This window comes from Protomyctophum parallelum, assembly GCF_964188405.1.
Source record: "Protomyctophum parallelum genome assembly, chromosome: 19".
NCBI lineage: Eukaryota > Metazoa > Chordata > Actinopteri > Myctophiformes > Myctophidae > Protomyctophum > Protomyctophum parallelum.
The window spans coordinates 38,675,937-38,783,522 of NC_139717.1; the positions used below are offsets into that span (position 1 = coordinate 38,675,937).

At 41.8% G+C, this 107,586-nt stretch overlaps 7 protein-coding genes across 14 annotated transcripts in view; 2 read left to right on the top strand and 5 right to left on the bottom strand.

Moving 5' to 3' along the window:
* The window catches only part of nfkbie (nuclear factor of kappa light polypeptide gene enhancer in B-cells inhibitor, epsilon), a 12,720-nt gene extending 12,710 nt beyond the window's left edge, over window positions 1–10 (bottom strand). The window contains exon 1 of the mRNA XM_083790777.1: window positions 1–10. This exon is cut by the window's left edge and continues 737 nt beyond it. The gene's annotated coding sequence lies outside the window, so the exon portion shown is untranslated.
* Window positions 11–2,155: 2,145 nt separating this feature from the next.
* On the top strand, window positions 2,156–8,242 carry tmem151ba (transmembrane protein 151Ba; the record flags this gene model as incomplete). Its single annotated transcript, XM_083789968.1, has 2 exons — window positions 2,156–2,239; window positions 6,797–8,242. 2 exons carry the CDS (start codon window positions 2,156–2,158, stop codon window positions 8,240–8,242), a joined length of 1,530 nt encoding a protein of 509 aa, XP_083646094.1.
* Window positions 8,243–17,440: 9,198 nt separating this feature from the next.
* On the bottom strand, window positions 17,441–22,447 carry drc5 (dynein regulatory complex subunit 5). Its single transcript, XM_083790238.1, has 5 exons — window positions 22,330–22,447; window positions 21,545–21,706; window positions 20,879–21,450; window positions 20,021–20,470; window positions 17,441–18,202 (listed from the first exon to the last, which is right to left on the bottom strand). Exons 2-5 carry the CDS (start codon window positions 21,684–21,686, stop codon window positions 18,032–18,034), a joined length of 1,335 nt encoding a protein of 444 aa, XP_083646364.1. The 5' UTR covers window positions 21,687–21,706; window positions 22,330–22,447; the 3' UTR covers window positions 17,441–18,031.
* Window positions 22,448–25,644: 3,197 nt separating this feature from the next.
* Window positions 25,645–32,298, bottom strand: rnf8 (ring finger protein 8, E3 ubiquitin protein ligase). Of its 3 annotated transcripts, none has more exons than XM_083790426.1 (9): window positions 31,899–32,298; window positions 31,212–31,340; window positions 30,683–31,119; window positions 30,080–30,275; window positions 29,501–29,563; window positions 28,474–28,584; window positions 27,836–27,934; window positions 27,233–27,437; window positions 25,645–26,450 (listed from the first exon to the last, which is right to left on the bottom strand). In XM_083790426.1, exons 1-9 carry the CDS (start codon window positions 32,025–32,027, stop codon window positions 26,248–26,250), a joined length of 1,572 nt encoding a protein of 523 aa, XP_083646552.1. In that variant the 5' UTR covers window positions 32,028–32,298; the 3' UTR covers window positions 25,645–26,247. The 3 variants fall into 3 exon arrangements, with proteins under 3 accessions (XP_083646552.1, XP_083646553.1, XP_083646554.1); XM_083790428.1 differs by having other exon boundaries at window positions 26,315–26,450; window positions 27,223–27,437; XM_083790427.1 differs by lacking the exon at window positions 29,501–29,563.
* Window positions 32,299–33,054: 756 nt separating this feature from the next.
* On the top strand, window positions 33,055–38,522 carry aida (axin interactor, dorsalization associated). Its single transcript, XM_083791107.1, has 10 exons — window positions 33,055–33,280; window positions 34,115–34,181; window positions 34,276–34,329; window positions 34,605–34,659; window positions 34,749–34,812; window positions 35,531–35,634; window positions 36,496–36,618; window positions 36,869–36,991; window positions 37,148–37,265; window positions 37,368–38,522. The coding sequence occupies exons 1-10, from the start codon at window positions 33,174–33,176 to the stop codon at window positions 37,465–37,467; spliced, it is 915 nt and encodes a 304-aa protein (XP_083647233.1). The 5' UTR covers window positions 33,055–33,173; the 3' UTR covers window positions 37,468–38,522.
* A 1,351-nt stretch (window positions 38,523–39,873) lies between these two features.
* On the bottom strand, window positions 39,874–59,824 carry mia3 (MIA SH3 domain ER export factor 3). 4 transcript variants are annotated; one of them, XM_083790034.1, is made up of 28 exons: window positions 59,367–59,824; window positions 57,743–57,876; window positions 57,566–57,652; window positions 54,973–57,469; window positions 54,090–54,410; window positions 53,464–53,597; window positions 49,944–50,075; window positions 49,637–49,658; window positions 49,455–49,543; window positions 49,294–49,371; window positions 49,058–49,168; window positions 48,534–48,605; window positions 48,319–48,423; window positions 47,323–47,445; window positions 47,131–47,215; window positions 46,987–47,039; window positions 46,795–46,885; window positions 46,532–46,670; window positions 45,887–46,049; window positions 45,654–45,689; window positions 45,491–45,558; window positions 44,658–44,743; window positions 43,439–43,552; window positions 42,710–42,772; window positions 42,568–42,614; window positions 42,404–42,460; window positions 41,204–41,585; window positions 39,874–41,089 (listed from the first exon to the last, which is right to left on the bottom strand). In XM_083790034.1, exons 1-28 carry the CDS (start codon window positions 59,485–59,487, stop codon window positions 40,827–40,829), a joined length of 5,673 nt encoding a protein of 1,890 aa, XP_083646160.1. In that variant the 5' UTR covers window positions 59,488–59,824; the 3' UTR covers window positions 39,874–40,826. The 4 variants fall into 4 exon arrangements, with proteins under 4 accessions (XP_083646160.1, XP_083646161.1, XP_083646162.1 ...); XM_083790035.1 differs by lacking the exon at window positions 42,404–42,460 and having other exon boundaries at window positions 59,367–59,823; XM_083790036.1 differs by lacking the exons at window positions 42,710–42,772; window positions 43,439–43,552.
* A 3,536-nt stretch (window positions 59,825–63,360) lies between these two features.
* On the bottom strand, window positions 63,361–93,317 carry nrbp1 (nuclear receptor binding protein 1). Of its 3 annotated transcripts, none has more exons than XM_083790949.1 (19): window positions 93,177–93,317; window positions 92,839–92,961; window positions 91,903–92,168; window positions 91,702–91,824; window positions 75,124–75,225; window positions 74,885–74,974; window positions 74,571–74,611; window positions 74,343–74,440; window positions 73,725–73,808; window positions 73,561–73,619; window positions 72,697–72,795; window positions 70,083–70,215; window positions 69,699–69,795; window positions 69,332–69,382; window positions 67,414–67,549; window positions 67,116–67,169; window positions 66,451–66,514; window positions 65,476–65,531; window positions 63,361–65,349 (listed from the first exon to the last, which is right to left on the bottom strand). In XM_083790949.1, the coding sequence occupies exons 3-19, from the start codon at window positions 92,128–92,130 to the stop codon at window positions 65,254–65,256; spliced, it is 1,611 nt and encodes a 536-aa protein (XP_083647075.1). In that variant the 5' UTR covers window positions 92,131–92,168; window positions 92,839–92,961; window positions 93,177–93,317; the 3' UTR covers window positions 63,361–65,253. The 3 variants fall into 3 exon arrangements, with proteins under 3 accessions (XP_083647075.1, XP_083647074.1, XP_083647076.1); XM_083790948.1 differs by having other exon boundaries at window positions 92,839–92,955; window positions 93,173–93,317; XM_083790950.1 differs by lacking the exon at window positions 92,839–92,961.
* Window positions 93,318–107,586: the final 14,269 nt, after the last annotated feature.

Genomic DNA, 107,586 nt, shown 5'->3' on the forward strand with positions numbered 1-107,586 from the left:
CATAGTCCGGGGCATGTGAGCAATGAAATGCGATAGGGGAAGAGCTGACATGTGAAAAAGCTGTTTTTGTCGTGGGTGGGGAATCCCCAAAAGGCGTGGCCCTGCGCGCGCGCGTGCGAGACAACGCGTGTGTGTGTGTGTGTGTGTGTGTGTGTGTGTGTGTGTGTGTGTGTGTGTGTGTGTGTGTGTGTGTGTGTGTGTGTGTGTGTGTGCGCGTGCGTGTGTGTTTTTGTTCATCTGATTGTCGGAGGGGCCGTGACTCCGTGAGTGACCCCCACTATTGTTGGAAGGAGACTTAAAAATGCACTTTGATATATTATTTAATATGTTTAACAGTGACATAACTCCGTCTCTTAGTGTGCGTTTGGGAACTCTTTGCAGTGGGAAGCTGGGAACCGTGGCCCGAAGGGATCATAGTCGTTATATAGGAATGGGCTAGTGGAATAGTGATAGAGATAGATAGACTAAATACAAAATGTCCATGTAAAATGTCCATGTAAAAAGCAGGACATTATTGTTGCCGGTCAAAGGGGCTCAACCAGTGTGTACCATTATTATTTTTTATTAATATGGCCTTTAGGGGGCAGTAGAATCTCAGCTTACTTTTCTAGAGAGATTCCTCAAATAATAAAGAAAACTGGCCAGTGGGCACACAGCCTGGGAAGTTTTATGAACTGGGCCATAAGGACCTGGGTGTCTGGGTTACGGGTAGACCTACTTTATTAACGTTGGCCCTGTGAAAATCTGTAGTAGTCTACTTTAAAGTATTAGCCATTACATTCGATATAAAGCCCAAAGGACCATTTCACCCATTTTCAACCTCATTAAGTGGTCCTCACTCAGTGAGCTTGTTTCAAACAAGAAGTAAAAACTAATAGGCCTATGTCAACATCTCTTATAGGTTCAGTCGAGTATCAAAAACGTTTGGGTTTGACACTGAATAATGCCAATTAAGGCAGGCAGTATAGGCTGAGCTCACATAAAAAGAAACATACGTTTTATCAAAAGAAAGACAAATTTGACTGGTCTGTCGCCCCAAAAAGTAGCTGTGGCTATATTTTGGGGGACAAATTACAGAAATCAGTAAATGTCACTGCATTGTCACATTACTGAAGAATGGCTTGCACTGCCTTGCAATCTCAAAATAGGCTTAAAATAATTTACCAGTATTATATATATAAAAAATACTGGCCAATTCCAGTGACTGCAATATACACAACTAAAAAACAAATTCTAGACTGAAAATTTAATAATATATGTAGGCCTATATAATAGTAGACTACATATTTTTTATTTGTCTCAGAATAATCCAGGCACTAAAACAAAAATGCAGACTACAGTAGACCATATCACATTTAGTTTATGTTTTAAACCCAGTGAGCTTCTTCCATGTGATGACAAGGTCAAAATGAGTGGTTTTCTTACTGCGCATTGCCTCTGGGATTATTTCAAAGGCGCGTGTGTGTGTGTGTGTGTGTGTGTGTGTGTGTGTGTGTGTGTGTGTGTGTGTGTGTGTGTGTGTGTGTGTGTGTGCGCGCGCGCGCGCGTGTGTGTGTGTGTGTGTGGGTGGGGGGTTTATTTACATTTGTGTGTCTGGGTAGGCTACGCACTACGCAGTACGCACGTGTTATTGCTTCTAGTTCTTTGTGCTGTGCACACGCGCGCACCCCCCCCCCCCCCCACACACACACACATACATACACACACACTTCGCGTGAGTGCGGTAGCAAATGTATGATTGCATGCACCTTCCACTTCCAGGCTGCCACTTCGTCCAGGGAAAGCTGACGCGTTTCCCATTTTCCCTATTTCCCTTATCCTTCGTGTTCCCACTTCCCAGGACAGGAGGAGCCTTATTTCATGTGTTGTCCGAGGCACACACATGACTCCAACGCATCACCTCCACATTTCCGTAACCACGCAACGGCTGCTCATGCGAAAGATGAGGGGATGCATCTCAGATATTTTCTTTTGAACGCTACCATTTCGGGTTACCCTTACCCAACCCATGCATGATGCTGCTGCATGCATTCATTGCACACACCTGGTTTATTTTGGATGATGTGTGGGGGCTTGCTGCAGTTTGTGTTTCACCGTGATTTGAAACTCGATATTCCCAAAAGATCAATGCTCCATCATTTGCACCATTGTCAACATGTCCCGTGCATCGGAGGCGACGGCTACTGAAAGCAGCACCACTACCGTACCAGAGGGGGACTCGGAGAGTCCCCGTGAAGAGGTATGGACCATTTTTCAATTTCCATATAGGCTAATTTATAAAAATGCAGGGTTTTTAGCTTGGTGTGAAAAACACATAGGCCTATAATTAAGGTTGGAAAACGCACGTTGCGCTGCTTGCGAGGTGCAATTATGCCTTTGGGATTTCCTATACAATAACTGTCTGGCCAGATAATCATAGCCTACTCATAATAATGCAATGTAGGCTAGCCTACTGGGCGCGCACGCGAGGTGACCGTGCGTGAGTATTTTTGTTTTCCCTCATAGGCCACATCTGGTGAAGGAGGTGTAGGCTGCCCATGTTTGGTTCAATCCTGCAACACTGTTCATTTTGTTGAGCAGTGAAAGGCACTGCTTAATAAATCCTTGAAAAAATACTGGATAGGTTAGCTATTCTACTTTTGAATTTAATTCCTCATAGGCTAAAGCTAATTGACTGTTTGAACAAAGGAATTTGTTGACATTACTTTAGCCTCCCCTACTGCCTGCAAGAATATAAAAGTAGAAGTTACATCCATTACACAAGAGTTTTATTTATTAACCTACCTACAGTCTTATTACAGGCCTATAGCCTATCAATGAAAGTGTAAGAGACTCAGCTATAATGACACCATTGTCTACTCTAGAATCAAAATTATGTTGTTTTAGATAATGAAATGTTAGTTGTCGTTTAAAAAATAATAATCTTTCATCGACCCTCAAAAACTGTTACACCACATCCTCTTTCAAAATGGAAATTGAAAATGTAGTGTAGTCTACTTTTGTCTAAAGCAACAAAGAAAATACTTTTCTTAAGAAAAGTGTCTAGAGATGACTTTATATATAGCTTGCATTATTTTACTATGTTTGTTTAACCTGATTGTTTTATATTGTGTCACTGTTCAGCACTTTGTTTCGAAAGGTGCTTTATAAATAAAATTTACTTACTTACCTACTGTAAATCATACAAGACAACAATTTACACCAAACAATAATATATCATATTTTTAGCACGTAAGCAAGTATTTAGCACTTAATGTGATTAACTATAGACTACTTTTATGAGTTGTTTCTGCTATTCCATTATAATAAGTTTGACAAGTCAACCTTTCCATTCCCAAAGTTTTTTTTTTGATCATAGACTATACTAGGCTATATATTGAGTTGGATTTTAGTGTAACTAGTAATACACACCTTCATATTGTACATCCCCAATATACCTTCTCTGACACCTATTTGCGGTTAACGGGTTTCAACATTCTTTCCCCTATATGAAACACATTTTCACTACTCCAACAGAAAATCACTAGCAGGGTCAGAGACTGGGACACTGCAGACTTCTCTCCAGCTGCTTTTGTCTGGCACCATTACAATGAATGCATTTAAAAAATGCATTGGTCCAAGTTTGGATCAAGCCAGCCTTCAGGAAGACAGCAGTGAAATTGCGAGCAGCGTGAAAAAAACCCAGTTTCTTGTTGTTGCTAGAATTAGCACACTTTCCATAGCCAATTAATTCACTCACTTGTCCACCCTCCTGCTTTATTATATGCTCACAACATTTTTTTATATGGCATTAAAGCTATGCTATTTAATTCAAACATCATTCATAATACAAAAAATTGCACCAACAGCAATGATACTTTAAAATGTGACTGTGCCTTAATTTCCATAAGATCTCCAAACCGAAAACATGCATTCACATTTTGTCTTTTTATTTTCAGGAGAAATTTGAATATCTTCCTAAACATAGATGGGAGTTTGATTTTATTTTTAAACTAAAAGGTAGTTACATGAGCTCACGCTCATGTACATGTAACGCTCCAGATGGGTAAGCATTGCCAAAAACTAAGGTTAACGTACATTTGTAGACCCCCCTAATCATTATTTGTTCCTCAAACAGAGGCCAACATGTGCCATGTGATCCAGAAAGTGTGTCATGATGTATTGATTATAGTAGTAGAGAGTATACTAACAGTGAATAAACATTTAGCCCAGTGGGGAATTCCAATGTTGATCTTCTCTGCCCTGTGGGAGGTTGGCTTGGTGAGGGGCTTGGGGACTGTGCGACAAAGGGGATGGAAGATAATTATGGAGAAAGAACATCTATCATTTACACATACTTTCTTTACTCAAAGAACATGTTGGCTTCAATGCATCAATGCAATTGTAAAATCCTCAGTGTAACAAGTGCGCCAAATGCACCTGTACATTTGGTTATATGAAAAGTGCTTCTCGGAGCACAGGTCTCAAACAGCCCATATATATATATATATATATATATATATATGTGCGCCTCCTGGTGGTGCTATAATATGTTAATATACAATATGAAAAGAGTGGCATTAATTGTTCCTCAACATAGTGGAAATGTTTCACAGCAATTGGACACTGCTTTCATTTTGTTCAAAACGGGCCAGACCTAGATCAATCTCACCGGAAGTTCCAGACCCACAGGAACACGCCGAGGGGGCTGGCCCGGTTCCGGCGAGCCCCAAATGGTTGAGAAATGACAGTTAGCGCGTGGGGGTCCCTCTACTGTACTGTCACTGTACTGTACTGTCACAGATCTGTGTTGATCACTAACTATAGAGATAGTGTGTATAGATTTGTGTGATGTATGGATAAAATCTGTAGCTGTAACTTATAAAAAATAAATCAAAAACGTGTTGTCTCTCCTGCCCTGTGACTTTACATGATAGTCCCTGGGCTGTTTGTTGCCTGAAATACAGGCTGTCATGTGGTAGCCTGTACAAAACTGCTACTTTTCAGGAAATGGAAAAAAATAGCCTGTGTTTCAATGCAGTTATTATTCAGACAAAAGCTCTTGTTAATATCTTCCTCTGTATTTATTAAAAAAAAAAAAAAAACACTTTCAACTAGTTGTCCCTATTCAGGGCATTTTCAAAATGTTTACCGTAATTTACGAAAATATTCAGACGCCCTAGGCTAGGGTACGGCAGGTGCCAACTACATACATGTTCGTACCCCCGTATCTACTTCATACGGCGACCGTCAATTTACCTTTTAGCATTGCTCCGGTTGCTATGCAACGCCTCCGTCCCCACCAGCTATGGGATTTCTACATCCAGGCTCCATTTATCTCCATTTAAAGGAGGATATTCAAAGCCCTTTGTCTAAAGCTTTGAGCGCTGTCCATGGTACATACAAATGTACGCACAACTGTCTGTAAAAGTGTTTCTGGTTGGTGGTATATATTTAGTATTTCTTCTATTTTAAGTTTCTTCAAAGCATTCTCTTGCGCCTTGAAGTTGATCATAGGAGGCACTGAGAGGGAGCCGGTGAGTCTTTTGATCATAACACGCAAAGGCCATGATAAATGAGCTTACAGCTCATGCATAAACTATGTAAAGGCACTTAGAACAGTGAATATGTCCCTAAATATTTCATGTGCTACAAGGAATAGAGGCTTTTTGCTTAATCTTAAGACATATCTAATATATATTTATGTCAGCAGTTATTCCATGTTATAATTCTAACGTTAGCAGCTGTTCGTTTATTTTATTGAAGTGTCTGATACTTCAAGTGCACATAGGCTACAAGACACTACTAAGCTATTTATAGTATGGTACAGCAAAGTTCTTTTAAACAGTACTCATTAAAGTGCATATAAATGATAAAAACTGTACCAACACAGCCAGCCATCAGCTCATACAAATACACCTAGTCTACATGATCATAATTAGACAGACTTAAGCATTCAAACATATACTCCTGTCTCACTGTCCATGCTTTACCTAATAATACCCTATGTTTGTTCATGTAAAAGCTTTCTCTCTAAACAGTCATTCTGCCATGTCTTCCTCCCGTAACCAAAATAACACTGGATTCTGACTTTTCAATAAAAGAGTAAACATGGGGGTACCCCACTGCCCATGCAGCCAGTAGTAGTGCACAGATCATATCATGCTCCTTATAAGCCTAAAGCCCAAAACACACCAGTTGCAACTCCTTGCAACTAGTTGCAACTCCTCGCTACAAAACAGTTTTAATGTCAACCACACCAATGCAACTCCTTGCATAATGGTTCCAAGTATAATTTAGTTGCATGTTGCAAGGACTTGTATGGTGTATCATTGGTGTGGTTTGGGCTTAAGGACCCAGGCTCGAATCTGACTCCCATGTCATATTGCATGTTTCTCCTCTCTCTCTGCTCTTGGTGTCCTGTCTCTACACCGACACTGAAAGCTAAAGCATAACATGTAAAAAAAATAAGTCAGCCAGTCATTCTCATTCATAAATAAATAAATACATAAATAATAGCATTAAACCTACCCACCTCAATTGCCAATGGGAGAATGATTCATTCACATGACAATAGGGCATTGTTCAGTAAGTGCCTTCAGGTCATCGATTAAGCTAAAAGCTTTTGATGAGTACTCTTTTGAAAGGTTACGGTGTCAATTATTGCTGCCAATAAACCTATACATTTCATTTTGAAGATACATATTTGAGTAGTTCGATTAGTTCAAATGAACTAACTGAGTATTTTACTGTGTGTGTGTGTGTGTGTGTGTGTGTGTGTGTGTGTGGGGTGTGTTTCCTCTATGCTCGTGTGCAGCTGCAGCCAGTGAAACAGTCCCTACGTAAGTCTCTATGCAGGGAAATCCACTGGAAGTGCCTGCTGCTCTCCCTGCTGATGTACGGCTGTGTCGGGGCCATGGTCTGGTGCCAGGTGACCACGGTCACGCGCCTTTCCTTCGACAGCGCCTACAAGGGAAAGTCTATGATGTACCACGACAGTCCCTGCTCCAACGGCTACATCTACATTCCTCTGGCCTTCCTGGTCATGCTCTATGTGGTCTACCTGGTCGAGTGCTGGCACTGCCACAGCAGGAACGAGCTGCAGCACAAAGTGGACGTGGAGAGCGTGACCGAGCGCATCCATCGCATGCAAGAGGCCACGCCCTGCATCTGGTGGAAGGCCATCAGCTACCACTATGTCAGGAGGACGCGGCAGGTGACGCGCTATCGCAACGGAGACGCCTACACCACCACGCAGGTTTACCACGAGCGCGTCAACACGCACGTGGCCGAGGCGGAGTTCGACTATGGGAACTGCGGAGTTAAAGACATCTCGAAGCGTCTGCTGGGCCTGGACAGCTTCCCCGTCACCAGGATGAGGTTCACCAAGTGCTTTAGCTTCGCCAACGTGGAGTCTGAGAACTCGTACTTGACGCAGCGGGCCAGGTTCTTCACAGAGAACGAGGGCCTGGACGACTACATGGAGGCCCGCGAGGGAATGCACCTGAAGAATGTAGACTTCAAGGAGTACATGATTGCCTTCTCTGACCCCAATGACCTCCCCTGGTACGTGACCAAGTCCGTGTTCTGGGCAGTGGCCACTTTCACCCTCTCTTGGCCTCTGCGGGTGCTGACAGAGTACCGCACCGCTTGCATACACTACCATGTGGAGAAGCTGTTCGGCTTCGACTACGTCCCCACAACCCCATCTGAGGAGCGGCCATACTGCCGCCGCAGTATCCCACGGGTCAACACTATCGACAGCACAGAGCTGGAGTGGCACATCCGCTCCAACCAGCAGCTGGTGCCCAGCTACTCTGAGGCAGTTCTCATGGACCTTACCCAGATCGCAGGGAGCTGCAATGGCTACGCTGCGTGCGGTGGCTACGGCAGCTACAGGCAGAACTGTGAACGCTGCCACCGCACCATCAGCAGCTCCTCCATCTTTTCCCGTAGCGCCCTTAGTATTTGCAACGCAGGCAGCCCACGAATCCCCTTCAGTTCGAGTCGCTTCTCCCTGAGCCGCCTGTATGGCTCCAGGCGTAGCTGCCTTTGGAGGAGCAGTGGGAGCCTGAACGAACAATCGCGCCCCACCGAGAGCACTCGCTGCCTTTCAGGCCAGCAGGCTAGCGAGGAAAGCCCTCCAGCTTACCAGGACGCACTCTGCTTCCCTGTGCTCATTGTACATCGCAATGAAGGCTGCCTCAACCATGACCATCGCTCTCTGCACAGGAACGGCTCCTGTGCGGAGACCTCGCTATGACCCACAGCTTCTACTGCTGACATATAATAAATGGAATATAATAAACCCTCTTCCCTGAAGAGGTTTACTGGTTGAGAACCTTTTTCTTTTCACCAGGGGCAGGCTAGGATGAGCCTTTTCCTGTCGTTTCACTATTGAGGTGGCTCAGTGACCCATGAAGAAATGATTTCCTCCACCTTTTCACAAGAAGTCGCTCACAAAGGTATGAATAGTCGACAATGGAAGAATCTAGAAATATGTGTCAGAAAACATAGTACTTTCAAAAAGCCAGGGGCAATTGACACAATGCTCTTATGAGTGAGGTTTGAAACAGTCTCCAACTTTGAAGGACCACGTGGCTCTCTACTTAACCGATTGGAGAAATTACAGTTCTGACTTCACACCAGTTTAATTTGGTAATTACAGTATCATGTTACTGTCCTGCAATATCTACCAATACAGGACATATACGGAATACAAAGGGGACAAACATCCCACCGTGAAATCGTGAATGCCATAACTGTGTCTGCTTGTTATAGAACTTAGTCGAGGGCCTCAGTAGGAGCAACTGCTTTTCATATTTGACTAAACTATATCATTGTATTCAGTAAAACTCCTCGCAAAGATATGACCAACAATTCTCTGCACAGCATTGTAATTACAACCTCAAATAAGGGTTGACTCCCTTGGAATATGGTGAAGTAATTAATTCACATGCTACATATTTACAGACAGCGGGATATCTACAGTGTCACAAAACCTGTACACAAGGAAAAACACACATTCATATGCCTAGACCTTTACTGTAATAAAACATAAAACATTTTACTTTATTTGCATATTGAAGATTTCGATGCTAAAGGAACTTAATTTGCTCCTTTAAAGACTGAATGTGCTCGGAGAAATTATATGAGGAAATCAGTTGTTGCATTACTATAACGTTCAAAATCACCTGGTAATCAGATGCTTTCAATGACACTATCCTCCCTGGCTCTCTAAATATAGTAACATGATGGTCACTGAATAATTTATTGCAGGAGGCCTAAAGGACACGAGAACATCAAACAAATCCATGAGACACATCTGTTCAGATTACTGTCACAATTCTTCTTTTGTTATCTTTATAAACTGTAACTTCTGTACAGTCGATATTGGAACAATTATTAAAACAAACTCACTCTAATAATAATATTAATAATAGCAACAATGTCAACACAGCTGATTTAAAGGCAATATCTTTACTTAAGTCTACCTCTTTATTTAAGTGCCTAATAACCCAACCTCTTACCTAAACTAGTTTTTCTTACAGTACATGCCCTGCAGTGTCATGTCAACAGCCATTCAAACACAGAAATTAGAAGTACATTGACCTCTAGTCTAGGGTCAATACACCTAATGGTCTAGAATGGAATACCGGAAGACTCGACCCGGTGCTTGCCCGTTTTTCCTCCCGGAATTGTCACCAGTGAGGGGGATAACTTTGTAATATGCTATTGGCTGTTTGTATTCTTTTTGGAAAAATATAAAAAGATACTCCTGTAGAAAGGCTATATTATTTTACTTATATTGACCCTATAAACAATTTAGTATTATTTAGTATATGTAAGGTTTTGCCCCCTCAAATGGTACCTCGTCAGATAATCCCCACATATCCTACAACAACTTCTGTGAACAGACTTCAATGTAGTAGATTTTCATAAATTATATTTGTACTTAGGCTGTCTGCTGTCATGAAAGTTTATAGTTAGAGAAATTCAAAGTCCAGCCATCTGCTGTCCAGCCTCTCCCACCCCTCACATTGGGGAAAATTCTGGGAGGAAAACAGAAACGGGGCGAGTCTTCTTGTTACCTCAAGAATGATGGTAGCAGACAATATGGCAGTGATGAAAACTGTTAATAGGACTGTAGCAATACATAGACCTTGACAACTGTAAAGGTGGTTGCACACTGGGCGTGTTTTTCGGAAAACCGACGGAAAAACGCAGCTAATAATCCGAAAACGTGTCCAGTGTGCAGGGACCTTTAATCTGTGTTTTCCTCCTTACTGCTCTCATACAGTCAGCCATGTGGCTGCCACAGCTTCTGCCGCTGATGCATATCACACAGCCAGCCGGAGACACCAAGCCATCAAACAGACTCCAAATAGGCAGAGAGGCCTGCACTCAGCCACTGATCATGTCACATCCGATGATTACATCAGGATGTTTCTAAACAGCTAAAAATAAACATCATGTCATGGGATGACATACGTTGAACCTTCTTGTCCTTCCAGTCACAGACCTTGTCATTGTCATTCCAGTCACAGTTTTGTTTTAACCCATTCTGACCGGGCACCCATTTTGGTGTCAGCATCATGTTATGCTTTAGCTATTTAAAAATAGCAGATCTACAAGCTCATATCGCGCCACCGAGTGGCGCGATACGAGCTTGTAGGTCTGCTATTTTTGAAAAACCTAAGACACTTTTAGAATCTGATCTCGGGTCAGAATGGGTTAATAATGAAACTGTCAGGATGTAGAGGACATTTTTAGAATCTGATCTCAGGTCAGAATGGGTTAAAGCCGCAATCTGGGAATAATTTTAACATGACAGAGTATGTTAATGCAATATAATGTAACTAGCACATACTGTACCACCTCCATTACAGCCACCTCCAACCACATAGTGGTCCACATAGTGCAGGTTGGAGGTGGCTGTAATGGAGGTCCTGCTACTTCTCCGTTGAGAGACTTCGACTTTGGTGTGAGTTTGGACACCTACTACAGTAGCTGACAAATGACAATGTCAATAAAGTTATTTAAAGTAGACCATACACCAAACTGTTCACTAGACACACTGTTGCAATTACCTCTCTCCGTTGGGAGAGACATAAAACATACAGAGTTTGAAGTTGAATGGGCTTAGTTGAGGGGCGTGTCTGATCAATTTAATATCAAACATCAATATATTGAATCAAGCTATTTAAAAACGACACACAAAAGCATGAGTAGATGTTGAAATTATTTAAAGTGAATAAGCATTTAACCTTCTACAGATCAGAATATGTTAACCACTGCGCCAACACAAACATTCATCAGTAAAATTAAGAGTTTTCTCTTAGATTAGAGATTTCTGTTCTGAAACGTTCTGAATTATTCCCTGATATGAATCTTAAATGTGTCAACTACATCCATGATGATGCATGGATATATGGATGATTGAATAACACAGAGCCTCCTCACATCACCTTCTGTTCCACCCAGAGCAAAGTGTTTCTAAACTCAGTCCTCTTGATTGCGGTCAGATCAGATTAATACTGGTCTTACCAAATTGCGAACTTGTAACCAATTTGGTTGTACTCATTACATTCCATTTCCATGTGTGGGGTATTGTATAGAGATGGTGAATCTCTTGAGAGCAATAACAGAAGAACATGCTGAACATTTTGATAAATGTGACATCAAACCTCACACTTAATCCAACAAAACCAAAAACCGACAAGACAGACACTATCGGTCTCTGTCTGTCTGTTTCCACAGCTCACAGCACATCTATGCAAATCCCATAATAGTGGGGTTCCGTCTCTATGTTAAATTTAGTTGTCATTTACAACTCATGTAAAAGTTTCACTTTCAGTACTAATTTGAAGGTGAGGGTCTATAGAACCATTTTGGTTCGAGTGCCAATCACCAAAATAAAATAATTGGCCTATAGGGGGCGTAGTCAGGTGCCAACCCCCATCAGCCCTACCAAAATATGTAAACTGTTGTAACTTTTGATTAAATTATCCAATCTGAACATATGATATATGTATGGATTCTAGGGCTGTCCCCGACTAAGGATTTGTATAGTCGACTGATAGATGAATAAATTAGCTGTTAGTCGACTAATAAATATTATATAAAAATACAATATTTACAAAAATATACAAAAATATTGTATTATTCCACTAGGTCTGTGGGGGACATAAACACATTTGAACATTCTGACTGTTCAAATCTTTCTTTTTAACAACTGAGAGGCTTGTCATTAGCCAGATTGAGCACAGCAGGTGAGATTGAGATTCTGGAGTCTATCAGGCCAGCACACTGTGCGATTCAAGTCACAGGCAGTGGCACATTGCCACACAGGCAGACACACTCCAGATGCACATTGGAGATTTGAACAGTCAGAATGTTCAAATGTGTTTATGTCCCCCACAGACCTAGTGGAATAATACAATATTTTTGTATATTTTTGTAAATATTGTATTTTTATATACATTTTTTTGTATATGTATTTTTTTTAGTCGACTATGAGGTGGTCAGTCGACTGAGACCCGTTCCGATCGATTAGTCGACTATTCGACTAATCGAGGTCAGCCCTATTGGATTCACAATCAGGAGTAGCATTTGGTACTTAAACCTTATTAGACATATAATATTTGTTTCCACCCAGTATTGGTGTATATCCACAAACATAGCAGGAAAAACGAGATAAAAACTAGTAGTGGGGTCCCTAGACAGACCGTCATTTACAACTCAACAAAAGTTTAACTTTCACTTCTAATTTGTAGATAATGACCTATAGAACAATTTTAGTTCGAGTGGCAAGTCTACAAATTAAAAAATATATATATTTTTGCCAAATTTCCAAAATGGCCAAAATCGGAATTATGTTTATTTGAAAAATGTCTTAATTTTCTTATATTGCTGTTTTTTCTTTGTTTTTCTTGCTATATCAAGTTAATCCTGTGTGAGGAATCAACTGGATTTCAAATATTAATGTTTTGAATAATCTGATATAGAAACAAAATAAAGATGGCTGCCAATGTACATTGAATTACTACATTACGCCTAACTTCTATCCTGTTGAACCTAGAATGGTGATGTTGGTGCCTATACCTATGTTATCATGAATGACTAATTGTATAAAAACAAAATACATATAATGGGACAATATAATATTTCACACAAATGAGACAATGCAGTACATATGTGGGGAACTAAAGTTAGATATTGGAATATAATACATCACTCCTGTGTTACATTTGTTTATTTACTTTTTTTAGTTATACTATGTACTGCCACTATAGGGGGTAGAGTAGCAGGTGTGTCTTAATTGTTCAGACTTGTTCAGTTCCTTCTCTACGACTGGCAACTGGATTTGCAAGAGGGCAAACAAGTCTTTCCTCAGTTTGCTTTTGGCACAAAATGCACAACTGCCATTTCGTTGTCCCAGCCATAACAGACAAATACTTTATCCAGGTTTAGTTTTCTGTTGGGGTCATATCATGAAAAAATATAGAAAATATTATATTACTATATTATTATATAACTTTTGTATTTAACAGTTTGCCTCAACATATTAATAGATACAAGAAAACAGTCAGCAGTGCATATAGCTACATTCACATTTACCATTGTAATAATAATGAAAATAATGAAAACACAATTTCTTCCTCAGCATAATTGCTATACTGTAGCTAGCCTTTAGTTTTAGCCTGTGCTATAGCTACAGGCTACTTTGGTTAATGCTAGCTCATACTATTGGGATGTAGTACTTTGGCCACTTATCCCACATGACTATCCATATTCATAAAAAACACTTTAGGATCCTTCATGACATGTTTAACTTTTTTGCTTACCTTCAAAATATCAATACCACAAGAGAGCAATCAGTGCAGCTCATGCTCTTCTGCAGTATGCTTAGTCTTATAACTAACAAGCTACCAAGTCTGAACATAACAATTAAGACACACCTGCTACTCTGACCCCTATAGTGGCAGTACATAGTATAACTAAAAAAATAAAATAAACAAATATAACACAGGAGTGGTGTATTATATTCCAATATCTAACTTTAGTTCCCCACATAATTATGTACTGCATTGTCTCATTTGTGTGAAATATTATATATTGTCCTATTATATGTATTTTGTTTTTATACAATTAGTCATTCATGATAACATAGGTATAGGCACCAACATCACCATTCTAGGTTCAACAGGATAGAAGTTAGGCGTAATGTAGTAATTCAATGTACATTGGCAGCCATCTTTATTTTGTTTCTATATCAGATTATTCAAAACATTAATATTTGAAATCCAGTTGATTCCTCACGCAGGATTAACTTGATATAGCAAGAAAAACAAAGAAGAAACAGCAATATAAGAAAATTAAGACATTTTAATTCCGATTTTGGCCATTTTGGAAATTTGGCAAAAATATATATTTTTTTAAATTTGTAGACTTGCCACTCGAACTAAAATTGTTCTATATGTCATTATCTACAAATTAGAAGTGAAAGTTAAACTTTTGTTGAGTTGTAAATGACGGTCTGTCTAGGGACCCCACTACTAGTTTTTAGCTCGTTTTTCCTGCTATTTTTGTGGATATACACAAATACTGGGTTGAAACGAATATTATATGTCTAATAAGGTTTAATTACCAAATGCTACTCCTGGTTGTGAATCCATACATATATCATATGTTCAGATTGGATAATTTAATCAAAAGTTACAACAGTTTACATATTTTGGTAGGGCTGATGGGGGTTGGCACCTGACTACGCCCCCTATAGGCCAATTATTTTATTTTGGTGATTGCCACTCGAACCAAAATGGTTCTATAGACCCTCACCTTCAAATTAGTACTGAAAGTGAAACTTTTACATGAGTTGTAAATGACAACTAAATTTAACATAGAGACGGAACCCCACTATAACTCAGGATAGCAGTCAGCGCTAGGCTTGTCACTATGTTCTGCTTTATATCATTCCTACCTTCAACATTCCAACAACTCCTCCCGCCTATTCTAGAGTAAATATTTAGGAGACAAAGATGCACACATTCTCTATAGAAAAGGTTATTGAGAACACAGATCAACAGTGTACTAATTCAAGTGAATGTTTGTGATCATGGAATAAATGAAGTAAAACTCGCAATCACACTTGCTGATGTTATAGATATTATACGGATGGTTAGCATTTAGCAGATTAAAGGTTCTGAGACAAATGGAAGATGGGTTTGACAGAACGTCCTCAAATCCTCTCCAGTCTCGACTTTAGAGATAAAGAACAAAGGTATTTTCTTTACAGTGTTCTTTGAGTGATTGTGGTCTAAAACAGGTGACGCATCAGGCAACTTTTTCTTTCTCGCAATTCATATCAGCAATTTTCACAAGCAACAAGAAACCAAACGAGATTGTTGGCTAAAATCTGTTTAAATACTTCCTGGCAACATGAAACTCGAGTGTAATCAATCCACCGATGCTAAAGGCCAACATTAAACAAAACACAGTCTGTGTATTGCTACCTCAGCTATTAAAAGGAGGTATTGAATGAACATGTATTTTTGGCAAGGTAATTGTTAAACACTATTATCCTCACATCTGCATTAATTATCAACCACTACTGTTTAGAGAGCAAAAGTCTGTTTTCTTAAAGACTCAATTGCAAGGCTTCAGATGCGCAATTGGGGGGGAAAGAGCTATTGTTTACCAGTGCAATGTCTACCAAACAACTGCGGCAACAAGAACAAAAACTGGGATATTCCATATAGTAATGACTGGAAAATTCACAACACACTCTTTTTCCTCCATAGATGACTGTTAAGGTTAAGGTGCCATGCCATTAGTCCAATGGCCCATTAAGTATCATTGGTCCATATATTGGCACATTATAATTATGCCTAACTCTATTCGTATCCCAAACCTTAGACTAACCTAACATTTTTCAGAAAATTGGGACTTCAGAATAATGGGCCGCCGGACCAATGGGCAGCCACACCCCCACATCAAGTTTGTCACGCCGAGAGATCATCAAATCCTTCTTAATATGTACAAAGTAGACTAGGTTGTAACATACAGTACTTTCACTCCAGAATGCTTTGAGGCTCATTTATATTGTATAAAATATTTTATGGAATTAGATCAGGTGTGAGGTTACAATTACTGTAAATGTGTATCTCGTGCTTAGTTCATCAATGAATATAAAATGTGCCGACACAGCAACTTTTTGGATTTCAATATCTGAAATGGTTGATATTTTTTATGACATGCAACTTGAAGTACAGCAGAGTATATATACAAGAAGCCTTTCCCTCTGGCCGCAAAGTAATTATAGCCTCTTGGGATTTGGTCAATTCAGCCGTCAGCGCTGCAATTTAATTATAAAAGGTTTTATTTGCAATTATGTAACTCTAATATAATCACATACAGAAAGTCATGCAGCGTATTTCTGTGAGGCACAGCTGGTAATCAATATTCTGTCACAATACTCTGTCAGTGGTTCCCAAACTTTTTCATGCCAAGGACCCCCAAATTGACATTTATTAGCCCGCGGACACCCATTTGAAAAATATATGACCCATTAGAAAAGAATTGTACGGCTCTAGCAGTGATTCTCAAACATTTTAATTTCAAGGACCCCCAGTTTGACATGCATTAGTCTACGGACCCCCATTTAATGGCATTTGTTTTATTTTTCATCTCTGAGACCCTAATTTATATTGTAAAGTCTATGTTAATTTAACTCTGAGAGTGTACATTTGGTTCCATTTGTATCACTCTCAGAGTTACAGACCTATGGGTCCACTTCGTTCCAAGCTATAATTTAGTTGGGGACCCCCTGGAACACCCTCGAGGACCCCTGGGGGTCCCTGGACCCCACTTTGGGAACCACTGCTCTATGTGCTTCAAACTAAATCAGTCCATAAAACTAGGCTATAGAACATTTCTGTAATCATACAGACAAAAAAACAACTATTGTTATTGCTATTCTTGCAAAACAATATCTACAGTCAGGAAACATGTAAATAAACAAAAATGTTTTCTTGCTGACTAGGAACCGTTTTAAACTATTAATAGATATTAAGTAATATTTCTTATTTATACCGACACTACCACAATGTTGCCTTGATTTGTGTATTGTAAGTTGAAAAAAGGTTCAATAAACTCAAACTGTGAAATCAGTCATAAACTGTCATGACAATTGCTACCAGATGCAATTAATTGCATCTATATACATAATTAAAACATGTTGGAATGTACATAATATTTAGTAATACACAGGTTTGATAGATCCTGATCTCTTTCATGTCAAACACCCACACATTTGGCTACGGACCCCCATCTGAAAAGATTTTGTGCCAGGGACCCCCATACAAACATTGTGTTAAAATATTTCGGAAAGATTCATTTTTTTCCTTCGGTTAAACGGATTAACTGATGGTAAACCAATTTCCCTTGGGAACCTCTGGAACCTCCTCAAGGACCCCTGGGGGTCCCCAGACCCCACTTTGAGAACCACTGTGATAAAATATAATTAATGTGTTCTCTATTTTCATAGTGTAGGCCTATAACAAAGCCTTCTATTAGACTAGAGAGTTGCATCAATGAGTGACAAACGCTCATAGACTCCAGTGCATTCCGTAAACATTCCGTAAATCTTTGAAGTCTATGTAGAAGATTCGCCCGATGAAGAGAACGGAGGTGACGCAACTCTTTGATAGAAGGCTCTGGTGTAATACCAATGGCCCGGGGCTTGTTTGTGATTTGGGTTTACATTTCCAAATTATCCATCCATGTTCTTAGTGATTTGGGTAATATCCATCCATGTTCAGGCCAATGTATGGTTTCACTGCACATTTTAGTGCTAAACTCACTTTCCTTTATATGCTTTTATTGTAATAGCACCATGAACTATTTATTATAACAAATTGGGTTAATTATTATTATAGTTTTAGAGTTAATGTTTTTTATACAGCAAATCGACAGAGAACAGTGACGAATAATATAGGTGCAAAGACGGGTCTTGTATTGCATACGATGCTCATTAGTTTGATTAGTCTATCTACTTGGTGTGGCCATCCTGTGCCCGTCTCATGCGCACTCTATCCTGGTTGTTACGAACCACCTGGCGGATGCTGTGTTCACTTTCCTGACACACCTCTGTGAGACGGATGTCACATTCTATGATGCTGGTGTTGTGAGATATGCCTTCTTCAAGAGCTTTACCTCCATCCTACACAGAGAGAGAGAGAGAGACTTGAGTTTTTTGGAGGTGACTCATGTTCACATTTGATGCAGTGAAAGACGGTGCCAAAAGGTGTTTCGGGGTCTTGATACCCGACCATCCACAACAATGTACCGTACTACTACTATAACCTATGTACCGTCCACTTTCCCGTCTGTGGACATTGTTTTACTGAAGTGAGACACACATTTCTATCGCAGTGAGTACACCAAGGTCGAGGATATTGATGCCACTGCATGTGGCGTTTCTGCAACGTGGGTGATTTCCGATCCTCTGCAGTGACCATCTACTCACTCACAGTCCCTGTGTACAACTTGTACAATGTTGATGAGCAGTGATCGTGAGATGGGGGGGGGGACGGACATCCATATTTGTCTCCCGTGGGAAAACAAAACACCTACTCAAATTTCCATTACTGCATGTTTTCTATGAATGAATAATTGAGAAATCCTTGTGCTTCGGAGCATCTTTGCTCACTTTGCTGTACTATACATGCTCTCTTTTTATGGGCTGCACTAGGTGTGTTAAGGCCTTAAAGGACCACTTCACCACTTTTCAACCTATCTTCATATAATAGGTCCTCACTAATAATCATGATAAAATGGTGCAATTCTTTTCTACTCGGTCTGTGTCTCATAGGAGGGCTGTGGGCAGTTCAGAAACGGTCTTCCAGTGACATCATCGATGGGGAATACAAGCTAATAGAAACTGCAGGCTTTCTAGTCCTGAAAAGTTGCAATGCGGAAATGGAAGCCATCGTTCTCACGATAATGAAAATCTAAATATTTTTGTAAAAACTTGTTTAAAAAAAAGCTGCCTAATGATGATGTCACTGGAAGACGGTTTCTAAACTGCCCACAGCCGTCCTATGAGACACAGACTGAGTGGAAAAAAATCGTGCCATTTTTTCATGATTATTAGTGAGGACCTATTATATGAAGATAGGTTGAAAAGTGGTGAAGTGGTCCTTTAATACTACTAGTTTCAGGTGATAAGATGACCACCAAAAACTACATGACATGACATCACGCCGCAGTGATAAACGAGCACACACACACACACACACACGAACGCACGCACGCACACACGCAAGCGAGGAAAAGCTGGAAATGTCATGACAGAGGCTCTCTCCTGAGTGTGTGTAGTGGTGGCTGAATTTATCCTGTGTGCAGATCGATAGACAGTCACACCCTGCACAGTCTTAGTTTAACTCAGGCCAGGTGATACTGCTTAACCCATTCTGACCTGAGATCAGATTAAAAAAATGTCTATTACATCCTGACAGTTTCATTATTAACCCATTCTGACCTGAGATCAGATTTAAAAAAATGTCAGTCGTTCTTCGATTTTTCAAAAATAGCAGACCTACAAGCTCGTAGATCTGCTATTTTTCAATAGCTAAAGCATGACATGATGCCAACACCAAAATGGGTGCCCATAGCGTATAGGGGTAGCTCTAGTATCATCATTAATGTAACAAAATATCCTGAACTGTGTTTTTTAATAGTAATTTGAGAGATTAATCGAGACCGATGGTGCTGTGTTTCAAATCTAGTCGCAATGGAACCTCTAAACATAATGATAAACTGGGAAGAAGTTACACTTGTTAGTGGGAGAGGGAGTTGAAGCTGAGATTTGAATGATATTGTAGTGGAACATGTATGGGCAAATTCAGCTGCTTTCCATGTTTCGTGTTCATGTTATTATTATAGTTACTGTACACGATCATTCTGAAGAATAACCAAGAATAGCCATATTTCCCTTTCCAAAGTTTGGAGACCAGAAATTGTGCATGCGTGAACTTACAATGCCCAGTCTGTTGCAGGAGAGGTCTATACTCTTGAGACTGTTGTTCTGAAACAGGACTTGGGAGAAGACAGAGGCGGTGGCCTCCGTCATCTCGTTGCCTCTCAGATGCAAGTGGAGCAGAGTGCTGTTCTTCAGTAGGGCCTGGCCGATAGCCTGGCCCCCCTCATCTCCCAAACGATTCAGGCACAGGTTGAGGGAGTGCAGGGTACAGTTCTTGGACAGGGTGTAGCCGATAGCTTGGGCTCCAGGGCTCCCGATGTTGTTGTTACACATGTTCAGCGTCTCCAGTTGACTCCTGTTTAGTAGCTTTCCGATGGCTCTGGCTCCCTTGTCCCCTATCAGGTTGTGGGAGAAGTCGAGCTCAATCAGGGAGGGGTGATCCAGGAGGTAGTTCACCAGCAGTCTGCATTGTTTATCCCCCACCTTGCTTTGGTGGAGTCTCAGAACCTATGGGAATAGTATCATATTTATGCTTTGTACCAGATAGCGATTAGCTAAATATTGTACAGTACAAAGCGTCTATTTGAATTCAATGCAAAGTTTATCTCTTTGGGTTTAACACATATGCATATACATACAGTATATATTTAAATATGACCACTAACAAAGACAGCACTATATGCAAAGACATCTTTTGAAGGAGGCAGTTCGTCTATACAAGGTGGTAGTGCTTCTGGTGCCACAATATAATTCCATGATAATTGTAAATTGTGCCTACATTAATACATACATTTATAAAACTGGAAGAAAAAAACAAAACAGGATTTGGGCACCTCATCTAAGGACAGTGTGGCTTAACACACACACACACACACACACACACACACACACACACACACACACACACACACACACCTTCAAAGTCTTACAGGACTTCAGGGCCTTGGCCAGAGACTCGCAGTCTCGCATGGTGATCTCAAACATATTCCACTCAAAGTTCATGCCGCAGTTTTTGACCTTGTACACCAAATGCAGCTCCTCCAGGTTGGTCAGCTTGTCCAGCAAGATGCCAAAGTCAAAGTGGTCGACAGATGGCCCATCTGAGCCACCGTCACTTGCAGAGTCTGAGACCTCCTCTTCTTCTGTCTTCTGCAGGGGCTCTTTAATAGGCGGAAGCAGCTGCGAAATGTCCAGCCTCTTTACATAGTTCATACAAAGCGGGACCATGTCCAGAACCGTCTTTGGGTCCGTCACGCCTGGGATGAAGAGCTCAACGATCTTCTCCAGGTGCCTCTCAAAGAACATTTGTTTCCAGCTGTGGCCATATCGAGAGACATCGCACACGTCCCAGCGCTCCTTGCAGCATCGCTGCCAATAGCCTTCATCACTTATGAGGTTGGCCGTCACATTCAGGGGCAGAACAGGAGACAATTTCTCCAGCACATAGTCTTTATGGCCAGGCAGAAGTTCTTCAACTATGGGCTTTTCTGTAATAACAGTATGCATATGAAAGCCAATTACATCGTATATTGTAACATAATTGGTGGGTGTGTAATGATGCTAATGAAATTAAAAGCATACCTTCAAAATTTCTCACAATTTGTTGCAGGCAGAGATTTGATAAAAGAGGCACTACAACGAGGGACCACTGTGGATCTTCAGCAATGATCCTCCTCATCCTCCTGTGGAGATTGAGGTCCGCCAGAGAAGGAGACTTCGACATTGTTCAGTTCATGGATTCTTCTGAGGACAGAAAATCCAGATTTTCTGCCACTTAATTTCCCCGTCATGAAATAAAAATTTGAACAGCATATTAAATTAACTTGAGTATGTTTTAATATAACATTTACTGGTGCTATGTGTGTTTTCCTTCTGAAAACGTACAGTAAAAGTAAAATACATTTTAACCCATTCTATACGGGAACCAATTTTGGTGTTAGCATTATGATATGCTTTAGCTATTGAAAAATAGCAGATCTACAAGCTCATAGCGGGCCACCGAGTGGCGCGCTACGAGCTTGTAGGTCTGCTATTTTTTGAAAAATCGAAGAACGACTGACATTTTTAGAATCTGATCTCAGGTCAGAATGGGTTAATCAGACCAGTGTGTGTCCAGTGGAAACCTCGTATGAATCTGATCTCAGGTCAGAATGGGTTAACATTCAACATTTAGGGCATGCAACAGCCCTGGGTGTTACAGACACAGACACCCACGTTAACGTGCTTAGCCAAAATGTTCAATGCATCCTACATAATAAACAAACAAAAAAACAAATGCAACAATTTACATGAAGTGAACTATCATCTCTAGTCCTTTTACACAAAAGCAATGTCATTGTAAACTGTCGAAGAGTGCCGTGCTTTACCTTCAGTGATCTGCTTTGTGCTCGTAACTGTAGGCCTACGAGTCCATCTCCTTGGCAACAGACAGACCACAATGTATTCAGTGGCAGGCAGTCATGCATGTAGTCCAACCCCCTCAACACCTAGCAGAACATGATTACATATTAAAGTAGTGTACATTTGCAGCCAACATTTTCATATTTGTCGAGGTAAGCAATGCTGTGCCCAGAGTATATTTCTGCCTAAAATATCAATTGGTGAGCATATTCATTGATTTCACACTGAAATGTTTTCATATGTCTGATAATTATGTTGTGTTGAATATAATTTGAGACTATATATTAAGGCATGACACTTGACCGTGGCTGTGTCCTCAACCACTATTTCATGCCATTACATTTATTGTGAGTTGGGCATGGTGCAGTGTGGTCATGCTTGATCATGCTGTGAAGAACATTTGTGGTCAAAAAGCTGACAGATGGGCCCAGGCCTATTTTCTTGGAAACCGTCCATCTGAAAGAATAAGAAATCACTCCATGCAAGGCTACAGCCGAGGTTGTATATAGGCCTATTCACTGCAAGAATATGCAAATATAGAATCTGCAAATGAGACTTGATAATAAATTTAAAAGTTGACATTCAAAATAGCAAATATCAATAAAGAATCGTAGCCTATCTATTGATTTATTACACACCTTAGTTTCTACTCTAGTCAAGAAAGGAAGCTACAGCACGACAACTATTGTTTTATATGGATGTGTTGTGTGTGTTATAGGCCGGTGTTTGGGTGGGTGATATTTTTGGTCAACCCTGATCAATGTGATCCTGCAGTTGGTATTGCAGGTACTCTATGCGTCACTGCTCGTTTCCGCCAACACTATAGTTCATGCATACAGTTTGAGTAGGTGACCTGTCAGCTTGGCCAGTCACGCTACACTGACCCCTAACAGGAGCATTTGAAAAGAGTTGCATCTCTCACTTGGAAGGACAATGCGTTCATCTGAAAAGATAGGAATTACCAGTTCTTCTGTTCTGGCTCTGAAGTGGTGACGCAAGGCAGTAATACGATTGGGGTTTGTACTGGATCATTAATTAATTATGTAACAAATCGTGCAGCACTTCAAATGAACTCAGCTGGACATGTCTAGTCGCATGATAGTGTATGTATTATAAGAACACGAGACGGTGGAAAGTAAGTTGTAACTAAGTAGTACATATACTCAAGAGCTGTACTTTTACTTGAGTATTTCCATTTTTTTATACTTTAAACTTCGAATCCAACTACATCGCAGGAGCATTTGTACTTGTACTCCACTACAATTGACAGCTTTAGTTACTTGTTTCTTTATAATTCGATTTTTACAAAACATACCACCAACCCTAACCAAAACCAACCCTTAACCCTAACATTAATCATTTAAGAACTGTATACTTTGGCTATTTGAAAATAGGAGGCTCTGTCTGTAGGCCGGATACAGTCCATCATCATCATACTCATGTAACCCAGCATGATAGACCAGCAGTTTCAAACAATTTAATGTAAAGGTCAAGGACCCCTCATTGATATGTATATGGTCGTGAATGCCCATTCTTAATACATGTTGTGCCAGGGACCTCCAAAAAAACATGTGTTGTTAAAGATTTCCAAGTTTTCACAAATAGACGATATGCAAGCTCAGAACGTAACGCAGAGCGACATGTTGTGAGCTTGTAGATCAGCTATTTTTGAACAGCTTAAGAATAAAATAGGATTTTGATGCTATGTTAACTAGTTTTGCTGGGGACAAGCCGGAACCCCCTCAAGGACTTCTGGACCCCACTTTGAGAACCACTGTGACAGACAAGAGACAAACGCATCATTTGCACTCCAACTTTTAAGGACTGATAACATCAGCCACCCAGAGCACAGGCATCAAGCTCACTCTGCCTCCTTGCATTCTGCTCTATACTACAGCCTACATCTTGGGAATGTAGCCTAATGTAGCCTGATAGATCCTGTCTGTTCATTTGCTGAACGACAAACAGCTCTTTATAGCCGCAGTTGAATAATAGCCATTACTCTGAAGATAATTGGGTTTGAATACCACTGCAAAATCTAGAACCAATACAATGCTTCATTTACATAAAAGACTGTAAAAATAAAAATAAATAAACCAGAAGGCACGTGACAGATAATTCAGAGCTGCAAAAATGCAATGACACCAAATTACCAGAACTGCTGATTGCAGTTCATTCTGACTGCAAACGTCTCTCTCCATTTATGCCATACAGCACAGCGGGATATTGGCTCATAGTCATATATCTCACAAAGCGCTCGGCTGTTTCATACCGATAAGAGATTTGGTATTGGGAAATTGAATACATGCCACCCTGATTTATAATCCTCAGAAGCTTGGAAAGAGGCCATGCAGAACAATGTACAGGGAAATCAAGTGCCAACGGAGAGCAACCATCTGTCTGTTATGAATGCCTGCATTACCTTTTGCCTCATGGTTTGGAAAGGTGCTATCACTGTTGCATTAGTTGCTAGGCAACATCACTGACAATATGAAATTACCAAAGGATAGACGGATAGTAACTGATGAGTTCCATTCTAAGATGTCAACTGTGAGAGACAGGTGACACGACACCTACTCCAGTAAAGAGATTGCTCGCATTGAGTGTAGCTGTTGACACTTGTGACTTTTACCCACAAAGCAGCTAAATGTTGCGATTGTGAGCTTAGAAAAGCCTTGGACAAGTCGAGCACGGTGGCTAAACAGAACAAGTACTACCTACAGTATACCCACACAATTCTCAAATGTTTACCATATTAAAATCAAAACAAAAATAACACCCATGAAAAAAGGAGCAATTACCTCATGGCTACCCACAGTGTATGTCCTTTTGTTTGATTGGCGCCATCTTGTGTTTGGATTATTATAGTACAATCTTGAAATCCAGAAACATTATGGTACATTCCTGTAAAAAAGACATTGTGGTTAATTTCCAGTCACAGAGGCTCAAATCATGAACACCTGGTGGAGACCTGTGCTCTGAGGAGCACATTTTTCTAGTTTATGGTTTCACTTAAAAAAAAAAAAAAAGCATCATATATTTCATGTTTCAACAACATGATTCTAGTCTTTTTTCCACATAAAAAGAAATAGGCAATTTGTTTGTTACAAATTATAGTTATGATTTGGGTTGGGTAAATGTGTATAGGTGATCAACTTTAAAATGTTACCAATTCTCTGATGCATGACAAACTATTGCTTACTATGACTCATCAATCCACACTCGGAACAAAAACATACATGCAATGGAAAGGACTGACCTCAGAAATTGACAGACTAGACTTTATTGTTTTTACTTTGTTGAATGTGAACTAGTCTCGTGTAGCCAGAAAACCCACAATCTCCAAATGCTATACTGTATAGTCTTAAATAGAGGGTACACGCATGCATAAAGTAAATGGCACATCGAGTGGCAAAGTCAATTTAATGTCTTTTAAAGTCATTTAATGCAATCAAATGTCTGTTTGGATGTATGGGTTGTCAAGGCCAGAAAGTAGCGGATATGATGATGTCACGCGCATACCCTCTATTACACACCACAAACACAGAGAAAGTAAGCAGTCATCTGCTCGTCATTTTCGTTTACTTATTTATTTTTCAGCTAAGCAGCAACTTACGACATATGCTTTGATTAGATTTATATTAGGACAAACGAGGGCTCTGATGTTTGTGCTGCATTTGCATTTGAAAATTGTGGGAGGCAACAGTCTGGCTCGCGAGACTAAACTTGAACAAGACAGGCAAAATGACTGTTACAAAAATAAAAAATAAAGGAAACCAAATACTTTCAATAATGGGACACAATAATTTGGCCATTGAACCTCTACAAAGAGACTTCCAGACAGTCCAGTCATTGAGAGCCATCACAAGGGTGACAAAAGGGGGCTAATCCTCAATGTCATCATCTTCGTCATCGTAACTACTACTATTACTGAACCGGTCTGGACGGAATCTTCGGCTTTCAGAGTTCACAGAGATGACAGAGTTGCTGCTACTGTCCAAAGACAAGACACTGTCGTCATCACTGTCGTTCAGACTGCTGATGCTGTGGGTACTGTCCTCATCGGGGATCACCAGCGGTTCAGCGGCTGGCAAACACACAAAAGAAGAAAGTTTATTGTATTACATAACCCATTTTGACGTGAGATCAGATTCTAAAAATGTCTTCTACGTCCCGACAGTTTTCTGAAAAAGCCATGTTTCTGTGTCAGTCGTTCTTCGATTTTTCAAAGATAGCAGACCTACAAGCTCGTAGCGCGCCACTCGGTGGCGCGCTATGAGCTTGTGGATCTGCTATTTTTTCATAGCTAAAGCATAACATGATGCCAACACCAAAAGGGGTTCCCGCCCCAAAATGGGATAAATATAACATCCTGTGGCCCAAGTCACCATCATTTCCTCTCAGGTATGAAGTGAAAAGTCCCCAACATGAATAAAAAAGTAATAACAATTGGGGTCTAATAACGGCATGGCTTCATGTGGATTGCTGGAATTTGGCGGAAGTAGCAGGGATATTGGCAGAAGTAACGCTCAAGGAAATGACGTTGACACTTTACAAATCCGTTTACAATCGGTGCAGTTTTATGTCGATCAGCTGTCCACAGACCGACAGAACAAATATGGACAGACGAAGGAGAGCCTCGGCCACGATTTTGGCCTGGCAAGACAACAAGAATTTCACTTCCTGCATGGCTGCGACCTGCTGTATTGCATGACAATGATATAGTGTATGACAGTGACAATAAAACACTTTGAAGATTACATTTTAATTTATCCACATCACAAAGGCCTCAAATCAAAAAGCCTATTTACTCCAACCACGTTGACAGTAGAATACAAATTCATCTAAAATGTACGCACCTCCTCTTACCTTTCCTCTCTGCGACCAAGGCATGACGCCTCTCTTTCATTTCAGGGCTGAGGTTTTCCACCATGCGTTCGATGCAGTTGTCCAGCGCCAGGCAGCGGGTCTGAGACTGGATTTCTCCTCGGCAGATGGGGCACTCATTTTTCTTCTTACGCCACTCCCCAATGCAGCGCATGCAGAAGCTATGGGCGCAGTTCAGATTGACAGCCTATAAGATAGGGAAGTCCAAACACAGCATTGTCAGTACAAAGGAGGTGTTTGTGTTAACAGTCTTCACTCTTCTGAGTACATTTAAAAGGAAAAGACAGATTCTGTAAATTTAGAAGGAAAAGACAGATTCTGTAGGAGCATAATTAATTCATAATTAAGCTCTTGAGCATTCTTTACTACTAATCTTTCAAGACCCACAGAATATGTTGTTCTATAACGATGTAAACAACAAATATAATTTCACCAAAAACTGTCTGGGAACAATCCAGAGATTTACTTTTGTTTTTATAAATCGAATAACATAGAACATTAGATCACTGTGTAATCTTTATGGGAATGTGCTACAATGTGTGAATATGCTGTGATGGAACAATCAAAAACAAAAGACTGTTTTACCTCTATGAAGAGCTCTGAGCAAATGATACATTGAAGTTCATTCTCCAGGACTTCCGTCACTTGGGTAACTACTTCGTCTTTCTGAGCTTGTGCTCTCTCCTGTGGGAAAGGATACAATTTAATGTTCATTAAAGGCCTGAGGAGTCAAAACGTGGTTTGTCAGACTGCTGCTGCAGCGGCAAATATTTATTCTGCGGGTGTGGTCGGTTTCTTAAAGAAGAACTATCAGGCTAGAAGGCTTTCTTACCTTTATTTGTAGTCTTTACGTCCCCACCAAAGAGGTCCAGGTGTTATTTTGTGCAAAAACTCATTATTGGCCATTTCCCCTACCATAAACCCTCAATCAGGCGTTTTTAGTGCCAATTCACTTATAGCCAATAATTCATTTTTGCACAAAATAACACCTGGACCTCTTTGGTGGGGACGCAACAACTACAAGTAAAGGTAAGAAAGCCTTCTAGTCCGAAATTCTCCTTTAAGACCGTTAGATCCGAGTCTTCATCCGTCCTTGATACTGTCAGTAGAGAACGCTTAGCTTGGCACTTCACTTCTATAATATTTTAAAAAGATAATATAGGCCGCTGAGGTTAAACTATAAAATTGGCAGAACAAAAACTAAATATATATAGACTACATACCTTTGTCATTTGTAGCTCTTTGTCTTTGGCCAGAAGGTCATTGTCTTTGGCCAGCAGGATCTTCTGAAAGTCTTGTCGAGAGAAGGTCAACTCCTCCATCACTTTCTTTTGCTATCGGCATTGAAAAAAGGATAGAAAAGATTTCAAATACGATCTACGAAATTACACACATTATGTACAGTACATAGATTCTACATAAAGGGCACATCTATACAACATTTGGTACATTACAAACTATTGGGTGAAGATTGCACTTACAATAAATAAATAAATTGTAAACCAACCAAAGCAATATTTTATTTTAGCTGTACAAATCCAAATCCATGACCATTAATCAATTCATATTTCACCAAATAGTCTGCAGTGACGTCACTTTTATGTATGCATGCGTGAACTGTATGTATGTCACTCTGTCCTCAATAACACCACCACCACCAGAAACATCATATATTAGATCACTAACTCAATATCTGACAACATTGCAATTGTCACAGAAAACAATGTGAATTATTGATTAGCCAAAAAATAACGTGTTCAATAATTACTGTATCAATACGAGACTAATACATTTGAAATCTTGTCTCAAGGACACTGAGGACAAGGTCATCTGTCAATGCACCACAGTTCAACTATGCACATCTTTCCCTTCAGTCATCTACATCAACTGAAGCAAATGCAGTACGCTAGGCTAGGATGTACAGCATGACTTGGTGAACCAACCAACTCACAGCCTCCTGGCTTAAGTAATTTAATAAGATGAAAATCGGCCTAGGCCGTGGCTCAGTGGACCAGGCACCTTGGCTGATAATCCAGTCTGGCAGTGTGCCGCAGGTTCGACTCCCGATGGCCTTTACTGCATGTCATCCCCCCCCCCCCCCATCTCTCTCCCCCTGTCAGCCTACTGTCTGTCCCTCCATAAAAAAATTAAAATAAGGCGAAAGCCACAAAAATAAAACATTCCAAAAAATAAAATATAAAATAAGATGAAAATCACTACAGCACAACATGTATGCAATTTTCAGTTTACCTCCTGCAAGGCATCTTCTAGCTGTTTTTTCAAAACATCCTCTTCCTGTTGTGATTTCTCTGCCTTTGAACAAAAACACAGCTTAAGTAAATGTAATGTCTACTACTGGTGGATGCCATGCCACACTAATACAGGTTCAAATTGTTTCATTTGTAAAATGAAATACTATGTATGCATTGTTTTATGTTTGAGGAAAAACTGAAATCCAGAGGATCCATATGAATAAATAACAGCCATTAAGACATCTAGACTAATAACTTGAATGTTCCCCCATTACATGTGGATGACAGTTCTCAAAATTGTTCTTATTCAAATTAGGCTCACAGACTATAAGAGGGCAAAGCATGTACGCAGAATATGAAATTGATCACAAACCGGCATGTATTGTTTAACATGTTTAGGATAATTTAAATTCAAAATCCCTTTTGGATGATGATGGATCAAAAGGCAAATTGTCCACATAATTACAGATTCAATTCCCTTAACAGACAAGAAAATACCTAAATAAATGACCACTAAACACCACAAAAGAAAGGACAGTACTACTGGGTCAAAACGTAATGTGTAAAAATGTCTCACTGTAGTCTCACTGAAGGACTTCTCCAACGTCTCCATCCTGCGCATCTTGGTCGTGAGCGTCTGTAGATGTTTCTGCAGCACAGTGAACTGCTCCCCTCTGACTGGGTCAACTTGCTGTGGCTCGCCCTTCAGTGATGCTACCTGCTTCTGGGTGTCATCGACCTGCTCCCGCAGCATCAGGATGTTCTGGCTGAACCTACAGTCAGACATTATGGAGATCCAAAGGTCGAGAAACAGTCTAATGATCACAATTTACAATTTAGGCATTTAGCAGACGCTCTTAATCCAGAGCGATTTACATTAAGCAAGAACAAAAAGCATGGGAATACATCACAAAAAAGCATTTATCATGAAACATGCGTAAGCTAAGAAAGTAACAGTGGAATATCTACATTATGAGACTATACATATAAACTATATATATATACTACTATCACAGTAGGAGTTCCACTAACACGCCTACTATACATAATATTAAGGTGTGTGATGGATGTCAATTGGCACAACATATGAAGAAATGAATAAAAAGGGTAAACAAAATGTATTTGTGAGATATTTTGCAAGCTTGGCACCGCCTTTCAGCAGTTAGAATGAATTATATACCTCTGTAAACTGTCCAAATCATTGCTGGTGCCTTCTGAGCGTACATCTATACCGTGGACATGTTTGCTTGAGGAAGAGACTTCCGATTGTTTTGTTCTGGCCCTCGCTTGGTCTTCTACTACTGGGCAAGACTGGTCAGGTGTATTGTCTTCTATAGAGCGTCTATAACGCTTGGGCTTAGATGAGGTGGAAGGCTCAGTTTCTTCTAAAATGTTATTGGATTTTCTCTTAGTCTTCTTGAGTATGGAGGGTGCATTCTCACCAGATACCTTTGCAAGGTATGGCGTAATGTCTTTCTTTGGGAGACAACTAAGAATGTACTCATAGTCGATGTTGCCATTTATCGGAACACCAAGTTGAAGTAAGTCCCCAATCTGTAGGCGATGTGGTTTCTCAGCAGGTACGCGCTTTCCATTCACCCAAACACCATTGAGACTCTGGGGAAAGTAAGCAACATTTAGATTACATTCACTTGACAGGGTCTGATATTAAGGTAAGCAAACACTAAATGAGAATGAGATACAGATACCTTCTGGTCAGTCACTGTCCATTGCCCATTTTCCCTCTGTTTGAAAGTGCAGTGTAGTCTGGAGATCATCAGGGGGTTGATTGGAGATAAAAGTTGGTAGGTGACATTCAGACCACGTCCAACAGTTATCTGTCCCATAATAAAAAAAACAAATTCATAAAAATGGTGACACATAACCACTGTACCTCAAATGGTGTGGCTAGCCCCTTACACGGGACAGAGGACAAATGTATCATATCATAATTTTTTAATTACACTGAAAACTGGAATTGTATTGCTATTGCTAGGGTTCACGTTGTAAACTTCTTAGTTTGACTTATTACGTAATTTACCATAGAATCCAGATATATTAGTAGGCCTACAGAAGGGAGGGAATTTCCTCTCCTTGTTAGTTATGGATAGATTGCTAAACCAAGTTGAAAGAGTCAGTTGCCCTCTACTACAGACTCAGAGCTGAGGTAAAGAAATTATGTGGCTGGATAGGATAAAGTTATAACTAAAAAACATAGCATGGATGCACCCCTGTAAATACTTGATGAATTGAATACACAGGACCACAATAGAAACAATAAAGCCACCAGGGATTCAATCAATATGGGTAAACTAGAATAACAAGTAAACTCTAAACAATAACTTTTTACTATAGTAATATAAACGTTTAGTTTAACGAAAGTAAGCTGTATTTACCTCTGTGCTGTCGACCAAGAAAAGCCACTCTGAATTTCTTCCGACTCGTTTCAGACACACTTCACGTTCACAGTTCTCATCGTCTTCGCCCGCTGAAGAATTAGACGCCACAAGTTCCACAACGTCCATTTTACCTCATTCTACTACTAACTATAATAGAGGTGATTTGTCGTTGAAAAGTATGTTCAGCTAATTAATTACTGCTAGCGCTAACAGTTCCACGGCCAGCTAAAGTTGTGATGATCCGCTCTGTGTTATGTTTGGTTGAACGACGGCCATGTTAGTTATGCCGTTTTTCTCGCGAGAATGCTGTGACTGCTCTGGTTGAACTTGAGTTGAGGAGAAGAGGCGCTAAAACTAAAAGTATGGTTCTTTACAAATGGAGAATGATTCCGGGAAACTTGATCATACTTAACATAATATTTCAATATTTTTTTTACATTGTCATTGATATGACAATATGCAGATATAGCTATTTTTTTCTTTAATCTTTTGGGGGAAAGGAGTGTCCGTGCCCCGTCCATTCGGACGACGCCTAGATAGAAAACAATCGAACCCCGTAGGTAGGCGGGACTTCCTTTATTTATCCGGATACGACATTCGGGTGAGCAAGCACGCAGGCAGAATAGAAATTGACGATATGCACACGACTGCCATCTTGCCAGCAGGGTGCTAACTTCCCATAGACAGCCCATTCAACCACAAAGAAAAGTCATATCTAATTGTATTAAATAACGTCAAACTCACCAACATTGCAGCAGCTGTACAAAAATCTTGAATTATGTTATAAACTACTTCCTGTCAAGAAATTCCTTGCAGATGATTATTTTTCCAAGTGTTTCCAAGAGTTTGGAAGCACTCGTTATCAGTAAAGCAACCTCCTGCTGCTCCTGCATTATGTGCAAATTCAAAACAGGTGGTACGCATGGGCTGTTGTGTTGAGTGCTAGTCAACGAGCATGTCTACAGTGGATTTTTAACACATTGCAGATAGAGAATAATTCAAGCTTTCCGTAACAGCTGCAATGTTGGTGAATTTGACGAGGACTTTTCTGTTTGGACGAATGGGCTGTCTATGGAAAGATGGCGGCCGTGTGCATATCGTCAATAAAAAGGCTTGGTCGGGGGGTGATCACATCATCACATCCACCGGTTTATCAGACAGCAGCTACCCGAGTACAGACGATGCAGCAGCGGCTGTAGAACCAGAGATCCACCGGCGATGCTTACCTGAGAGAGAGAGAGCGCAGCCTGTTGCTGTCACCGCCCTGTGAAAATGTCCGATGTCAACAAGACCATCCAGAAATGGCATGCGAGTTTTAGAAAAGGCACTGACTTTGACTCCTGGGGACAGTTAGTGGAGGCTATAGATGAGTACCAAATGTAAGTTGCAATCAACATGTGTATCATAATAACACTCCCTGCAACTGATATAGAAGGCACGATGCTTCTGTTTATCTATGGATACTCGTAGAAATGGCCAGTAGTAGGACACAGATAATGCATGATTATTTTCACCAAGTTGGCTTTGTTCTAGTCAGTTAAATATATGAACCTAACCCATCATGGTTTATGTGGCAGCAGGGGGATCAATGATACCCACTATATAGCTCTCTGGTCCACGACTCCACGTCCATAGCAATCCGTAGCGTTGGGACCATGTAATACTTCATTCACAGACGTGTACGTCCAACAGAGTTCCTAATGGACAGGACAACACGGACAGTTTTGGAAAAGACGTGTCTAGTCTTCCTCTATACTAGTGCCGCCAGGACCCAGGCGTCATGCAGTACACGAATAGGCCACATTTTCTCATTATTGAGAAATGGTAATGGTATAACCTCGCGTCCAGGAGAAATAGCGACTTTAGCGAGCCACACCCTCTCATTGTTATGGGTGGGGTTTACATCTCTAGTGAAGACTGAAGAATGTCTTGCACTGCAGTCAGATAAAGTAGTAACAATGTCAATACTGCATACACAACCAAGCAGTTGAAGTAGTGATCAAGTGGCAAGTTTGGCAACTAGTAAATTACACAAGTGACAAATTACATTTCTACCAGCCGTATTTTGAGCCCGGTGCCTGCCTACTGCCTTCTCACTGTGAACAGGAGGGGGCGCCAAAGAACATGGTCACCCACGTCAGATTCCCAATGATTTCCAAAAATAGGACCTGCATGTATATTCTAACCATTTACCTTCCGACTGCTTCACCTAGACTAGCACGACATCTACAGAAAGAGGTCCAGTCAACAAACTCATGTGACTTCACTGAGGATCAAAAGGTACCTTATGACATATGTTATTAAAAACAGAACATAGGTGTGTGTGTTTGATCATTATCAATATTCTAAGCACTGGTTTATTTGCCTCTTTTAGAAAACATTAGGGAAGTTTGCAACATGCTTGGAGATGAGAAGTGCAAGTTTGCAGGTTTGTATGTCCCAGTATTCCCTTTAAAGCCAACCAGCTGGTTGCAGTATAGTCAAAATGCCCTTTACTGTCTCATTAGATCTGCATAAAGTAAACAGATAAAATAGAGACCATAAGCTGTTGTTAATTCATATGCTTTGCTTTGAATAGAGTTTGTTGTTGTTTGTTTTGGTGACTTTGATTACATTGAACATGCAGCTCTTGTTCTTTGAAGTGATGTTTTTGTCCAAAGATAATTACATAAGACAATCTTATGTAATTTGTCTCATTCATAGTGCACACAGTCAAATGGGGAGTTCAAGCTAGAAGACCTGAAGAAACTGGAACCCAGTAAGACTCAGTATGCTGTTAATACCTCCATCACCATTGTGCTATATATGTCATTTTATTTGCTAAGGGTTGTCTCCTTTTGCCAATAGTTATTCAAAATATACAGACCTACAACAAAGACTTTCCTTTTGATGTCCAACCAGTGCCATTGAGGTAAAGGGCCACTCAAACCATTGCCATTATAGCTGACTGCATAATTGTCTCCACCAGGCAGAAGGTATGGGGAGAGAGTATGTTTTGCACTCCGTCCGTCCGTCTGTGAACAGCTAATCTCTGGCACCATTAACCCGGTCATGCCAAATTTTGCACACACACTCCCTGGATGCCAACGATGAACCTATAGCGCCACCAGGAGGGGCTATATCCTCCAGATTCTGGAGGATATATCCTCCAGATTCTGGAGGATATAGCCATGTGTTCAAGATCTGTCCGATATTTCATATTCCATCCTAATTGGCTAACATTGGCTTTCAAAGATTGCAGGATTGGTCCTTTTGAAACAAAAAACCTCAAATCATGAACGCAGCGTGCAATCTACATGAAATCTTTCACATACTTTCCTACTAGGCTGAGGAATATATCCTACCCTTTTCACATTGGCCTGTTATAGTGCCACCAACAGGTGGATTTTTGCAAAACACATTTTTGGAACAAAATGCCTCAAATCATCCAATTGCCATCAATGGTGTAAGAACAAATGGCACCCTTTTCACATTGGCCTATTATAGCGCCACCAGGAGGCCGCAACCTGCCCTGGCCTGGTGGAGATCTTTGCCCCGAGGGGCACTTTTTCTATTTGTCTGTTGTCTCAGAGTACAAAGCGTTTAGGTGTGATATCATGAGAATAAAGCTTGTCATCCCCTTTTGTCAGGAAAATCCTTGCTCCAGGGGAGGAGGAGAACCTTGAGCTAGAAGAGGAGGAGGATGCCACAGGAGGAGCAGGGTCACCAGAAGCGTTCCCCTCCAGAGTGCCGGGTACCGCGCTGCATTTCTGCCCAACACAGCCCATCAGATGGCTCTTTTCCACTACAAAGAACTGAGCAAACCGTGCCGTGAAACATAGTTCACAGGTTCTGGGTTTGTTTCCGTATGCTATACAGCTCGGTTTTAGATGAGGTTCTCAGAAGCTGATCAGGAGGTGCTATTAACCCTGAGAAAATAGTTCTAAAATAGCGAAAATAGTAGATCTGATATTTTCTTATGACCTACCTCCCCATTCAGGGGTGGTTCTTGTTATAATAGAAACATAAATAATAAACAAAGAACCATCACAGAACTTCACAGGTTCTCGAAAGTTTCAGATTGTGGAAGGTTCAGGCTTACATTTTGTAGTTGAAAAGAGCCAACAGAGAACCCACATTGTTTTGGAGGGCTGTTTGTGTTTGATTGTTGTCCTTTGTTCTCTTTGTCGGTGTCGTGCATGGCTTCATCGCTTACCTTCGCCTGCTTCATTTACAGCTCTGCAAGGTATGGCTTTTCACTGAGCAACGTCTATCATTAATCTGCCGTTGCATGATGTGATTTGGGTTTTGATTGTACCTTTTAGAATCAGAATCACAATATAAATATACAATATGAACTCTGGCTTGCAGAACAGACAAAAGTATCAATTAAAAAATACCATTGTCTGGTAAGAATTATATAACCAGCTCAGTAAAAAATATAAATGTTTATAGCCGTTACGAATATCACATTTTAAGTGTCTGGCAGTGGCATTTGTCAATAATCCATATAACTGTAATTTACAATGTCTAAAGAGTGTTCTGCTATGCACACATTAGGTTGTCATGCCACAAAGGATGTTTGTGGGTTTTATCTTTAATCTGTCCTCTACAGGTACATTGTTGCCTCGACTACCTTCAGAGCCTGGGATGGGACTACTCACAATAAAGATCGACAAAATTGGGTTGAAGGATGCTGGGCAATGCATCGATCCTTACATAACCATTAGTGTGAAAGGTACTGTTTTCACTCTCTGCACTTTGCACATATATGGTGTGTAATGGTTAGGTTAATTAATGTGTATGTACTTCTGGCGAATGTTCCCCTAGAAAAGTGAGGTGCTAGGGTTCAAGTGGTTAAGATCCCTCCCTCTGGAATCTACCTTACAGGATTAAATCATGACAGAATCGTCTCTCCACTAATTAAAACATGTTTCAGTGTTGTTGCTCTTAAATAAAGTGTTTTTGTCCATTATCTGTCCCCTCAGACTTGAATGGTGTAGATGTGAACCCAGTGCAGGAGACTCCTGTGGCCAGCAGAAAGGAAGACAACTACATTCACTTCAGCATGGATGTGGAGATCCAAAGACATGTGGAGAGACTACCTAAAGGTACTTTGTAACATTTATCATAATATTTATACAAAGACTCTTACCAGAGAAATGTATGTGCCAACATAATTCAAGAGACTTTTTATAACTCTTTATATGTAATGTTAAAAGTTCAGCAGTACAAAAATGTATTCATTCAATAAAATCAACTTCCAGGGGCAGCTATCTTCTTTGAATTCAAGCACTACAAACCCAAGAAGAGGTTTACCAGCACAAAATGTTTTGCCTTCATGGAATTGGATGAGATCAAACCTGGTCCCATTGTAATCGAGTTGTAAGTCAGTCTTTAAAATGCATCTCAGTCTGACTATTTCATTGGGTTCCGTTGTGCAATTGCAATCGTGAAACTTTGTGAATTTTTATTCTTGAACACCAGGTACAAGAAGCCCACAGACTTCAAGAGGAAGAAACTGCAGCTGTTGACCAAGAAACCACTTTTTCTCCATCTTCACCAAACTTTGCACAAGGACTGCTAAAGATAGTCACATTGATGAAGCAGGTCATGGCCATTAAAGCACATCCTTCAATAGCTGTAACTTTATCATCCAGAAAAGTCATGAATTCCACCTTGACTCAGTTTGCAATAGTAAGACAAGGCAGTTGTCTCCATTTCCAAGAATTAAGAGGATTTGAGCCCATCATCAGGGCACACACATTTCTTTTGCAATTGGGTAGGCCATTTTGTTGAAGTACAACATAATGGTGCTGTTGCAGAAAATCATTTTTCTTTTTTTACATGAAGTTTTATATTGGTATTCATGAAATATGATTAAACTAGCAAACCACTTGATCTCGTCTTCCTTAGCTGTGGATTTGGAAACGAAGGGAAAGTAACGAGCAAAGTGTTTTTGAAGTTACTGCAGGTGTATAATTTCAGCCGAGTCTGGGTTATAGAATCTACCGTTAAGACTTGGCAAAGAACCTTGAACTTGGGCCAATGGTTCAAATACCCATTACTGATTGAATAACTGACTCTTAAACCCCAGTTGATTGAGTGGGGCTGTTAAGTCACTAAAAACGTCTGGGTTTTCGAGGCTACTCTACTAGCTAACTCCCAGGCGTGGATGTACATATGGGATACAAAGTTGGTGCTGAGAGAAAGCATGCATGCTCAGCCAAGTAGTTCCCTCCTTAAAGGCTTAGTAAAGGGAAGTCATTTATAAATACGTTTTCACTCCTATTTCTTAGACCCAATATCTAATCTCAGGTCCAAGAGACCCAATGACGTGCTGTAGTTGCAGCATTGGATTTAGCAACAGGGTTTGTAAGTATGTGGTATACTGTTCGTGCTAAATTTACAACACAGTGCCGACATGATCAAATGTTTCTACATACGGGTGGGCATGCTTTTTCATGTATATGAAAGATTCAGGTTCAAATAGTTTGTAGTTAATATTGGTTTGTTTCAGCAAATATGATATTTATATGATAGGAACGATGATTAATCAGTATTGAGTTTGGTATGAAAGTGTGGGTACTAACATGTACGGTATGTAACATTGCGGTCAGCACACTCTAGATACTTGTATTCTATTATCCCATTCTGACCTGAGATCAGATTCATACGAGGTTTCCGCCGGGGACACACTGGTCTGATGAACCCATTCTGACCTGAGATCAGATTCTAAAAATGTCAGTCGCTCTTCGATTTATTTTTTTCGAAAAATAGCAGACCTACAAGCTCGTATCGCGCCACTCGGTGGCGCGATATGAGCTTGTAGATCTGCTATTTTTAAATAGCTAAAGCATAACATGATGCTGAAACCAAAATGGGTGCCCTGTCAGAATGGGTTATGCAGTGTGAGCATTTGGTTACTAATCAGAATGACCATATGATTGCTACAGAGATGTCTATCTCCTGCCATGAATTGGCATTTCAAACTTAATTTCTGTCAAAATAAGGCATTTTGGAACGGCATCTTCACAGCAGCTCAATGTTTATGTGGTATAGCATGTTGATAATTTGCAGTCAAACACAACCAGAGGTGTATTAATGGAATGAATGTCTCTGAGAAATGTGATCTTTTGTTTTGAAATGTGATGTCATCCTGTTATAAGGCCTTAAACATGTTTGTCATACCCTGCAGATTTCTTTGTATTTCCTTAACTTCTGTGCATTGTAATATTTGATTTGTTTTTTATATTTTATTTTTGTAATGTTAGGATATCCAAGAGTAAATTAATTCTGGAGAAACACTAATCGATTGCTATAACTATGTATGTAATGTTTGCGTGTGGCAGGATATGGACTGGGCATTGGATATGGGAACAGCATTTTGATTTGTCATATTGAGGTAAAAAAAACAGGTATCAGATATTTACACTGCTTTCATTTCTAATAAATGACAAATAGTTGCTGACATGGCTCATCACTCGATCTATTGTATATAGACCCATTCTGATACAATAGCCGGTTCAGATTCATTTTGGAATGGTTCGAATACTTTTTGTAACAATAGGACATCTCAGGAAATACTGGGTTGCACTCTGTACTGCAAGATGGGACAAGACGACAGCAACTCAACCCAGGACTTTTATGCATCTTATTTAAGGATTTAGAGCATCACTGTACTGTAATATCAGGTCCCTTAAATAAGTCAGTTACTCAATAGTCAAACGTAAGTCAGATTTATACTTAGTTGCGTAGTACTGACAATAGCCAATCTACAAGCTTGTTTACTTGCCCGACACTGCACCAATTAAAGTATATCAAGCCTTTTAGGAATCCTAGGCATCAGAATATTCAAGCACGATGATGACCCTTTTAAAGATGGCTAGCCTCCTCATAATTTCATATAAGAATAAGTGAATATTTACATTGACAGACATGGATCTGAACCTCAAACTATGCAAGTTTATCCGGAAGCAATGGCCAACACCAATAGCTTTTGCAATCTTTATTAATAAAATTTCTAAGAACATAGTAAAATAAGTTATACATCTGGCCATCAAATTACACATTTCCTTTACCGTTCATTCTAAAGCAACAGCTTTGGGAGAAAGGTGATGGTATTCCTGAAATGATAGAACCCAAAGCTTCCTCCATTTTAAAATAATTTCCACAGGAAATGACATTTAAAAAAAATCCCCCCCCAACAAGTCAATGCTATTTGTCAAAACTTAAACTTAAAGGGTAAGACCAATTGGTAGAGGTTTGGGTTGTAGATTACCGTTTAATTTCCTGTTGGTTTTGCCATTTCTATTAGGAATAAAACCCGGACTGGATCCGTATCGAGATCTTCAAATAGTAAAATTTACAGGAAGTTAACATTTTTATAAAATAAAAAAAACAGTACAAGGTTTGGTGAGGCTCTATAGTCTATATTGTCTGAATCAACTTTGTGTTCGTTTACGTACTAGTGACTTTGAGAGCTGTTTCAGCTTACAATGTAAGTCAATGAGGAGCATATTTTGAATTATCAATTTCTAATCACTGGAGCAATTTGCTTTTCTTGTCCACATTTGGAGTTACATCATGGCAAGGTAACTACACAACCCAAACCTCTACCAAAGTGGTCTTGCACTTTAAAATAATTGAAAATACTCAGGCATACAATAGAAATGTTATTGCACAATAAGCTGTGTCACAAAGTGACAATCCTTACTACCGTACTCTTCAAGTTATCAATTTTGGACACAGTTGATTTTCTGAAGCTTTAATGGAAGTGTATATTTTTGATAATGAAGAGTATGTTTTCATAAACCTTTATTGGACAGTTCTTCCTTAGTTGAAATATGAAGAAAGAAAGAAAAAAAAAAAGATGGATTGTTAATTGCGGCGAGTTTTGGTCAGGGTTTGCTCCAAGTCCTCAGCCATGGTTTTGGGTATTGTTTTTTAAGGCTCTGCCATGGCTGACCTGTCTGAGTCCTGAGGGGTTGCATTGGCCTTCATGGCCAAGTCCTGCCCCTGTCCAATGACAGTATGGTGCCCAAGGGCATTCTGGTGTCCCTCAGGAGGACCCTGAGCGAAAGAGTCACTGTGATGGACTGACATACCTCCTGGCGGGAAGTGTGCAGGCGGGTATCCGTGGTCACGTGGTCCTGGGAAGCGCATGTCAGGAGGAAAGTGTGGACGTGGTACCATTGGGCCTCGGACACCTGGACAGAATGTGTAAATGATGAGCTGTTAACATAAGGTCAAATGTGGAGGGATAATCTACACAGCTCATCACCACAATGAGGAAAAAAGTGCAGTTTAACCAGTTCACATACCGGGTGGTGGGAGCATCGGGGGGAAATGATGAGGCGGAGGTGGACGGAAGTGTGGAGGCGGTGGACCTCGAGGGTCAGGGCCAAGTCTGGGTCGAAATGCGTGCCCGTTGGATGGCATGGATCCAGGCGGTGGCATAGGCATGCCTGGGTGTCCGTTGGCAGGTAGTGGAGGCCCGTGAGGAGGGATGTGGTGCCCAGGCCCAGCACCAGGGTGGTAGTGGGGACCGAGGGGTCGTACAGATCTGTGGGGCCCAGGAGGTGGGAAACGACCATGGGGTCCAGGAGGCAGCAGAGGGTCATGGGGTCCAAGGGCTACTGGAGGGCCATGGGGTCCAGATGCAGGTGAGTCCCGGATTGGAGAGGCTATGAAGGATCCAGGGCCCTGAGCAACAGAGAAGGAGATATAGGTAACCGTCAGGGAGAGCAACAGCTCATATGCTGTTAGTTTCTAGTGAAATTTAATTGAATTTAATATTCCTCTTCAAGCAACTTCAGATGCATTAAGCCAAGTACTGATCAAAGAAAAACATGTATTTTACACCCAGCCAAGTAGTGATCAAAGAAGAACATGTATTTTACGCCCAAACCAAAACGTACAGCTAGCCAAAAACCAATCACGTGACCATTAACCAAACACTGTGATGTTATAGACCAGAAAACAAGACAATTTTCACAAATGCCACGCAGATGTTACAATTTCAAATTTCAAAGAGGTGAGTATTTCCATCCACAAGTGATGCTGGAGTCACCACTTCATTCGGTGCTGTGAGAGCAGGTCAAAACTGCACAGCACGTAGGGCTGGGCAACTAACTGGAAATATATTGAAACAGAAATGTAGAATGAATTTACAATGAATCTACCGTAATAGATATTTTATAATCGATTAATCACTTCACAGTGTTACTCCCTTACCCATGACAAAGAGCGTAACAGTATTATACTTGTGAAATGGTGCCATACTAGCGAAAATAGCAGAGCCTGTAGATCTGCAATTTGCACTTTAAATAAATGTATTGTTCATTTATCATAACGGAGGCAAAAGATTGAAATAATCATGATTTAGATTTGAAGTTATCGCCCAGCCCTAACGTCAGTAAAGCAAACGTCATGGATCACTCCCAAAGTCTCCATGCAGCTTTAGGGAAGAAGACCTCACACCTAAACCTGGTACCATAACCCTCTGGCCACTCTATACTCACTGGCTCTGGAATGTCAGTGTAGGCCTCAGCCTGTGTGTCTGAATCTATCGGTGGAGTCTGAGCAAGGACACACACAAGGAACATGAAGACAGAAGTTCTAGGCCTACACATGGAACGAGAGGCTACGTTTTTAAGCATTTGAGAGTCTGATTAACAAGACTTACAGAGGTGTCCATGTTGGCAGGCGAAGAGGTACGTGGGGCCATCATGTCTAGAAGAGAATAAAACAGCATACAGTTAAGATCTGACGAGAAAAGAAAAGCTTCCAAACCATGGATGGATGGATGGACAAACAGACAGACATACCAATCCCAGAGGAGAGTTTGTTGTCAAAGTAACGACCGTGAGGATCTGATGGAGGTCGTGGACCTACAGGGGCAGCGGAAGATGAAAAAAAGTGCACAACATCTCCACATCTTATTTTCGGCATACATCAAAATTCAGTGGTATAGAACATTGGAAATATGATGAGGGAACTTGCTCCTGGGTTTCAGAACTATAATTAATAATGGAAAAGCATCAAGGTCCAGAACAAAGACGGCAAACGTTTCCTTAGAAGGAAAAATGTAATTATGCTTATTTTCTTCATCAGATCTATTTATATTTACATAATTCACTGGCCAGTTCCTATGACGCCGTTTTGATGATAACAAACACATCAACAACGCAAAACAAAAGAACAGACAGGGAAAGCAATGTGAAGAAAAGCAGGTTAGTTCTATTCCATGGCGAGAACAATCAAAAGAGAAACAGTCTTAAAGCAACAGGTGAACCAGTCTGGTGTTCCAACAAAGAGAAACAAAGACTCAGGATCAGGAAGAAACCAATAGCAGCAGGAAATGCAGAACTGAGGAAGGAGAATCAGGATGAGGGAAAGAAAGCATTGGGAAGAAAATCAAGGCTGTGAAAGAAGCTAAAAGGGATCACATGCAAGAGGAGCCAGATGTTGGGTTGGGGCGGTAGAAGGTTGAAGAAAAGGCTGGTGTGAAATGGCTCCGCAAAATCAGCGGAGTAAAGTTGTCCATCTGGACTCACCATACGGATCAATCTTCCTCCCTACAGGAGCAGAAGGGGGACGCCGTGGTCCTTCCATCATTGGAGGGGGGGATGGGGCACCCCCGCTCACAGGCGAGGGCCCATACGAATCACCTGTTTTGATCAAACCAGCCATTTTATCAAGAAACAGCTGGCAAATTAGCAGCATAGACTTAAAGAGACACTTAACACTCCACTTATTTATAGTTAGTAAATGTATAGGGTCACTTCATTAATGCTGGAAATTGACTTTGATCCCAATCTGGTGTTCACTGCAAAAGTAGTCTCACGTTGCCAGACTGTTGCCTCTCACAATTTCCAAATGCTTCTGTCATACAGTCTGGAGCAACGGAAGCTCTATCATGAGTAAAATATAAAGCGGAAGTGGAGCCTCCTCCCCACAACCGTTTCATCTTTACAGTCGCGCAAATTTATCCTAATATTAATAAAGATCATCTAAGCATATATAGCTTGTTGCTTAGCAGAAAATGAAATAAAGAAATAAAATGTAAAAATGTAAAGATATTTTACACAATTTCGGTGTAGTTCCAGACTCTATATAGCATTCGGGGATTATGGAATAGCTGTCTGGCTACGCGCGACTACTGCAAAGGCAACACTGCCCTCTATGGGTTGCAGTACAATCCAACATCATTCGGTGCCAGGCAGACACTGACAGACCAGCTGGGTGGAGATTTCTCTCGATTTCTAATTAATTCCTGCCTGGCGACAAAGGTTCTGAATCACCAGACTTCTCAATCAAAATCAATTAAACCATAGGTCATGGCGGCGGACAAATCAAACAGCTAAACAGAGGTAGATGTTTTGCCATTGTACAGACTTGTACACTTAATTACTGCAACCAGTTTGCCGTTCTCCACCTTTTCAAGTGACTGGGTATCAATTGCACCCGATATGAGTGGAGGAAAAGCTTTCCATTCTACTTTGGCACACAGAAATAGAAAGAGAAAATTGTATTAATGTGTAGAACCGCATTTGCACAAGCACAAGATCAAATCATGTACTATGGATGCATTTTGATGCCAGTGTGCCAGTTGTGTTGTACCTAAATCAAACTAAATGGTCGTGTATGGCCAGGTGTTGTTGAGTAGACCACAGTGCGATCCATAGCTAAATGCTCTAGTAGTCCGTCTATAGGATGGGTAGCTGTCCCGGTGTCCCCACAGAATATCATGTCAAATGTGGAGACTGATGTTACCTTGACGGGGACCTGTGTTCTGTCCAGAGTTGGGCCGGAATAGAGGAGCACGGCGCTCATTCAGCTGGGAGCTGAGCTGTGTCAATCTGTACAGGAGACGTACATATACATTATATAACCCATGTTATTATTAAAAACCCACCAGTAGCTGTAGAAAAATCATTGCTTTCGGGTGGAAACCTTTTATGTCCAAAACGGTTCTATTATAGAGGGCATGCGCATGCATAAAGTCAATGGCAAATCGAGTGGCAAAATGAGTTCAACGTTGTTTAACCCATTCTGACCTGAGATCAGATTCATACGAGGTTTCCGCCGGACACACACTGGTCTGATGAACCCATTCTGACCTGAGATCAGATTCTAGAAATGTCAGTCGCTCTTCGATTTTTCAAAAAATAGCAGACCTACAAGCTCGTATCGCGCCACTCGGTGGCGCGATATGAGCTTGTAGATCTGCTATTTTTCAATAGCTAAAGCATAACATGATGCCAATACCAAAATGGGTGCCCGGTCAGAATAGGTTAACGTTGTTTAACAATACAATCAGATAGACAGGCTGTCAAGGCCAGAAAGTAGTTTTTTTGCCACTCAGTAGGCGTTCCTGCATAACTTCCAGGTATGATGATGTCATGCGCATACCCTCCATTATTCGTGTAAAAAAAAAAAAGAAAGTGAACATAGCCGATCTACAAGTATGATGAAGTAGGGCATTAACTTACGAAAATACATAAAAAGATGAAATATAGAATAGATAGCCTGACAGCTATATAATATGTATTAATATGGCCGAAACACCATTATGTTCCTTCACTACAGGCACCTTGTGCACTCACTTTTCACGCAGCTTGGATGTTTCAAGCTTCTCCTGATTCAGAGCTCGCTCTGCGTTCCGCGCATTCACCTGGAAGAGACAGATCATTTATATAGGTCCAATTAGGAATCGTTGTGTATTACTGAAAAATAAGTGTAATACTTGCACAACATTATAAAACATACCCAATTTGAATGAGTTTTGTTTTCCTGCTCTTTTATCTGAAAAATGGGGAACAAATATATGAACAGGCAGAATATGAAGCGTAATGTATGTTTATATATGACAAAAAGGATGCATTTCAAATACACCATTTTATAGTAGTATAGTATAATTTACTGTGTAAATGAGCCTTAACAGCATTAATTAAACAACTTTGACCCTTTCAAAAATAATTCTAGACTCCGAATGCTCTGACCTGCTCCTTATACACCCCCTCCGTTTTCTTCATCTGCTCCTCCATTTCGTTGATGCGTTGTCTTAAGACTCGGACCTGCTCCTCAGCTTCCACAGCCTTGCCGCCAACCTCAGACAGCATCGACTCCTTGCTACGACGGTCCAACTCCTCTTTGGTCAGTCTCCTATGAGGCCACAAACATTTAAACTATTTTACCGCCGAGATCGCCTTTCGACGCCTCCTGGTCCAAATACCCTCCGCGTCGAGATCGCCTTTTGGCGCCTTTTTTTAATATAAATTGATTACGGTTCACAACAGTGTTCTCTACTCGCTCGTAAACACGAGTGCTCGTTATAAAAAAAGTTCAATGCCAAAAGAAAACAATAAAATTGTTAATCGCTAATATTTGTTCGAGAACCAAATGTCAGGGGCATGAATAAGACAAACAAAAAGTCCGTAGACTTGGCCTGATGACATGATGTCTGAAAGCCAGATGTTTGAGGAGCATGACAATTGCACTGTAATTGAGGATTATTCTTCAGAGCAACAATACCACAATGTGTGGGAATTGGGAAAGGACATCCACTTTACAACGACATGCAGGGAGTGTGTGCATTTTGTGCATCTTTGATTTGGGACTTTCGGGGACATTTTCAAGCCACTTACTGCTGCAAGGCATTCTCCTTCTGTTGGTACATCTCAGTCATGATTTCATTCTTCTGCTGGAGGATTTTGTATTGGTTTTCAATGTGGCTCTTATCACCCTTGAGGGCTCCGATGGAATGCTCTAGCTCCTGGTGTTGTTCTATATAACAAAATACAATTGTGTAAAGAGAGGCTTCTTAAGAAACAACAGGAACGGTTTTGGATCTAAAAAGAACAATACTTTTGGTGCTCATTTTCACGAGCACCAATGTTGATCAACATACCTTCCATTGTCTTTCTAGCCTTTTCCTCATTTAGGAGCTTGGTCATGAATCTGTCTCGCTCCTCTTCTACCACTGTTAGAGTGGTCTGGATCTGGGAAGAAACCAGTAGTTAGTGAATCAACTCAAGGACTAAGATTAACACTGTATTTTCACATACATAGAGGAGCTTTAGAAATTTAAATTGCAACTCACTCGAGACACATCCATCATCTGTTTAATCCTGTTCTTTATGGAAGTCTTCTTGTCTGTAAAATAACAGTCATAGTCAATTTAATAATTGTTCATCTACTCTGCCGTTTCCTGTGAATTTCCTTGGCTTTTACACATGGAACTTACCAATGGCTACTTCACCATTGGGTAAAACTCTGTCACTTTTTTGCAAATCACAGGCATCCAAGTCAGCCAACAGATCAGACAGCACCTGCAATGGTGAGAAATGCTGACATGAAGCAACCCTTACATACAAAAATCTATGTTTTTTTTGGCAAGCCAGTTACTGTCAATTAAAAACAGAAAAACACTTCTTACCTCCACATTGTGATCTTTAAGAACCACAGAGTCCTCCAGTTCTTTCTGAGACTTCTGGTAAACCTTGATCTGCTCACTCATCTCCTTGTGCTTATCCTCCCATCCTTTAATAGTAACCTTGAGCTGTAAGAGTCAGTGAAATCAGGAGGTGCTTTAAGGCAGCGGTTCTAAAATCTTTTCGCTTCAGTACCCCTTTCCCTGATTTCTGAATCCAGTACCCCCTTTACTCGCATACTTTACTCGCTTAACATTTTTGCTTAGGAAACTGCAAGAAGAAACCATAGCAAGCATAAAGATGTTATGAATGAATGATAAACAACCTTTTTAAGAATATACATTTACAAATACTGTAAGAAATGAAGTGCACCAGTTGCAAATAATTAGTTCCCCCTGAGCAGTGCAATTTCCAAATGTCCAGTATTATGTCACAAAACTACTTATTGCGTCCTAGTTTCTATTTAAGATGAGAAGTTGTGAAGTTTGTGGTTTTTTACATGATACAGATCAGCAGGTTCACACAAACTTTATCTGTTTTATAATTAAACTTAACAGAATAAATGTTGCACACCCCCATTTTGAATCTTACAATTACTCTTGCAGAGGTACAATAATTATGTTGAATTAAATCCATCCGTTAGAGAATAACTCTTAACTTTCAGTAGATAGAATAGAACATTTTACTGTGTCGCCAATTAAAAGCGACAAAATGGATTAATAAAACAAGCCGCAGCTTGTTTCCATTGTGGTCCATAGACACTGTACCTCTGATTTCAGCTACTACTAACCTAGCAGTGTTACATTTCAATTGCAATCAAAGTCAATTGTCTAATGAAAAGCTACCCTTTGGACTGTAGTTTGAACCCTAAAGGTGTTTGGTTAAAATCCATAAAGCCGTTTATCAAATCATACTTCCTGTAAAACCCACATTAGACTGCTGTCAAGAAGTGGACCCTAGCAACAAAATGGCCAAACAATATTGCTGTCTGTCTGTCTTACTGTTTTGTTCTGTTCTTTTAGTGCAGTGTGATCCCGCTCAAGGCATTTGTGCTGAACGGTCCGGGCTTCTTCGCGAATTTTGGCCTCGTCCAGGAGAATAGTGATCTATGGTATAAAGGAATCATTGAGATACTGAAACAATACAAACGCAACAGGAGTGTATTGAGAATTTATACACATTGTGCAAGTTGGGCGTAAAGCCACGTAACATGTACCTTAGCGAGTGCTTCCTGAGTCTTCTTCCTACTGAGCTGCACCTTTCCATTTGACTTCTCCAATTTTTCAATCTGAAATCATTCAGCAAACATCATGAGGCTAAGAGGACAAAGATATTACACACACACACACACACACACACACACACACACACTTGTACTAATAGCCATAATACACCAAAAGGGCAAACTGGTTGTTGGCTAGATCGCCAGGCATAACTTAAGTTGAACAGTGAACAATGAGTGGCCATTTCCGATTGAGGAGGGCTAATTTATAGAAATGTAACACCAATAATTAATGAATTGGCCAGCCAACTAGTGCTGCACGATTCTTCACAAAATGAGATTGCATAGGTGTCTGAATATTTTTTCGATTAAATAATTGTACAATTCCTATTTTGAGCTCACCCATTCACCTATAGAGAACAAACAAATGCATCTACTTTGTATTTTTGGTGGTGGCCGCCCCATTTGTTTATATCTGCAATACATCATAGAGGGCCATGGAAGGAATTCAAACTCACTCGGCTCTCAGTTTTCAGAGAATTTGCCCTCTCTTCTTCAAGAAGCCTGGCATATTTGTTCCTTTCTCCAGCGATCTGATCATTTCGTGTTCTGGCCTGCAGAACCATGTCCTGTAAAGATAAGTGTGAAGATAATGAAAGGCTTTTTATTTTATTTTACTGTCTGCTACCAGAAATCAAGGGTGCACAATTAACACAAAACAAAAATAGATCCATGTATATTCCTCTGTGCTCACCTCCAGCTCTTGGTTCCTTTGCATGGCACTGCAGCTTGTTACCTCCGACATCTTTTGCTTTTCTTTCAGTTCTTCAGTCTGAGAGAAAGGTAAAACTATTACATGTATTGCTGGACATAACTAATGCATAGATGGTAGACTTATCTTAATGTGTAACCTACATGCTTCTGGAGGTCTGAAATCTTTGAGATGGCATCATCCTTTTCTTTTTTGAGGGTCTTCATTCGGTCATTGAGACCATTTTCATCCACTTATAAAATATCAAACACAGCCAACAATTAGTTTGAATTTCTACAGTTATTCGTGGATAGAAATAGCTTTTTTTCACATACGTAAAACTTACCAAGATATTCACGCTTCTTCACCTAAAGAGGACACAGATTAATCACATTTAATAATCAAACTGGTTTAATTTATCAACATGATTTAAAAATTGATTGATGTTTCAACCAGTCACAGCAGATCAGTCACAATAGGAAAATACAGCTATTTGGATTTCCTGTGTTAGCCTTGGCATATTTTACAGACTGTTGTGTGCAATATAGTTTCAGATGAAGAATGCTATACCATTTGGTTCTGTTAATAATTTAATTAATTAATTAATTAACAGTTTTTACAATAGTGTTAGATCATGATAAAACTATGCTTACAGCCAACACTGTCTTCCAGAAGAAAAGCATGACACTGAACACTCCAACCAATGCTGTGATGACGACTGCTTGCCATGGGCATCCATACAAGCTTTCCCCTGGCTTCCATTCTTCTGGTAGACGCGCAATCACCTGAGGACACACGCAAACGTTATGTTATTGTGTGATGTGAATTACAGAATTTACAAAAACAAACATTTTAAAATGGAAAAACACAATCAGTTTTATAGACAAGTATGTTTGCACAAAGTTGTCTCATGACGTCATGAGTTTTGGTGATTTACTCTAGTAATTGTAAATGTACTTTAGTCGATACAATTTTTTCAAAGTACACTGATCACCACAAATACATTTTTGAACAAAGAAAGTTTGGCGTTAAATATTAAAATTGTTGAGTGCTATTAGTACACTCATAAGACTTAAGGTTAAGATTGGGATGTATCTTGTTTCACATTGGTCCTTCCATCACAATAAAACATCTGTCTTTGGGGGATCAAGAATTCCTGTGATACTTCCATACTTCGGAGTCTTCTTTGGTATTACAAGCAGTAAGGCTTTGCTTTCAACGTAATCAGCTACATTTAACTAGTGTAAAAATAGGTCTAGACCCCAAAACATGTACGTTTACAGGCTGGATGGACTGTTCTGGATTTGTGGTCTTGTGACCTTTACCTTTGCAATGCACTGGTTAATACTATCTGCAACCATGATGGGCAACACTGTACTGCAACCAATCTGTAGTAGTGTACTCTATCATAGGGATGTGACAGTTAATCAAACATATCTATTAACAAAAAACAGCAGCCTCCCAGGGCGAGTTTAAATTTGCTCCCCTCATGTGGAGATTTTACCACCCCTGAGTTGACACCAACTCTTTTTTATCCCATCAGCGATTGGGCTTGTTAAACTCAAGGGGGCTGTGAATTTCAGTGGATGTGATATGGTGCATCCCATAATTTGTTCTGGTGACAACTTGACAAGTAACATTGACAACAAGTTGGCTTCAACTGTGTACCAGTGTTTATGCAAAATAATAATATATGTATTATGTCTATATTGTACGCAAATGTTTGCCATAACATTACTGCTAAACAAAATTGTCCCTTGGAGACAAATACAATGCAGACTTCAACCTAGCAACTTCAACCTAAAAAGGCTGGTGAATGAAACTCACATCAACACAGCTTCCTCCATTATGCTAATGATGAGGCCAGATTAGCTTAGCAACTGAACAGCTCAGACTGTCAAGAGTAGAGCACAAACTCATGTTCTACTTACATATTGCATCTCCCTTAGAAAAAACATGTAAAGCTGATCAGAGTCCACCATAGGCCGAGGGAACATATCGCTGTCCATGACAGCTTGTAGCACATAAAATAAACAAGAATGGACCTAGCGATGCTAGTTTGACAGATGGCTTGCTAACGCTTTAACTATAGCGAGTCTTAACGTTATCCAGAAAGCTGTCCAACAAAATAGAACATGTCCAACCCCGTCAACGAGAGGGAAATAAAAAATAAATAAAAAGACGATAGACTGCGAACGATTAAGCAATCATTACTTAAGGTTGTGTGCCGGCTAACTTAAGTCAACCCCGTTCACGATCAACAATAGAGCTTGAGTACAGCTTTGACCGGCTTTTGTTACCATTAGCAAGTAAAGGTTCAGTGCGTTTGTAAACAATACGCAGCAGGTTAAACCAACGACATTAGTTGTGAATATACGAGTTATTTGGTTATTTCCCTGGCTCAGGCCCATCCAGCAGAGAAGACAGCTCACCGCTACCGTTAGTCCATGGGTGAACTGAACTTCAGTCTACATTCTACAACAGTGCACGGTAGAAACACGTCAACAGAACATGCATATGGTAGTTTTGTGCCTCACATTGTGCAAGCAGGCGTACTACTTCCTCCCATAAAGCTGTCATAATCCGAGGTTTCAACTTAATTCTTATAGTTGAACAGTCAAAATACACCAACCAGGGGACACTCTGATGTGTACATTTAAGTTGGACTTTATAATCGTTCACATGCCAATGTGCCTTGTTACATGTGATTAGGACTTACAAGTACCATATGCAGAAAGGAGTATCTCATAGACATAGAGTATCAGGTGCATGCAAGATAAATAGGATCAGAAAAGAGTCCAAACATTCATTTGCAAAGACCTGGGTATCTCAAGAATGAATGTAGTTGATTTCTTTCTTTTTTCCCTCATAATGATGATGAAGTATATAGCTCAACAACGCATGTACAGGATGGATTAGCCCCTCTCGGAACCCTCTGTAAAGTTTTCTGAAATTTGGATGTCAGTTTACGTAGGGTCCCTATGCATTTATTCCACGTGCTATGGTAGACAGATGTACATACCCTCCGTGCAGGCCGTGCTGCTGCCTTTTGGTGGTGGTGACGGGTGGTACCGTCCTAAAGTGGGCTCTTCGGTGCTACTGAAAATTTCTGACGAGCCGAAATCATTTCGGCACTACAGCGCCGAAACAGCGGTAAAATAGGAGTATGAATCGGCCCATAGGGCAATTTTCAGTAGCACCGAAGAGCCGACTTTAGGACGGTACACCCCCCCCCCCCCCCGAACCTCAAATGACGTCACATTGTAGGCTCTACAGCGCCGAACCGACTTTTATTCGGCTCTAAAATAGGAGTATGAATCGGCCCTTAGACTCACTAAATTGAGAAAGGACCAATCATGTCACACCCCCGGAGGTCCTGGGATGCAATACTGTACTCAGTACTGTACTCTAACGTCGTTGAAGTAGGAGGACTGTCCCTGTGACCCATCAAACAGAGACCACCCCTGGGTCCCGGGACCCATTACATTGAAAACCTATTTATATCACTGATTGTGTAACTATTTATTGAAATATCCTCAGGGACATAAGATGAAGAAAGAAAGGTTCCAACTCTAAAGTCAATCATAGGAATTATAGTTTAAGCAGCCTCTACTAAATTGATTGTCAGTTTGGATAGAGGCCGCCTGACTAACATTGTGTTTTTATGGCCATTCTGTACATGCATTGTTGAGCTATATACTTCTACTCTAGGTCAATATGCAAAAAAACTAAATCAACTACCAGGGTAACATACACAACTTTATCTACTCCATGTCAGCCAATGTCACACCAGAAACAGCTACAGAAACCGACCAGTCCTTTCCACCCCTACATTTGTCAATGCACTAATTTCATCCTGCCTGGACTACTGTAACGCCCTCTATTCAACACTCAGCAAAGGATCCATAACACTGCCTGCAGTTGGTACAGAACGTGTCTGCCAGACTCATTACTGGGACTAGGAGATCTGTACCACACAACAATAAAGGTGCAGCAATCTAGAAAAGCAGTTCTAGATTGCAGGGTGAAAAACATAAAGGCTACTGGCATTTTCCATTCTGACATTTAGATGCACTGCATTTCAACCACATCTCTTGACGTGCACAAAACAGGCACCCAAAAGGACTAAGGTTACATGTACATGACTATTAATAGCATGATCTTATAACTTACCAGAATGACCCACTCTCCAATTTTTGTCTTGACCAAATCAAGGACACAGCCTGCATATAAAAATCCTTTTGACATAAACCCCAATTCCTCTTCCTCGTAAAAGTCAGGAACAGGTTCGATTGAGTCCCCAGATCCTGAAGGTAGAAAACAACACATATTACACAGTTAGAAGCAATATCAGCCATTTCCCACATATTTTTAATTGAAACAATTTGATAAATACGAAAGAAACAGACAGGCTGAACTGATTTATAAACGTTTTGTTATATTATGACAATACGGAATTAATAAAGGAAACAAAAACAAAGTAGCTAAAATGGCCAACCTACATCCTCATAACGTGTCATGAGACGTTGCGAGCTTGTAGATCTGCAACTTTTTTATATTATTTATTATAATAATAATATTTAGTAAAGTGGTTAACTATCTGTGGATTTTATAATAATAAATATCGAACTAATGCAAAGTATTAGCAATAACTTGCGACCAAATAACACAGGAACACAGGTTTATCTTTCCCCATTTCCTGAAAAGTAATCGTTTTGGACATACAAGGTTCGTATGTCCTGACAGTGACTATAACGGCGATGATGCGGCTATATTTTACAAAGCTCTAAACTGCCAACCTGAGGATGAGTGTTCCATCTCAACGCCGATGCCCATGTCAAATGGCTTTTCCAGGATTGTTTGTGGAACCTTCTGCATTTCTTCTGCTGGATCGAAACTCGGCTGATTGTCTTTGTTTTTATTAAAGTGACCTCCATCTTCCTTTACAATCTCCGCCCCCCTGTGTACTTTGGCCGTCTCATCTTCTTTCTCTGGCAGCCTTTCCTCGACCTCTGGTGCCATGAGGCTGCCATCCCCCTTGGACACTGTGTGGTTGTTATCATGCGTTTCTTTTGTATGGGAGAGTGTCTCACTTTCCTCTATAATTGGTAGGCGTTTATCTGTTGAAAAACACACAATTAAAAGGTTAGAGGGACATGACTTTGAGTGCATTTTAATATTTTCTGTGCACGCACAACAATCCATTCTCAGCAAATTGTCCTGTTTGTGGTCCTGATTACATCTGTTGCTTACATGTAAACACTTCAAATCAATCCAGCAGTAGAAGGGTGTAGCTTTCTTGCAAGACTGCCTTGTCTGAGTTACCTGTGACTTTTAAAACAGTCAGCCATTGAAATGTGAGACTACACTAACATTTAAAATACTATCATAGCATTTGATGACCCACATATAATTCAGAAAACAGAAGGCAACACTGACATGGACATGACCTGTCCTACACCTTGCTAAAGTGTACACATGGACTATGTTACAGTATGTAGAATATGTACAGTATGTACAGTATTGCTGCTATAGTGTGCAATGTATAATGCACATTGTAGTGATTGTAGTTTCTACTACTTTCTAGCCATTTCTGCTTTATCCATATCATACATTGTTGCTTATCTTTGTTTTGAGTTCATATTAATAAATATTAATATTGGTTCATTCAATTCAAACTACCTTGATCGAGATGCGATGCTGTGTCTGTTGCCAGCAGTGTACTGTCACTAGCCACTGAATATTTCTGTCGTAGGCTGAATGCAAGCTCCTGGAAATCATCCAGTATTTGAGATTCCTCATCAAACAAGCTTGTGTCTTTTTGCTGCGAGTCATCACTTTTCAAGTCCCGGCCGTCCAGCATCTTTTCAATCTCATCCAGGATCGGGTTCTCAGAGGCTTCCGATATGGCCTCAAGTGCCTTTTCAATGTCGTCCAAGGGGCCTGTATGTGACCGACGGGTGGCCTGGAGCTCCAAGTCCAAGTCAGAGAACATAGCCTCCACCCTGAAGAGGTTCTTGAGACCCAATATGCTGTGGAAGCTCTCCATATACTGCTCACTGAAATGGTTTCGTAGCAGAGTCAGTCTCAGAACATCATCGCTGTGTTCTGGCTCTGAGGTAGGCTGCACGGGCAGGCTTGATTCAAGGAAGGATTCAGCATCTTCTGCCTGTGATGGGTGTGACCGTGTGGAGGAAATTGCATTTTCATCTTCAAGGAGTTCTTCCTTCTGACTCCCCTTATCCACCTCAATCTCCTCAGTAGGAAAGCCTGCTTCCTCTGTTAATTCTGGGTGAATGTGCCCATGCTTATTCTTTTCTAAATCTATTGCTTTATGTTCTTGATATTGGTCAGATTGATCCTCCTCTTTGTGAACAACTTCTGTCTCCTTTGTTTCCTCCGCTGCAACTACAATGGCTTCTTCTAATTCCTCCTCAGCAACTACAATCTCTTCTTCTGTGCCCTCCTCTGCAACTACGTCTTCTGTGTCCTCCTCTGCAACTACGTCTTCTGTGTCCTCCTCTGCAACTACGTCTTCTGTGTCCTCCTCTGCAACTACAATGTCTTCTGTGTCCTCCTCTGCAACTACAATGTTTTCTGTGTCCTCCTCTGAATCTACAAAGCCTTCTTCTGAGTTCTCGTCTTCTAAATCAGTGCCGAGATCCTCAAGGTGATGCTTAGAAGTGTTATCCTGTACATCTACATCAGCTTTTATCTCTTGCATCTCAATCTCCACTTCTGCCTCCCCTTCCTCCTCCTCCTTAGTGGTCTCACTTTGTGACATGTGAGGCTTGGGTTTGTCTGAGTCGTGTCCTGTTGACAAAGGGTTCTCTGCTGTAGTGCTCTCTTCTATGTTTTTGTGGGAGGCCTGCTGCTCATCAGTGGGAAGCGCATTTTCATCTGGTTCATTTTCATGCTCTGCAACCTCTTCCTCCTCTACAAAGTCTTCATCCTCCTCAAGCAATTGCTCTGAATCATTGTTCTCCATAGTGTTTGCAAGATTGGAGGTGACGAGATCTTCAGACTCTTTCAGTGGTTCTGCTGACAGCAGTTCGATCTCATCTGCCTTTGCCTTTTCAGTGTTAGGAGGGGGTTTGGGGGCATTTTCTTCCTCATCTTCATCCTCCTCCTCATCTTCCTCTGAACTTGAAATGTCTGCTGTCGTTTCTCCACCAGTGACAAGTGCAAAAACCTTATCCCCTAGTGATGTCCACAAGTTCTTCTCTGAAGTCTGTTGAACTTGATCATGATCATGATCATGATCATCATCATGATGTACCGTTGCTGGATGTTCTGATTCAGGAGCATCTGCTGCCAGTAATGGAATTCCCTTTTCGGTATCACTGGAGTCTTCATGATAATCTGCCAATTCTTCACTCTCTTCCTCTACATATGGTGTGACCTTCCAAGTGTCTTCATCGTCAGTTATGACAGCATCAAATGTTGTTCCAAGTGTAGTTTTAAACTGAGGGATGGGTTTCCCGTCAGAAACGGGGACATCTCCGGGCAAAGACTTGAGCTCAGGGTTTGTTGACTCATCTTTGGCTTCCTTTTCCTCTAAATCATCCTTTTTCAAAACATCATCTTCTGTGGTAGAAAGAGAGACAGATACAAGTTTTGAATCAAGATCATTTCCATTATAATTTGCTGTGACCTTCCAAGTGTCTTCATCATCAGTTGTTACAGCGTCAAAGGTTGATCCAAGAGTAGTTTCTAACTGAGGGATGGGTTTCCCGTCAGAAACGGGGACAGGTCTTTTTTCTAATGCAGTAGTATGACCTCCGGGCAAAGACTTGAGCTCAGGGTTCGTTGACTCATCTTTGGCTTCTTTTTCCTCTAAATCATCATTTTCCAAAACATCATCTTCTGTGGTAGCCTGCTCTTGCTCTATGTCCACCTCCACCTTGGGTGATTCCGTCATCATTTCTTGCTTAGGCACATAACCTGGAATTACATCACGATCCTGAGCATCATCGTTATTGTCATCCGGGTTTTCAGTACCCTTTACTTCTCCAGATATCTCTTTTTCTTCTTCTGTAACCAGTGATGTTTTTCTTTGATCAGATGTGCCATTATTTAAATTAATATCCCCCATCGGCATAGAGGTCCCCAGCAATGAATCAATATCATAGTTGTCAAACCGATCAAATCCTGTGTCAAAACAGACAAAATCTGTTTCCTGTAAAAAGAATAAGTATATTGAAACATAAGAAAACAAAACACAGCTTGATGAATTTAAGGACTACATAATGATACAATTAATGTATTCTCATACCTCAGCTGGGGACTCCAATTCTTTTTCAGTATATATATGATTTACTGCAAGAAAGTCCTTGGGAAAATAGCCAAAGTGACTACCAACCTATTGACAGAAGGAGACAGCACATTATAAGCATGTAGTTATAGTATACTGCAGCTGATAAAGTTCAAATATTAACCATAGTCAACTTACACTCCCCGCCCACATGTCGGTCCTTCTGCCTGATAGTTTGTAGTATACATAGATCGTTTCTGATTTCTTGAAGGACAGAAACCGACAGTCTGGGCCTGAGAAATCACTCACAGCTTTCCCTCTACATAAGAGCACTGTGAATACAAAATATAAAATTTTAGTTGAGAGGTAAGCCTTACTAAATTGTAAGAATACAAGGGAAAGAGCACACAGCACAAACCAATAAATTGTAAACTCGTCCCTGTACTAAATGTTAGGCATTGTTGTCCATCTCTACAGCATCAGTACCCAATAAATATATTATGAAGGTTGATATGGCCCTTTCTCCCTGCAGCTACAAAATAATCTCCTTTCAGGAAGGTATGGGGTTAAAAAAAGAAAGAAAAGAAAAAAAGAACATTGCGTGGATAGAAAAACCTGTCACAACTGGTAGGGTTATCTGTTGGCACACTATCTAGATTGAGAAAGATTGGCTTCAAATGCAAATTTATTCTAGTAACTTTTAAATATTTGCATCTGCCTGATAACTGTTTACCGTTATGTGTTTTGACAGAAATCTAATCTAGTATTAAACTTAGATTAATAAAAAGCGAATATGCAAAACTAAGGCCACCAATGGGTCTAAGGCACTAAGGCAATGGGTCTGGTCCACAAGATACGCTACACCACCAAGATACCCATGTACCTGTCTGTCAACAAAGTCCACACCCACAACACCCTCAACAAACCATGTGCAACCCAGATTCGGCACAAACAAGGGACTAAATTAATTTCGCTCCTATGCACCAAAATGTGGAACCCTCAACCTCCCCCCCCCCCCCCCCCCCTCACGGTATACGTTTTTTTGTCCACCCTTTTTACCGCCTCTATGATGATTTCCTGTTTTTGGCTATATAGAAGTGTGCTCTCTTAATGTTTTGATGATCAATTGAAACTGGTGGGCCCTATATTGTAAACAAGCTTTATGGTGTCGTCCACTCACAGTTAACAGTTTTTGTATTGAGTTGTACTTGAAATGTACTGTAATTCTGCAAACTGTTAATAAATCAATCACTCAAAAAGGCATGGCCCTTGGGGACGACTAGCCCCATCAGTGACCTCTACCTCCCCCATCCGATGGGGGTCAGACTCAACAGGGAACGACGGACCCATGGATTCATGCTTTCTGTAGAAAAGTCTACAGTATAAAAAGCTATTTACAAAAATCTAACCCAGCAAACTGCAGCTGATCCAATTTGAAATATTAAAATAGCCTATAACGACACGAAAATGCAGCTACACACTGTAAACTTAGTAATGTTGTACTGACTCATTGTTTTTGCAGTCAAGAGGGCAGGGTTTGTTGTGAATTTCTCCAAACCGGCGGCCCCCGGTAACTAATTAGCTGCTAAGGTGGCTAACGCTATCTAGATAGCGTTAGGTATTTCCAGGACATGACATAATATATACACAACAGCGCAACAACCATGCGAGGTTATGCACTTTAGTTTACAAACATCGATTGTCAACAGGTCAAAGATAAGGCAGTTTACAGCTTACTACAGTCCAATCTCTCGTCACACACAGGCTGGCAGCCAGAGCAGCACCACTGAATGATGATGAGACGCCAATAAAACATACTTACTACTACACTCCTCATCGGCACATCTTTTAAATTCAGAGAACCTTCTCTCCAATGCTTCAGCTGAAATAAGACTAAACAGTATTAATATTAAGCCTTTTGGACAAAAGACATTTGCTGCCATGCTGGCAGTTTTGTTGCCTGGGTAGGTTCTGCTGCTTGAGCATGAGTACTGAGTAGCACTAGAGATGAAGCCGACACGTCAGCACAGTAGATCCGGGGCCGGGAGGGTGTCCTTTTTTTCCCTTTTTTTTTTTACTAGGTTCTGGTTTGACTGAGGATGTAAACAATCTCAAGCAAAGCTTAGATACATACGACCGAGGCAATATGTGAGATGATAATGTTATAGTTATTGCTTTTATCTATCCATGTAGCAGACTCTGTTCAGGACGTGAAGTTAAGTTGGGCACTATAATATAGTGGTCTAACAAAGTGCATATGGTGGCCTGCGAGTGCGTAGCAGTCGGACGACATAAGGCAACACCATCGGAAGCATTGAATGAACGCCCTCGAAGGGGCCGGCGCTTGGGCTGTGTTTTTTTTGTTTTCCTTATTGCATTGTACCCAAAATATACATACACTACTGTGTTTAGAGGCTATTAATTAACCTTCAAGACTATCATAGATGTTGTAGCCTACTTTATCGAGAACATAATCGATTGATTGATTGATTGATTGATTGATTGAAATATTTATTAAGTTTGCAGAATTTACAGTACATTTCAAGCACAAACTCAATACAAATACTCGAATGAATGCCCTCGCTCGGAATAATATGTTTCATAAACTTTTTCTAGAGACTACACTATCAATGTGTTATTATTCAGTCATTGTGTACAAACATTGCACACTTAATTGACTTTGTTTTCTTACCCCACAGTTATGGGATATGTTTCACATTCTGCGATTTTTGGAAAACAGGCCAGGGTACCACTTTACTTCTATTTTGTTAAGGCCTGCCTATCTGTTTCTTAATACAAATTAAGGAACTGCCTCCACCTCATGGACAGCCAACGCCACAGCAGCAAGCCTGTCCAATTTAGTTTGATTGAACACCAGGCATTATTCAAAGGTCTCCTCTCTGACAGTCTCTGTAACTTGCAGTCTCCATCAGTCGTGACTCGTGGTGGTCATCTCTCTCTCTCTCTCTCTTTTTGATGAATTGAACAATGTGGACCCTGTTGTAAACAAGTGTAATGCTTAATTGGGTCGTCCACTCACAGTTAACAGTCTTTGTATTGAGTTTGTGCTTAAAATGTACTGTAAATTCTACAAACTGTTAATAAATATTTCAATCAATCAATCAATCTCTGTGCGTGTGTGCGTGTGTGTGTGCATGCGTCAGTGTGTGTAATCTGTAGTGATAGTAGGTACCGGACGGAAGACTTTGTTTCTCCATCCTACTGTGAGGGTAAAAATCTCCACCTGACATTCTTCAGTCCCCCGATCACATTGTCTACCTTCATTGACGGAACAAGAGGTGCTGTGATTTTGACTTCTGCAATGGCAACGTTTTTGTCCTTAACCTGAATGTGGAGGTGAAGGTCCAGAGGCAGACTGACTCTAGCATACCTCACCTGAGTAATTTACCTCTGATGCTTTTGCTGTGTAGTATTATAATTATAGCTTAATAGTTCACAGGGCATGTATGACCTTTATTGGACCAGAGCAGTCACATTGAGACAGTGTTAATTCATTTTGTTGACTTCAAGGTCAAGGTAAACTTTATTGTCCACGAGGGAAATTTGTCTTGGGCTGTACACAGTGTGGTTAATCTAACATTTCACATTAAGTCTACTGTTACATAGCCTCGTTCAACATTTTCGTTGACGCTGGTACAAACGACTTTTTAAACTTGATGTACTTCCACTTTGGTTCTTTGTACCTTCTCCCAGAGGGCAGAAGTACAAACTCTCCATTTAAAACATGGGTCTTTTAGCCTGTTTTAGTGTAGCCTGCTCATAAATAGAAATATGATTTCCCCTGCAGTCTGTACCAATCTGAACAATTTCTCAGTTGCACTGAGAGATTACAGAACCAAACTGTGATGCCAAATCTGACCAGGCTTTCCAAGACCGCTCGATAGAACACTAACATACATTTTTGGTCAACACCATGAACCCTGAGACGGCGGAGGAAGTGCAGTCTTTGCTGTAGTTTACTACAGAGACTGTCCACATGTGTATTCCAAGTTAGTGAGTTCTCAATACAGATACCCAAGTATTTATGAGGAGACCTGTGAGATGGTCGAGTCATGAATGACCACAGGCCTGTGGTCACCAATACTCTTAGGGTCAAACACCATCTCCTGTGTCTTGTGTGTGACATTAAGAACAAGGTGGTTGTCATCACACCACTTTACAAAGCTCTGTATCTCTAAAAAGTCTGCTAAATCCCCATCCTTATCCAGGGTTTAAGCTTAGAAGACTTTTCTAGGACGACTTACAATTTGCAGACAGGTGCTCTTTCATGGTTGTTTGGCAAGGAGTGACAATAAACATCTTGAATCTTGAGTCACACTTTTTGAAGGCTGTTGGTAGGGCATCCCACATTTTGGTGGCATAGCAGTAGAACTAATTTAACCCCTTGTTTGTGCCAAATCTAGGTTGAACGAGATCAGGTGAGCTCCCTCTGGGGTTGTGACTGTGTCTCACCTTATTTAAAGGAGAATTCCTTATTCTATACTAAATACTAATACTAATACTATACTAAAAGGCTTTCTTACCTTTCTTTGTAGTTGTTACGTCCCCACCAAAGAGGTCCAGGTGTTATTTTGTGCAAAAGCTCCTTATTGGCTATTTCCCCTACCATAAGCCCTAAATGAATTGCATTGAATTGAATGGGAATTGAATGGGGCTATGGGGTGTTGTGCTAATTCGCTTATTTCCATCGCTCAAAATTATAATTTCTTTGTATATATCCCCTCTTCATAATGTAAATAATATCCCAAGCGGCACACTTTACTACTTCTTTCGATGGAAATAAGCGAACTATCATAACACCCCATAGCCCCATACAATTCCCATTCAATGCAATGCAATTCATTGAGGGCTTATGGTAGGGAAAATAGCCAATAAGGAGTTTTTGCACAAAAAAACACCTGGACCTCTTTGGTGGGGACGTAACAACTACAAAGAAAGATAAGAAAGCATTCTAGCATGGAATTATCCTTTAAGTAGTTTGACAGGTACGTGGGCATCCCTAATCCTTTAAGTATATCGAAGACAAGGACCATTGCAAGTTGATATAAGTGTGAGACCAAGTAGTGACCTGACCCGTTTGTAGACAAAATTACATTGGGTGAGTGCTCCAGAATGCATTCAGTTTTGCCCAGGTGTAAAGGTAGTTTTTTCATTCTTTACCAGCGAGCCAGGTGCAGATTTTAGAGTTCAGAGCTAAGGGCATTTTCAACCTGTAATTTGTTATTGCCTGAGACCAGGAGTACAGAGTCAGTGCCGACACAGTGAATTAAATTGTAGTCCTAGAGTGTAGCGTAAATTATATAAAAAAAGAAATGTATTGGTTTGGCCCCTCATATATTAGGATAATATCAGTCACCAGAACCAAGGACAGGTATTTTCAATGAATCTATCATGTTTAAAATAGTTTGAAGTTACAATGGGTTTATAGTAAGGGGGCATGTCAAAATACTGAATCAAGCAACTTGGCACTAACACTGGTCAGGGGTCTGCCATCAGAATAGCCATATCGCAGTTGCTCCAATCTGCATCAAACTTGGCAGTTGGCACAAACACTGTTCAAGGTCCATGACAATGGTCTCACTAGGGGTGGCCCCCAGAGGTGCAGGTTAAGGTAGGGGTTGAAAACGCGGAGGTAAAGTCAGTAACGTTACACATCACGGCCACAAAGCACAGGTGTAAACGGCACTTTGGCATACATCATGGTCTAACCTGACAAGCTAAAAACATGGAAAACTGGCGAAAATGTATGTACTGTAAGTAGAACAATGAAAGAAGACGAGCTTTCCATTCTGTGGTGTAGTTTTAATTTAGGAAGTGAAAAAGGGAGAGGATTTAAGTATAATGTTCAACATACCGTGTACAAGATGGTTACAAGCATGCTATACAGAACCACTCTTACATCTTAATTGTCCCATAGCCTACTGAAGAAATACAGTACGTTATATGGATAGCATGTAGGAATATTTGTTTGTTAGAGACAACAGATTGTTGCCATCAGGATGAGTATAGTGGCAACTATAATAGAGGTAAAGTATGTTGAGAGGTGATGATTAATGGTCTAATGGACTCATAATGGTTTAATGGACTTTAAAGAGCTAAATGTTCCATGTTCTGCCACTGATGTCAGGCAAACATAAAGCTAATACTAAAATATCAAACTAAAAACAGACATATAAGGCATGATAACTTAAGCAAAGCATTTTACCTGTAGCTTACTTTGCACCATTTAAACCAGGAACCCCTATTACGTAACTATGCCTTTCAATCCGGGAACCCCTTTTGGGGTACAATAGAATGTATTTCTTTTTGTCATTTTTGAATAAATAAAACTTCTGCCTCAGGTTATTCATTACATGGCATGTACATAAATACCATATTTGCTGACATACAACAATTACCTTTCATAACATGTCAAGAGTTCTGTCATGTACTTATCTCTCCACTATGAAATGGCACTGAAAAATAACTGATCCACTGTTCTTGATTACAGATGGGAGAAATGGGATACTTGTAAATTACACAAGTTACAGAAATAGTTGGAGCATGGAGAAATAACGATATCCCTTATCACCCAAAGAAGGAAATGGAGCAAGTAGTACTAGTTTCAAGCATACTGTACATTCACCAGAGATTCATTTTAAGTGCAGACAGTGAAATACATGACACAATCATGATTGTGTACAAATTATTTTCACCATGGTGATTTTAACAGATACACATACTTTTCGGAAATGGGTTGTTACTGAATATTGTGATTACATGACTGCATATGCAGACATACATACGCAGGCTATAGGTTGGAAATGAAGATAACACTTGCATCAGTAGTGTAATGCATCCAGCAGCCTTCGGTAATTGATTTTATCCAGGGAAATGCATTATTCAACACAAGAAGAGGGAAAGTGAAAAGGGCCATTGAAAACCAGACATACCTTACAACACCATACAGTACCTGTACCATGCAGGCTACACTGGCTTATGCGGGTACAGCTATTTAACAGTTTAAGTAAAAATCTTAAAAATACAGTAAGGAAAATACTGATGCTATTCTGTTTTTAGCTCACATCTTCGCTTTCACAGAGCAAGGCTCATTGCATGTGGTGTGAAAATCATAACCCAGTTACTTTCCCTGCTCTTACGACTCCAAATATTCCCCTTGTCAGACAACCATGTAAATTCAAAGCTACAAATCTACCACTTACACAACGCTCAGTCACACAGTCACACACACACCTCGCTCTCTCTCTCTCTCTCTCTCTCTCTACCAATGCACTTAGTAGAGTGCATTATAATAAAGTCATTAGACTTTGTTCCACATTACAGAAAAGCCACATTGGGTAATTGTCTTGCAGACAAAAAACAAAAACAAAATGGCAATGACACAAGTGAAAACAAGAAAAGATAAGCTTTTTCCTGTCGTAACTAGGTTACAATTTTCCTCTTTTAAAAACAGAGAAGCAGATGGCTGCACTGGGAAGGGAGGAAAAAAAAAGATACAAATAGACCAACCACTTAGTGGCAGCTTTTCCCACGAGAGATGTGAAGGCAGGAGTCCAAATTTGGGAAGAGGCTGAGGCTTTGTCCTCCATTCCTGAAAAGCTTTTCCACAACTCTAAAGGTGGAGCGAAAGCGAGTCCTACTGTATGTGAACGGAGAAGGTGGGGTACAAAGGGCTGGTTGCTCCTCTGCTATGAGGAGACCGTGACTGGATTCAGAGAACCGTTACGATTGTAGAACTTTGAGAAGGCCTCTTCTAGAACTGATGCAAGTCGCGGCTGATCGCCCTGTGGTAGAGAGATGCAGATTGAGAGGATTTACTGTGACTCAGTTTGACTTTAACCTAGTCATGTCTTTAGCTGGGACTGGATGGGTGTCGAGAGGTCACTTTGGTCATGATGAACTCTGCTTACCTCACTGATGAATCCCAGTTGGACCAACTCCACAGCAAGCTCCTGCACGTTCTCATCTGGGCAAGATATGGAGAGCTTATGAGATAACTACAGAGATGTCAAGGTGTCCTATTGCTGAAATAGTATTACCAGCATGTGTCAAACAGTGAAATGTCCTTGACACTAAGGCAAAAACTAAAACCACTCACCGAGGTATACCTGGATAATAAATGCATGTATATGGACGGCACTGGGCAAACATGATTCATGTAAGTTCACTGATTCTGGTAAGGTAATTTGATTGGAAAAGTGGTACAGTATGTATTCCATGAGTACTGATATACAGCAGTGGAACTAGTTTGGGCTGACTGTTATATGTTGCTTAGCAATATTATTGTTGATGACGTTTTGAAAGAAGTGCATTGTTGGTGGTAACAAAAATTGTAAAAAATAATAAACACTCATACAGTCGATATGCATTTCTCTTTGAAGTCACATACATTTGTAGCGAAAGCATACAGCTTGCGGTTATCGGAAATGAGAATTCAAAAATATGTTTTAAACTAAAAATATGTTTTAAACTAAAAATATGTTTTAAACTAAAAATATGTGAATGGGAAACAGATGGCAGCTTCCTTTCTTGGCTTGTAGTTCCAGACTATGTAGCACTCGGAAATGGTGTAATAGTAGTTTGGCTACGCAAAACATGTTTGCACTATAAAAGCAATATTACTGTGATTATCCTAGAACGAGTCAGTCAGCCTGATTTACAGTACAGTACAGTACAACATATCGTCACTGTCCGTTACTTTTCAGGAAATGCAAAAATATAACTCTTGCTCTAATGGCTCCAACATACCGTAGTTATTTAGTCACAAGCTTGTGAATAGCTTGTTAGTACTTTGGTAAGTAGTACTAGTGAAAATAACGGATCAGTCACACTTTGTGCCAAAATAGCTTATTAATGAAAAAACATAAAAAGTTGAAAATACTCACTTGGTAGCAAATCACAACTCAAGTGCCTGTTCAACTTATCCTCAAGCTTCAAGAGCAACGTAAGCTGAAAAGAGAAAATTACGGGTGTGACTTTTTAACTTTCACTGTGAAACAAGGTTTTTCCGACCTGTGTAGAATTAAAAATTGAATGTCATTCCCTATCTGCTGCTCATTGAGGACGTGCTTCTGTGTAAAATTCTGCAATCAGAATTGTATGTTATTATTACTAGATTAGATCAGGCCGGTTGCCAGTTCGAACCCGGGCTCCCCCAGAGTTTGTGTCCTTGTGTCCTTGAGCAAGACACTGAACCCTTAATTGCTCCTGATGTGCTGGTTGGTGCCTTTCATGGTTTCATCTGCCATTGGTGTATAAATGTGTGTGTGAATGGGTGAATGTAATGCACAATCTATGTAAAGCACCTTGGATAAAGGCGCAATATAAATGCACCATTTACCATGTTATGACCGATGGTTACATAAAGTCAGCGATCCACACCATTTCTATGTGGATCCTCATAATTTCTTAGTTTTCATTAGACCCAGTCTTGTTTTTGTTTCCTACAATGACCTCATGGGAGCAATTTCTGGAGGGAGGCTGACAATGAAGGAAGTCACATTCATAACGCAGGAGTCGTGGCCGACTGCCAGTCTGACTTGAGACTTACATGATGCTTGGCTCCCTCGTCAACTGGCTCAATATTGCATTGCATCTGAAGGACCTGAAGAGTTAAGAGAAAATGGCTCTGGGTTACTGCTTTACCAAGCAGATTCTGATCGTTATTACCCTATTATGTGTGTTCACCATTATTTATTACTACTTTATAAGCGGCAGTGAATGAACAACTCAAACCGTGATTGAGTGCTCGAGTTAGTCATAAAACATTTGTTCGGTTCCATCAAGGGCTCTAATGAACAACAGGATGCAACAGACATTAAATTGCAATTAGTTTGTGCTCGGCTTACCTTCCTGGTCTCAAGTTCCGCAGGTTCTGGGGTAGGGGTTGTGACTGAAGGGGGGATTATGGGTGATTTCACTGCCTCCTGTTGAGGTTGCTGTGGACATGGCATGCCAAACGCCGTCAGAGGGTAGATTCCATTCCTGATAAGAGAAAGCCATGCAACGCAAACTTAGGACAAACTAAAGGATCTTACCTCAATGTATATATAATCACACTGTGATCATTTTGCTTTTACATCACATTTGGAGTGGGGATTCCCACCCCGAGTGCGAATATGCAGAGCCTGACCATACATTTTAGGAGAGATATGTCCAACGTGGCTGAAGGCCAAGCTCCGTGGCTGAATCTGTCAGCAACTCCCGTTCAGAGTTTAGAAATGTTAGGAATGTAAACAAAAGACGCACCACCGGAAGTGGAGCGCTAAAGGGCCAACATCCGGTTTCTACATTTCTACACATGCACCCAGCGGCAAATTCAAAGGATTTGTTCCCCCTGTTTTTTGCCAATGGGTTCCCAGATTGAGCTAGGAGAGCCCCATTTTTAGTTAATTCTAATAGCCCACTTATACTCCATGTTAAATACTGTATGTATATTACGGACAGAGGTCCTGTCCATACTGTGTTAATTCCAACTGTCTTTCAGCACGTTGTGTGAAATCTTACAGATGCGAAATGTACGCATCCGTAAGGTGCAATACAGCAGGAAACCCTGAGGGCAGCAGTAATTCCCTGCAAGGCGGACACAGCAAATTGAACACAGCACAGGCGACATAATGTAAAGAAAATTTGTATCCGTCTCTATACAATTTGCTATTTACTATGATGTAAAATTCTCCATTCGTTGTCAACACTAATAGCTGAATATACAGTAGGAGGGGCTGGACACCAACTAAAGATGAATTCTAGAATACTATCTAAGCATTTATGGTCAGGTAAACAGTTTATTTATGTCTATAAATAACATATGTGAGCAAGTAACAAACATACTGTACTATCGGCACAGTATAACTAGCATCTATCAGAAAATAGGCAACAAGAGAGGAAAGAGGAATGTTAGGGTGTGAGGTGGAGTCTGAAGAGTTGAGTTTTTAACTGTGGCAGCAAACAGGGAGTGAGTCTGCAGTCCCGATTACGAGGGGGAGTTAATTCCACATCTTTGATTGCCTTGTAGGCCATCACCAATAGGGATGGAGCTTGTTCATTTTTTATTGATGACAAGCACTGTATCGCTCAAGCTTAACGAGCAGGGTTCTTATTGAGCCCACAATCGAGCATTTTCTATTATTTTGTGTAGGGCCGGGACTAATTGCGATTAATTTAGATTAATTAACTACAGAAAAATTCATCGCGATTAACTACAGATAAATTAATCGCAGCTTTTTTTTCACCGCGGAACGTTTCTCACTGGGCGCTTTTCTATAGTACTGAAAACTGGAAATAATAAAAAGTCACTCCATTTTGTGTTGCCTAGAACTGGAGGTTTGACAAAAAACAGTAACAATATGAAGTAAGTACAGCTTTGTGATGTCACTGAGATGTACTTGTTACTGTTACTACATTTATTTCAGACCTCCAGTTCTAGGCAACACAGAATGGGGTGACTTTTTATTATTATTTCCACAACAGGTATATTAATGACAGTAAAATGTTGAAAATGAGTGGTATCCTGTCACTATTCATTGATTCACTGGGATACCAAAAAACATTCAAAAAAAGGTTTCTCGCTGTTCTCGGGTTGAATATTGATATGCGATTAAAATGCGATTAATCTAGATTAATTAATCGCAAAGCCTCTGATTAATTAGATTAATTTTTTTAATCGAGTCCCAGCTCTAATTTTGTGGAAAGTCTTGTTCCCAGCAACAAATGTAACAAACATAACAAAACCAAACAGTTTATAACAAACTAAATTAGCTTCCTTACCTTACATCTTCCAAGAACTTGTCCAGCTCAAGAGCAGGAAACTGGGAAAGCCTGAAAATAAAAGGGTTAACTCAAATCAGACCTTTTCTCTAATTTATTGAGCACTCACACTGGAATAAATCAATTGTCAACATGCAATGTAAATAAACTAGGAGAATCACATGATATGCTCCTAGTTGCTTGAAGTTGCAAATTGTCAATCTAAGAATTTAAGCTTATTTTACAACTGGACTCAATAGAATTGCAATGATCATCAGAAACAATGCCAGAAATGTAGTCGTTTATTATCGGCACATGTTTCTTTTACCAGTCGCTAATACACTATCATTCTGATTCAAAAGATATATGCATGATACTCAATACTTACTTCAGCTGAACACCTTCCTTGCCCTCAATCTCAACAATCACCAAGTTAGGGTCCATATTTTTGGTCATCTCCTCTAAAGCATTTTCTGGAATCATATCTGTAAGATAAGATAGGAGAAGATAGGATGTTTCCACAAGATTAAAGCATGGTGTCACCATTTCCAACATGTCATACTGTCACTTGTGTCACATAGGTTGTCCACACTCTGACAAATGGGGCATATCAGGGGTCTTTGGAATGTTTGTATTCTCTCCACAGAGAGTATAGTCAAATAAATATCCCTAAACCACACCAAACTCTCTGTCATTAAACATAAACTAAATTAAACTCTGACATTAAACTTAAACGAATAGTGCACAACATAAATTTGTATTATTCACTCACGCTGATGGCCGACGATACAATGTGCAGCCAGCAGTTTTAGTAAAGGCACTTCAAACAAGGCCTGATGAAACAGCAGCTCCCTGGCTGTTGGTCGCTTACTGGGGTCTACTTCCAGACACTTCTGAATGAATTCCTGGAAGTAGGGGGAAAAGAAATAAAAAAATATCATACAAAAGGGATCTCTTTGTCTCACACAGCAACAAACAGGTTTTAACAGATTTAGACCTGAGGACGCATCTGTGTCACCTCATAGCTTTCAACCACAATATGTCCTTGGTGACAGGCTATGTGCCACAATCTTTTAAGGTAGCGGTAATCAAACCTCTACTCAAAAAGCCTACTCTTGATGCAGGCATTCTAGCTAACTATAGACCTATATCGAACCTACCATTTCTCTCCAAAATTCTCGAGAAAGCAGTCGCCAAACAGTTATGTGACTTTCTACATAACAATTTATTAGAAGGCTTTCAGTCAGGCTTCAGAGCTAACCATAGCACTGAGACGGCACTGCTGAGAGTTACAAATGACCTCCTGACTGCAGCAGATAATAACCTCCTCTCCGTACTGGTGTTGCTGGACCTTAGTGCTGCATTTGACACTATTGACCACCACATTCTGCTACAGAGACTGGAGCATCTGGTTGGCATCAGGGGTGCCGCACTGAAATGGTTCGAGTCCTATCTGTCTGATCGATTTCAGTTTGTAGATGTCAATGATGGCTCCTCAACACGTGAAAAGGTCAAATACGGAGTCCCACAAGGCTCTGTGCTTGGACCAATACTTTTCTCCTTATATATGCTCCCTCTGGGCAACATCATCAGGGAACACTCTATACATTTCCATTGTTACGCGGACGACACTCAATTATATCTATCGATGAAACCGAACGAAACGGATCAATTAGTCAAACTTCAAGCTTGTCTTAAAGACATAAAGAGTTGGATGAGCCGTAATTACCTACTCCTCAACTCTGACAAAACGGAAATTATCGTGATCGGCCCTAAGCCCCTAAGAGACAAGCTAGCCGATGAGAACTTTTCTCTAGATGGCATTACCTTGGCCTCCAAGGCCACTGTAAAGAATCTGGGAGTTACCTTTGATCAAGGTCATGTCTTTCAAATCGCACATCAAACAAATCTCAAAGACTGCCTTTTTTCACCTGCGAAATATTGCAAAGGTTAGGCACATCCTATCCAAAATAGACGCAGAAAAACTTGTCCACGCATTTGTTACCTCAAGGCTGGACTACTGCAACTCGCTATTATCAGGCTGCCCAGGTAAGTCTCTGAAAAGCCTACAGCTAGTTCAAAATGCTGCGGCGCGTGTGCTGACAGGTACCAGAAGAAGAGACCATATCACTCCTTCACTGGCCTCTCTACACTGGCTCCCTGTCAAACATAGAATAGAGTTCAAAATTCTTCTTCTTACCTACAAAGCTCTCAATGGTCAGGCACCACAATATCTCAAAGATCTCATTGATCCTTACAAACCAAATAGAACACCAGTGCGTCTACAGTATGCAAAAATGCTTACTGTTCCAAAAATATCAAAAGTTACAATAGGAGGCAGGGCGTTTAGGTCCCAGGCACCTCAGCTGTGGAACCTTCTCCCGGCTTCGGTCCGTGGGGCTGACACGCTCTGCACATTCAAGACTAGGTTGAAAACCTTTCTCTACGACAAAGCCTATAGCTAGAGTTGTCTCCAAGTCTGGCTGGATACCATGGTCGTACATTGTTGTGTGGGTCTGTCTCCCAGCAGTACTTGTAATATACACTATATAGGCTCCAGTAAGGCCTGCCACTAATCCAACATCCGGGGAATCTCTCCCCGGAGTCTCTTTTCGTCCTCCCCGTCGCAGTTCTGTGGACCTCTAATACTAACCCCCAACTGACTGAATGAGCGTGACCGTGGATCAGGCCTCTTCATGGAGCCCACCAGAAGTGTGACCTGGACCCGGCCTCACAGAGCTCGACCAGATGTGGACCAGATGTGGACCAGACCCCTCCACGGAGCCCACCTGTCTATTTCTGTCTATTTCTCTCTGTCTATCTCTCTCTCTCTCCCTCTACCCCCCCCCCCCCCCCCCCCCCCCGACACGGTCGAGGCAGATGGCCGCCCACCCCAGAGTCTGGTTCTGCCTGACGTTCTTTTCTCCTCTCTCCTAAAAGGGGAGTTTTTCGTTGCCACTGTCGCAAATTCGCAATATTGCTTGCTCTGGGTGGATCTTTGTTGGTTGTAAAGTGTCTTGAGACAACTCGTTGTGATTTGACACTATAATAAAATTGAATTGAATTGAATTGAACCACTTTAACCATTATTTTAAACTTTAGCTGTTGAAAAATCGTGAAAACATGTGCAAATCTTTGAATGTATATTCTTTCACAGCGAACGTATTTAACTCAAATCTTAGCTTCTGGGGGATCTCTGGAACAACATATTTTGAGATGGGGGGGGGGGTCTGCAGCCAAATATATATAATTCTGGGAGTCTTTGACATGAAATAGCATGAGCACCACTGCTACAGAAACATAGGTTTTTCAGAAAACTGTGGATTTAGAAGACATTTCGTAGAATCAGGTCTCAGGTCTAAATGGGTTAAGTGCTTAGCCCTCACCCGTTGTAGTGGGTCCTCCAGGAACTGTATGGCACTGTTTATGGCTTCTTGGGACACATAAGACGACTCTCCATTGCTCTGGATTTCCAGCACTGCCATCTAAAAACATGGGAAATTACTTAGTTTGGAATCAAGGTGCAAGCACCAGCAGGCTGTCCAACATTTTCTTCTCCCAAACCATCAGAACCCTGAACGATCACCATATACTGTACAGTACTGCCTGCCCCCAGCCAAAAGCAACATATTGAGATGAATATCCCTTTGAATTTAGTACTGTATCTTTATTGCACTTTAAATCAAATGCATCAGAACTTTTCTTTTTTTGTTGCCCAATGCTCTCTCTCTCTCTCTACTACTACTACTTTTTCTCTCTCTATGTTTTAATGTCTTTGTCTCAATTTAATGTGTCGGTTGTTTTTAAATGTGACCATGAGTTGCTGAGAACGACATTTTGCTCCCTTGTATACCTAGTGGTATTAAGTAACAATAAAACTGAGTCTGAATACACAGCCTGAGTAGACTTACATTTCAAAGATATATTCCTTGGATAGGATGGATGGAAGTGTTGGAATTAAACCCAGTATGTCATAATAGAAAGCAAAGTACCATCTGTCTAAATTAAAACATGTGAATGTTCCAATGCTGATAACAGAACAAGCAGAATGTCCAGTTGTGCTAAAGTGTCTAATGTATTAACAATGTGTCAGGGTCCTCAGGGATGCTACAACTCAGTCAAACAAGAGCATATCTGCATACATTTTGCTTCTCATTATGTTCAATGGTTATGATTAATTGAACCTCAGAGGATTCCAATAGTTTTCAGTGTGTGAGTAATAGCTCATTAGTGATCTGGTATTCCCTCACCTCTAAGGCGCACATTCCAAACGAATAGATATCCACAGCTGTGGTGACATCCGCAACAGCTGAAACGCAGACATGCGGATCAGTATCATTTTTAGATGCCCCCACCCCACCACAAGCAGTATTCCCAAACGACGAAACAAGCAATGTACTAGTTCAGCTCTGACCTCCATACTCTGGAGCAAAAAAATGTAGGCTCTTCTGTTCTTCACGGCAGGTTTTAACGTGGTTGTTAATGGTGTCTGGTGCCACTGAAATGGAAGGTAAAGAAATTGCCGTTACATTGTGGAGCAGCTCAGGCCCACCTGTGCATTAAGAAAAGAGGTCTGACCATGTGGCTGTAATTAAGTCAATAAATTGATTCATTGTCTCACAATGAATCAGTTTATTGAGAAGTTAACTATTGACAGCGGGTGCAAGGTTAAGTTCGGCTCTTGAACGCACACACTGACAGAACTAAGCTTCTTTATTTAACTTCTTTATTTAACCAAACAAGCTTTTGATCCATCTTCGTCAGATTATTTCATTTGTTTGACAATATTCACAATTTGCATTGTTTTTCTTCTTCTTTTCAATTGCTTACAAATTAAATTTATATTTTATGAAAGTTAGTTTAATATTTGTGCATCAATGTGCCCTGAGAGAACATGCTGCTTGTTTGTTTTGCACATAAGATCTATGGCATCTCTAAGATTCGCATTGAAAAAGCATTTCAATGGCAGTAAATTATTAACTTTTTTGCTACAGGCATCTCTTCATTCAAAATTGTCTTTACTGGGGCTCACCTGAGCCGATTTTAATGAGGCCATTGTGTTGGATGAAGATGGTGTCACAGGTCAGGTTTCCATGAATGATGGGAGAAGATTCGCAAGAGTGCAAGTAGCTAGGAACAAGAAATGGAGACCAAAGTAAAAACAAAATGCTAAAACAGTGCAAGGCAAGGAACTGTTTTGTCCGCTCATCATGGTCTGATGTACTGTATTCAAACATTCAGACACCTGTATGCTACTGACCTGAGAGCAGAAAGTATTTGTATGCACCAGCGCTTCCAGGCCTGAAAGATAATGAAATAGGTTTAAAAGATATGCTGGGTATTTCTAGTTCAATTCAACCTAATTTCAGATCCAGGAAGATCCATACGGCAATTAAAAACGCAACACAATAAAGTAACTGAAAAGAAAATACAAATACATATTCAATTTCCAAATATCTCGATTGCAACTATTGTGGAATAAAGGCTTAGTAATAAAGTAATAAAGGCTTAGTAATGTCTGACACAGCTAAAAACATGTTGGAAGCAGTTACAGACAGTAGTCACAGTACATACCTTTTCATTCATGGTCTTGTGGTTTTTCTTGGTCTTTTTTAGAAACTGTTTCAGACTTCCTGAGGACATGTATTCTGTGATGAAAATTACCTGCAAATATATAATGCATACAATATATATATAACACTACTTATAAGAGCCAGCATATTTTTTATATTAATTATACATATCGGTGTGTGTGTGTGTGTGTGTGTGTGTGTGTGAGTGTGTGATATGTATAAAAAAAGAGAATCGCCTACCCTAGCTCTGTTTTCCTTCACATCAGCCCAGTACTTGTGAAACTTGACAATGTTCACATGATCCAACTGGATCAAGTTGTCAAAAACTGAATTAACCTTTTCCTGTGAGGAGAATTAAAAAAAAGGTTGTGGGTACTAGTATGGTACATGCATTGTATAGAGGGGGTTAAGTGGCAGTGTCCACAGAAAGCATTTTTGTTTAAGCTACCTGCCAGCACCTTTCTGACACTATGTAGTGTATGACAATATGTAATTGTTTTGTATTGTTATGTTTTTCTTGTCTCTTGCCCCCCCTTTCCCAAGGGGGGGGGGGGGGGGGGAGGACAAAATACAAAGGTTCGTGTATTTTATTTTGTATTGTTGCTCCCTGTCCCCTTTCCCCAAAAGGACCACAACGGAAACAAGCCTGCCGGCTTTCTTATGTCTGTATCCTTTTGAGTGAATTTTCATTTTCAGCAATCAATCAACCAACAAAGTGTTTTGTATTGATTGTACAGTTAGGAACCTCTCGAAAACGAGATACTATATCTCATGGGGAATTCCTAAATAAAGAATTTCAAACAAACAAACTAAATCGGACATGCAATTACATGGTAAAGACGTACTTGTCTTGAAGTGCGCCTCGTCTCTGGACATGATTTCCAATGGGCACAAGTCTTAAAGCTTGAGTCACTGCTCAGAGGATGGCACTATCTGAGCCAAAATACACTACCAAGTAATAGTACTGGAGGTCTCAAAAACTGTGGGGCTAAAACATTTCCAAATAATTATAATTTCTATTTGTAAAGATTGATTTTGTTTGATCAAATGTCAAAGATCGATCTTTGTATCACACACTTTAAGTACAAAGGAAGTGTATTTTTCCCATTACAAGAAAATGATTTATAACAATGATAAAACAAAACAAAAAAATGCCATAGTATCATGCAGATGATGCTATAGTTGTCTCCACCAGCCGAAGGCATGGGGAGAGTATGTTTTGCACTCCGTCCGTCCGTCCGTCCGTCCGTGTGTCCGTGAACAGCTAATCTCAGCCACCGTTAACCCGGTCGATGCCAAATTTTGCACACACACTCCCTGGATGCCAACCATGAACCTCTGCCCCAAACTTTCCAGAACGGCCTGTTATAGCGCCACCAGGAGGCCGCTTTGTGCAAAACAAGTTTTTGCACAGTACACCTACAGATTTACACTCCCTGGATGCCAACCATGAACCTCTGCCCCAAACTTTCCAGAACGGCCTGTTATAGCGCCACCAGGAGGCCGCTTTGTGCAAAACAAGTTTTTGCACAGTACACCTACAGATTTTGTCCAAACATCACGCAAATTGGTACACAGTCTCTCTAGAGCCATTCAACCAAACCGGTCTTTCAGATTTCTCAGACTCCATCCTGATTGGTTAAGATTGGCTTCCAAAATTCACAGGAGTGCTCAGTTTCAAACAAAATGCTGCAAATCATGAACACATCGCGTGATTTCCGTGAAATTGTGCACCCACATTCCCACTAGGCCGAGGACGAAATGCCACATGAACAATTTCAACTCAGCCTCAAGGTGGCGCTATAACTGGCCCAAAAGTGTTTTTACCTCTAACTGCACGGATCTGTGGATAACTTTATATGCCAACTCCCTAGAGGCCAGGGAAAAACCTTTGCCTGGAATGTTTCACATCTGCTCTTTATAGCGCCACCAGGAGGCCGACATATGTAAAACACATTTTCTATTATTACTCCTTCACATTTTATCCAAATTTCACGCAAATCGGTACACATGATCTCCATAGTCATGTGATCAAGACAGGTTTGTTTGATTTCTCATATTCCATCCTGATTGGCCACGATTGCCTCCTACAGTTTTCAGGAGTAGCCCGCTTTGTACAAATCGCCACAACTCCTCAACGCAGCGTCCGATTGCGATGAAACTGTGCACGCATATTCCCACTAGGCTGAGGAAGAAATGCCACTTGACAGTTTTCAACAGCCTGATGGTGGCGCTACAACAAGCCAAGTCGCGTCATGCACTCGCACACGCACACACACACACACACACACACACACACACACACACACACACACACACACACACACACACACACACACACACACACACACACACGCCAGGGAGCAGGGCTAACTAGACCCCCCACTGGTCAAAAACTGTGCTTGAACAACCTTTGGCAATTCTCATTTTAAATCTATACATTTACACTTAATACAATATTTGTTTTGATTTCTTTAGCACAATAGCCTATAAAAAATACAACAAGGGGACATATAGAAAATAACACGGAATGCCTCTCTGCCTGCTTTGCACTCAGCATCAAGGGTTGGATTGGGGTATTGTCCAGGGGGCTTCTTCTACTCAACAGCCAGGAGAGTGGGTGTGTCAACTCTCACCCAGCAGGAGATTGGCTATTGTAAAGTTGAGCAGGAATGTGCATTTACCAAACATCACAGAAGACTTCACAACTGTTTCTTGACCACGTCACCACAGTGCGTTTGCAAGGAGCTGCCAGCAAGAGGTTAGTTTGAGTGGCTCTGCTTCTATTTTATTTCTATTGGGTATTTTATTTTATTCTTTCCCTGTTTGTACGTTTAACTGCATGCCATTATCTCTTCCATGCTCTCTCCCTCTTTTCTTTGTTGCAAGCATATACTCCAGATTATTTTAGCATGACAACGGGTTATGAAATACACAATGATTATTATTTAGGCCCCTTTACAGCAACTGACTGCAAATTATGCAATTTATTTCATAGACATTTTAGACAAAGGTTAGTTGACCTTGTGTAGGCCTGTAATTGTAACGACTCATGGACTTTTGTTGTTGTTTTTTAAAAGTTGCAATGTAGGACAGCACTGTGACACATTTCAAAAATAGCCACAATTCTCAAAATGTAATTCTGATTTAAGTAGCATGAGATTTGAGCCCAGGGGTGGAGAGGGAGATATCCCCTTTTAGATTGCAGCTTTATCATGTTTTAGTACAGCAGAGGTACAAGAATGACAGAGCAGAGAGTGATTGGCATGTGACACAAGTCACAAGCCTCAATTGTACATGATTGGTTGATTTGTCAGGTTGTGTACATGTGAAATCAATACATGTGGAATCACAGCATGCATTCAGATACCAATACGCTTCTCTCAGATTCAATGTTTTTGTTTTCTCCTTTTAACACTGTAATAATGCTAATAATGGTTCTTTAGTGATTGTTTGTCACCATTGTAGAGGAGCAATGTTCAAATCTGCCCCAAGGGTTAAAAGGTGAAATTAATATGTAGGAATTGTGCATGAAACCTCTTTTGCCAGTATGACCTAGCCAAGATGGCCAAAGCATAATATGCTAATATGTCTTGTCTTGCTGCCTCTTCATCTCTCCCTCTGTCTTTCTCCGCCTCCCTCCACCCCAGATAGCCTATGGCATTCACTGTGATGGCCAATCCATCCAAACAGCACAGGAACCATCTCAATGCAGAACTGGATCAGCTGGCCACTCTGCTGCCCTTCAATCCAGATGTGATCGAAAAAGCTGGACAAGATGTCTGTCCGCCTCGCTGCTTCCTACCTCCGCCGTATCAAGACACAACCGTAAAATCTGTGCACACACACACACACACACACACACACACACACACACACACACACACACACACACACACACACACACACACACACACACACACACACACACACACACACACACACACACACACACACTACCTCCACCCCCTCCCCACATCTCTCTCTCTCCTCTCTCTCTCATGCACACACGCACACGCACACACACACACACACACACACACACACACACACACACACACACACACACACACACACACACACACACACACAGGGTCAGGAAAGGGCCAGCACATGTTGAGTGTCGACCCCCACAGCAGGACACCAGGGGTGTCGACCTACTCGACCCCCACCTCAGCAGCAAAACACACACACACACACACACACACACACACACATTCCCTCCACCCCCTCCCCACATCTCTCTCTCCTCTCTCTCACGCACACACACACACACACACACACACACACACACACACACACACTTCTAGTACAACATTTGCCAGTACAGCAGTAAAATGTAGCAAATGAAGTAAGGAATTACATTAAATGCAAAGTAGCCTACTTAGTATCATTGATTTATTTATTACTAGTCCTTACCCGTTCTGATATATTTCAACTTGTATAATATATTTGTGTGTGTGTGTGTGTGTGTGTGTGTGTGTGTGTGTGTTTTTATGAATAAAAACAGCAGTATAACATGAAAGTATTCTTACAAATGCATGGTAGGGAAACGTTTTCATGGCAAGAGCAAGGACCGCAACATTTACACTTATTAGACAACAGAGCCCCATTTGAAAAGTATCAAGGACCCCCAGTTTGACATGCACCTATATATGGAGTTATGGACAGTGGCAGAGATCCAATTTGCAGGTGGATTTGCGTCCAAAACGGTCTCAATTGTGAGCTTTGGCTTGCGAGAACTCATGGCTTTTGCAACCTGTGATGTTGTGAGCTTGTAGATTAGCTGTTTTCACCGGAGCGTGCGCTGTAGCCACTTCACGCTGTGTGTGTGTGTGGCTTATGTTCAAGACAGTTGTATCTCGTGTTGTGTTTATAGCGAACTGAAAACGGCCACGCGATGACGCACGCGCACACATACGCACGTGCGCACACACAGCTTAAGTAGTTTACACACACACGCTCACAGCGAAAGTAGTCTGCACACACACGCACGCGCACACACACACACACACACACACACACACACACACACACACACACACACACACACACACACACACACACACACACAAATCCAGCCAGGCAAGGGCAGAAGGTTCCTATTATAACGACAGTGGGTGGCCACCTCAGAGTAGCCTGCGCACACGCTTTTAGCGAGGTGCTAAGCAAGGGTTGTTGTGGTATATCAATCAATCCGTCCACTCCATGTGCGTGCACACGTGCAGTCTTTACGTGCGCGGCTGCACGCTGTTTCACCCACGTTTGGTTAAAAGTTATAGGGCCTATCAAGTGATCCAACAGAGCCAGCCCGATAGATAATCATTCCGTTGTGATCGTGGCCGTGCTGGTGCAGGAAAGATGAGATCTGTAACTGTGCTGTGCTGTGCTGTGCAAGGTGTCACACACCCAAGCCATTGTGGTTAGAAAGAGACAGTGTGTGTGTGTGTGTGTGTGTGTGTGTGTGTGTGTGTGTGTGTGTGTGTGTGTGTGTGTGTGTGTGTGTGTGTGTGTGTGTGTGTGTGTGTGTGTGTGTGTGTGTGTGTGTGTGTGTAAAATGCCAGCTGAAATATACTCAAGTACTGAGCTGACGTCATGCTGACCTCCTCAATTAAGAACTGTTGGCTGGCAGAACGCAAATTGACCCTAGCCTATCCCTGCTGTATTCTCAATTAGTGAGCAGCTGTATCCACCCTGCAATCAGCACAGCACAGTTTAGTTTGTGAAGCCTAGTTGTCTCCACCAGGCCGAAGGCATGGGGGGAGAGTATGTTTTGTTTATCTTCATTCTGCACAGACCACAGCAGCGTGTGCGTCTCCTTGTTGTGAGTACTGATTTCTTTATGTGCTGTTGCAAAAGTGTTTGGAAATGTGTGCATGTTTTAGGCAGGTGATCTTTGTATGTTTGGCCAGTTATATTTTGTTGATGGAAATTATTGTAATTTTATGTTTTATGTCTTTTGTGTGTTTGCACTTTGCAGAAACACACACACACACACACACACACACACATGCTTTCTGTCCAACCTGTTCTTCAGTAAAAATCACACCCATGTGAAGTAAGTGGTGCAGCTCCGTGTGTGTGTGTGTGTGTGTGCGCGTGCGGCTGTGCTGTGCTGTGCTGTGCAAGGTGTCACACACCCAAGCGGTGGTTAGAGAGTGTGTGTGTGTGTGTGATTGCAAATTTAATTTCACAGTGTGTTGAGTCCTTTCAAACGAAAGCACAAGTCAATACAAAAACTGTTACTTTGTGGAAGAAACCATGATAAAGCACTAGCAGATCTGAGCTTGTAGAACTGCTATTTTCCTAATCTAAAAATCACACCCGTGTGAACTGAGTGGTGCAGCTCCCCCCCCCCCATGACATATAAACACATAAGGGATTACAGATTTGTAAATGCTATATCTACATGCACACGTCACTTCATTCATGCATAAGCTCCAGTACAACATGTCTTTCAGTATGGTGAAATTGGTGTGAAAGGTTGAGGTAAAGACATATGCCACCAAGAGGAAAATTTAAACTCCTACACATTTTGTCCAAACATCCACAATCAAAGTCTAAAGTCATGTGACCAAGACAGATCGTTTAAAAAGTGGCCCATTTTGAATAAAATGCCTCAAACCACAGGTTTGCACCCATATTTATTATACTTGCCACCATAATTTTTCTAATAGCCTAGCAAATCAATGCTGCCAGCTTGATTCATGTTTTAGCCCCAACACTTACATTGTTTGCCTGGTAAACTCCTGGTCACATGCATTCACAGTCTTTTGCAGACACTTCACATCATACATTTTGTCAAACCTAATAAATCTAAACATATTGTGTCCATATAACTTCATTAATGTTCTTTCAATGTTTTACAGATTTTCTGCTGGCACTGATCGGAAGGCCGAAGGTCGAGGTCACTACAGTTACTGCTCAACTACAAGGATATGTGGTATGTGTCATAACTGCTCGTATTAAACAGCCAATTTAGCACATGCTTATCTGTTAACCATTCTGTAATTAAAAAAAATCCTACATCTACATGTACATTCATTGACCACTTTTTTACTACATGTGTTTCAATCTTTTTTTAGGGATAATCTGCAACATCTAACTCCTTTCAGAAAAACAATTTCTTCACAATGCCTCGCCATAAATCCAATCCAGCAGCATGCAGGAAAAAACGAAAACAAATCATGCAACAAACTCGCATCACGCAAACTGAAGAAGCAGCAAATGCACAGCGTGCAAAGGAGACCAAAGCTAAGAGACAGCAAAGATCCTTTCAATCCCCAGAGGACAAAAAACGACAGTGTGCTAAAAACGCTGCCAACATGGAAAAACAAAGATCATTTCAATCCCCAGAGGACAAAAAAAGAAAGCGTTCTGAAAACACTGACAACAAGAGACAGCAACGATCCTTTCAATCCCCAGAGGACAAAAAAAGAAAGCGTTCTGAAAACACTGACAACAAGAGACAGCAACGATCCTTTCAATCCCCAGAGGACAAAAAAAGAAAGCGTTCTGAAAACACTGACAACAAGAGACAGCAACGATCCTTTCAATCCCCAGACGCCAAAAAACAAAAACGTACTGAAAACACTGACAACAAGAGACAGCACAGATCATTGGAGTCCCCTCTTAAAAAACAACTTCAAGTTAAAAAGGAAACACAGTCAAAAACACAAGCCAGAGCACAGAAAAAACAACACGTGCCAACAGTTGATGAAGCTGGTGCTTTATTCTTAAAAAAGATTTCAGAAAGTGGACCCAATTATGTCTGCTATTCATGCGAACGCTTGCTTTACAGAGAGACAGTGTTGCAGTTAAAACTTGAAAAATACACAGCTACAATGGATACTGCAAATCTCCTTGACAAAGAGCCAACTGTCACAAATCAAAACAAAACTTGGATCTGCCACACATGTCACCACTCCCTTAAAGTAGGTAAACTCCCCACACAAGCTTGGGCCAACAATTTATTACTGGATGATATTCCCCCAGAACTGCAGGATTTGCACCCTTTAGAAGAAAGGTTAATTAGTCAACGGATTGCCTTCATGAAACTTGTGGGCTTGCCAAGAGGCAGACAAAAGGCAATCCACGGTAATGCAGTCAATGTGCCATCTGACTTACACACCATTATAAAGTTACTGCCAAGACTTCCTGACACTGCTGAAGTTGTTCCCCTGAAACTTAAACGAAAACTTGCCTACACTGGACACTACATGCATGAGTATGTGCGTCCAAAGAAAGTCTTTGACGCCCTATTCTGGCTAAAGCAACACAATCCTCTATACCATGACATTGACATCTGCAATGATTGGGAGGACCGCTGGGTCCAAGACAATAATGAATTGTGGGAAGCCATGACAACACCACAACATCATTACCCAAAGAACAATGCAACCACCTTTACAACTGGATCTACACCCAATTCAGAAGATTTGTACAAGAAATTAGCAGATTATGTTAAGTGCGATGACTTGACCATCTATGATGTGCCTGGAGATGGGAACTGTTTTTACCATGCTGTAGCAACCACCCTTGAGACCGCAGGCATACAAAGGATCACAGGTCCTGACATACGTACAAAATTGGTTACCTTTCTAGAAGACCCAGACGTCCAGCAACATTACATGCAATTCCTTGCATTGCCAAATCCTCAAGCACATCAGATTGATTCACCTGACTTTACAGTCCAACAGCAGCACGAAATGAACATGGTCATTGATAACATACGCAAAGGCGATTGGGCTGACAACCTTGCAATAAATGGTGTGGTAAACATGTTGAATATCAACATACTCATCTACAACAGTGACACAGAACATGACTATACAGTTGAATTGACCCCACAACAAGGCCACAGTGTTAATACTGTAACAATTGGCCACATTTCACAAATCCATTATGTAGCACTGGAAAGAATTAACACAGATCACACACACCAATCAACTGCTGAAACTGTTCATGACAAAGAAGATGAAGAAGACAGACAAGCATTTGAACAAACCAGTCAACTACGAGGACTCCCATATGACACTTTGCTTCAAGAAGAACATTTTTTAGATGCAGAGACTACATATTCAGTTGCCCCTGCAGAACAACAAAAACCACGGCCTTTCTACCAAGATCACAAGTTTGAAGAGTTGGCAAACCCATCAAAGTACCCTTATGGCCGTGGTGGCTTAGAAACAGAAAGACCAAAAAACATCACCATCAGAAAATATTTTCAAAAACGCATTTTGGGTTGTGATGGCCGCTTTGCTAAAGATATAGACTATCTTCTGACAGCTCAGTACATAGTGGAAGCACAACAAGTCAAAGATCAACTTCAAATATTCCTACGACAAAGCCGTGGTCAGACGTTCCAAAATCAAAGGGTTAATGCTGGCATACTGAAATTAAAACACAATGTACATGCCATGTTGCGCACAGACATGGCCTTCAAATTTCTGAAAAACACAAGAGGTTCACCAGCCTACTGGCAAAACGTGCTTTTGGAATTACTAGCTATAGTCAGACAATTAGGAATTCCAACCTTCTTTTTAACTTTGAGTGCTGCAGACATGAAATGGCCAGAAGTGATTCAAAGTGTTGCGCGTCAGTATGGAACCATCCTAACAGCAGATGATGTCAAAAACATGGGCTATGAAGAGAAATGCAAATGGCTGCGCAACAACCCAGTAACAGCTGCACGCCAATTTGAATATCGCCTACGCACATATTTCACACACTACATTGGTGGCAAGTCCAATCCCCTTGATAAACTTGTAGATTTCTTCATACGCATCGAATTTCAGCAAAGAGGGTCACCGCATGCGCACACATTATTGTGGATAAAGGACGCTCCCAAAGTTGGCGTGAACACAGATGCTGAGGTTGCTGCCTTCATTGATAGACATCAAACATGTGCAATCCCAGAAGAAGATCGTGTACTCAAAACATTAGTGCTATCAGTACAACAGCACAAACATTCTACTACATGCAAAAAAAGAGGCTTCTGCAGATTCAACTTCCCACACCTTCCAAGTAGTGAAACCTTAATCGCAACAGAACCTGAAGAAGCAGACTCAGAAGCTACACAAAAACTCCTTGAAGCAAGCCGCACATTACTAAACAAAGTAGCTACCTCCATGCTTAACAAGGACAATCCTGAGGATATCTCACTAGAAGACTTGCTACAACATGCATGTGTGGATCAAGAAGCTTACCAATGGGCTCTATCAATAATGAAGTCTGGCAAAAAAATTGTGCTAAAACGGCAACCAGCAGAACGTTGGATCAATTACTACAATGCAAGAATCCTGGAAACATGGCAAGCCAACATGGACATTCAATTTGTATTGGATGCATACTCCTGTGTCATGTACATGACCAGCTACATGTTAAAATCTGAAAGGGCAATGAGTGAACTGCTGAAGAAGGTTGCCGATGACAACAGAGGAGAAGATGTAACCACGCAACTAAAGAAAGTTGGCTCTGCATTTCTCAACAACAGAGAAGTAAGTGCACAAGAAGCAGCCTACAGATTGCTATCCCTGCCCTTAAAAAGGGCCAGCAGAAAGGTGGTATTTGTCAACACAGCACCCAGACACAAAAGAGTTTCGCTACTTAAGCCACTGAGTATGTTACAAAACATGGCTGATGATGAAGAAAACATATTCTGCACCTCACTTCTCGACAGGTATGAAGCTCGCCCAAACTCCCTTGAAACGATGTGTCTGGCAGAGTTTGCTGCCACATATGTAACAGCATACAAAGAAACAACTTCTGATGCCATTGACCACATCGCAAACACTAGTGAGGATGATGGACTTCAAGATACTGACAATGGAAACATAAATCCATCTCCGATCACCCTGCATAACAACCTTGGCCAAATGACAGCCCGCAAGCGCCACTGTGTCATTCGCTTCCACAAGGAAAAATCGGAGGGAGAAGAAAAATACAGAATCCTTCTAATGTTGTACTTACCCTGGCGTCAAGAGGACAGAGACCTGCTTGCAAATTACCCCTCTTTCAAGGAGCACTATGATCATGTTCAGCAATTAATCCGCCACAATGAAAACAAGTTCAGTACAAACACAAATGAGCTTGACCAAGCAATACAAGACCTGGAAGAAATGGGACCACCACAGCATGCCTGGGATTTGATTGCAGCCAACATTGAACATGAAAGAGCCATACAACAAAACGAAGGCAATGTCATAGAGAGGGACATCCAACAGGATGCAGACTTGTCAAATGTTGATCTCAATCCCCCACCTATCCAGTCAGAACTGCAAGCACGTTTCACTGCAGAGCACAACAAAACTATGATGAATCGTGAACAATACTTAAACATGATGCGATCACTAACTCCAAAACAGAAGGAAATGGTGACCTTTCATAGAAAATGGTGCAAAGACACAATTATTGCACTGAAAACTCATCAACCACATCCAACCTACCAAATCTTTCTAAGTGGGCCAGGAGGAGTGGGTAAAAGTCACATCATCAAACTGATCCACTATGAAACCATGCACCTACTTCATCCACTGTCTCGCCACTTTGAACCAAACGAGCTTGCTGTGCTGTTGACTGCATTCACCGGAATAGCAGCATTTGCCATCGACGGCATAACAATTCATTCAGCCCTCAACTTCACACCTACAACAAAATCAAAAGGATACCAGCCTCCAAAACAGGAATCATTAAACACATTACGCTCACGTCTGGGGAAGCTAAAGCTGCTGATTATTGACGAAGTCTCCATGGTCAGTGCAGATCTTCTATATCACATTCACAAACGACTTCAAGACATCACAGGCATAAACAACCCAGACTCTCGTTTTGGCAATGTCAGTATCCTTGCGGTTGGTGACCTGTACCAACTACCACCAGTCATGGCAAAACAGATATTTGTCACTCCCTCGGATGCCTATGCAAAACTACATGGATCATTGTGGCAAGAAAATGTCCAACTATTTGAACTCACAGAAACAATGCGCCAAAAAGACGACCAACCCTATGCAGAGCTGCTTATGAGAGTTCGTACAAACACATGCACTGAAGAAGACATTGCACTGTTAAAAACCAGAATTGTCTCCAAAACGGATCCCTCATACCCAAGTGAAGCACTGCATGTCTTCAGAACAAATGCTGCCACAGATTCACACAATGACGAAAAGATAATAAACCTACCAACACAAATATTCAACATCAGGGCAATTGATTCACAAAAAGACTGTAAGACAGGACTGGTTAACGTTACAATATCAAGCAACCCATCGCAAACAGGAGGCTTACGAGAGATTGTGTCTGTAGCACTTGGTGCCAGAGTCATGTTGACAAACAACATCAATGTCTCTGATGGACTGTCCAATGGAGTATGCGGCACAATTGTTCACATCCAGCTCACAGACACAACAGTCCAAACCGTCTTGGTGAACTTTGACAGTGATCGAGTAGGACAAGCAGCCAAAGCAGCCAGTCAGTACAAAGAACACTTTCCTGAAGCAGTACCAATACAAAGGCACACTGTGCAATTCTACACTGGTACCAAAAACACTGTAGAAGCAATACGAGTACAATTCCCTCTTACTCTGGCATGGGCATGCACAATTCATAAAGTCCAAGGGAAAACATTGGACAACATCGTAGTCACCATAGAAGAAAAGGGCTACTTCAACCCAGGCCAGGTCTATGTTGCACTCAGCAGAGTAACATCCCTACAAGGCCTGTACCTCCTCAGCTTTCATGCCAAACAAATCAAAACTCACCCTGAAGTACACAAAGAAATGATTCGACTACGCAACACACAGCTACAAATATCCCAACAGATGCCACTTGCTGCAAAAGACTCCACCCTAACTATCGCCATGCTGAATATCCGATCATACTTGCCACATTTACCTGACCTAAAAAAAGATGCAACACTGACAGAACTTGACGTATTATGTTTTGTGGAAACATTTCTGAAACCAAATCAAAACCTTGATCAAGATGCCCTCATCTTACCAAACTCCACCTGCTTCCGAACTGACAGACAAGCACAAAGGGGAGGCGGCATCATGACCATAGCATCAAATAACCTTTCTCCAATACAACTGAACAAGTCACTTAACGACGTGGAGCACACAGCACTGGCAATATCCAAATGTGCAACTACAATCAACCTGATCACACTGTATAAACCACCAAAAATGAACTCCTCAAGCTTCACTGACAACCTTCGTGAATTCCTCCAATCACTCGAAAGCAACACCTTGACAATAATTTTAGGTGACTTCAACTACAACCTCAGCACTGACCCACAACACCCAATTCTAAATATCATGCTACAGTATGGCTTCCATCAATTTGTTTCAACACCAACCACAGATGATGGCTCACTCCTAGACCATGTGTATGTCAACAGACCCGACAAAGTCTCCACACATGTTGTAGACACCTACTACTCAGACCATGATCTAATCCACATAACATTGGATTTACCTTAAATGCTGATGATGACCACAGAAACAGAAAAAAACAGAAACACAACATTACATGGAACAGAAGACAAGGAGAAAATATGAAAAAATTGAATAGGAGGTACAAGGACAAAATCCAGCCAATAAAGAGACAAATACAGAAGACAACACAAGCAAGAAACAACAATGAACACAGTAAGCACAAAACTCAAACTACATAAGCAAACAACACTAAATATAATCCTTTTCAAAACTTTCTTAGAACTTCCTAAAACAACACTAACAATTATTATTCTACAACATACTTAAACAATTATTTTCTACATTCTACATCCCACAAACTATGGTATATACCAAATTCATCCCCAACACCACATACCATTACCATGTTTATGACTATAAGCTCTTACTATTATGTACAACTCCAGCATACATCTCATCCACATACAAGTCTCATTTCCTCATCTTACCAACATAACACATTCACAGATATGTAATAACACAACTGTATTGAACATTTATGTCCCTTTTATAGAAAATCAAAATCCTGTGATACCATTACAAAATACAACGGCAAAGATGTTACATCAATATAATCAAACATCAACCTGTGAAATACTACGGTAAGATCATTATTCTCCATATCAAATATACACATGTGTAGCCAGTCATCAGTATTGATTACTTAAATGCCCTGCATCTACCAAACAATAAGCTGCATTGTCATTTCTAGCCATGGGTCTCACAACCTGCCACTCAAGCTTATTGTAACTTGGGTTGATACTGAGGTGAACTCATGTAGCAAGACAAAGTACAGTGTAAAACACACATTGATAATCTGGCTACTGCTGCTTAGTTCACATTGATTTCACTATTTGATTACTATTATATTTCAGCATTTTCTGATTCTGAATAAAACAATATTCTTCTTCCCCCACAATCTGTGTGTACAGTTCACCCAAAATCTGAAGGAGCCAAGTGGTGCAGCCAACCAATGACAATGGGTTTCACTACGTCTCACGTTCTGCAGACCACAGCCCTAAAAGGTTTGTGTGACACACACACATACCGAACAAACGCTGCCTATCCCACAAACTATGTGACATACGTACATACCAAATTCAATCCTGCCACCAAACAATATTACCATGCAATATTACCATTACCAGGCTGAAGAATGCACTCTCCTATTGTATACAAGTCAAGTCGTCTATGTAACATATTCACCAAATACATTCTCACTACCCACAAAACATTACTATGCTAATGACTATAAGCAATAAGCATACACTCTCACAATTATGTACAACTCCAGCATATGGCGTGATTTCTTTCAACTCTGACTTCCTCATCTTACCAACATCATAGTCCTTCACAAATATTTGTAATAATAAAACTGTATAACACGTTTAACTCCCTTCTATAGGAAATCAGAAATCCTGTGCTACCATTCCAAAGTACAACATTGAAGATGTCACATCAATAAAACCAAGCAACAACCTGTGAAATACTACAGCAAGATCAATATCAAATATACACATGTGAACATGTGCCAGTCAAAATAATCAAGTCAAAGTGTTGAATATTGAAATCACCTGCGATCTACCAAACGATAAGCTGAATGGTAATTGCTGTGTATGGCTTATTTTTATTCTGATGCTTGATGTTGCTTCTTGAAAAATAATTATTTGTGTAAATAACACAATTAAAGATATTGCCTCTGCTCCTCTGTTTAAATACATTTTGGTGTTATATATTCCTTTTATATTTCAGCAATTACTTATTGTGTATATATTGTTTTCTCTCTTCCAGACGTGTCCATGCACAACCTTTGATCAAGTATCATCGCAAATATTTACTTCAATAAAATAATTGTATACAAACTTTTCATTGACTTGCCATTGCCTTTTGTAACTGTTGGGAGTTTCAATCTTTATACTCATGTATATTGTGTTATTGACACAATAATAAGGCAATGTTCCTATCCTAATATGAATGCCTTTATTATAAAACAGCAAACAGTTTATTTGTATCCGAAACTTTCATGGACTAATTCTGAATAGACTATGTAGCAAGGTCACTGTCATCCTGGTGGAGACCTGTGCCCAGTAGGGCACTTTTTCTAGTTTTTTATCAATTAAAAGATTTGTGGATCACACCATCACTGCAGAAGAAGAGCGCAGAACTCATTTCAGCCAAGTTAACTAAAGAAATGCAAATGTTAGTTATTTAATATGAGCTTAAACTAGCCCTGGTACTTGGCATCTGTCTGCACATGACAGCATGCCTGTGGTTGGGTAGCTGGCTCTTGTTGAGTTGTGTTCAACATGAATTCTCAATGATGTGCGTATGTGTGTGTGAGACAGAGGGTGAGAAAGTTAGCTCACAAATTACAATACATAAATGGTGAAGGGAAGAAGAAATTACAAGTTAAATGTAATGTGTTAAGCCTACATAAATGGGGCAGGGAAGAGGACATTGAGTAAAATGTAATGTTTTAAAGCCTGTACAGTATGTTCATCAGTTGAGTTCTTCCATAAAAAAGCCAACCCAAGTAAATTATGATGTCTTGTCTGTTGAAGAATATTAGCTCACAATCCAGTGCAGAATCTATTTATTCTTTCCAGGGGGGCCCTGTATTGCAGTGCCCATTGAATTGAATGTTGAAGAAAAAAAACTTGCAAGTGGTTTATGCAACAGACAATCATAGTATAGCTGCTGACATCCCTGGAATGTGTTTCAGTAAATATTGAGGTAATGCATGCCATCTAAAGTGTTCCGAGGCTGCCAGCAATAGGCATGATTGCAATGCATTGCATAAGGACGTTGGAACAAGAGGGAAACAAACACTTGACAGGCAGCCTTATCACAAGGTTTCTGCAAACCAGCTCTCGTACGTTGAATGTTGACATTTCAGAACCAAAAGAAAGCTGCACATCTACATTTCCAGATGCAGACTATGTCAACTCAATCCCAGATTTTCAAGTCAAGTACTACAGTATTTGCGAAGTAGATTATAATATCCCATCCTATTGATATGCAGCTCCAACATCGTTTAATCCGCAGCGCGGCCATTGAGCCACTCTGCTGTGGCACTCGCTCGGCTTATGCCTCTCTTGGGGCACACCTCACAGGGGTCAAGCCTGCTTCTGGCAGTGCGCCTCCCTTAAAACGTTGAGATTCCCGATGTACCCGCGGGTTTGAAGAAAGGCACAATGTGCTTTCTGGTATAGAGGGGCAGGTAGCTCATGGAGCAAGTGTTTGATCATATTGATTCACCGATCTGAGCACCTTAGTTGCATTAAACAAAACAAAGATTGTGTCAAACTTCACACAAACATCACCATTGGCCTAGAAGTGGACTCACCTCCTGCAGTTTGAAGTTCTTCCTTTCAGAGAACATGACCTCATTCCAAACCACCTCAACTCCTTCCTCTGTGTCCATGGCCAAGTACGCATTATCAATTCCAGGAACATTGCGCTGATTCACCTAAAAACAAAAAATCATCAACCACTGAAACTCAGAAACAGACTCCGCCACGCAGCAGAATCAATTCAAGCCATGTACCTCTTCTCTTCGTTTCTGCCAGCGTCCGCATGGACTCTCCTCCAGAATTTCGGACTCGTCTTCACTCTCCTCTTCCTCATCCTCCGTAGCTGTTGTGGTGGGCGCAGGCTGGGTTACCATGGACACCGGGGGCGATACGGATGACACTCCTTGACTCATGAGTGCTGTTGACTCCGACTTCATGTCTTGGGCAGAGTCCAGGGCCTGCTTATTATCCCCTTCAGACATAATTCGATCGGTTTATCCTGTCCTGGCACAGCAGCCTGCTGTACACATAAAGTAAAGTAATGCACAGTCACTCACAACACAGATTCTAGATACTGTGCGTGCGTGTGAACACGGACTCATCAATGACACCACACAGGCAGGCGTGGTAAACGAACGGGGGCACAGTGATTGCATGCATTGAATTCAGGTGGTGACTATAGGACGCCAGTATAAAAGTGACACTTAGACGTTTGTGCGCCGTTGGAGCCCACGTCTTGTGAAGCGGCACTCTGGGTGCGGGAGGGGGCCGTTCGCAAGTGCTTAGTCTTGCCGGCGGCGAAGACAGGTAGTGAGGGGGAGCTAGCTGTCAGTCAGCAGGAGGGGAGACTACACCTGCGGTCTCCTGTAGTTAGATAGCGGGGGCTTAGAGAGTGTGCGCTCACCTGGCTCCGCCGCAGACCTGCGATCTGAGAAGGACTGAATGTTAACTTGTCCGTACGTATAGCCCACTGAGAAATTACCTTAATAAAGATCACTCTCTTATAACTTTATATCCATTGTCTGTGGTACTTTCAGGTTCTGACATTATACTTACAATTTGTAGTACTCATAACAAACCCACATTTATTACAATACTAAAAACATCTGTGAACAGAGACAGACGTAAGTTTCCGATTTTCTCCCCACATAAATTAAATGGAAGAAGAAAGATCAGGTTTAAAAACATACGTGGTCAACCAGGTATTATATGAGACGATGCCAGCTCGAGCTCAGCAGACAGACAAGGACTCAGGACTGCCCTTTGGACCTTCAGTCTGGTCACACAACGCCCTGCTGCTTCTATAGCTCCGGCTATAGATTACCACCACAGATGAAAATCATGAAACGTTGTGAAGCTTCCAACTATCATGTAACAAATTAAACGAGTTTCTCAACAAGATACACATTCAAGTTATTTGTCAACTGAGATCCTGCGACTATATTATCGTTGACAGCTATAAAGGATGTTAGGTAGCTCGTCGTCAAATATGGCAAACTATAGCCGATGTCTGTATTTGGTTACTTACACAATTTTGCACCAGTCTTCAGCACACTTAATGAATACGTGTACAACCGCGTTTCATTCGAACTTCGCTTGAAAGGAAACAAAAACAATTAACATTACAGAATACAATAGCCTAACGCTAGCTAGACGATGATGGCGAACACAACACACACTACGCAGTGTTGCCATATTTTGTGAGAGAAATAAGCAACCAGGAAAACAAACCCAAGGTAAATAGCCGAGTGATTTTCAAAAACTCTTGAAATAAAAATGTGGAATATATATTTTTAAACATTCTAACAACACAAATGTTGCCTTGCAAACACATTTTCATAAAAACTACTGGTTTAAATAATAATTAAAATATTTAGAACTAAAAGCAAGAACAAGCTAAAAAAAAACTCCAAGCACGCACGCCTGCAACGAAACGACGACTAGACCAAGTAATCTTTACAGCAAAAGAAGTCGCTTATAATAAGCCGACATGGCAACATTGTCTACGACTTCTGGATGATGTGACGTCACGAGCAGGCAAGGTTGCCAAGTTCGATTGGTTCTATGATATCCCCCTACATAGCGTCTGAAATTACTTGAACATTATGTTTACATTCGGCTGCTGTGGCGCTGTCCTATTGCTTCAGTGCTGAAGATCTGAGGTCGAAGGACTACGTAATTTAACAGGCATAGACTATACAAATAATACAACCACTACTACAATGTGCATTATTTTATATCCGTGCAATATAAACTAATACTAATAGGCCTATCAATTAAATGACTCTTTATCTTTGGGTAGTAATGTAGTATTATGATTTTTCTTCATTTAGCTGAAGCCATGGATTAATCAGACTATCAGAGTCACTGGTACCTCCTCCCCCCCTCTCTCTCTCTCTCTCTGTTTAAAAGTACAGGAAAAATGTCAAAGTACAGGTAAATCTCAAAGGGTTATTTACATATATATCCACGGTTTGGGGCGAGCCGCCTTCACTTTTCGAAAAGCGTGGATATCTCGCCCAACATCGTGGATATCTCAACCCCAAAGCACGGATATCTCGCCACATGTTTAATTTACCTTATTTCTCATATTAGAATCAATGTTGTTTGTCAAAGGAGAACATGTAGAAACAGTTTTGTTGTTGTTGGTCAAATGAAAAGTATGCATGGATAATGAATGGCTACCCCCTCCATTGTTCTGGAAAGGTGTTCCATTCCAACATTAGTTACTGAAATTAGTTGTTGTTGTTGTTGTTGTTGTTGTTGTACTATTCTGCTATGTCTGCCTAAAGGTACAGTACTTGGAATTCCATTCTGGAAAGGTGTTCCATTCCTCCACTGAAATTAGTTGTTTGTTTGTTGTCTATTGGTGTACTATTCTATGTCTGCCTAAAAGTACAGTACTTGTTAAAGATTTAGCTGGGGACCAAGCGCCACCAACGGGTGTTTTAAATGACTCAAATCATGAAGGCAGTGTGCAACTAGAAAATTCGCAATTTAAAAAAATTGCAGAGTGTGGTTGCCGCAGTGGCTTACATATGCCCCTCCCACTAGTATTGCCAGCCAATTACAATTTCAAGTCACGCCTTAGATCATGCGTAAGTAATTCGGAGGGGATTTAACCCCCGAAATTCATGTTTTTGCGACAAACGGTTACATTTCTCGCATTTGCGGCGCCCCCTATGGATGAAAATGGAATTGCTTTTAGAACTTGGTTGATTGAACCACCCCGGACATGTGATTCAAATTTGGGATGGATTGGACATTCCGTTCGTGATTTATGGCATTTTTTGTGATATAGGCCCCTCCTACTAACTTCGGAAGACGATTACGGCCGAACGATACGCACTTTCAAAATTCTGCAGTTCAGTTTTAATTGGATGGGTCCAGAGATCACGTGTGCCGAATTCTGTGAGATTTGGACAAAATCTGTAGGAGGAAAAGCAAAAAGTGTGTTTTGGACAAAATTCTAAATGGCGGAAAATCTATCATGGCGGAAATGGGCGTGGGCGAGATGCGTCATGACCCAAGGAATCCAGGGAAAAAATATTTTTTGTTTTACGACCTACGGTTCAAGAGTTATAAGCCAAAAGGTAAAGTGGGCTGTTATAGCGCCACCATGAGGCCGACCGATAAAATTTTAGGGTTAAATAATTTTAGGTATAATGTTGAATTATCCCTAAAAGTTTTGTAACTATAGTGATTACAGTCTCCGAGGAACAAATACTTGAATGTGAATTTTTGCCTTTTCCCATTCATGTCAATGGGGAAATTTAAAAATCACTTTCACCTAGAAACTACATTCACACTTTGTTATTCAGCTTACTGTGGAGACACATGCTGGAACTTTTTAGTATTGAGTTTGTGCTTGAAATGTACTGTAATTCGACAATCAATCAATCAATCACTGACCTTGAGCAGTATAAATGACCTTCATAAGATTAGTAAATGACCTTCACCAGTATATATGACCTTCACCAGTATATATGACCTTGACCAGTATAAATGACCTTGACCAGTATAAATGACCTTGACCAGTATGCGGTCCGTGACCATGGACTATAGCCTTTCTCTTTTCCGCGATTTTCACCTTTTTTTTTTCAAATCCTCCGAAATCGAAAAAAAACGACATACTATTGTATGACCTCCGAGACCATGGATTAATGACCTTGACATGTATAAATGACCTTCACCAGTATAAATGACCTTGATCAGTATAAATGACCTTCACCAGTATAAATGACCTTGATCAGTATAAATGACCTTGACCAGTATAAATGACCTTGATCAGTGTAAATTACCTTGACCAGTATAAATTACCTTGACCAGTATGCAGTCCGACACCATAGACTATAGCCCTTCACTTTTCCGCGATTTTCACCTTTTTTTAAATCCTCAACAATGATGAAGAATCGCGCACTATAGCGCGCCGCTCTAATGACCTCTGAGACCATGGACCAATGAACCATGTAAATACAACACATTGAGCAGGGCACTGCAGGGAGTTGAACCCCGTTCAATGAACCATGTAAATACAACACATTGAGCAGGGCACTGCAGGGAGTTGAACCCCGTTCAATGAACCATGTAAATACAACACATTGAGCAGGGCACTGCAGGGAGTTGAACCCCGTTCAATGAACCATGTAAATACAACACATTGAGCAGGGCACTGCAGGGAGTTGAACCCCGTTCCGGTAAACCAGAAGTACGACACCAGTGCCTTAGGTTTTGTGTTGTCCTTTACAGGTCCTTTCGTTGAAATGTAAATTTTACATTTCAAACAGTAAAGTAATGTATAAAGAAGAGAAACACAAAAGCACAAAAATAACATTTTCGAATTACCTTTGCTTTGATTTTTTAAACTTTCTCTTTTGCCGACCTCCCACATTTCATTCGATGATTAACAAAAAACAGTGTTGGATCTGTAAGGATCCATTTGGTTACACGTGCGTGCGTGTGTACATGCTTCGATAACCAGTGTTGGACCTGTAAGGGTCAATTTGGTTACATGTGTTACACTCTCAGAGTTAAAGACCTGTAAGGGTCTATTTGGTTACATGTGTTACACTCTCAGAATGACAGACCTGTAAGGGTCCATTTGGTTACATGTGTTACACTCTCAGACTTACAGACATGGACCAAATGGTCCATTTGGTTACACTAGACCTGTACGTGCCCGTCGGCCACCATATATACTCTCAGAGTTAGAGCTGTAAGGGTCCATTTGGTTACATGTGTTACACTCTCAGAGTTACATTTGGTTAGCGTGTGCATGCACATGTGCGCCTGTGCGTGTGTAGGTGCATGTGTGTGTGCGTGCGTGTGTGCACGCTTCAATGACCACTGTTGGACCCCATGGGGATCAAGGACCTCAGGGAGCCACCCATAATTCACAACGATCACAGCGAACTCTGTTGCGTCACAACTGGTGGCCAACAGTCATAACCAACACCGCCGCCGACCCACAGGAGAATACCATCGCACAGTGGTATCAGACCAACCACAATCAGCCAGCCCTCAAACCAAACCCTTCGACCTAGAAGAACTCGAAACTGCAATGGGAAAGTTGAGCACCTGGGACCTAACGCAAAGACCTGGCTCGTGGGGATACTGAATAAATGCATGGCACAGAAAACCATCCCTTCTGTCTGGAGAAAGGCCAAAGTGGTTGCAATCCCCAAACCTGGCAAAGACCCATCATCCCCAAAGAGCTACCGACCCATTTCCCTCCTCTGCATCACCTACAAGAGAGGCTGCTACTCCAACGCCTCATACCACTCATAGACACCAAGCTGACTAAAGACCAAGCTGGTTTCCGTCCCGTCCTGTGCTGGACAGAGCTCAACCTCACCCAACACATTGAGGATGGGTTTGAGGGAAAACAAATAACTGGAGCAGCATTCAGAGATCTCTCTGCTGCCTACGACACTGTCCAACACCGCACAATGGTCAGGAAAAGCCTCCTCAACAACAGGCGCTTCTATGTCCAGTTAAATGACCAGAGGAGTAAATGGAAAGCCCAAAAGAACGGCCTACCACAAGGTAGCCTGCTCGCCCCCTCCTTTTCAATATCTACACAAACGTCCAGCCACTACCCAAAGTAGTAGTACTGGAATGAAATGATAGAACACCTCACACACACATAGTTTCCTTTCGTGGCTGTTTACATTCGAGGGTCGCCGGTCCTCTCGAACGGAACAGTTTAACGTCATGCCCAGGACGAAAAGATATAGAAAACACCAACATGACAAATAACAGCAGGAAGGCATGGGCCACAATCCACCGTCTTGGCAAAGACCACACCACCCATAATTCACAACGGTCACAGCAAACTCTATTGCATCACAACTGGTGTAGTTATTGGATGGAGCCCGCACACCACCAAAAATAGAAGTATGCCCTCCGTGACAATGGACTTTAGCCTTTCGCTTTTCTGCGATTTAACCTTTTTTCAAATCCTCAACAATGATGAAGAATCGTGCACTATAGCGTGCCACTTAATGACCTTGACCAATATCAATGACCTTGAGCAGTATAAATTACCTTCAATAAGACTAGTAAATGACCTTGACCAGTATAAATGACCTTGACAAGTACAAATGACCTTGACCAGTATAAATGACCTTCACCAGTAGAAATGACCGTGACCAGTATATGACTGTGACCAGTATACATGACCTTCATGAGACTAGTAAATGACCTTGACCAGTATAAATGACCTTTATAAGACTAGTAAATGATCTTCACCAGTATAAATGACCTTGACCAGTATGCGGTCCGTGACCATGGACTATAGCCTTTTGCTTTTCCTTGATTTTCACCTTTAAAAAATCCTCAACAATGATGAAGAATCGCGCACTATAGCGCGCCGCTCAATGACCTGAGACCATGGACCAATGAATGAAATACAACACATTGAGCAGGGCACTGCAGGGAGTTGAACCCCGTTCCGGTAAACCAGAAGTCCGACACCAGTGCCTTAGTTTTTGTGTTGTTGTTCATTTAAAGGTCCAGGTGTGCATACGCATGTGCGCCTGTGCGTGTGTAGGTGCATGTGTGCATGTGTGTGTGCACGCTTCAATGACCACTGTTGGACCCAATGGCGATCAAGGACCTCAGGGAGCCACCCATAATTCACAACGGTCACAGCAAACTCTGTTGCATCACAACTGGTGGCCAACAGTCGTAACCAACACCGCCGCCGACCCACAGGAGAATACCATCGCACAGTGGTATCAGACCAACCACAATCAGCCAGCCCTCAAACCAAACCATTCGACCTAGAAGAACTCGAAACCCGGAAAAGCAGCAGGGATTGATGACATACTGGCAGAAATTATACAGCACCTGGAACCTAACGCAAAGACCTGGCTCGTGGGGATGCTGAACACATGCATGGCACAGAAAACCATCCCTTCTGTCTGGAGAAAGGCCAAAGTGGTTGCAATCCCCAAACCTGGCAAAGACCCATCATCCTCAAAGAGCTACCGACCCATTTCCCTCCTCTGCATCACCTACAAGAGAGGCTGCTACTCCAACGCCTCATACCACTCAGACACCAAGCTGACTAAAGACCAAGCTGGTTTCCGTCCCGTCCTGTGCTGGACAGAGCTCAACCTCACCCAACACATTGAGGATGGGTTTGAGGGAAAACAAATAACTGGAGCAGCAACTGGAGGGCGAAGCAAGCACGCAGGCAGCTTGTGCCTGCCTGCGTGCCTGCCTGCCTTCCTGCCTGCCTTCCTCATGTGGAAACTGCATAGTTGACTTTGTGTGTGTCTTTCTTTTTCTGTCTGTCTTTCTTAGGATGAAGATCAAGGTAGACGCCGTTGGAAGGCTCAACACAAGCCGATGCCCCTAGAGATCCATCCCAAAGCTTCCCTCAGGGAGCCCAGCAAGCCAGCTAGCCAGCAAGCCCGCCCAGTCAGCCAACGCAGCCAGCCAGCTCCGCCAGTCAGCCAGTGTAGAAAGTCAGGCTGACAAGCCAGAGCATATCAGCCCTTGCAGTCCGCCATTGCAGCCATACCAGCCTTGCTCAGTCAGCTCAGCCAGGCCTCTCTCGAGGCCTGGCTCTCTGTCTGCCTGGCCCGGTCTGCCCTGCCCTGCCTTGCAGCAACAGAACCAGCCTTGCTAGCAAGCCAGCCAGCTCAGAATACGAGCTCAGCAAGCCAACGCAGCTGGCAAGCACGCAGTTAGTCTAAACCAGTTTCAGACAGGCAGGCCAAGGCAGACAGACAGGAAGACCGAGGCGCCTAGGCAGGCAGACAGGCCAGGAAGGCAACAAAGTGCAGGCAGGGGGACTATCCGGCCTAAGGCTGCGCTGCAAGGGTTGGAGCCTGGCCAGCTCCTGCTGGTCTTGGCTGAGTGGCTGTGGCTGCACAGTAAGGCTGCGGTAACCTAGTCTGGGCTTGCTGCTGCACTGGCTTGCTCAGCTCGCATTCTGAGCTGGCTGGCTTGCCAGAAAGGCTGGTTCTGTTGCTGCAAGGCAGGGCAGGGCAGACCGGGCCAGGCAGACAGAGAGCCAGGCCTCGAGAGAGGCCTGGCTGAGCTGACTGAGCAAGGCTGGTATGGCTGCAGTGGCTGACTGCAACGGCTGATATGCTCTGGCTTGGCAGCCTGACTTTCTACACTGGCTGACTGGCGGAGCCGACTGGCTGCGTTCGCTGACTGGGCAGGCTTGCTGGCTAGCTGGCTTGCTGAACTCCCTGAGGGAAGCTTTGGGATGGATCTCTAGGGGCATCGGCTTGTGTTGAGCCTTCCAACGGCGTCTACCTTGATCTCCGTCCTAAGAAAGAAAGACAGAAAAAGAAAGACACACACAAACCCAACTATGCAGCTTGCACCTGAGGAACCGAGACGCGAAAAACCGCCACCGACCCACAGGAGAATACCATCGCACAGTGGTATCAGACCAACCTCAATCAGCCAGCCCTCAAACCAAACCCTTCGACCTAGAAGAACTCGAAACTGCAATGGGAAAGTTGAAACCCGGAAAAGCAGCAGGGATTGATGACATACTGGCAGAAATGATACAGCACCTGGGACCTAACGCAAAGACCTGGCTCGTGGGGATACTGAATACATGCATGGCACAGAAAACCATCCCTTCTGTCTGGAGAAAGGCCAAAGTGGTTGCAATCCCCAAACCTGGCAAAGACCCATCATCCCCAAAGAGCTACCGACCCATTTCCCTCCTCTGCATCACCTACAAGAGAGGCTGCTACTCCTGTTTACATTCGAGGGTTGCCGGTCCTCTCGAACGGAACAGTTTAACGTCATGCCCAGGACGAAAAGATATAGAGAACACCAACATGACAAATAACAGCAGGAAGGCATGAGCCACAATCCACCGTCTTGGCAAAGACCACACCACCCATAATTCACAACGGTCACAGCAAACTCTGTTGCATCACAACTGGTGTAGGTATTGGATGGAGCCCGCACATCACAGGTGTAAAAAAAACGTTCTGTATTGAAATACTGACAACGTTTCGATCTATTTGATCTTCATCAGGTCATGTGTACACAAAACATACACTTTTATACTAAGGGAGTGCCCCCATCAACCAATCAAAACACCACATTTTGGTGCCCCTCCCATCACTGCAGGTGTGACACGTCAACCCTGAGTGAGTATGTGGGGACCCAGACATATTGATGTAAATATAGTCTGTTCAGAAATGTTAGTGCCTCTCATAGAGCTTGTAGGTGATGCAGAGGAAGGAAATGGGTCGGTAGCTCTTCGGGGATAATGGGTCTTTGCCAGGTTTAGGGATTGCAACCACTTTGGCCTTTCTCCAGACAGAAGGGATGGTTTTCTGTGCCATGCACGTGTTCAGCATCCCCACAAGCCAGGTCTTTGCGCTAGGTCCCAGGTGCTGTATCATTTCTTCCAGCATGTCATCAATCCCTGCTGCTTTTCCGGGTTTCAACTTTCCCATTGCAGTTTCAAGTTCTTCTAGGTCGAAGGGTTTGGTTTGAGGACTGGCTGATTGTGGTTGGTCTGATACCACTGTGCGATGGTATTCTATGTGGGTCGGTGGCGGTGTTGGTTACGACTGTTGGCCACCAGTTGTGACCAACACCGCCACCGACCCACAGGAGAATACCATCACACAGTGGTATCAGACCAACCTCAATCAGCCAGCCCTCAAACCAAACCCTTCGACCTAGAAGAACTCGAAACTGCAATGGGAAAGTTGAAACCCGGAAAAGCAGCAGGGATTGATGACATACTGGCAGAAATGATACAGCACCTGGGACCTAACGCAAAGACCTGGCTCGTGGGGATACTGAATAACTGCATGGCACAGAAAACCATCCCTTCTGTCTGGAGAAAGGCCAAAGTGGTTGCAATCCCCAAACCTGGCAAAGACCCATCACCCCCAAAGAGCTACCGACCCATTTCCCTCCTCTGCATCACCTACAAGAGAGGCTGCTACTCCAACGCCTCATACCACTCATAGACACCAAGCTGACTAAAGACCAAGCTGGTTTCCGTCCCGTCCTGTGCTGGACAGAGCTCAACCTCACCCAAGACATTGAGGATGGGTTTGAGGGAAAACAAATAACTGGAGCAGCATTCAGAGATCTCTCTGCTGCCTACGACACTGTCCAACACCGCACAATGGTCAGGAAAAGCCTCCTCAACAACAGGCGCTTCTATGTCCAGTTAAATGACCAGAGGAGTAAATGGAAAGCCCAAAAGAACGGCCTACCACAAGGTAGCCTGCTCGCCCCCTCCTTTTCAATATCTACACAAACGTCCAGCCACTACCCAAAGTAGTAGTACTGGAATGAAATGATAGAACACCTCACACACACATAGTTTCCTTTCGTGGCTGTTTACATTCGAGGGTCGCCGGTCCTCTCGAACGGAACAGTTTAACGTCATGCCCAGGACGAAAAGATATAGAGAACACCAACATGACAAATAACAGCAGGAAGGCATGGGCCACAATCCACCGTCTTGGCAAAGACCACACCACCCATAATTCACAACGGTCACAGCAAACTCTATTGCATCACAACTGGTGTAGTTATTGGATGGAGCCCGCACACCACCAAAAATAGAAAAACAACATACTATAGTATGCCCTCCGTGACAATGGACTTTAGCCTTTCGCTTTTCTGCGATTTAACCTTTTTTCAAATCCTCAACAATGATGAAGAATCGTGCACTATAGCGTGCCACTTAATGACCTTGACCAATATCAATGACCTTGAGCAGTATAAATTACCTTCAATAAGACTAGTAAATGACCTTGACCAGTATAAATGACCTTGACAAGTTCAAATGACCTTGACCAGTATAAATGACCTTCACCAGTAGAAATGACCGTGACCAGTATATGACTGTGACCAGTATACATGACCTTCATGAGACTAGTAAATGACCTTGACCAGTATAAATGACATTTATAAGACTAGTAAATGATCTTCACCAGTATAAATGACCTTGACCAGTATGCGGTCCGTGACCATGGACTATAGCCTTTTGCTTTTCCTTGATTTTCACCTTTAAAAACTCCTCAACAATGATGAAGAATCGCGCACTATAGCGCGCCGCTCAATGACCTGAGACCATGGACCAATGAATGAAATACAACACATTGAGCAGGGCACTGCAGGGAGTTGAACCCCGTTCCGGTAAACCAGAAGTCCGACACCAGTGCCTTAGTTTTTGTGTTGTTGTTCATTTAAAGGTCCAGGTGTGCATACGCATGTGCGCCTGTGCGTGTGTAGGTGCATGTGTGCATGTGTGTGTGCACGCTTAAATGACCACTGTTGGACCCAATGGCGATCAAGGACCTCAGGGAGCCACCCATAATTCACAACGGTCACAGCAAACTCTGTTGCATCACAACTGGTGGCCAACAGTCGTAACCAACACCGCCGCCGACCCACAGGAGAATACCATCGCACAGTGGTATCAGACCAACCACAATCAGCCAGCCCTCAAACCAAACCATTCGACCTAGAAGAACTCGAAACCCGGAAAAGCAGCAGGGATTGATGACATACTGGCAGAAATTATACAGCACCTGGAACCTAACGCAAAGACCTGGCTCGTGGGGATGCTGAACACATGCATGGCACAGAAAACCATCCCTTCTGTCTGGAGAAAGGCCAAAGTGGTTGCAATCCCCAAACCTGGCAAAGACCCATCATCCTCAAAGAGCTACCGACCCATTTCCCTCCTCTGCATCACCTACAAGAGAGGCTGCTACTCCAACGCCTCATACCACTCAGACACCAAGCTGACTAAAGACCAAGCTGGTTTCCGTCCCGTCCTGTGCTGGACAGAGCTCAACCTCACCCAACACATTGAGGATGGGTTTGAGGGAAAACAAATAACTGGAGCAGCAACTGGAGGGCGAAGCAAGCACGCAGGCAGCTTGTGCCTGCCTGCGTGCCTGCCTGCCTTCCTGCCTTCCTCATGTGGAAACTGCATAGTTGACTTTGTGTGTGTCTTTCTTTTTCTGTCTGTCTTTCTTAGGATGAAGATCAAGGTAGACGCCGTTGGAAGGCTCAACACAAGCCGATGCCCCTAGAGATCCATCCCAAAGCTTCCCTCAGGGAGCCCAGCAAGCCAGCTAGCCAGCAAGCCCGCCCAGTCAGCCAACGCAGCCAGCCAGCTCCGCCAGTCAGCCAGTGTAGAAAGTCAGGCTGACAAGCCAGAGCATATCAGCCCTTGCAGTCCGCCATTGCAGCCATACCAGCCTTGCTCAGTCAGCTCAGCCAGGCCTCTCTCGAGGCCTGGCTCTCTGTCTGCCTGGCCCGGTCTGCCCTGCCCTGCCTTGCAGCAACAGAACCAGCCTTGCTAGCAAGCCAGCCAGCTCAGAATACGAGCTCAGCAAGCCAACGCAGCTGGCAAGCACGCAGTTAGTCTAAACCAGTTTCAGACAGGCAGGCCAAGGCAGACAGACAGGAAGACCGAGGCGCCTAGGCAGGCAGACAGGCCAGGAAGGCAACAAAGTGCAGGCAGGGGGACTATCCGGCCTAAGGCTGCGCTGCAAGGGTTGGAGCCTGGCCAGCTCCTGCTGGTCTTGGCTGAGTGGCTGTGGCTGCACAGTAAGGCTGCGGTAACCTAGTCTGGGCTTGCTGCTGCACTGGCTTGCTCAGCTCGCATTCTGAGCTGGCTGGCTTGCCAGAAAGGCTGGTTCTGTTGCTGCAAGGCAGGGCAGGGCAGACCGGGCCAGGCAGACAGAGAGCCAGGCCTCGAGAGAGGCCTGGCTGAGCTGACTGAGCAAGGCTGGTATGGCTGCAGTGGCTGACTGCAACGGCTGATATGCTCTGGCTTGGCAGCCTGACTTTCTACACTGGCTGACTGGCGGAGCCGACTGGCTGCGTTCGCTGACTGGGCAGGCTTGCTGGCTAGCTGGCTTGCTGAACTCCCTGAGGGAAGCTTTGGGATGGATCTCTAGGGGCATCGGCTTGTGTTGAGCCTTCCAACGGCGTCTACCTTGATCTCCGTCCTAAGAAAGAAAGACAGAAAAAGAAAGACACACACAAACCCAACTATGCAGCTTGCACCTGAGGAACCGAGACGCGAAAAACCGCCACCGACCCACAGGAGAATACCATCGCACAGTGGTATCAGACCAACCTCAATCAGCCAGCCCTCAAACCAAACCCTTCGACCTAGAAGAACTCGAAACTGCAATGGGAAAGTTGAAACCCGGAAAAGCAGCAGGGATTGATGACATACTGGCAGAAATGATACAGCACCTGGGACCTAACGCAAAGACCTGGCTCGTGGGGATACTGAATACATGCATGGCACAGAAAACCATCCCTTCTGTCTGGAGAAAGGCCAAAGTGGTTGCAATCCCCAAACCTGGCAAAGACCCATCATCCCCAAAGAGCTACCGACCCATTTCCCTCCTCTGCATCACCTACAAGAGAGGCTGCTACTCCTGTTTACATTCGAGGGTTGCCGGTCCTCTCGAACGGAACAGTTTAACGTCATGCCCAGGACGAAAAGATATAGAGAACACCAACATGACAAATAACAGCAGGAAGGCATGAGCCACAATCCACCGTCTTGGCAAAGACCACACCACCCATAATTCACAACGGTCACAGCAAACTCTGTTGCATCACAACTGGTGTAGGTATTGGATGGAGCCCGCACATCACAGGTGTAAAAAAAACGTTCTGTATTGAAATACTGACAACGTTTCGATCTATTTGATCTTCATCAGGTCATGTGTACACAAAACATACACTTTTATACTAAGGGAGTGCCCCCATCAACCAATCAAAACACCACATTTTGGTGCCCCTCCCATCACTGCAGGTGTGACACGTCAACCCTGAGTGAGTATGTGGGGACCCAGACATATTGATGTAAATATAGTCTGTTCAGAAATGTTAGTGCCTCTCATAGAGCTTGTAGGTGATGCAGAGGAAGGAAATGGGTCGGTAGCTCTTCGGGGATAATGGGTCTTTGCCAGGTTTAGGGATTGCAACCACTTTGGCCTTTCTCCAGACAGAAGGGATGGTTTTCTGTGCCATGCACGTGTTCAGCATCCCCACAAGCCAGGTCTTTGCGCTAGGTCCCAGGTGCTGTATCATTTCTTCCAGCATGTCATCAATCCCTGCTGCTTTTCCGGGTTTCAACTTTCCCATTGCAGTTTCAAGTTCTTCTAGGTCGAAGGGTTTGGTTTGAGGACTGGCTGATTGTGGTTGGTCTGATACCACTGTGCGATGGTATTCTATGTGGGTCGGTGGCGGTGTTGGTTACGACTGTTGGCCACCAGTTGTGACCAACACCGCCACCGACCCACAGGAGAATACCATCACACAGTGGTATCAGACCAACCTCAATCAGCCAGCCCTCAAACCAAACCCTTCGACCTAGAAGAACTCGAAACTGCAATGGGAAAGTTGAAACCCGGAAAAGCAGCAGGGATTGATGACATACTGGCAGAAATGATACAGCACCTGGGACCTAACGCAAAGACCTGGCTCGTGGGGATACTGAATAACTGCATGGCACAGAAAACCATCCCTTCTGTCTGGAGAAAGGCCAAAGTGGTTGCAATCCCCAAACCTGGCAAAGACCCATCACCCCCAAAGAGCTACCGACCCATTTCCCTCCTCTGCATCACCTACAAGAGAGGCTGCTACTCCAACGCCTCATACCACTCATAGACACCAAGCTGACTAAAGACCAAGCTGGTTTCCGTCCCGTCCTGTGCTGGACAGAGCTCAACCTCACCCAACACATTGAGGATGGGTTTGAGGGAAAACAAATAACTGGAGCAGCATTCAGAGATCTCTCTGCTGCCTACGACACTGTCCAACACCGCACAATGGTCAGGAAAAGCCTCCTCAACAACAGGCGCTTCTATGTCCAGTTAAATGACCAGAGGAGTAAATGGAAAGCCCAAAAGAACGGCCTACCACAAGGTAGCCTGCTCGCCCCCTCCTTTTCAATATCTACACAAACGTCCAGCCACTACCCAAAGTAGTAGTACTGGAATGAAATGATAGAACACCTCACACACACATAGTTTCCTTTCGTGGCTGTTTACATTCGAGGGTCGCCGGTCCTCTCGAACGGAACAGTTTAACGTCATGCCCAGGACGAAAAGATATAGAGAACACCAACATGACAAATAACAGCAGGAAGGCATGGGCCACAATCCACCGTCTTGGCAAAGACCACACCACCCATAATTCACAACGGTCACAGCAAACTCTGTTGCATCACAACTGGTGTAGGTATTGGATGGAGCCCGCACATCACAGGTGTAAAAAAAACGTTCTGTATTGAAATACTGACAACGTTTCGATCTATTTGATCTTCATCAGGTCATGTGTACACAAAACATACACTTTTATACTAAGGGAGTGCCCCCATCAACCAATCAAAACACCACATTTTGGTGCCCCTCCCATCACTGCAGGTGTGACACGTCAACCCT

Excerpts from the sequence above, each read along its gene's own strand:
- drc5 (XM_083790238.1), bottom strand. The coding sequence starts at position 21,686 with ATGTCGAAGTCTCCTTCTCTGGCGGACCTCAATCTCCACAGGAGGATG. Across the intron at positions 20,471-20,878 it reads AGTCCTGTAAGACTTTGAAG|GTTCTGAGACTCCACCAAAG; the intron begins GTGTGTGTGTGT and ends CTATTCCCATAG. Across the intron at positions 18,203-20,020 it reads CCTGCAACAGACTGGGCATT|GATGGAGGTAAAGCTCTTGA; the intron begins GTAAGTTCACGC and ends CTCTCTGTGTAG.
- rnf8 (XM_083790426.1), bottom strand. The coding sequence starts at position 32,027 with ATGGACGTTGTGGAACTTGTGGCGTCTAATTCTTCAGCGGGCGAAGAC. Across the intron at positions 31,120-31,211 it reads GGACAGTGACTGACCAGAAG|AGTCTCAATGGTGTTTGGGT; the intron begins GTATCTGTATCT and ends TACTTTCCCCAG. Across the intron at positions 27,438-27,835 it reads GCTCAGAGCTCTTCATAGAG|GCTGTCAATCTGAACTGCGC; the intron begins GTAAAACAGTCT and ends CCTATCTTATAG.
- aida (XM_083791107.1), top strand. The coding sequence starts at position 33,174 with ATGTCCGATGTCAACAAGACCATCCAGAAATGGCATGCGAGTTTTAGA. Across the intron at positions 34,330-34,604 it reads TGAGAAGTGCAAGTTTGCAG|TGCACACAGTCAAATGGGGA; the intron begins GTTTGTATGTCC and ends TCTCATTCATAG. Across the intron at positions 34,813-35,530 it reads GTCCAACCAGTGCCATTGAG|GAAAATCCTTGCTCCAGGGG; the intron begins GTAAAGGGCCAC and ends CCCTTTTGTCAG.
- mia3 (XM_083790034.1), bottom strand. The coding sequence starts at position 59,487 with ATGGCAGCAAATGTCTTTTGTCCAAAAGGCTTAATATTAATACTGTTT. Across the intron at positions 53,598-54,089 it reads GATGGAACACTCATCCTCAG|GATCTGGGGACTCAATCGAA; the intron begins GTTGGCAGTTTA and ends TTCTACCTTCAG. Across the intron at positions 47,040-47,130 it reads CAATGGTGAAGTAGCCATTG|ACAAGAAGACTTCCATAAAG; the intron begins GTAAGTTCCATG and ends GTTATTTTACAG.
- nrbp1 (XM_083790950.1), bottom strand. The coding sequence starts at position 92,130 with ATGTCTGAAGGGGATAATAAGCAGGCCCTGGACTCTGCCCAAGACATG. Across the intron at positions 75,226-91,701 it reads AGAACTTCAAACTGCAGGAG|GAAAAGGTTAATTCAGTTTT; the intron begins GTGAGTCCACTT and ends TTCTCCTCACAG. Across the intron at positions 72,796-73,560 it reads TTGGAATGTGCGCCTTAGAG|ATGGCAGTGCTGGAAATCCA; the intron begins GTGAGGGAATAC and ends CCATGTTTTTAG.